The 143,298-nt window shown below is 52.5% G+C and overlaps 2 protein-coding genes across 4 annotated transcripts; one reads left to right on the top strand and one right to left on the bottom strand.

Moving 5' to 3' along the window:
- Positions 1–2,363: 2,363 nt before the first annotated feature.
- SUSD4 (sushi domain containing 4) lies at positions 2,364–86,131 on the bottom strand. Of its 3 annotated transcripts, XM_032838788.1 has the most exons (9): positions 86,002–86,131; positions 85,402–85,578; positions 39,204–39,416; positions 33,725–33,898; positions 30,217–30,405; positions 6,901–7,092; positions 5,734–5,878; positions 3,235–3,611; positions 2,364–2,536 (listed from the first exon to the last, which is right to left on the bottom strand). In XM_032838788.1, exons 2-9 carry the CDS (start codon positions 85,541–85,543, stop codon positions 2,508–2,510), a joined length of 1,461 nt encoding a protein of 486 aa, XP_032694679.1. In that variant the 5' UTR covers positions 85,544–85,578; positions 86,002–86,131; the 3' UTR covers positions 2,364–2,507. The 3 variants fall into 3 exon arrangements, with proteins under 3 accessions (XP_032694679.1, XP_032694680.1, XP_032694681.1); XM_032838789.1 differs by lacking the exon at positions 39,204–39,416; XM_032838790.1 differs by lacking the exons at positions 85,402–85,578; positions 86,002–86,131 and adding an exon at positions 49,168–49,171.
- Positions 86,132–106,817: 20,686 nt separating this feature from the next.
- On the top strand, positions 106,818–108,744 carry CCDC185 (coiled-coil domain containing 185). The gene has a single exon (XM_032838781.1). The coding sequence runs from the start codon at positions 106,819–106,821 to the stop codon at positions 108,625–108,627; it is 1,809 nt and encodes a 602-aa protein (XP_032694672.1). The 5' UTR covers position 106,818; the 3' UTR covers positions 108,628–108,744.
- Positions 108,745–143,298: the final 34,554 nt, after the last annotated feature.

Genomic DNA, 143,298 nt, shown 5'->3' on the forward strand with positions numbered 1-143,298 from the left:
ACGTTAGTGGCAGAGGCAGGACTGGAAGCGGGGAGGTGGCCGCGACCAAGCCATGCTGTCCCATGATGTTGTGTTGTCCCCACGGGGACACCGGGCCCTGCGGTGTGGAGGGCGGCAGCGCAGGGGCACAAGGGGCACCTGGACCCAGCAGGTGGGACCGCAAGCCTCGGACTCCCCACTGGCTGGGGCCTGCTGCGTGGCCAGGGAGTGGGAGGCAGTCTCGTGCGGCTGCCAGGACAGGCGCAAGCTGGTGGGGAAGGCTCTGAAGGGCACACACCAGCAAGTCAAACTTCGCAATTAAAACAAGCCTCATGGCAGTGAAGTGTGAGGATGTCCTGGGACGTCTGCTGGACTTGCAGCAGAGAACTCCCCTCTGGTTCCTGGAAACCGGGGGCACCACGGGCCGACCACGGGCAGTCGGGGCTCTGGGCTGCAGGCTCTGGCCTCAGGAGCCTCCTTCCCCCAGGGCAGAGTGCGGAGCTGGGGAGGGTGCTCTCCCCACCCCGGGACCCCAGCCTGACTGCCGACAGGTCCCCAGGGTGTCAGAGTCAGAGGGCCTTCCAGAACTTTCACACGAAGCCAGGACCAGGACGTGTGGGGGATGTTGTAGGCGTTCTTTCCTGCCACACAACCTCACCGATATGAGAAGTCACAGCAAGCAGCATTTGTGGGCGAGACTACAGCCAGAAGCTAAAGGGACTGAGGGAATCCAGGGGATCCCGTTAGACTGAGACCGAGGAGCAGGAATCTCTTTGCAACCGGCTGCTACACTTCCAGCACAGTTGCCGCTGATGCCTGGACTACCCAACTCCAGGTGCAGGGGATGGGGGGCACCCTGTGCTCAGCTGACAGGGGTCGGAGGAGCTGCTCACTAGTTTGGGAGGAGAACACCTCCCAGAAGGAGGCAAGGCCAGACCTGCCCCCTTCCCACCTGCCCCCTTCCAGAAAGTGAGGGGCCTGCCAACTGGTCTCAGAGACATGCCCTCCACTCGGGGGTGGGGAGGAGGCGGGAAGGGAAGACAGATGCAGGCATGGGGAAGGCCTGGCCCCTGGGGCCGCTGCCTGGAGGAGGCAGCCCACAGTGGACCCTGGCGCCCCCAGCCACCCACGCCCTCTGCCTCCTGGCGGGCAGGGTGACATTTAAGCACAAACACTCATGAAAACCAGCTCATTCTGTGCACCTTGTGGTGCAAAGTTGTGCAAAAGTTCTCATAATTAAACACTGTTCCTCGTGCATGCAATGCTCCCCCTGCCCAGGCCAGCTCAGGAGCCCCTCGCAGCCGCTGCCTCCAGCCCCAGTTTTCAGGGTCACCGCCCCTCCTGGGCCTGCCCTGCTCCACTATGAAAGCCATGCTTCAAAAAAAACCGTCATGTTGTTAACTTTCAATCAGTCTGTGTCACGATAAAACAGGATTAGACCAAGCTTCCAGCTCGGTGCGCTGACGATGGATAATTTTATGGATCAGAGTTTTATCTCTATTTACCCACAGCCCAGAGGAGGACAGACATCAAATCCACAGATCAGCATGTTTGAGGAGACATTTCTGTATCATTTTCTCAGAAACAGCACCAGTGGGCCTGGGGGTCCTCCCAGCAGAGGCCCATGGCCCTGGAATGGGAGGGGAGTGGGGGAGTGGCCTGGGCCGGGAGGCCAGCCTGCACACTTTGCAGAGGAAACAGAAAGAAAACAACCCAGCCTCATACTTTATTTGGAGGAGGAGCATGTTTACAGAAACAGGTTCTGTTTTGGAAAATAAACATATGGCTGCATTCTGGGAGTGGGAGCAACATCGGAACAGGCGATGGGAGGGGACTTGCAACTCTCGAGACACACGGTCAAGGGACACCTTGAGATGCCAAGCTGAATGCTGCCTTGCAATCCTGTCCACCAGGAGACACGTCCGAGCACATCTGACCGTCCACAAAGTCCCGAACACGAGACACCCAGAGCATGGTGGTGCACCAGCTCGTGACACAGAAAATGACCGTGTTTCACCAAAGGACGGCTCAGGGCTGCTCAACTGCACTTGTGGACGAGGTTCCAGGAAGTAGAGTCTGCCTGTGTCCTTCCTTTCCTCTCTCACTCATCCAGTACTGTGTCAGATCAAGGAAAAGCCCCCACGTGCCCCAGAGCCTGCCACACGGCAGCCGTGTTGCGCGTAGCAGACCGCAGGGCGAATCGGCGGGGGACATGCTTGCAAAGGCGGCAGGCAGTGGCTGCAGCACAAGTTACGGGATGCGGGGTCCAGGGGACATGTGTGGAGCCGCCCCACTCTGCAGCAGGGACAGCCAGACCCCTTCACCAGGACTGCCCAGACCCCCTGGTCGCTGCTCCCCAAGTGCGCCCACCGCAGCTCTGAGCCCAAAATGGATTATGCGAGTCACGGTCTCCATGTAGGTGAGCTGGAAACCCCCCCACGGCCCCACAGTCCGTCCCCTGGGGCCTCACTCCAAGGGGCACGGCTCCCATCCCCGCAGGGGCAGGAGAATCTTTGCGGTGTTGCTGGTCACGGGTCATCTTCCATTAGCGGGATCTCTGTGAGAGGACAGACAGTTACTAACTCAGCCGCAAGCATCAGGGATTAAAAGCTTGACTACAATATCAATGATTCCTAGTGTCAGTGAAAAGAAAATGTTAAGTTCTACACTTATCTGTTAATAATCACAGAAACCACTCCTCTGGTGGAAAATCTTACACCTAGCTCATGAAAAATGAAACGTTTAAAGACTTGAACATGTGCCCTTAGGAGTCAAGTCAGATGAAAGGCAGGATGTGGGGACACAGGGACAGCAGGCATGCAGGAGAGAAGCCATCTCCGGGCAGCTATGGCCACCGGTGGGACAGATGCTCCTGCGTGCACTGTGTGCTGTATGCCTCCTCAGGGACACAGCTGGGTCTCTCTCTTCCCCATGAGCTGTGAGTGGCCAAGCACACGTGCCTGTTAGCTCCCGCCTGTTGAGAGCGCCCCGCGTGTACAAGGCTTCTCCAGCGCTGCCCTACCATACACACCCATCCCTGCTCATGTGCGTGGTGACCATCTCTGAGCGCCCCGAGAGCCTTGTCCAAAGCAGGAACAGGGAAGGATGCATCCTGGTTCTCGTGGAGACTATGAAACCAAGAACTGGCCCCCGCATCCCTCCCACTCTGGATGGCAGGGACACACGCAGGGAGAGCGACAAGCAGTGGCTCAGGCTGCAGAGAGGCCTGGCGCCAGGTCTGGGGCCAACACTCACCATCTGCAATGTCGATGCCTGGACTGCTAGACGCTGTCTCTCCTGTCGTCCCAGCCCCCGTGTCCACGCTGTCGGGGTGCGTGCCCCCCAAGCACACAGAAGGTGAATACAGACTCTGGAGCAGCTCAGAGGAGGCTGAGCCACTGTCACAGGCTTCTGACCCCCCCGTGCCCATGTCCATGTCCCCTGAGCCGGGGTATGCTGGGGGGCTCTGGTCGTCCACTGGCAAGGGGCAGCCCTGGCCCACGGAGGCCAGGTACCCTGGGCCTGACGCCCTCACACCTCCATTCACAGCCTCGTCATAGGATGGAAGCATGACAGGCACGCCGTCCACTACCACAAAGTCCGGGTCACTGCTGGAGCTCCGCGGGGGCCCCCTGGGTGAAGGAAAGCAGTGTCCACAGATCAGACAGCACATCCCCTGGATGGAGGCCACCAGTGCCCCCTGTGCCCCTGACGGCCACAGAGCCCACATGGAGGTCCTGCGGAAGGACCAGCCTCCTTCCTGGGCCCCCTCTGGCCCACGGCAGCGCTCTGCCCCACGGCCACACTCCGCCTGCAGCGTCCTCCTCGGTCTTGGGCCCCCGTGCCCCCTTGGGGTTCCTCCTTCCCATCTCTGGCCTCCGTCTACTGGGCCCCCACAGGTCCCCTTGTGGAGCTTGCTGGGCATAGAAGACACCACAGACTGACAGGAAACCAGGACCCCGTGCCCCACCAGGAAAGGGGCCCTCTGTGCTGCTGAGGCCATTTTGCTCACAATTTTAGTCAAAGGGATAAGAGGAAAGCTCTAAGCCTTCCCTCACTGCCTGACTGGTTATGTGGGCCCAGCTCCAACCCCTGACCCAGCAACCTCCTGATATGAAGCCACACGGGGCCACCGGCAGGGGCCGTGTTCTCTGTGGGAGCCGGGAGGGTCCCCCATGTGGCTCCAGCTGCTGGCCTCGCCTCTGCACGTTCTGTCACCCCACAGGCCCTGTCTGACCACCTCTCTACACCTCTCTGGTCCCCATGGGGCCCCCGTGGCTGCAGGCGGCCAGTGGACTGGCTCCTCTGTGGGGCCCCCACGAGAGCGCTGCCGCCAGGACTACACCAACCAGGAAAGAAGATGGGCAGCCGGCGGGCAGCCCCTCACCGCAGAGTGCTGGCGGCAGGGGCTCTGAAGCCCAAGGAAATGCCGTGTCTGGACGCAGCACTGGGGGAGGGCAGCGCCAGGCCCAAGTCTGCAGAAACGTGGGGTGCACTTCCAGAGAGTGAGAAGCAAGGGGGGGATGAAAGACGAGCTCGCCGCCAGCCCTCGAGAGCCGCTGGCTCTTGTCTTCGTGCCCAGGACAAGCCAGTCCCCTTCCTCTGGGGCGCGCCCTGTCCACGGCCCCCACAGCGCACAGCCCGTCCATGCACTGGTCAAGCAGCTCTCCAGGGTCCACACCCGTGCGCCCGAGGAGGAGTCTGTCCTGGGCTTGCTCCGAGGAACGTGGTCTTCTACCCGGACAGCTGAGTACGGCTTTTCCCAAACCAGGGAGTTCTCTAAGACAGAGATGCTCACATGGAAGAGTCTGGGGTCACTTTACAGACCCCTTGTGGAGCGGGTGCCCTGAAGCCCCTCTCAGGGACGAGGAGCAGGAATGACTGTCCCGGACTCCCCTGGAGGCAAGGGAGGGAGGTGATTCGTCAGAGACGCCTTCTCCACCACCAGTGCCCCCTTTGATGGGTGGCACGCACAGCTCTGGGGGTGACAGTGTCCCGTGTACGAAGACAGATGTTTTCTGGAAGTGCGAGTTCCCCGCGGGGAGGCCAGCAAGGGCACAGGAGCCCCAAGACGCTCAGGACTCCGTGGAGGGAGGTGGCTGGAGGCAGCTCCTATTGGGGAGGGTGGCCAGGGCACTGCCGTCCGCCTCCGGATGGCTACACACTCATTGCTGGCTCTCCTGGCAACGTTTCCTCCCAGGAACGAGGCCGGCAAGCAGCTGTGGTGATGGCCCTGTTGTCGCGGAGGAGCTGGTGTACTTGCTTCCCGGTGAGCTGCTCTTCTGTGATGGCCATGGGGACAACAGAGGCATGAGCCCCAAGCATCTCGGTGCATGGGTGGGGCAAGGACTAGCAGGACCTCGCCCATGCCTCACCCAGAACCACGTCGCCCTCCGGAGACTTCCAGACAGGCTGTTCTTGAATCTCTGCTGCGTCACACATCTTCACTGCATCTCCTAATTAGGTCTGTGACTTTATCCTTCCTGTGGGCCCCGTGCACATTGGGGGAATGGGAATGGGGTCGCGGGGGCCCCTGCATGATGGCAGCCCCGACTCTGTGCACCCCTTCACCATACCCCACAGCTCCTGGGGTTCACAGGGAGGTGGGAGAGAGGGAGGCGAGTCCCGTGCAGCCATGTGGCCCCAGACACCTGCTCCCAGCTCTCCCCCATCTGCCTGGCCTGACCCCGGACCCTCTGCTCTCACCACCACCCCTGGCCCCCCCGCCCCGAGGAACCAGAGCCCAGCACTCACCTGGTGGGGAAGTGGGCCTTGAACTTGGTCTGGAACATCCTGGCCAGGATGACGAGCAGCAGCACCAGCAGCACGCTGGTCGCCGTGAATGCCACAATCTTCCACGTGGTCAGGAGGGTCTCATGGGCACTGGGCCATGTTTGCTCTGCCAGGGAGAGAACAGAGTGGTGTGTGAGCCCTCGGGACTGGGGTGGCCATGTGTCCCCGTGCTCGATGATCTGGGAAACAACATGCTTATCACATGCGTCTGGGGGCTCCCCACATCCAGAATCCATGGCCCACGCTCCTTCGGCACTGTGGCCTCCGCTGGTGCCCACGGACCCTCAGGGCTGTGCTCCCCATGGGGCTGAGAGCTGGCGCCCAGCCAGAAACACTCCTGCCTCTCTGGCGGGGGAGGAGGAGTCCGTCTCCCCAGGGAAGTGAGCTTGCAATGCACCCCAGAAAGGTTGAGGAAAGGGACAGAGGGATACAGGGTGAGCGCGCCATGGCCCTCGCCCCCCACCACCTCTGGCCATCAGCACACCTGCAAAAGGGGCAGCTGACTACCTTCCAAGGCAGGTCCCACCCCCGCGGCCCAGGCCGCCCTATCTGCCCCCTACCATCCTCCCTTGCTGCCGCCACCTCCGAACACATCATGCTCAGACTCCCATTGCCATCCAAGGGCCTCCAAGGGCCCTGTGTCATGAGGCGCTGCCCCCACAGACAATGGCCATCACTAATGCTGTGGCAGGAAACGCTGGGGCAAGTGGGCAGGGGTGGGCGTGCGGGACACGGTGGGAGGCTGGGTGCCCGGTCTCTGTCTCCCACTCACTACCCTGGACTCCTGAGGCCAGTGATTCATTATGCGCCAAGGAGCACCAATGTTTACAAGGGTCCTGGGCGTTCATTTGCGAGACCAGGTGTTCCCTGAGATGCCATCCTCTGGGTTGTGACACATGTCCTCACACAGGAGAGGACGGCTGGGTTTGGGTTACACAGGAGAGAACGGCTGAGGTTCCTGCCCCTGGGAGGGACAGGCTGGGGGCAGACAGAGGCTGCTGTCCCTCCTCCCCGCGGACGGGCACACACGGAGAGGGGTCTCTGCGCCGTGTCCCTGACCCTGGCACTGGAGGGGGCACATGGCTGGTGGCCACCAAGCGCGGCATGGGCCAGGTAGTCCATGCTCACCTGACTGGATGCAGTAGACCTGGTAGGAGGGGAACCACTGCCCATACTGGCAGGTGATGTACTTGTAGTCACTGGTGAGGCTGTAGCCAGCGTCGCAAGAAAACTCCACCACAGTCCCATGGCTATAGCGCTCACAGGGCCGCGGGTGGCAGACGAAATCACCATGACTCACTGTTGGAGGCAGCGGGCACACTGGGATGACAGGGAGAAGAGCAGCGTCAGCACCATGGCCCACCCACTGGCCGGTCAGGACGCACATCCAGCAGGAAGGGGCGTCTGGACGTGCACCACCAGACCTGCGACCTCTCTCCCATGGGGTCACTGGGAACCTGCTAAACATGCTGAACACAGGCAGCCGGCGCTGGCAGCCCCTGGTAAAGCAGAGAGTCATCTCCCACAGCACAGAGCATGCATGTCTCGGGGACGGCATCGAGAGACTGTGTTAATGACACGTGTCACCGGTCCAAAAGCCAAGTTGGTGAGATTAGCGTATTTACAGATGAAGCCCCTACTGACAGGAGCAGTGAGCCCCAGCCTACTCCTCTGCTGTGGCCACCATGGGGGCTGTCCACCTCCCTGGGTGTCCCCATCCCGATCCCCACAGGCCCTGCAGGGGTGCGGCTCAACCCTGGTGGCTGCATGCAGACCCCGGGCTGGCCCCTGCGGGACAGCAGGTGGTGTGGGAGGAGCCTGGGTCCTGGGCTTGGCTCCACCAACGCACACTGTGTGACCTCACGCAGGTCACACAGCCTCTCCCGGCCTTGACGCTCTTCCCTGTACAGTGAAAGCTTATCCCTACCCTCCACGATTTACGGTTTCTCTGACTCTTCTATTTTCCATTTTAGGGGAAAGCAATCGTCATTTTCAGTTTCTTCTCAGGACTCAGAGCTGCCAATCTGCTTAAACATCCCCAGGAGACACAGCACAGACTCTATGGCGGCCTGCTTCACATCTACATCCGTGGAAGCCCACCACCCAGCCCATGGGAGCCCCTACATGCAGGCCATGTGTGCAGGGAGCCCCAGGGCCCACCAGAAAGACGGGTCCTCGGGCACAGAGCCGCTCGCAGGCATAGGGGTGAGAGGCCCCTTCACACCCTCCTCCAGGCCTGCAAACAACGGGCAGTGAGATCTGCCAGGCTCTTGGCGGAGATGGGGAAGCAGAAGCTCACGGGACCCTGCCTGGCTGCTGAGTGGCCTCTCACTGCTGAGCCTTTGTGTCCTCACCTATAGGACAGGAGAGTCTGGGGGCTGTTCTGACATCATGTGAGTGGGCAGCCAGGGCCAGCCAGGACCCGAGAAGCTAGAGAGAGGCACGCCCGCGGGGACTGCTTACATGCTGACAGAGAGCGGCAGGCCCCCCCGCAGTGCAGACACATGTGATGGTCCTGCTGTTGGGTCCCCAGCAGAGGCTAGAACTGGCCTGCAAAGGCCGGAGCCCAGGGAGACTCAGACACCACCTGGAATGTCCCAGGGCACGGGGGTTGGGACCCCAGGGCCAACCTCCCCACTGGCCCAGCCTGCAGTCTCTGAGCGGGGGCCTGGGAGAGGCAGCCTGCAGGGCAGTGCAGGAATACCGTCCCAACTTGGAGGCGGAGAGTGAAGGCCGCCTTCCCAGAGCTGCCCAGGGGAAATCCACATCTGCGGTGAGACCAGCCTAACTGGGACCTCCACCTGCGTCCACCCTCCACAGCCCAGAACCCCTACAGCATTGTGCCCAGGGGAGGCCCTTTCCATGGTCAGGGACACACGCGCCCATGGGATTCTTTCCCAGCAGGCACTCCAAGCAAGTTCCAGAGCCACTAGGATCAGAAACTACCAGAATGTTCCCTAGGCCCAGGGAGCCAGGGTCACGGCAGGACTTCCTGGCCTTGGCCTCAAGGACAAAGGACTATCCCTATCACTGCATCAACCCTGATGCATAGGGTCCCACAATGTGTTACAGAATGACGAAGCTGAACAGATGAGCCATCTAGCAGGGAAACCGAGGCAGCGTGGCACAAAAAAGCATGGGCTGTGGACATTCCCAGAGTTGCATGCAAATCACAGCTCTGAACTGACAAGCTCTGGCATGCTGGGAAGCTCGTCTGAGTTTTTGGGGTTTTAGCTTCATCACCCATGTAATGAGGGGAAAAACTGATTGCTCACCCCTCAGTGCCCATGAGGACTGGCAGGAGCACGGAAGCAGCAAGACACAAATGCCCGGAGTGGCCCAGCTGGGCACCACAGGTCCTGATGTAGCTGGAATACCCTCCCCCCGCCCCACCAGCATGCACGTACTCTGACGTGTCATAGCCGCATCTGCTCTGAGGCCACATGTGAGCCACCCCCTGGCAGAAGCCTCAGTCCCGACACCAGCGGCAGGTGCAGAAGCACGCGCCCTGAAAAGGAAGTGTTTCCCTTCACAGCTTGCACCATCTGACAATCGCGCCTGAGTAACCATGAGCTTTGGGGCAAGGAAGTCCCCCCGCCTGTGCACGGTCAGGAGCCAAGATGGACAACGGAAGCATTAATTATAATCCAGCCAGCTGCGGGCCCTTCCTCTCCGTCCCCCCGAGAGGCAGATGCGTCCACATGGACAGGCAGCACCCACCACAGGGGCCTCATGTACATGGCAAGCTTTACAAACCACCCACAGGTTCCTGGAAACCCCGCTGGTCAAAGAGCAACCACAGTCCAGAGCTGGTCCACCCGCCGGGACTCAGAACCCACGGTGGTGGGAACAGAGACTCTTCTGGAAGGCAGCTTCCCTCCATGTCTCGTACAGCTCCAGAAATCATGAGCTACAGGCAAGGACTTTGTGAGCCTTGGGGTCGGGACATCAGGTGGTTACAGGCTCTGCTGAGACAGCTGACACAGCATCCCTGTGTCATGCGTGAGGGGTTGAATGGGGCCAGGCACGAGGAGGAGGAGCAGGAGAGACAGGCTGTGGGTGGACTGAGCCCGCCGGGAGGTCCACGTGTCCCAGTCCCTTGCATGGATGACGTGGGGACCCTGGGCCGAGGGTGCCCCGACAGCAGGTAAAGCATCACTTCTGGGTCTGTTAGGGGGCTCGGTGGGGGAGACTCGTGTCTGAGTCACAGATTGAGGTGGCCCTCCCGGTGTGGGGGCATCATCATCGTGCAGAAGGCCCAAACAGAATGGAGCAGAACAGCAAAGGGGGAGGAACTTGCTTTTTCTGCACAGCCTCTCCTGCATCCTTGGACACTGGGGCCGCTGGTGTTCCACCTCCAGACTTGGACTGAATCACAGCAGGGGCACACCAGGACCCCGGGCTCACAGATGGTACATTGGTGCCTCCTGGGATGTCCTGGCTGCCGTGATCTCTCGCACATGCGTGCACACACGTGCACACACACACACACACACACACACACATGGTAGATTATACGCACTGTGATCACAGATGTGTACACGGTACATGCAAATGCACATTTGTTCCAGGGTCACAGGCACAGTACGAACATATACACAGAGGTTACGTATATACCATATAAAGCGCACACGCGCGCGCACACACGCGCGCTAGGATTCAACATGTGTACACAAAGCACATATGCACGGACGGTATCCACATACCGTGTGTGTATGTGTAGTGATTACGTGTATGTACACAGTAGGCACACACACTAAGATTCCACGCATCACATACACGAACACAATCATGGATACACACAGTAGTGCACATAGGCACGCACCCTGCTGGGCCTGCTTCTCTCCAGAGCCCTGACGCCACGGTACGGCCACATGAATCTCCAGCCACACCCCAACTCCACAGGTCAGATTCCCCCAGCAAATGGAGATAGGAAACCGCCAGGGCCCCCCTGAAGACTCAGCTGTTGTCTCCCCATTGTGCCCCAGAATTGCAGGCAGGCCTGGAGCTCCTTCCCCTGGGGCGGACGGGCAGCCAGGAGAAGCTGCCGTCAGCGAAGCCTGACCACCACCTTGGCTGCGACGTAGCCCAGGCGAGAGGTGCTCCTGGTGCGGGATGCCTGCGAGAGAGCAGGCTACAGGGAGCAGCTAGTCTCCACCATGGCTCATGGGCCCGCAGCCCAATGCAGGCACCCTGACCATGTGCTTCTAGTCCACAACACGAGGAACCAATGAGAAATGGCTGTCGCAATCTGACCCTCAAGTTGACCTTGTTGTAACATCCAAGAGTGTTTTCCATTTCTATTAAAATACAATTTTAATACCGTCATATCTAATCATCTAAAGGAGAACATCTAATAGGTCTTTGTTTTTCTGTTTTCTCTATAACCCATGTTTATCAAGTATTGTACAGCGATCGGTCTAAACTGTGTTAGAAAACAGAAACCAAGCTGCTGGTTCCCTCAGTGCGGGCAAATGAGCAGCTCGGGCACCTTCATCACCGCACAACGAACACACAATGCCCACAGAGCAGGGAGGAGCTGGTTACAGGTACTGCTGGGAGGAACATCCTGGCAGAGGGCCAGGCACACAGGGCCAGCAGGGGCAGGAGAAGTGGCAGGAATGGTGGCCCCAGGTCCAGAGAGGGGATAGAGGGGTGGCCGGGCAGGAAGCCCAGGGTCTGGCCTGTGTGTGCTGTGCACTTGGGGAACAGGGACAGGCACCACCACGTGAGATGGCTCACCGGGAGCAGGGACAGCAGCATTGAGGCTGTCGTGTGGCTCAGGCCACACCCAGGTGATGAAGGAGGGGGCCTGGCCCAGGACTGGGGCTGTGACCGTGAGGAATGCAGGATGGGACAGACATCAGTCCATTCCCACAATAGGACTGTTGTTAGTTGGAGTCTGGTACCGAGGGTATCTCCCAGATTTCTGACATTCCGTGCCTGATTAGTGGAGCTACTTGCCAGGAAGCCTGCCCTGGTGGGTTTGCTCATTGCTGGAAAGTGGGCACCAAGGTCCGGACGGTACTCAGAGATCCCAGATGCCAGTGCTCCTGGCACGGGAATGAGGGGAAGTGGGTAGAAGGAAGCTCCCGAGGGAACAGACTGGACCTCATAGGTTTCCAGGGGGGAACACGGCAGAGCTATGGGTGGGCTGGTGGTGGCGGGCGAGTCCCTACAGAGGACTGAGAGGGAGGCCTGGCCTGACCCTCTGGTCGCCCACCTCAGTCCTCAGCCACAGACCTGTCTCTCTCTGGGTGACAGAAGAGGACAAGCCCGAGGAGTCTGCGCCTCAGGAACACAGAGCGTGCCGTGGGGATGGAAGCATGTGGGGTCCTATAGCCCATGGCCACTAACTATTCTGGGAGTCACCCTGGAACCGGGACAGGTACATTGCCCCGTGCATTAGTGCTCGTCCTGCGGGAGCCAAGAGCTGCGCACCAGGACCGTCCGCCTGCAGTGTGGGTGCCGGTGGGCTGCTTGCCCCAAACTGCCAGCTTGTCGCCAGGGTCAAAGCCACCTGGTGGCTGGGTCCCTGTCAGTGGAACATGAGCTGACGTGACAAATGCTACATCCAGGCTGAGCCACGAAATGGGCCGAGCCTCGGGCTGACCACAGCAGAGATGACCCCTAGGGGTCCCAAGAGCTGGGCCCCTGCAGCCCGAGTGACCAGCCCATGTGCACAAACGCCTCCACATGAAAATCCACTTCCACTCTGCTGGGGCCACGGAACATCTCTGGGGACACACTCCCATCAAGGGCCCACCAGCACTCGCCCGCCTGCCATCTGCACTGCATGTGGTCCTTGTCTCCATGTCTCTGAGCTGCACGTCAGTGGTTCCTCCATCCTACTGGCACGTGGCGTCACCAGGGAGCATGGCTTGGTGAGTCCCAACTAGGTCCTGGGCTTGGCAAGGTCTTCGGGGCTCCAGGCAAGTCTGAGGGGGGATCCAATGTGAGGGTGCGGCCTCAGATGCTGGAAGAAGGCCCCATGCCCCGTGGCTGGCTGGCGGCAGCCAGAAGAGCTGGTGTGAGAATGAGGCGGCTGTGGTGGCTGTGGTGGGTCTTCACCTTCCCCCAGACCCATGCTTCCAGCTACAGTACCCGGACCACCAGCTTGGGGTTCAGCAGGGAGCCCTTGGGAACACACAGCTCAGCGCCATCTGGTGGGGGTCCCAGGCAAGTCAGACCATCCTGACACCCGGGCAGTGCTGCCCCAGACCTGGAGAAAACTGTGGCAAGCTCGCTCTGCACAGGGCTGGGGAGCATGGGGACGCGGTGGGAAAGCCAGCAGCTCCGAGGGGCCAGCGCCAATCATCTCGAGGCACCAAGCATGCTGTCTGAGCGGCAGACTCAGGAGAAGGAGGCGCAGGCCGTGCTCAGACACACACAGCATCACTACCTTGGCCATCAGTGGCCGGCACCCTTCCAATAAAGAAAACTCCCTGTCTGCTCTGCGTTTGGGTCATGATTCCAGGAAGCTGGACAGAAGACCTCCAGGCCTAAGTCCCGGCTGTTTCCAAGGGGACGCCTGAAACTTTGCCTTTAGCTCAGGGAAAGTCAGTGAACGTCCTGGAGCATGGCGTATTTTCCACTTCTGTTTTGCTGTAACAACAAGGAAGGCCAAAACATGTGTCCACCGAGGAAGCAAATAGCGGTGACGAGGCTGGGGCTCTGCTTTTCCACAGGCTGCAGGGAGCCTGGCGTCTGCTTGCTCCGGCCCGAGCTGACAGATGGGTGAGGATCAGTACTGCGCAGCTGCCCTGGGCTGGGAGGGGCATCAGCTCCGTGTCATCGTGGGGCCGCCACACTGGGGGAGGGGGACAAAGAAACACAGCACCCAGGCAGAGCGAGGATGGGTGTGCGGCTTTGTGGTGGCTGGAGTGTGAGGTGGGCAGGGGCTGAGACACAGGGCCACCGCGGTAAGCACGGGGAGGGCGCGGGGTGCACACGGCTTCTCTGCCTTCCTCAGCTGCAGGGATGGCTGATGGCGACTTTGGGGCTCTGACGAGGCTGCTCTTCCATCTCTACAGCCACTGAGCTCCGAGGGCCTTCACCGCCGCAGGGGAGACACAAAGCACAAGAGATCCATGTGTCAGGCTCCTCGCGTCTACAAATCTTTTCTGAAAGAGGGTTCCCCTAGGGCCGGAGACCCCGCTGGAACTGGGGCATCTTCTCTGAAAGGGGAAGCCGGCAGAAGTACAGGATGAAGAGGAGCGAGTCCCGCAGGCGTGAGTCTGCTCTGCCCCTGCGGGCAGTCAGCCAACCCTCCCACCATCAGACCCTGCCCCAGGTCAATGCAGCCAGGGTGTCGGGCTGGGCCGTGTTCAGATTCTCCTTCCACGACAAAACTAGCCTACTGAGTATTCTGACCCTCAAACTTTCATCCTATCGGTGCCTTCTCATTCTTGCTACTCAGAAATCCTCATGGATGAGAAGTAAGTGCTTGCATGGTGCGCTTGCGAGCGTGGGCACGGCTCTACGTTAGATGCGGAAAATAAACCGCCACGTCTTCCACTGACAAAGATGCTTCAAAGGTTTCCACGGTGTGTCCCAGCCACTGGGCCATTCTGCAAGAAATGCCCTGTGCTCCTAGCACCAGAACCAATCTGGGAAGTGCTGGCCGCGACGCTCTGGGCAGGAGAGGACACAAAGGAGCAGCCGGCCAGCAGCCTGTCGGCAGAGCAGGGGTTAGGGTGGAGAGGACGGGACTGCCGGGGATCCAGGACCGTCCACAGCCGCTCCATGCCCAGGTTCAAATCCTGACCAGACACGAGCCACCACACGGCGTCCGCCTCCCCTTGTCCTGAGCCGGCGTGCCCACCACCCATTACACAGAAACGGTACCATCTGTGCAGTAGGATCTGTACAAATGAGAAAGGACACCTGGGCTTTGGATGGCTACTATGACCATTCATCACGTGATGGGCAGTGAGGTCAAACGTAAGCAGAAAGCACAACCACAACTCCACAGGTACCCACCCTGAGGGACGCTGACCTCACAGACCCTGAGGGCTGCATGCACACAGCCCCACCTAATCCCAATGACCCCCATGCATGGTGGGTTCCTCGTGGCCTCACTTGCACAGATAAGGGAAGCAGGGCTCAGCAGGATGAGGTCATTTGCCCAAGGTCACTCAACAAATAAACCGCCAAGCTAGGATCTGACCTTAAATGAGGTTACTCTGGAACCTCACTCCCTCCTGGGTCCTGCATGGGGTCTCACATGTGCCCCAGAGAAGGGTGTGTAGGCCACCCAAGGGCAGATGTCTGAGCAGCAATTTCTTTATCTGCTGGGCTGTGGCGGGGGGCAGATTCAGAGGTTGAAAGAGACAGAGGAAGAGGAAGAGGAGGTGGGGGAGCCTCCTTGCCTCCAGGGGCACAGAGGGTGCTGGGCGCTGGGCCCAAGGGGACACAAATCTGGGGCAGTGTTGAGGACAGGGTTTCAGGGAGGCTGGTCAATGGGCTGGGGACACCTTGAAGAAAACATTTCCAAACTGGAAGCAGGTGGAGGGGAGACAGAGGGTGTCTGTTTCCTCCTAAGCCAAGGGAGAACATGAGCTGCAGGTTAAACTGTGTCCCTAAGAAAAACATGCTGAAGTCCTAAGTCCAGGCACCTGTGAGCATGACCTCCTTTGGAAACTCATCTTGGGTGCTGCGGATGAAATCAGATTACGGGGAGGTCCTCCTGCAGGAGAGGCAGCCCTCATTCCAGCGTGACCGGTGTCCCTGCGGGAAGGGCAGACTGCAGCTCTGGGAAGATGAGCGAGGGACACCGAGGCCATGCTGGGAGCCGGATGAGGCAGGGAGGGGTCCTACCCTGGGTCTCAGAGGGAACATGGCACTGTGAACTCTTCCCAGATTTCCAGTTTCCAGAAGGGAGAGGACATCTGACCCTGCTGTGTAAGTCACCCATACACGGTGCTTTGTGAACCTCAGGCGAGGAACACAAGCCATGCTGGGCCTGCAACCGAGGTTCAGTCCCCAGGTGTCCTCCAGACCAGGAGGGTTTCCCGGCTCACATCAGCGTCCTTGGAAAACAACAAGACACTGAGATTTCCTCAAAGGGCACTAAACCAGCTGCATGCCCCACAGTGGCCAGGCACAGGGGACAGGAGCAGGGCAACTGGGGAGTGGATTCCCAGGCCTCCAGCCCTCCCTAGGCTGTGTCAGCAGAAACCAGGCTGGGAAGCTCTGCCTCTGGGGACAAGACAGAGTCACCCAGAGTCAACACAAAGGGCCCGTGTCCTGATAATGTCAGGCACAGCGTAGCCAGGTCCCCTGACACTCCTCAGCTTGGGGGGGCTACAGAATTCTGGGCTGCCATGCTTCCTAGAAAATCACTTTTCTTCCTGAGCCAAAACAATATCCCCCGGGATAAGGTGTCTGTGGTAGGAAAACATGGATGGAGGTTCACTTGTGATTGCCTTTGTTCAAACTCCAGTGACTGCCCCCTTCTTGACGCCTCTCCCGGCGCGAGGAAGACAAGTGCTGGGAACCGCATTAGAATCTCATCCATCAGGACACACTGGCCAGAACGTAAGCCAGGCCCCCGGGAGAAGAATGAGCTGTCACTGCCACAGAAAGCTGGGTGCAATTTAGACTCAGGCACCATCTTTTTGCAAGAACAAAACCAAGAACAATGAGAATTGCTCTTCCTGCACAAAAAGAGGAAGTGACTATGAACGCAGGCAAGACAGTGACATGTTCTACAGAAACAATGAATGATTTGAAACCCTGAGATACACGCAGAAAGGTAGGATGGGTTGACCAGCCTGTCCTCCAAATGTCTAATTACTGGGGGAAAAGCAAGACCCTCGGGCAACCATCTGTGAAGAAAAGCGGGGAGGAAGTGGCTCCCAAACCACCCCCCAGGATACCCGGATGTTCCCAATGCTGCCACTGCCACCTGGGGGCGGTTTACAGCCTTCTGTGCTGCACCTGACCGCCAGAGGTTTTCCTACTCTGCAAGTAGGTTTTCCTACTTGTGTGAAATAACAAGTCACGGAACTTCGCAGACAGCAGAGAAAGAAAGAAACTCTGCCTGGAGCAGCAGCGAATGGGGAGATATTCTGGAGTTTGGGGACAAACAGCAAGATTTTCCCATTTGTCCCAGGATGAAATTTCTGAGCACAACATGGTCACTCCCTCAGTGCGACCGGTGGCTCAGACCTGGGGTGCAGCTTTGTGGCTGTGAGTCCCACACTCCTTTCAGTGACTGGACATATGAACAGCACAATGGAAAGACCTCAGCTCCCACGTCTGTAAGCTTCTCCAAATTCAGAGGCGGTTATAAGGCAGAGCAAGAATCATCTTGGTGACAGCCACAAGCCTGCCCTGGCCTGAGTTCCCTGGAAGGTGTGGGAATCAGACCCGTTGAGAAGCATGAGCCCCGGGAGACACTGGCATGCCAGGCTCCCGCCATGGATGCATGGCCTTGCAGCAGAATGCTGGCCACTGGTCCCTCCTGGCACCCCACACTCGGGGCCTCATCAGACCCACAGCGCCAGCAAGGAGGGTGTCCAGTGTCTGATTTGCTCACTGGCCAGGGATGCACCCTCAGCCCCGAGCCCTGCATCCAAGGCTTTCCCCACGAAGACGTGAACGAGGGGCCTGGCTTCAGAACCCACCCCCATGGGCCGGGCTACCTGTGGGTGGGAGCCAAGGGAGGGAGGGGTGCAGCTGGATGGGACCCCATCCCTGGGGTGGTTTGAGTCCTCCTTTGTGTCCTTTGGTTCCTATTGGGCGGAGAAGCCACTCCAGGGTTCAGCTGGCTTTGCTGGCCTTTCCTGGTGCCTCTGTCTTCCACGTAAATCTCTTTACTCAAATGAGGTGAGAAACCAGCTCTCAGAGTCCAGGAACACTGTGGCGCCCACGGCCACCTGTTCCTACCGAGGCTGGAAGGCAGGCAAGGTGCTGCAAGGGGCCTCCAGCGGCTTAGGCTGCAGGGTGGGCAGAAGTGCAGGGCTGCCAGGCCAGGGGCCATGCAGCTCCAGGGAAAGGAGCCCAAGAAGGAGACAAGGGAGCCCAGGGACTAGTCCTCCTGGAGGAACCAGGACCAGGCCTTCTGGCTCTGAGTACAGAAAGACCAGTGTTTCTGGATTCAATGTAGAAGGGGAAACAGCTAATGAGGGTTCTCGATGCCACAGCATGGTCGGCTCCTGAGCGGGGAAGAGCATGACCGGGAAGGAAAGGGGCTGCAGCAGCCGAAGTACTTGCTGCAAGGGAGAGGAAAACATGAGCACAGTGACCCCGGGAAACGCTGGAGCACCCCTGCGATCGCCCGGCGGGGACGCGAGAGCCGAGCGTGGACACGTACCACGATGACCGACAGCTGCTTGCGAACAGTGAGCGAGACTGCTTGTGTTCTGCATTTCCTTCTGAGAGGAAGGCCGTGCTGGGATCACGCCACACCTGGTACAGGCACTTCCCATACCAGCAAACGGGATGGCACAAGGGGCTAAGGTAAGCGCCACGGAGCCTCACACATTCTCAGTCCCCACGCCACTCCCACAGGCTCTGAGAGCTGAGATCATCTGCTCACGGGCGGCGAGAGGCCCAGCCAGCCTCTTTTCCAGGCCAGGATGCACGTTTGTCTTCACAGAACACAGATGAGTCTCGTGTTTGAGAGTAAGACTTAAAAATGTTGTCAGACTTTGATCTAGGCCGGGTTCCTAACGAGGACTCTAAGTTAACCTGCTCACACTCTGGCAGGCTGGCAGCCGAGGACATGGGCTGAGACAGCCGGTGACTTCGCTCTCTGGCCTCAAGGTCCTCGGGACGCGGAACCAGAGGAGCGACGCACGCTTTACAGCAGCAAAAGCTCTTCCTGCGAGCAAACCCAAAGTGGAAGTGCGGCGTGTGGACGAGAAGCACAGAGCTTTGGCATGTGGGTGCAGGGACACAGCCCAGTCCGGCCACTGCTTCCTGGGGACCCCCCAGACCTCGGGGTGTCCAGGTGGGAGGCCGGAGCCTGAGCCCGTGTTACCTGGCCCTGTGGAAACCTTTTACATGCAGGGGAGAACACGAGAGAAGGGTGCAGGCAGGCGAGCAGAGAAATACTCTGTCTTCCCTTGAGCCAAAGCCCCATTGCTGCACTGGGGAGAAAAGAGAGGAAAAAAGCACTCACTGCTCTTCTTCCTCTTCTGATTCCATTTCACACCGAATGCAGGGGTGGCTGGGTCAGGGGTGAGTCTAGAGGGAGCTGGAGAGCCCAGGGGAGGCTCACGGGGACCAGAGGACCACGTGGTTGGCCAACGCGTGTGTTCTGAGCGGTGGGAGGTCTTTGCAGGTCCCTGCTGGTGTCACACCAGCTGAGGGGAGTGCAGGTGCCGCGGGCTCCAGAGCACCCCAGCCGCTGCGCCACAGCCCTCCCAGGAAGGAGGGAGGGAAGGCGGAAGAACACTCCAGCACCATCACCTCCCCTGCGGCTTGGGCCAAATCACAGCGTGTACCTCCCTCCTCTGAAACCTCCTCCAGGATGGAGATCCAGGGTGCCGGGAACAGTAGTGGAGCAGAGAAGCCAGCACAGAGCCGTGGAGGGAGTACCCCTGGGGAGTGAGTCCTGGCTGTTCCCATGGGCTCCCAGACTTGTTTCTCTGGGCAGAGAGCGAGCAAGATTGCCTGGAGTGGTTCCGAGGCTGAATAAAGATGTGGAATGACATGGCTGGTACCAAGATGACCCTCAGCAGACACGGCTCCCTTCCCAGTGATGCAGGCCCAGGGCTGATGGTATGGGCGCAGGAATTCTGGGGCACTCACTGGGGGAGACCCTCCTCGCACCCTGTCCCTTTGCAGCCTCCCTGGAGCAGTGCACTCTGGGTAGGAGCAGAGTCGCACAGTGTGGAGCCGGGAAGGAGCCTGGGGACCACCTCCCCCCACAAGTCAGGTCCCTTTGCATGGGAGGAAGGGACTCAGGGAGTGAGGCTTAGAACCCAGAGCCTGGCCTCTAGCAGACACACTGGGTCCTAGAAGTACCTGAGGGGCTGTGGTCTCAGAGCGCACGTGGGCAGGACCCCCTGTGAGTCAGTAACCTTGGGCAAGCTTGGAGGCCGCTGGAGCCTGTTTCCATTCTGCCGGGCGGCTCCACGCCTCTCACTGTGCTTGTCAGGATGAGTGACCACGTATTAACAGCACCTCCACAGCTCCGGGCATAGCACAGGCATCCGAGGCCGGCGGAGGGAACCAAGGACATTCGGTTGCCTGAGCTCCCCCTGGTGCCAGGGAGGAATGCAGGTGCCCCCGGAGCCATGCTGCCCAAAGGAAAGGGAGTTCTGGAGGTTGCCCCTCCTGGTGCAAAGTGCAAGGGAGGAAGGACGGGACAGAGAGCCATGAGGGCCCCACGTGAGGGACTTGCACACCCGGCCAGGCCTGGGACACGGCCACTCAGTTCTGTCCATGCTGCTTCATTCCTGCAAAGGAGGCACTGGGACATGTGGGGTTGGGGAGAACGTCTCTCCGGAGACATCTGAGGCATCCCCAACTCCAAATTCCATGACTGATGGTCCAGACTCAGCACCAGTCAATCCCACGGTGACTCGGTCCCACCAGTCCTGTTGAGCTACTTAAAACCCAGGGCAGGAGAGTGTCCAGGTAATGAAGGGACACAGTTCTGCACTTTCTAGGGATCATGTGCAGGAGAGCAGAGAAAGCCTATGCTCCCCAGCTTGCTGGTCTGGTGGGGGTGGCAGGAGGGGCACCAGCCCCACGCGGAGACAGTCCCACTGGTTGGCAGGTAACACAATGACACATGACCGCATCCCAGATGAACCCTTCATGTGCTCTGATTTTTCCTCGTGTAAGATGGGAAGGACACAGGCCCAGGGGGGCTGGAATGGCCTGAGTGTATCCCGGACCTCAAGGAGCCCTCAGGCTGCCCTGAGCAGGGCAGGTCCCATGTGACAAGGCCCCGACTTCCTGCTGCATGTCTCCTGCTCCCTTCATGGGTTCGCTTCACGGCTGCGAGGTGCTTCCTGCCAGGGAAAGTGCACGTGGTCCTCTGGGACCTGAGGGGGTTGGACAATACCTCTATGTCCACACTAGCTTTCAGTGTTGATCCTAAATCGGAACATTTCCAGGGATTTCACATTCGGCTAAACAGGGTTTTTCAGATTCTTGTTTTTGTTCTTTCTCTGGAGAAGGCTGTGGACCCACACAGACCCCTAGGCGCTGGCGGGTTCTCAGGAAATTGAAATGCACATTCCCTGTAATCAGGTCTGAAACCGGCTGGCGAAGTGCGGAAACCAGCGCCGGCATCCTTAGCTGTGGGACTGGTCGGATGTAAAAACTCCGATGTCCAGCTTCTAACGAGGTCCAGCTTGCCTGCTCCTGGGAAAATGCCTGTGGAGGAGGTCTGCATGGGGAGCCCCTGCCCCAGTCATGGCAAGTGGAGTGACTGCGTCCCTATTTGGGAAAAGCAAGCGCAAAATCCCCAGACCGCCACCTTCCTGGACGGATGCCTGTGTTCCCACCTCCTCCTTCCTTCTGTGGAGTCTATGACACAACATTACACCAGTTGTGCAACATTGGGACTAGATGTCTACACACACCGCACAATGGCCACCACAGTGAGCTTGGCAACCAGAGTTTCTTAGAGTCCACATTTAAGTGAAATCATGTGGTATTTGTCTTTGCCTGACACTTAGTGTACCCTCTGGTCCATCCAAGCCGTTCCAAGTGCCAAGATATCATTCCTAATTTGACAGTTCACCAATGTTCCACTGTATACACACATACCACGACTTCTTCATCCACTCATCACTTGATGGACACTCGGGCTCATCCGTATCTTGGCTGTTCTGGATAACGCTGCTACAAACATGGGGTGCATGTTTCCCTTCGCATAGATTTTCATTTGCTTTGGGTAAATACCAGCAGTGTGATTCCTGGATCATAGGATAGTTCTATTTCCAATTTTTTTGAGGACCCTCCATCCTGTTTTCCAGAGTGGCTGCCCACCAACTGTGCACAAGGGCTCCCCTTTCTCTGCAAGCTTGCCGACACCTATTCTCTCTGTGTTGTTCATTTTAGCCACTTAGGCAGGTGTGAGGTGGGATCTCACTGTCATTTTGGTTTTATTTCCCTGATGGTGAGTGATGCTGAGCGTCTTCTCGTGTGTCTGTTGGCCCTTTGCCTCTGTTTACTAATATTCTGTTGAGTGTTTACGTCTATGTTCCTCAGGGATACTGGCCTGTAACTTTTTCTGCTTGTGGTGTCCTTGTCTGGTTGGGGATTGCAGTAATGCTAGCCTAACAAAATGAGTTTGGAAGCATTTCCTCCTCTTCAACTTTTGGGAAGACTTTGAGAGGAATAGGTATTAAATCTTCTCTGAATGTTTGGTAGAATTCCCTGGGGAAGCTGTCTTGTCCCGGACTTTGGTTTGCTGGGAGGTTTTGGATTTCTGACTCTATCTCCTTCCTAGATATCAGCCTATTTAGACTTTCTATTTCTTCATGATTCGGTCTGGGAAGATTTTAAGTTTCCATGGATTTACTCCTTTCTCCCAGGTTGTCTAACTGGCTTACGTATAATTGTTCATAGTGTCTCTTACAAGCCTTTGTATTTCTTGTAGTATCAGTTATAACTTTTCTTTCATATATGAGTTTATTTAATTGAGCTCTTTCTCTTTTTCCTCTTGGGGAGTCGACCTAAGGGTCTGTCAGTTTTGTTTATCACAGAACCTACTCTTGGTTTCATTGATCTTTCTGTTGTCCTTTCAGCCATTTATTTCCTGCCATTTTTTCCTCTCTGATCTTTTAAGATTTATTTGAGAGAGAGAGAGAGAGCACACACACATGTGCGCACAAGCGGGGGGGCAGCAGGCAGGAGGAAAAGCAGGTTCCTTGCTGAGCAGGGAGCCCGATGCAGGGACTCGATCTAAGACAGACACTTAACCGACTGAGCCACCCAGGCATCCACTCCTCTCTGATCTTTATTATTTCCTTCCTTCTATTAACACTGGATATTTGTTTCTTTTCTAGTTCTTTGTGCTGTGATGCTAAACTGTTGAGATGCTCCTTGAGGTAGGCCTGTATTGTCTTGAAATTCCCGCTTAGAACCCCTTTTTGCCATGTCCTGTGGATTTCACCATGGCACATCTCCATTTTCTTTGGCCATATGTTTATTTCTCCTATGACCCAGCACTTGTTCAGTCATATATTGTTAACTCCACATATCTGTACTTTTTCCAGATTTCTTCTTGTCCTTGATTTCTAGTTTCCTACCTTTCTGTTCAGAAAAGATGCTTGATAGGGTTTCGGTCTTCCTGTGTTCACTAAAGTTGTTCTGTGGCCCAACACGTGACCTGCCCTGGGCAGCATGCCACGTGTCCTTGAGAAGAATGAGTATCCTGCTATGTTTGGATGGAATAGTCTGCACATACCTGTTAAATCCATCTGGCTTAATGGGTCAGTTGAGACTGATGTTTCCTGATTGACTTTTTGTCCTTTCCTTACAACCACCCATTGACGTAAATGGGATGTTAAAGCCCCTTGCTATTATTGTATCAGCTGGATCAACTTCTCCCCTTGGATCTTTTAATGTTTCTTTACATATTTAGGTGCTCCTGTGTTGGGTACAAACACATTTATAAATGCTCCCTCTTCTTGCTGAATTGGCACCTTTATCATTCTGTAGTATGGTAGTCAAGTATATTTCACTGTCCTTTGTTACAGTCTTTGTCTCCAAGTCTCTGATAGAAATGTTGCTACCCCAGTTTTCTCACTCACTTCCACGTGCATGGGATGACTTCTTCCGCCCTTCCCTTTCAGTTCCAGTCCTGACTTCTGAAGGGAGTCCTCTGTAGGCAGCAGAGACGTGAGTTTCCTCCTTTAATCTATTAACCCACTCCCTGGCTTTTGTTTGGAGAATTTAGTCCATTTACATTTAAGGTACTTACTGATAGGTGTGTACTTACTGCTATTTTGTGGTTTTTTGGCTGTTGTTTCTCTCTGTTCCTTTCTTCTCTTTCTCTCTTCTCTTATGGTTTGAGAACTTTCACAAATGTTATGTTCAGATCTCACTCTCTTTTGTCTATTTACTATACATTTTTGCTTTGTGGTCACTGTCAGGTTCACGTACACGTACCTATATTTACCTCAGTGCATTTTAAGTTCATAGCAACATAAATTTGAATGCATTCCAGAACAGGACGTTTTTATGTTGTCACCTTTTGTGTCATTTTATTTTATGTATCTGCTAACTAACTAATATAGTTTCAGTTAATTTTGTTACTTTTGTCTTTTAACTTTCAAAGTAGCTTTATAAGTGATTAAGCCCCTACCTTTACTATATATTTATTCAAGTGAGGTTTTTAGTTTCATATTTTTTTGTTATTAATTAATGCCATTTCTTTTCAGTTTAATCATTTCTTGTAAGGCCAGTTTAGTAGGGATGAATTCCTTTAGCTTTTGTTTGTCTAGAAAACTGTTCATCTCCCCTTTCATTCTGAATGACAACCTTACAGGATACAGTATTCTTGGTTGGACATTTTCTCCCTTCAGCACTTAGAATATGTCCTGCCACTCCCTTCTGCCTTGCAAAGTTTCTGAGAAATCTGCTGATAGTCTATGGGTTTCCCTAGCACGTAATAAGCTGTTTCTCTCTTGCTGCTTTTAAGATTCTCTCTTTACCCTTTGACATTTTAATTATAATGTGTCTTCATGTGGGAGCTCTTTCGATTTATCTAATTTGGCACTCCCTGGGTTTCTTGAATGTGGACGTCTTTTTCCTTCTCAGATGAAGGAAATTTGGGGCTGCAAATTTTTTTTCTGCAAGTAATTTTTCTCCCCCTCCTTCTCCTTCTGGGATGCTTATAATGTAGATGTTATTCCATGTGATGTTCCAGAGATCCCTTATGTTATCTACATTTGTAAAGCCTCTTTTTTCTTTTCGCTGCACTGTCTGGGTGAGTTCCACTGCTTCTATGTCTTCTGTTCTTCTGTTCATCAGCTGTTGAGCCCCTCTAGTATATTTCTCAGTTCAGTTCTTGTATTCTTGAGCTCTGTGACTTCTGTTTGGTACTTTCTTGTTTTCTGTCTCTTTGTTAAAGTTCTCACTGTGTTCATCCATTCTTCTCCTGAGTTTGGTGAGTATCTTTATGACCATTACTTTGAATTCTTTGTCAGAAGGATTACTTAGCCCTATATCACTAAGGTCTTTTTCTTGGGTCTTATCTTGATTTTTCATCTGAAACACATTTCTCTGTGTCCTAGTTTGCTTGACTCTCTGTGTTTGTTTTTATGGGTAGGTGAAACAGCTACCTCTCTCCATCTTGGAGTGACATTTGGAGGTGATGAAACTTCTTTGTCACCCTGCCCTAGCTCTTGGCTGTCTCTCAAACCTCTGTGATTTTTTAAACTGCCTGATCTATTCTTGATAAGTCTCCCCATCGAAGGTATGCCAAGACCTGTCAATAGGAATCTCACTTAGCACATTGCTTTTGGCTGACTGGTAGCCAGACCCTCAGGCAGCAGCTTTTAAAGTCTGCAAATATATACAGTCCTACGGGCCACAATTGTAACCCTTGCTGGTCTCTAGACCAGGAGATGTGGGGGTCCCCTTGTTGACATGGCAAATCTTGATCCTTTCTAGATTTCATTCCATCTTTTTCCATAGATATCTACCAAAAGAAGGACTTCTAGTTAAAGGATCTAGTTCTCTAACTTAACAGTAGGAAACCCAAGAATCTTTAATTGGGGGGGGGCAGTCACAATCAAGGATTCCAAGTTCCATGTTTGAGCTTCAACCATAGGCCTTCCCAGTGTTTGCCACCCCCCTCAAAGATGTACTCATGGGACCTCTGCTGGCAACCTGAACCAGGAATGCCGGTCAGCAGATCCCCACCACTCTGAGCTACTTCCAGGCCATTCAAAAACCTGAATGTGAGGAGAATGTTCTGGATACTTAAGGCTTTTGGATGATTCTTCCCCACGCAGGGAAGAACTCTGGGCAGTTAGTGCCTCTTCCTTGACAGCCCCAGGGTGCATGCTAGTCCCCGTGTAAGTACTGTTGCACAGGTCTTTCACTGACTTATTTGTATACCCCTCAATATCATCCGTGTTCCTACCCTCAACCACTGGGCTGGCATCCTCACACACACAGAGGCATTCCGCCTAGGCCAACGAGCCCTACCGAGCTTCAAAATGCATAGCCCTCCATAGGAGTGAGATGCTCAGACTCCTCTTCCTCCAAAGCTCAAGCCAAGAGAGAAAACTTACTTCTGTTCTGTCTCCAGGAGAAAGAAACAAAACCCCGGCAAATCCCCAGGTAGAAATTTTCCTTTTACAGTTGTGATACCACCTGCAGGAACTGTCACTCCACCCCTCCCAAATGCACAGACACTCATGTGCCCCTTGGTAAAGGTAGCTGCGTGCCAAACAAGTAATGTTGGGAATGGCGCTGGGCCCTGGATCAGGGGACTTATCACCTGCTTCTTCCCATTAGAGTATAAATTCTTTGGAATAACAAATTACTTCTGGTATTTTCTTTGTCATTCCCCAGTGCCCACTCTGGTGCTGCCCTGTGCCTAGCAGATGTTCAAGACACACCACTGACAACATAAACTGAGTCCTAGCACTTGTAAATATGAAAATGCCCACATTCATTGTTACGGGTCAGGAGTTTCTTTGTTTTTCTAAAGATGTCTTGGATTGTGTGTGTGTGTGTGTGTGAGAGAGAGAGAGAGAGAGAGAGAGACAGAAAGGGATGAAGGCAGAATGGACGATGCACAGGGATGACAACCCCTGAGGCCGCAGTGAGCCAGGCTGGCACATGGGGACGGGTGGAGCTCCGGCCAAGTACATTTATACGCACGCATCTATTTCTGAAGGATGGACCAACAACCTGGTTCAAGACCTCATGATTTCTGTTGCTTTATCCACTGCCCCCAGCTCAACTGCAGGGAACACAGGCTCCAGGGGCATCTACTCTCAGTACAAGCGCACAGACATCAGAAAACACAACCCGTACCTTTGAAGAAGATGCCAGAGCTTTTCCTTCCAAAGCATAAACTCCTTCACAAAGCGAGGCATCCATTCTGGGCTTGCTGACATGTGAGTGGGGCGGCCTGACACCAGTGCCAGAGAGGCCTGATCTCAGAAGATGCCCCATGGCCCACTGAGGACAGGAGGCCCCACGTGGCAGAAAGAGCCACCACAGCTAAAGAGATGGAGGGTCCAGACACGTGATGTCACCCTTGAGGTGTCCATCCGGGCCTGCGAGAGGAGACACAAGCCCGGCCAGTCTCTGCACCATGATGGGGACATGGGGTGCCAGAGGGGCAGTGAGCGGCTCCTGTCCACCACACATCCCCTGCAGTGGAGAGCTTCACAGGGTCAGCAGCCAGTCTAGAAAGACGAACCCCTTCCTATGTGTTAGTGCTTCCAAATTGTTTGACTCTGCAAGAAAAGGTTATAAAAACATCACACTGCTTGCCCACGAGGCTGCAAAGTGATCAGAACAAGCTAGTTAGGTGATGTACCCTGACGATAACACGCGCGAGCTCTGACAGGACAGGGACCCATGTCGGGGTCCCAGTGCACCCGTTTCCCAGCTATGTCATTTGCTGAGTTTCTGGAACTTTACAAGCCCGGGCTGGCCCATCTGTGAAGTGGGTCAAAACCAGCGCCTGCCTCACAAGGCGCTAAGTGGCTTGCCGCATCAAACCTGTGGCCACATGCTAAGCTCTCAGAACCAATGGCATCACTGGTGCTGCTGAGCACTTCCTCCTGACACGTGGGATTCACCTTCCACACGAGCACCAGAACACCCTGGGCAATCCCGAGTGTGCACAAAAGTGTGGGTACTGGGCTCACATGGCCACGCCCAGGTTCTCACTTATTTATTTAATGTGCCTCTGCACAGAATTCCGAGCAGAATGATAACGGTGGCCCTGGAGGGAACACCCAGCATGTGCCACATGCCTCCCTAAATGTGTGATGTTCATGCTGGATTCTCACGGTGTCAGGAGGCATGATGACCATCTGCCCCATGCGACAGGTGAGGGAACAGGGCTGAGAGAGCTAAGTGATGCACCCCACAGCAAAGCCATCATGTGGCAACCCACTATGTGAGCCCGGCCAGTTAGACGTCAGTCCACGCTCTTGCTCAACACTGCACACTGCCTCCCAACCCACTTGGGGACCCCGTCTCCTGGTTGTTGGTGGGTGTGGAGAAGGCTTGGGGTAGGGACCATAGCCGACGCACTGGTGGGTCCCAGGGAGCCCCAAAACGGAAGAGAAACACTTCCCTGGCACAGCCAACCAGACCCAGGCGCTGAGGGGTCAGATCACCCCTACGTTTAAAAGCCCCTGAAGGCTCCATGCTTCCCAGCACCATGCAGTGGATTTCCCTGGGACATCAAGAAAAATCAGACTGTGTGCTAAGAAAGATGGGAAACTGAAGGGGGAACCAGGTGACAGAGGCAAGGGGCAGAGTCCCTGGGGATGGGTCACTGACAACAGATGCCCCGTGACAGCATGACCCCTCCTTTCAAAGACCACGTATGACTCCAGTAAGGCTGAAGAAACAGCAACATCTGATGCATCTGGATAATCTTCCATGAATCCTTGCCTGGTACCCCGACCCATCGTTCAACTCGGCCCCGTTTCTATCAAGTCTCGAAACATGAAAATCCTTCAGTCAGCGCTGTGCCTCTTGGTTCTGAATCCCAGTTTTGGCATATTTGCCCAGTTAGCAGTTCAAGGTCCCACGAGTGCTTCCACCAGATACTTTACAGGGAGAGCAGACATGCGAAGATTATTCAACACATACATATGTACGCGCACGTGTGTACACATGTGTACACATGCGCATGTACATGTGCACGTGTATGCACACACACATGCACGCAGCCATACATGCGCACACGCACACACACCAAAACCTCAGGAGAAAGGCCACTGTGGCCTTTGGGGCAGCGGTCACCCATGGCCATAGCCCTTGCTGGCGGAGGAAGGGGCTGTGCTCCAGCTCTGTGTTCCAACCTTAGCTACCAGCTGCTAACACTAGGGTCTGTTTTATTTGCTCCCTTCAGATCCTCCAGACTCCACAGAAACAGCTCTCAAAGTTTCAAAATGAAGCTTATCGGAAGGTAACCAATTGAAAAACATTTAAACCAAACTTGTCAAGATCTTGAAACAGGCATCTCCAACTGATAGAATCGTAACCATGACACCGTCCACCCAATCTAGTTCTGGCTTTTTAAGCAGCGAGACACACCCCCAGGCCCAAAGGAGCCCCTTTCCTTATGTCCCAGGCTCACCTCTACCTGCCTGCACTTCTGGACATGGGGGACACCCCATCCCTGCAGGTGAGGGTCCCCAGATTTAACAGGTGAAAGTACTGGGTGCTCAGTTATGTTTGAATTGAGAATTTAACAAATGAGTTAAGTCCCATGAAATATTGAGAGCATGCTCAAATTAAGAAATGATTTGTCATTTATCTGAAATTCAGCTTTTACCAGGCATACCGTGTCTTACCTGCCACATGCACTGGAGGCCCAACCCCAGGGACCTGGGATGGGTGGGGGCCGGACTCATGAGGGCATGCCTGCTGCTGTCCCAGGGGCCCCCACCTGCCCTTCTCCCAGCACTGCTTTAGGATGCCCCCCTGGTCTCTTTTGGCGGTCAGCACTCCACATAACCCATGGTCCAGTGGCATCTTCTCTGCTGCATGCACACCCTTGAAAGAATGTTATGTGATCGTGTCTTGTTTCCAGGAAAAGCTCCAGGGGGCTCCTAACTGGAGCCTGCTTTTGTTTTCCTCTTCCCCTTCATAGACCCGTCCTGCACACTGTGCTCAGAGGCCAACACGCAAATCAGTGTGTGTACTTCAGTCATAATTTCAAGACCCACATGAAATTGAGAGCTGAACCAGTATGCCCACCTTTGCTAGCAGGAGACCCCTCAGACCCGGGCCTGCTGCTGTCCCTGGATGCCCTGTCCCCTCACTACTGCGAACCACTGCTCAGGGTAATGACACACATTCGAGGAGAACAGGAAGAAAGGAGCCCTCAGCTCCAGGCTTCCCAGCATGTGCCAGCCACGGCTCGAGCCAAGCCATAAAATGTACAGGAATAGGGAGAAGCATGGACAACACAATAAAGCAAGGGAAAAATGAACGACGCCATAATACAGTCTGTTTTCATTTCGTGCAGAGAAAATTAATTTTTTAGGACATTTCACTTAACTTGGCAATATTTTATGGTTTAACCTCTGATGCCTGAAGCTCCTCTCTTTCATCCCCTTAAGCCTCAAAGCGGGGAAGCCCGTTTTACGACAAGCTGTAGGTCCTGCTTCTTGGGGGATGACCAGCCTCACAGCCCAGCTGAGGGCTGTGTGCACTCAAGGAACGGGAGTTGCGCTGACCAGGGTTCCCAGCTCGTCACCTCCCGCAGGAGCACCCGCTGTAACTGTGAGTTGTCCTCCCGAAGAGTGGACACATTACCTTCCAGAGCAAGGCACCGGGGTGGGCTGGTCGACCAGATGAGGCTGTGTAGGCACTCGAGGTGCTCGGCCCCCTCCAACTTGTACCCAGGGAAGCAGTGGTAGGAGATGACCGTCCCCACGGGGAAGGAGGTCTGCAACTCGGAGATGTTCGCGTAGCCATTGGAAGAGGCAAGAGGTCTCAGGCAGCCTGTGGCGAGGAAAAGAGGAGGGACGGTCGCACTTGGTCCCCTCTGCACCAACGAGACCCGCAAAACCCTGGCCCCCTGCCCGCCTCCAAGGGCTCTTCAGCCAGACGCCCGTACCCACTTTCCTGTTCGATTCATGTTGCAGAATTTGGCGTCACGCTTGCAAACCACACAGAGAGGCCCAGGGGAGGAGGGAGGAAGTGAAGAGGGGTGCAGCTGGGATCAGGGAGCCCCAGACACACCTCAGAATCACCCGGGAACCTTTAAGCAACACCATCCTGGCTGCGAGCCCTAGGTCTATGCACAGCCAGGGCACCCCGACTTTTTAAAATCTCCCCAGGTGATGCTTACATGCTCTTGGGGGTGAGAAGCACTGAGGTGCTGTGCAGCAAACATACACCCCAACTGTTTCAACAATGGGGACACCTGGGGGCTCTGAGGAGTCAAGTCCCCTGCTTGGACTGTGAGGCAGGGGCCTGCAGACCCTGTGTGATGCCACATGAAGATCGATTTGCATTTTAGGTGCACTTGACATGGTTCTCAGCCTTGAGAACTACCCAGAAAAAGGGCGTCTCAAAACACACCCCGCTGGGCCCTCCCGCGGAGCTCCTGGTCTGGGTCTGCGCAGAGCCCGAGGACATGCACGGCAGGCATGGGGCTGGGCGCCGCGAGCCCCCACGGTACACCCAGAATTCTCCATGCTGTCTGTGTCCCCACACTTCTGCTTCTGCCAAATGGAAGCTGCTTTTCCGTGTCGAAACCCGAGCTGCCTGGGGAACATTCCCAGCAGCACAGAATCCCGTTCTGTGTGGCCCCCGCTGCGATCCTGGCATTTCCTGTTGGTGTCAGTGGTCTCACTAGAGGAAATAATGACCCTGCAGAGCTGGGGCTCTTCCCGCGGAGAACTAATTGTGTGTGAAGTAAATAACGTATAATGGAAATCCCGACTCTCCCTTCCAGTCACCGAGCATGGATCACAGCATGGCAGCAGATGTCTGAGCTCTGCTCCCGAGCTGGCTTGCTTTGACATTCTGAGCCTTGAACGGCTTCATGCTCCGCCGACTGCCCTGGTCAGTGAACTGGTACATGGGATCTACGTTTTGGCGTGAGACCAGGGGGAGGCCAGGGCAGCCCTGGCATGCAGAACTTAGGGAAACGCTCCCTTTGGGGCTGACAGTGTCCCGTGCCACAGAGATCCACAGACCTACTACCACCCAGGCCACATCTGAGACATGTGGCCACGTCCTTTCTCCACAGCCTGGAAGGATTTACCAGTTGAGCTGAACATGAACTGTGTTCACAGGAAAAGTGAAATGTCAGGGAGGAGGGGGAGATTGGGACTCAGAAATAAACAGAATCCGTAACTGAGAAAAGTAAGATAAGCATGTCAACATGAACAATTGACAGTATCAGAGTCCCTAAGTGCCGTTCAAATGAGCTGGCACAAGGGACAGTGCCCATGGCTCCTCCCAAGAAGGAGTGTCATTCCTGGCCACTCCCACGGAGAAGCCGGAGTCCCCTGAATATAAAACGGGCAGACCCACAGTGAACAGCAGGCACGTCTGGACACTGCTCTCCAAAATACAAAGTCCCCAAGGAAAACATGGCCTTGGAACATGCCCACCTGCTTCCCTGCCCGAAAAGAAGCCAGAAGGGGTTGTAACTCCAGTAGTAAACCAGGGAAAGAGAGACATGCTCCTTGGCTGGGGACAGCCCATCCCAAGCATGGCAGCAGACACCAGGCTTTGACACAATAGCTTGGTGCAATCTCTATTTCACTTCCAGACCATGGCGAGCCGGCATGTCAGGCTCTCTCCCCTGGATCTGGAGGTGCAAAGAAAAGCCACAGGACGAGACGTCATGTTAAGGGCCAGTCATGCTTCCCCTGGCGCTCTGAGGTGTCAAGCCATCTAAGGCCGCCAAACCCCTCACGCCCATGCCGTGCTGGGCAGTCACTGCTCGGGTGGCCAGGCCCACACCTGCCTCTGCATGGAGATGAGGTCAGGGCGCAGACCAGGGGACATGCCCTGATGGAGGGTGGTGTGGGTGACGGTGCTATCCGAGGAAGGGCACCTTCCAAGAGTAGCCAGCCGGCTCTGGGCGACGCTCTGAGATGCGAGCGCAGGGTGGTGGATGGAGGGGCCTGGTGAGTGAGCCGGAGGCCACCCCTGAGCCTGTGATGAGGACGCCACCCTCGGGCATTTCTTAAATAATAGGGACCAAAAGAACTCATAAATAGGTGCACAGTATTTGCAAGACCTAAGAGGAAGAAGCCTCTAGAAAGGGCAGGAGAACAGGGGGCAGGGGGGGATGCGGGATTCATGAAGGCAGAGGGGACTGGCATCCAAGGGAGTGCTCTTGGCCCCGGGAAGGAAAGGGACCAGTGGTTGGTAACGTTCACGTGAACATTCAGCCCAACCTCAGATCACACGACAACTCTCCACAGCCTCTCCAGAAGTGCCCCCAGAGCACATATATCCCTGGAAATGTCATCTGTGCAGGTCACGTGGCACAGGGAGTTTCAGCAGAGAAGCGCACAAGGGGGTGGCCTGGCTGCCCTTGGTCCTCCCGATCCATAGCCTTTGTTTCTGCAAAGGGCCATGACTCTTAAGCCCTCACAGAAGGAAATAATTCATTTCCGACCCCAGGGCACGCAGAGTAATAGCAGAGCCTGCCAGTCATGACCTCAAGCCCAGCGCTAGCATTCGTCTCGACCAGAACACACCAAGGCTCCGGCGCAAACAAGCCTGCTCCCCGAAGAATGAATTATGCACTGGCTTTCAAGTCACACGTCAGAAAAATAAAATCAGAATTAATGTGCACGCGAGGACTTATTTTCACAAACAGGGTCCTCCATGTTGGCCCGGGCAAATGTTAAAAAGGCAAGAGGATTCTTATTTACTGTGTAGTTCGGATAAAATCTGAATTTGATTATTTTTCTGCTCCTCATGCATTGTAAAAATGGATAACGTTAAGAAAAAATAGCCTCTGTAAAGATTCGCCTTTAATCTACCCTCACCACCTCTGAAATAAGTATAAACGTTCTGCTGTTTTCATTAAAAATGCCATAGTTCATCATCGTGTTCACAGCCCCGTTACAAAATGCCTATTTCTTAAAAGACTTTTGGTTCTCGGTGTGAAGGAGAAGTCAACATTCTCAAGAACAAGGGCTCTGCTGGTCTGGGCTCTCACGGTGGGCATGTGGGGCTGGTGGGGACCGCAGGGAGGGTGTGGGGACGCCAAGGCCAGAGCCGGTGGGCTCTGCTTCCCTCCACGTCCCAGTGGAGAGACAACGCACGTGCTCCCAGCCTGCGCCCCTACCTTGACAGAGCGGCAGGTTGTCCCACGTCCCGTCATCACGGCACAGAGAAACCATGTTGTACAGATCAGGGTAGCGAATCTTGAATCCCTCGTGACAGGTGACGATCAGCTTGTCTCCGTGTCTGTATGTCCTGTTATGAATCTCAGCATCGTCGATTTGAGGGATACGGCAATCTGCAAAGGTGTAAAAAGGACACGTTATTTTTTTAAATTTCAGCCTGTTGTGCTTCCCAGCTTGGCACAAAGCTCTTATTTTCAGACCCGGCCTCAGGCTTCCCTGTGATAAGAGGCCCTGGCACACTGACAGCTAGCCCCCGGTCTGGAGGGGCCTGAGGACAAGATGTCCCAATCCGGCCATGAAAGGAGCTTCACTTCCAGCCTGGAACCCTTCACACCACGCAGGGGAGCCTCAGGCGATTTTGGAAATAAGAGAGGAAGGACGGAGCTGGGGGCTTACAATGACCCACTACGTGGTCCCACCCAGCCCACCGCCTCTGCCTCGGGGCAGAAGAAGAGCCTTGCAGAAAAAAGAAGAAAAAAAAGGCCTTGCAGAACAGTGGGGGACAAGCTGGGGCCGCACCTGCTGGCACCTCCCTTCAACCCGATCCGCTCCACGAGGGTAATAACATGGCAGAACATGCAACGGCCAGCACCATGCAGGCCCCCACAGGTAGGTGACCTGCCTCCTGGAAGCAGGTTGGAGCAGAATACAGACTCGGAAGGGGAGGCAGCCAGCCCAGCATCAGGGGCGCAGGAATAGGGAGTCCACACAGAAGATGATTAAGAGATAAAATACAGTGGATAAATTATAACCCTCCACTTCGAACACGGTCTCCTCTCAATTCAGCGTGTGTCGCCGCATAACCTTGTGCAGCCAGCCCGGAGGCGTACAGAGGGGTTGTGCTCCAAGCTTCGCAAGTTTTAAAAATGAAGCAAAATCCAAGAACAGCGTTTTGACAATCACAGAAACTTTCTCCAGGAGTTTCTCAATGCTCTAAGACTGGGTTTCTCAGCCACTCCCGAAAGCCTTCTGGATCAGCCATATGGTTGGAATGGTCTCAGTGGGAGACTTGACCATGAACTGTTGGCTCTGAGGCCTGAGCCCGGGAGTCCTGAAGCTGTGGAGGGAAGGGACACCAGCAGCCCACGGCTGGGAACACAGGTGGCTTTAAAAAGCACATCCCGGGAGTTTTGATGTCGGGTTGGGGCTGGGTTTACAGGGACCAATGAAGAATCTGACAACAGACTCTAGAAAACAGAATGTCAGCAATGGGCCAGGCTGGGGCTGAAGGGAGAGCCCAGGGATGCAGCCATCTGCTGCCTTCCCGGGGTCATTCAAAGTCAAGGCTTGGGTGAGGCATCTGCCTTCATCTCCAGATTAGCTGGAGAACAGGGACTGCGCCCTTGCATTCTCCCACATGCCCTCGGCACTCCGGGACTCCGCACGTGGCTGGCAAAGAAGAAATGTTGAGGAAGTGTGGCTGTGGAGCCCCGGGACAACCCCCGTCATCCCTCTGTCTGCAAATTTCAACAGGATGCGTCCTTGATGGAAAACTGTTGTGGTTCTAGTTCGTCCTCTCATTTTTGAGCTTCAAACTGTAGAAAGGGGTTTCCAAGCTCTCACGTTTAACCAATAATTTTTCTACCAGAATAGACAAATTCCCCCAAAGTCAATGCCAGAATGACCCCGACTGGAGTCACAAGGCAAGTGACATCTTGGCACCACTGCTGCCTTCTTAATGGAAACGGGGAATCATGTTTCTCAGTAGTGCGAACGCAGGCATTACTCACAGCAAATAAAAACACCTTTATCCAGGCGCCCCTCTGTAAAACCCCAGCTGCTAACTGACCCCTTGGTGCTGATTTACGCAACAAAGCCACCGTTCCCCAGACTGGCTTCCGACTTCTCTTGGAGCTGACCCAGGTCCTTAGCAGACAGCCAGCATCAGGGAGTAAAGCCAGTGGACAGAAGGGACCCTGGGGCCCGTGGGTGCGTGGCCGCTGGCTGAGCAGAGGCAGCAGTCACTCACATGGAGTGCCCTGAACTCCTGACCAAACGCCTGTGTCCACAGCCAGGAGCTGGGGGCTGCCACGGGGCACATGGCTCAAGGATCCCAGGGCACTACGGCCTCCCAAGTTCTGCTCATGATGGAGTCACCATGGGGACTGGCTGCTACGGAACAGAGACACACACTGACCAGGGAGCTGGGAGCAGGCACCGGAGCTACGGCCAGGAGGCCAGGAGGGCTATGGCCCAGATAAAGGACAGAACCAAACAGACCAGCTATAGCTTCACAGAAGTCGGCCCCCCGGAGCTGGGCTAAGATCCTACCCTTGGCGTCTGGCGCCTGACCCCCCACCAGAGGAGGGGAGATTGGAAGACGAGCCTGGCCCAGCCCGCCATCCTTAGCCGGACGTGACTATGTACTTCATGCCTATGGAAACAGATAAGCCAGGATCTTTAGTGCCCCAAAACGAATACATATAATCTTCATCAGTTCTGAAGTTTCAAACAGAAATAAGAGAAATTTTCTACAGTATGAGTGCATCCCGTCAGCTGAAAGAATGTTTAAAAGCTGCTCCAAAAATGCCGTTACCAAGGATGACAGATACGGCTCCATCAGTATCTGACTCTGGCAGGAGTGGGGATGTGATCAAACCCTACATAGACAGACACAAGCGGGCACTTTGGGGATACAACAGAGAGGTTGCAAAGCTTCCACTTTGAGACATCCTTTCTCCCCAGACCACTGCATCGCTGCATCTGAGTCCTGCTCGTGTAATAGGAGATTTAATAGAAACAAGTCAAAGAGGGGATATTAAGGCAATATTACACAAATTATTCGATGACATTAGTTAGCACAGAGCAGGGTCCTAAGGAGCAGAAAAGGCAAAGTTCTAAGAATACATATCACAACCAATATTTACTGGCCTTTTTAAATGCCAGTTATATGTGAACATGAATCTGATTCCTTCAAGTGCCAACTTCTGACACCCATTCTCCCTAAAAAGTGCTTCCAGACACATGACTACGTAATCCACCCTGGAGACACAGCATTCATATCCACACAGGAAAGGTGCTGGAAGTCTCGCTGTAAAGGATGGTGTTGGATTTTGTTTACACCTGCATTTATAACGCCCGGTATTCATCCATCCAACCATCCGTCCGTCCATTGGTGACTCGCTGAGCACCCAGCCGCAGGTGCTGGGCACGGAGAGTTAGGAATCGTACCCTCTCTGCATGGAGAAGGCCACTAACAGGTTAGCAAATCCGCAAGCTAGAGACTAACATGCAGTGATTGCCGCTCGCATGAGGAGAAACAGGTGCTGAGGTCACAGGGACCTACCAGGGGCCCCTGGAATCCAGGTGCATGGGACAGGCACCCTGAGGAGATAATGTTTATGATGCAGGGCCACATGGCAAGGTGGCCTCATCGAGCAGGTCTGGGAGAAGGCAGCTTCAGGCAGAGGGAGGGCAGGCACAAAAGCCAGGAGAACACGAGTGTCCTTAAAAACACACAGGAGGGGGACACCTGGCTGGTTCAGTTGGTGAAACCTGCCTCCAGCCCAAGTCATGATCTCAGGGTCCTGGGATCAAGTCCCGCATCGGGCTCCCGGCTCAGCACGGTGTCATTCTCCCTCTGCTCCCCTCCCTCTGCTCCTGCGTGCGTTCTCTCTGACCTATAAATAATAAATAAAATCTTTAAAACACACACACACACAGGAGGGTCCATGTGTCTGAGATACAGTGAGCAAGGGGAGATGAAGGCCTTATAAGTTGGGGCACACTTCATTAGGTAGTTAGGACAGGGCTGTAAAGAGGTTGTCTTTTAGATAAGCTCTCTGTTTCCCAGGATGATAAAACAATAGAAGGCCTTTGTCTCTGGGCAATATTCTCGGAGCCTGCGTGTTCTGCTTATCCTGATATGTTCCTGAGCCTGTCTGGGTTTTAAATGCTGAGTATCTTGGGACAAAGGATTTTTCAGGGAAGTCGATCTACAAAACCAAATAAACTTTTCATTACTGAAACCTTATGGAAACCACAGCCTGCATGGGCTATGCATAGCAGAAAATATTCATTTATTTCTAAAATCCTTTACAAAATTTGTTTTGATTTTCAAGAGAAAGCTTGTGTAACCTGCAAGACTGCAAAGTTAAAGAGGAAAAACCACACACCTGTCTCAATAAATATAGAGAAGCATTCTGGATCACATGACACAGACTCCTAACTGCAACACAGGGAGCCGCCTTCCCTACACAGCATCTACCCGAGTCCCACAGCACCCATTCTGAATGGTGACACTGACCATTGTTAACTGAAGTATAGTTGATCAACCACATCCTCTTGCTTTTAGGCGTAACCACGGTGATTCCATATTTCAGAACTTCCGACAGTGCCACCAGGGGTGTCCCCATCTGTCCCCACACACTGTGGTCACAGTACCGCAGACAGTACTCCCGGGCACATGTTCCTTCCTGCAACCCACCTCACAGCTGGAGCTCTCTCAGCCCTGCTCACCCGCCCCTCCCATGCTCATTCCAATGCTTCTCTTACTTGTTCATTTGTTTTGTTGTTGTTTTGTCACACACACCTGTCCTTCTCTGTGTGATTTAGTTCACCTTAGTTCTTTGTTTTCATTTTGACTCTTTTAGAAAAAGACCTCGAAAATGAAAGCAGAGACCACGCATGCTCTCAGCCTGGGGAAGCCTTCGCCTGTGCTCAGTGACAGTTGAGTTCAGTGCTTTGAAGACTTCCATAAACACGGTCTATGCTAAGTCCGAGAAACAGTGAGCTGTCAGGGTCAGGAAAGCTCCGTCCACACCCACGGTCAGCGGTGGCGGGCAGAGAGATGGAGCCCTTGCCTGCACCGGCACTGCCTCCCCTGCGTCAGCCCAACCTGCCGCAGAGACAGTCAGCCTCCTGCCCGCCGCCAGGTAACCTCTGAGTAGTGTTTTAAACTCACACACACCCACGCAGCATGAACCGCACAGAGCAGACACCGCCACGCTTGCCAGAGGTAGGCAGATACCTCACCGTGACGAGAGACCATAGGGTAACTGCTGGAAACAAATGTCCACTGTGCCGCCCTGTCTCCCTATCGAACCCCGCATGGAACAGATGCAACAGTGACTGAGCGGATCTCCCGAGTACCACATGTCCCTGCCTCCACAGGCAAGTCTGAGCAGCACGTACTCTGCTTTCTCAGGCGCCGGGGCTGGGAGTGCGTGGCTGGCTAGGGACGCAGCAGTGAGCACCCCTCGTGTGACCTGAGCTGCTCTCCTGCCTCGACAGAAAAAACCAGGACCTGGGTTGTCACTGCGGTAGAGGAGGGACACGGTGACTTGTGACACCAAGCCTCCTTTGCCCCCGGCCTGGCCACAATGCTCTCCCGCCAGCACGTGGGGTGGGCCCCTGGGCTGGCGTGGCTGGTCCCCACAGCCCCACGAGCAGCCTCCACGGATGAGGCGGGCACTTTACCTTCTTGTGCACAGAAGGGCTTATCACTGGGGATCCAGCCGAGGGTTCCATTGAGATGTCTCACACACAGCCTCTTTGTAGGGCCCTTGAGCGTGAACCCGTCTTGGCAGTAAAACTGGGTGACAGACCTTTCAAGGAAAAGCCCTCCACCGGGTGTCCTGAAGCCATTCTCAGGGACGCCTGGGTCAGCGCACACCGGAAGGTCATCGAACCCTACATTGACAGAGAGAAGAAAAGGAGCCTCTAAATATGCACTTCGGAGGCTGGGAGCCTTCCTGCATCCGTGACGGACACTGTCACACACCGTGAACACCTAGCCACTCCAGTCAGCCCAGAACGTCCGCATTCTGCTGTGTGCCACACTGGCTTCTTGCTTAGAACAGTGCCCATTAGTGTCCTCTGGCCCACGGCCAACCACAGCCCTTCACGGATACTTGGGGAGGAGCAGGGGAGAAGGAAGCCACACAGGGAACCACACTGCAAGGCGCTGCAGGGGGGTGAGGTGGGAGGGTCAGGGAGGAGGCATGGACTCTGAGCCACCCAGCAGGACAGACGACATTTCAGGGACAGAACCAAGGATGTAGGACTGGCAGGGCTGGCATTCTCACAGGACAGGCCTGAGCCACCAACACTTATCTCCTCCCCGCCCCTCACCCTGGCCCCACCCGCCAGGCCTCATCCAGACTTCCCGAGGATCTGGGTACCTTCCTAACCTCCCAGCCACCCTTTCTGTGCTCCAACAAGAGCTCAACCACCACCAGTGCTGAGCCGGGAGCCCTCCAAGGATGAGTCACCTGTTCATCTTTGTGACCCTCAGAATCCGCCATTGCCCCACGTCACCCCCATGCACATCCCAGGGAGGACCGAAGGCCCACAGACTCCCATAGACTCCACCGTCACCCCATATAGGGGAAGGGGTGACCCTCGAAAGCCGGGCTATGTGGAAGCAGCGTGGATCCACGGAGCAGGATGGGCGTCCTGAAGGTCCACAGATGACCCCAGGAGGGGCCAGGATCAACACTGCTGGGGGTGGAGAGCAGGAACATGCTGGCTTTGTGTCTTCAGTTTGCAGCAGAGTGTAGGGTGCCCCCTCCGTGGGGGCTGGTCAACGTCAGCCCTCAGAGACAGCCTCAGGTAGCCCCAGGGGGCTGGGGTACATGCAGAGAGCAGGGGAGGGCTGAGGCCCCCAGGGAGCCAGCCAGAGGGAGGACGGGCCTTCGGAGACCAGTGGAGTGCAGACGGTGGAGCTCAATCTAGGAAAAGGGACGGCTCTGCCAGGCCAGGCACAGCCCTTCTAGCAGGAGCCTCAGGGGACAACGCAGGGGGAGCTGGAGACGGACCCTGACCGCCACATGTGGGCCCAGGGCTGGGACTTGATGCAGGCTGCAGAGATGTGAAGGAGTGGAGACTATTGTGCTGTTTTGGTTGTTTTAGGTGCAGCGGACACAAGCTGTGACGTTAGTGTCAGGCACACAACACAGTGATGCAACAAGTGTGCGCGTTACGCTGTGGTCACATGAGCATGGCTGCCATCTATCACCACACTTCAATGTGACAACAGCACTGACTGTGTTCCTGTGCTGTGCCATTCCCTCTGGGACTTATTCATCCCATTCCTGGAAACCGGACTTCCCTCTCCCCCCTCTCCCTCTTCCCTCTCTTCCCTCCCCTCTGCAACCACCAGTCTGTTCTCTGTACTCTCTGTACTCAGGGCTCTGCTTCTCCTCTTGTTTTGCGTTTGAGATACCACAAAATCATAAAGTATTTCTTCTCTGATTGACTATGTCACTTAACATAATACCCCCTTAGCTCCATCCATGTCCTTGCAAATGACAAGATTTCATTCCAGAATTGATGGCTGAGTAATATTCTGCTCTGTATATACCCCACCTTCATTATCCATTCATCCATCAATGGACACTTGCCTTGCTTCCACACCCTGGCCACTGTAGATAATGTTGCCATGAACATCGGGGTGCATGTCATCTTTTTGAATTAGTGTTGTCATTTGCTTTAAGTAAATACCTAGTAGCACAATTGCTGGACCATCAGATAGTTCTCTTTTTAACATCTTGAGGAACCTCCATACTGTTTTCCAGAATGCCTACACCAGCTTGCATTCCCACCAACAATGCAGGAGGGCTCCCCTCTCTCTGAATCCTTGCCAACATCTGTCGTTTCCTGACTTGTTAATTTTAGCCATTCTGTCTGGTGTGAGGTACTATCTCACTGTGGTTTTGATTTGTATTTCCCTGATGCTGAGCGATGTTGAAAATTTTTTCATGTGTGTGTTGACCATTTGGATGTCTTCTTTGGAGAAATGTCTGTTCATGTTTTCTGCCCATTTCTTGACTGTATTATTTATTCTTTGGGTGTTGTGTGAGTTCTTCATATACTTTGGATATTAACCCCAGAGACTGAGACTTGAACAAAGGCACGACTGAGACCAGACCGGTATCTCAGCCCCTTCACACTCAGGCAGAGGACGGACTTGTACAGAGCCCTCAGGAGGCAGAAAGACCATCAGAAATGCCTCCCAGACCCCAGCTGCACCAGGATCTGCAAGATGGTTTGTGAAAGGCAGACCCACAGACCAGGCACTCTCTGGGTGGGTGGGGGAAGGGCTGTCCTCCTGGAAAGCTCTCCAAACAGCTCTGAGCAGCCAGTCTGGCTCCTGAGAGGGCCAGCAGTTGAGGTATGTGGAGTCTCAAGGCTGCAGGAGATACTAAGGACCCAGATGCATGAATTCAGGGACCAAAGGGACAGTGGCTGAGGGGAGGGGAATGGGTTAAGAGAGGCGTCAAGGACAGCTGCCAGGTTTGGGTGCTGAGCCTTCACACAGAGAGAGGGGACGTGGTGAAGACCAGCCTGGGGACCAGTCCCAGTGCAGCAGGTAGATACGATGAGTCTGAGTCCTCAGGACACGGAGGCCAGGTGGGGGAGACCAGCTGGAGAGCCAAGTTGAAGCCATGATGTCCTGAGCTGCACGTATACAAAAAGGTGGCAGCTGAAGGCACAGCTGGATGGCCTCCTGGGCACAAACACAGGGAGAGGATGACACATGCATCAGACAGAGGCAGGCACCAAGGGCATGAGAACACAAGATGACCTGAGCAAGGCTGCAGAGGCAAGGGAAGGCGTCTCAGCCCCAGGGCAGGCAGCTGGACAAAGGTGCAATATGCAGCCGCTGGCTGCAGAGGGAGGAGCCGGGACAGCTACAGGGCTGGATGGGCCTGGGGAAGCCTGCCTCCCCATGTGTCAGGGGGAGGCTGCAGCAAATGTGCACTGCCTGTTCATAGTGCTGCGTGGGTACAGAAGATCACAGGGCACAAGCCATCCCTGCATTAGGGTCAAAGGAGGAACTTTCCTGTTACCATATTAAAAATTGAGAGTGAAAGAGATCTGAACCCATGTCCACACAGCAGGGAGAAAGAAAGACTGCAAATGAGTAGCAGATGGGTAAGCAGGTGTGTGGGTGGAGAGGGGACCCAGCCCTATAGGAGGGCCTTGACTTCCACTAAGGTGCAAAAAGGGTTTTTCAGAACCCCCACTGAGGAAAGGATGGTCCCCATGGTGTATTCACCCTCTGGGACTAGCTCACGGGTACCTCCCAGGAGCCATCCCTCCCTCTGCAAAGTATGACCAGGAGCCTCTCTTCCCATCAAGGCACCTGTGCCCAGCTCTCCTAGAGCACCCTTCACACTGGCAGTGTTGTGCTCTGCCTCACAGTCTCTGCCACTGGGCTGTGAACTCCTGGGGTTGGAGAACCATGTTTTATCCTTCACTTCCAGCATGCCACAGGTGCTGCTAATGAAGGACAGAGAGAGGGAGGGTGAGATGGAAGGAGGGAAGGACAGAGGGAGGGAGGGAGGATGAATGGGTGGATGGATGGTTGGAGGATGATGGAGGATGGATGGGTGGGTGGGTGGGTGGATGGAAGGATGGTGGATGGATAGATAGATGGATGGGTGGATGAATGGATGGAGGATGTTGGATGAGGGGACGATGGAGGATGGATGGACGGATGGATGGAAGGGTAGATGGGGGGATAGATGGATGGAGGATGGTGGACAAGGTGAAAATGGAGAATGGATGGACAGGTAGGTGGATGGATGGGTGGGGAGGGATGAGGGGATGGATGGATGGAGGATGGTAGATGGATGAGCAGGGTGGGTGAGTAGACAAATAGATGGTGGATGGGGAGATGACAGAGGATGGATGGACGGGTGGGTAGGTGGGTGGGTGAATGGATGGATGGATGGACAGATCAATGATGGATGGGTGGATGGTGGATGAGGGATGATGGAGGGTTGAATGGATGGGTAGGTGGGTAGATGGATGGATAGGGGATAGATGGATGGTGGATGGGTGGATGGTGGATGGATGGTGGGTGGGTGGATGGATGGATGGATGGATGGATTTCACAGATGAGGGGGGCACTAAGTGCTCTCCCCCAGCACAGACAGGCTTTCTCCTATACCTTCTTACCCCCTCCCTTCTTCCACCCTGAGTGGACTGAATTCCTTAATTTTTTTACAACCTTCTTCCCATCCATACCTGCACACAACGCCCCCTCCTCCGCCCTCTGCAACATAGGGCCAGAGGTGGGTCTGGGTTGGGACTGGACTGAGCCATGTGTTTCTCTCACAAACACACACTCCTTGGGCAGTCACACCCACTAACAAATGAGCCACAGTGATCACCAATCACAGACACAAACCCTCAGCTTGTCACACCCCCTGCCCCAGGCAGAGAGCCATTCTCCGTGAGAGGAGAGATAACCCAGGTGAGTGCTGAGCCTCTGTGAGTGCCAGCCCTGGATCCATCAGAATGACTCCTTTTCTCACAATAAATGGGAAAAATATGCTGTGAGGATAGAGGAATTTCCTCAGGGACCCAGCTCTGTGCTCTCCTTACTTATTCCTTCCCTGCCCCCATCCCCTGCCTACGAGGGACCACAGTTAGCTTCTGCATCTCTGCATCCAGACAGTCCGAGACTCAAGATGCCACTGGCCAGGCCCAGCCACAGACAGGAGTGAAGAGACAGCCATCAGAAAGTGGGATGGTGGGGCACCTAGATGGCTCAGTGGGTTAAAACCTCTGCCTTCAGCTTGGATCATGATCCCAGAGTCCTGGGATTGAGCCCCGCATTGGGCTCTCTGCTCAGCAGGGAGCTTGCTTCCCCCTCTCTCTCTGCCTGCCTCTCTGCCTACTTGTGATCTCTGCCTGTCAAATAAATTAAAAAAAAAGAAAGAAAGAAAGTGGGATGGTGTAAGAAGAGCACACGGTTCACTCTGGACACCTCATCCCATCAAGCAAGACCACCATCTTCCATGTCTTGCCAGAGCTCCATATGGCACTCTTCAAAGTACCCTGGAGGGTCAGTCCCCAGCCTCAGCCATGTCTCCACAGGCTGTTTTGGCATTTCCTGTAACATGGGGATCCATCCACCAGACGCACACCCACACGGGGGTAGTTGGCCTGCTCGGAGGGTCTGGCTCTGGGAACCTGCCCTCCTGGGCTCCAAATTCTGCTTTACAATCCAGCAGCCACAGCTTAGGAAGGAGAACAGAGTTCACAGGATGATTTCTAATGTTTCTTTTGGGGGACATGGAAGGAAAAGGGAAGATCCCATTTTAGTAAGTCCTGGAGAGAGTATCCCCTAACAGTTCCTCCTAAATTCAATCCAGAACACAACATGTATGTACAAGAGACATTTCACATGTCAACTTGACTGTGCCCTGGGGCACCCAGACATTTGGTCCCACAGTATTCTCGGTGTGTCTGTAGGGTGCTTCCGGATGAGATCACCACTGCAGTCAGTAGACTGAGTAAAGTAGACTGCCCTCCCTGACGCGGGTGGGCCTCATCTAATCTTGTGACCTGAATAGAACTAAAGATTGAGTAAGAAAGACTTCTTTCTCTCTGTCTGCATACTCGGGTTGGCACATCAGTGTCCCCCTGCCTTCAGACTCAGACACAGGCTGGAGCGCACATCAGCAGCCCTCCTGGGCCTCTGGCTCACCAAGCGGAACTTGGACTTCCCATCCTGCATCCCTATGTCAGCTGGTTCCTGGGTGTGTGCGTGTGCGTGTGTGCATGTGTGCGAGAGAAGGAGATAGTGCTCCTCCTTGGCCCTGTGTTCTCTGGAGAACCCAGACACATGCAGTCTTCCTAAAGATACACAGGCACTTTAAAGAGGCAAAGACATGAATGCCAGCCGTCCCCACACCCCAGGAGACACTCTTTCTCTCTGGACCCAAGTCCCGGGAAGCAGCCTGCAGGGTGGGGCAGTGCCTAGTGCCTGGGTCTGCAAGCCCATCCCAGAATCCCAGCCTGTGACACCCTCCTAGACCCTGGCATCTGTGACCGCCCGGGAGATCAGAGCTAGGACTATAACTTGGGTTTGGCTTCTGGGCAGAAGGTGAGATCTCCTCTTTCCCTTTCCTTCTGACTAAAAGCAGGGGCAGTGACAGGAATGTGGGTTCTTCACCCCAGAGAATGGCATCCCAACCTGAGGCTCGTTATGAGGGTTTGAGCCCTCAGGTCTGGGGACTTCGGAGTCTGTTGAAACCCACCAGACCATTTTACTGTGAGCAACATAAGAGTCTCTGGAAAGAATCATAAAAATAAAAGCAGTGTGAAAAGCAATCTTTGGGCTTATTATAACTGAAAAGTCATCTTCGAGGAAGGAAGACTGTATCAAATGTAGCCAAATCAATTTAGAATTCGGGGTGGCTTCCATTTCTCTGTAAACTGCTTGGGTGAGTCTCTGGAGGAAGGAACAGAATAGAGACAGAGAAATTGATTTTGTATGCACTGACTTGGGGAGAGGGTCCTGGGGCAGGTAAGAAAAGGGCATTCCTGCCAAGGTGAAGCTCACATGTCTGCACATCTGAGCCAGATTCCAGAGCCCCCCACACTCATGGTCTGCCCCACTGGTGGGCATGGGACCACCGACAGGCCGGGGTCTGAGCCCTGCCGCACCCTGGAGAGGACGCTGGGGGTGGGGGGGCCGGTCCGGCCACTGGGGCGATCTGGCCTGGGGCTCACAGCCACCCCCACTGCTGCCCCAGCAGGCCTTTCGTGCAGCGGGGGCTCACATCGTCACAACTTTGCAAGCACTTCAAGGGAAAGGACAATTTGTCAACGCTTTGGTGTCTCCATACCTATTCAGAAAGGACTGAACAAACAGCTGTGGGGAAGGGTTCATCACCACACAGAAAAGAATCCTCGTGGTTCCCCCACCCTGACACCTTCTGGTGCACCGTCTCAGGGAGATGGGGCTGGGGTACCTTTTGCGTGACCTGACACATGCCAACTTGGGGCAGCTGGCCACAGAGCCCCCACTGACAACAGTACAGCATGGATGACCTGGGCGGTGAGAGCCTCAGGAGAGGCCGTAGCTTGGGGCCCAGGGAGAGCTCCTGACCCAGAAGCAGCCAGGCAAGGCGCCGGACTCCCGCCCTTGGTGGCCCGGAGTAAAGGCATGGCAGCCCAGTGACCACGCATGAACCAAAGAGTCCCTCCTAGCAACACAACGGCTTCCGTCCCACCGATCCGAACACACCCGACTCCCCCTGCACGGATTCTGCTTCTTCTCCTCACCAGTGAGGGGGACAAAGTCTCTGAGACACTGACGAGTGCGACATGGCTGTATCTCAGCCAGGGAGGAGCCTTTCCTCACGTCATGTCAGGGGAAGACCCGGAATGCTTTTCCTAAGTTTAAAGACCCTGGAAACTTGGGCACCTGGCTTGTGGAGCTATAAGCACCAACATGAAGCCACTGGGCAGGTCCTCAGGGCCTGCGGGCAAGGGGTGCCTCCGACCACCTTCGCACTACCACAGACACCCCCTTGGGCTTCCCTCTGCCGCAGAAATCCCATCTCCACGTGGCCTTTACTGATTATTCCAACGAAGGCGGGTATGGAGAGCCTGCCTTATTCCAGAAGCCACTAGAGCTGGAGGTGTGTCTAAAACAAGGCATTACCAATGACAAGAGCCACAGAGACAACGCTGAGGAAATGACGTCAGGCAAAACCTAACCAGCAAATAAATCAACCCTCAACACCAATATTCCCAAATGCAATGCCCTACACAGATGGTGGTTGGGGAACCCAGAACCATGCGCTTGCCAGAAGTTTCCAGCCACCTCAGAGCCAACCAAACACCATCTACACATTTGGGAGGCCCATCCTAGGCAGGGTCAGCCTCGGACACTTGGAGGACCCCCCCCCCTTCCCCGATGACAGACATCTTCCACGGAGTGTTGGAAGAACCGAGCAAGGTGGCCCCGGGCTACTGTGGACTGGGGAGCTGAGCCCACCCTGGGCCTACCACCTTGCCAGGAGAAGCCAGGTGGGCTGCAGAAGACCCTCACAGGAGTTGGAATGCAGGAAAAACAGCAAATTAATAATTTAGCACTGTTAAAATTATAATTAAAATCAATGTGAAAATGGAATTTGCTTTATAAAAATTCACTTATAACCCATATTTCCGCAACAAAATCATTATTAAGTGGTTCTTGACCTTCTCTATCGTTTGGCCGAAATTTCAGCTCTTTGTTTTTAAAAGGAAAAGGGAAGGAGGAGAGGAGGGGTTATTATAACCTATTTACACACTCATTGGGTCAACATCCAGTGCCAGGCACTGGGGGAAAGCTGCCGACAGGCATTCACTCAACAAACCATATGAGCCCGCCCACCCCCACCCACAACCCTGGAAAATGAGCTTACATCGAGGACTGACCAGAGTTTCTGATCTGCAGGTCATAGACTCACAGCAAGTCACGAAATAGATTTTAAGGGCCACAACAGGCACTTTTTGGAAACAAAGTAAAAAGAAAAAATCAGAGTGCATTCCACACAGTAATGGGGAGAACTCTTTCGTATGGTTTTATTAGTTGTTAATCTGCAGTGGAAACTAGATTTGCTTCCACAGGCAAAAAAGGTTTGAAAGACCCTGCTTTAAACATACCCTACTCTGTCATTCTATTTGCACACATAAATTTCCTTAAATAACATGGACACTCCAGGTTGTGGAGGGAGGCTGTGCGCTCTGTATCCTGACCCAGTCATTCTTCTAGCTGTGTGCTCTCGGGTAAGTTACTTCACCTCTCTGCGTCGCAGCTCTGCTTCTAGAGCTACTGACAAATATGAGTAACATGATAAGCAGCACATGGTAAGTTCACAACAAGCATAGATAACGTCACTAATATGTTAACGTCGTTAATATTCAACCAGTTCCCTCAAGAACAAAAACATCTGACTTCACAAAGGGCAATCGCCAGATTTCCTAGAACCACCTTCATTTCCAAAAATATTCGGGCTCTTTTCTGAACTTGTCCTAGAGATGTCTGCAAATTTTGGCTGCTGAACGTCAGAAGGACAACAAATACTTCCAGAATGCCGTCCTCGGCAAACAGTCAAGAGAGTCACACAGAGCCCTGGAGTTGGCCTTTTGTATATCCTGAACCAGACTTGGAGAGGAGGGCGGTGGGCAGCACGAGATGGCAGTCAGGCTCCCGGGCCTGGGCACAAGGATGGGCATGCTCCTGGGGACCAACGAGTCAGATGGAAACCAAACAGAAAACATGCAGAAAGCACTTGAGTCCAAGAACGGGTTTGGGACAGATTTTCTGATACAAGATCAAAAATGCAACAAAGGCAATCAAAGCCTTCTAAGTTAATTTTGTCTGTGAATATGGCATATCATCATACCACAGTTCAACACGGCATCCCTTTACGTATTTAACAAGCCTCTGGAATAAAGGACACTGATCACTGTTACAATTTACTAAACTGAAAAGACTTCATTGAACAGGCAGGATCCACTGGGAAACACAGCCACAAGGCCAGAAAGCAAGACCAGGCGCGTGACCACGGAGCTGCTTCTGTGTCCCACCCAGCATGGTGCGCTGCTGATCACAGAAGAGTCACACCCACCACATGGTGTGCACACCCACCGCCCTAAGCCCCTGTGGCCTGGGGACATGGCGCCTGCCAGGCCCCAGCCCACACCCGGCACTCAGCAGGGAAGCAACTCTTCCCCTGGAAACCATGAGAATGCTTCCCCGTTTCGAGAAGTATCCAGAGATGAATATAAAGTCAGCTGCGTCACTGCATCTAAGTAAATGCAGCAAAAGTAAATCTTAATAGCATAATTCAGACTTGATTAAAATGCATAAAGACCACAGATGTGGAAGTCGTCGCTCTCCCCATCTGATGCCAAAACTGATATTTTCCCCCTCTTGATTTAATTCGCTTTGATTACCCAATTATTCCAAAACCCTCTCACTCGGTTTCAGCTCCTATAAAACTGATAACAGTGCTAACACCTAACATGCTTTCCACTCCAGTTTCAATACTGCTCCATAAATGTGCAACCAACACAACAGAATCACTCCAGACTGCATCCCAACATGGAGAAACAGAACAAGCCTTCCTACAGAAAACCACCCATCAGAATAACCCGAGGGCCTTGTCTATCAGCTGGAGATGGGGCACTCACACCTCATCACTGACATAAACCTCGGGGTTATTAGCTGACAGCATCCCACAAACACGTGGATAAATTACAAAGCTGATTAGTAAGTTGAAAATGGCAGGGGGCGGCGGGTGCCTGGGTGGCTCAGTCGGTTAAATGTCTGCCTTGGGTTCAGGTCATGATCCCGGGGTCCTGGGACTGAGTCCTATGTCAGGCTCCCTGCTCCCCGGGGAGCCTGGTTCTCCCTCTGCCTGCCCCTCCCTGTGCGCGTGCGTGCTCTCTCTCTCTCTGATAAATAAAATCTTTAAAAAAATATTTTGAAAACTACAAAATAATATGTATGTATGTATCAGCTGAAGCTTTTTAACCACACACAAGTTACAGAATGTTCTTGCTGGAAGGAATCTTAAAATTCACCCAAAATAATTTCCCTCATTTTATAGCTGAGAAATCTGAGACCAAAAAGTTTAACGGAGTGTGCAGACTCACGCAGCTCTGAATGAGGGGGCCCCGAGGCCCCAGCCCAGGTCTGCATCTGATCAGGGAGGCCACGATGCGGCACCCCCAACAATGGGCACCCTGACCAATGAACCTGTACCTCCGGCCACTGCCAAAACTGACCTCCAATAACACACACAGGGGGCAGGGCGTTAAATAGAAGGCTCTCCTCTGGGTTAGGATGACAACATGAATTCGTTCCAACAAACCCACATAGTCTGCCACTCTGTCGTTCTTTTCTGACTGTAAGATGCAGACACATGATCCTTCTGATGCTCTGTCCCTCCACCAGCCACCTCCAAGCATGGAGGGCAAGGCCTTAAACAGCTTCCTGCCACGGGTCAACAGGGCTGCAGGGTAAAACGAAAACAAGGAGGTGGCAGGGAACACACGCCCTCACCGTCCCACAGGTCCCCACACCCTCATGTGGACCACCTCCTTCCTTTTGCACCTTGCCCTATGCTGTCTACCCTTCACCAGCTGCCTCTGTCCCAGGGACAGCCGTGGGAACAGGGGCATGTAGGGGCCAGGGAAGCAGGCCTGGCATCATGATCAGCTTTGGGGGATGCAGCCTGAGCCCTCCAGGAGGAGCCAGGCCTACGACATGGGCCTGTGCAACCCCAGAAAGTAACATGGCAGCCACCAAGGATGGACAACCCAGGGTTCTCCCTGTCGGCACTACAGGAACCCCAGGTGGCTGCCTGACCCAAGGACCATGGAAGGACTGTGGAAGGAGCATCCCAGCCAGGCAGTGAGTGGCTCTGAGGACGTCACATTTAATCTAGAAAAATGCAGGAATCTGCCACATCTTGGCCCTCCGTCTCCTTGCAGAGCCTCATCCCCAGTACAGACGTCTGGCGCAAGTGAGAAGGAGTCGACCCCCATGGCAGCTACTCCAGGATACACCAGACTCAGGTGAAAGGCATCCCTGAGCACAAGAGGTACCCAACCAATAACTGGTGTTTTCGTCTGAGCCCAACAGATCTTTGACAGGCAGGCTTTTCTGACCTTATTTGTCCTTCATGAAACACAGGGAATCGGGGTTCCCCATGTGATCTTTCTCATCAACACCCCCGGCGTCTGACCATCAAGTTCTAACCCCATCCACACAAGAGCTCCAGCACCAGGAGTGCCTGACAGGGAGTGGAGGGCCTCCCTCAGGGCCCAGTGGTGGAGAGATGGAGGAGAACGTTCTCGGGTGCAGGCAGGAAAAGGCTATGTTCTACTTCAGGGAGTCTTGGGGTCCTGCAAGTCTCCCCCATCTCCAGGGGTGGGCAGGCCCCGTGTTGGTGACGTTCTGCAAATGGGGAGGGCAGCAACTCAGAGCCGACCTCTGCGGCACCCCGCAACTGCTCCTTCAGCACAGCTGGCCGGCTGTGATGCTCCGGCCTCGCTGCAGCAAGCCAGTGTGCTCCCTATCACCCTCCTCCCAGGAACCCTCACATGCCTGTCGGCCCCACAGCACTTCCCCAGGAGCCCCCACACAGCAGGCCCCCAAACCTCCACTGTCACTAGTGATCCGTTCACACCACACACTTGAGAGCAAGGCTCTCAAGATCTTCTGATCATTAAATGTGGGTGATTATGGGACAATTCCCCGCATAGTTAATTTAAAAAACAAACCACAAAATAGCATACACATCACGATCCTTGTTTTTAACTTACAAAAAGGACACGCGTGCATAGAAGAGAAAGACAGATGCCCCGATAGGACCTGTGTTATTTGGGATTCAGGACTGATGAGCAACTTTTATAGCCTTCTTTACGCATTTCTGTGTTTTCCAAATTCTCTATGATGAACGCTTATAATCAAGAAGCCCACGTTACTGTTTTAACGAACCCTGGTGGCAAGGGAGTATCAGACTGGGGAGGGTAAGAGCCGGCCCAAGGGGATCTTGACAGACTCACGGTCTCAGAGATGGACAGAGTGACATGGGCTCTCCGGAGGCAGCACATACGAGGACAGGCGCTGTGTTGGCGGGTAGTAAGTCTACCGAGGTGCCTGCAGACCACATGACCTCCCTCTAGTGGTATCCCTAAATCATCTCCCCACTGGGGGAGCAGCACTGACTCTGAGCTCCCCGGGCCCCGCAGGTTTATAGGGAGCGTCCCCTGGCCATGGGCACTGAGATGCCATGAGCGTGGTTGACAGGTCTCATTCCAGGACAGGGTCCTGCACGCTGAAAACTGATGGCCGCAGGCGGGGCAGGCACTGGGAGACCAGGAGAGCAAAACAGATGGACGCCGGGGATAAAAGTGCTGCCTGGCTGACATCGAGAATGAACCGTTACATCCTATCCGAATTACTAAATTTCTGAAACTGTGTTATAAATATGCTGTCAGTGGAGTTCGCTGGGGAAGAAAGGAGATGGAGCAGAAACCGGGCTAATGGAACACCACCCCTTCCCAAAACAAACATCAATCTCTCTGATCTCAGCAAAACACTACCTTGGAGGATGAAGGGAAATGCTACACATGATGCAGGCTGTTCTGCTCAGCCTGGGGTTGCTAATGAGCAGCTTTGCCTTCAAAAAATTCACACTCACTAAAGGGCATCAAAAGACACCCCATTCATCACAGATTTCCACCCTCACCCACGGCGTGAAATGCTGCCTTACTGTATTACCGCAGGGATGGTGGGGGTTTGTGAACAGTCCGGGTGGGAACACAGTAATTTCAGATGAACGCAAAGGGGAAAATAATGCAAGCAGGTGTTTGTTGACTCAGAAAGAGCTCAGGGTTTGTTATTATGTTTCTTGCAAAAGTTTATAAGCTCCCCAAACCTCTAGAACACAGAAGCGAACTAGGCTTTCCTTCCTAGTGCCAAGACGCAGCCCATACTGTCGTTATAGGCCAGACAAAGTGGGAGGAACTGCACCGAGGACGGGGGTGAACCTAAGGCTTGCACTGTTCCTCTGAGACCGTTGCTAAAACAGCAGCATCTGGGGTCTGGGATTCCACATCTGGCTAATCTTCCCCCGGCTCACATCACCTGCTCCTTCCACCTCCTTGCTAGTATTCCAAAGAAAAGCTGCAGGTGCTGCCCCTACCTGAACGGCATTATTAATTAGAGCCACCAGGCTGAGCAGACATCCCGTGCTTCATGAACATGGTGACTGGTTCGGGCTGGGAATGCCGGTGCTCAGAATATTTCACTCTGGCCAACCCGAAAACACAGCAGGACTATGCTTACATTTCAGGGTTCCTGGGTGCTATAGGCCCCAACAGCCCTAGCTGGAGCTGCCTGCAAACGAGGTCATCATGATTTCAAAGTTGGAGAGGAAGAAAATGAAGCAGCTGCTGTTTAATTTTTTTTATGGAGCCTACAATTGGTCTCATTAGCTGGCAAATAGGACAGGCTGGGAATGAAAGCAGCTCTGGCCTCAAGTCTGCATGAGGAAAACCAATCCACATGGAATCACTCATGGGGCTTAGGGGCTGGTGTACCCAGTGGCAGCTACCTGTTCTAGCACCTCAGGGACGCGTGACCTTCAGCAAATTGCATCAGCTTCCAGAGCCTTGTTACCATATGTAAAAAAGAGAGATCTGGAATTACCTTGTCTGTCTTGAACCTCTGGGGGTGCCCAGGGAAGCAAAGACCCCTAACTTCTCCGAAAACTCTGAAAGGCTATCCAAATGTAATTTGAGAAGGACCTGGACTGGTAAACTGAGGCCCCAGAGCAGTGGATTTGCCTGGAAGCACAGAGGTGCGGCTAGGAGCCTGGGCCCCTCCATCTTCCCGGGTCTGCTCCCCATGTCCCCAGTCCCCGTGTCCCCAGGCCGCTGGAGAGAGGGGGGATGACAGTGTTTCCACGATCGCTGCAACTCAGAAGCACGGTATGTTACCCAGAGGCAGGCGGTGGTAGCCTGCTGACGAGGTCGAGGACCGCGGGGCCGGCTGGCGGGGGACTGGAGGATCTAGCTGAGATGGGGGCAAGCAGAGGTCGGGAAGGAGGAAAGCCCAGGCTACAGAGGCAATGGGTGGGGGCAAGTAAGAATCTGCCTGCCCCGCCCACCCCTCCCCCCGCCACTGTTCCTCGGGATCCCCTGAGTAGCACGTCTCTTTCTTATCCATGGTGGCCCTCAAACAGCGCCCACGAGCCGGATGACCCCGGTTGGAGATGGGCCACGTCAGAAACACCAGTCACGTGACCAGGGGGCGGGGCGTCAGTGAACCAAGCCGGCCGTCGGTGGAGGAGCGGGTGTTACAGCTGCAGCTCACCCATGTGGCCCGTGACGCAATCAGCCGGGCGCAGGAGGAGAAGCCCAGCCGACCTCGGAAGCACATGCGCACACTCGAGGGTGATTCCCCGCCGGGATGCAAGCGCACACCCGGGAGGCTGAGGCTCCCGAAGACATGCGCTCAGCATTTGGGACTCTCCCCGCCATCACCCTGCCTGTGTGGTTTCTGACTGGCCTGTACTTATCATCAGCTGTAATCCCAGTACCTCACTGCCCTGGGCCCCGGGAGCCGCGGTCGTTACTGAACCTGAGGAGCGGGGGGACTCCCAAACCCACAGCCAGCCCGTCAGGGCACGGACCGGCGGCCCCCCATCGCGGGTGGCCCATGTGGGAAGTGGGTCCCTGCTCCCTCCGGAGGTTTGGGGTAGGAGGACGGATAGGCGAACTGGACCTAGTTTTCGATGGCAAACCCTGGGGCCGAGCTGTGGCTCTCCCATCGCTCCACCCTGTGACAATGCGGTCACTAACCATCGTCTGCCCAAAGCTCAGTCTCCACACGGAGGACCACACGGAACCACAAGGGAGGAGCGGAGTGTCTCCCCGGAACCTGGGTGGGTATTCAGCAGACAGCCGCTCCACGTTGGGTAGAAATGGGCCGGCAGACATCTACACGTGGGGAGGTGCTACAGAACCTTACAGCAAGTCTTCCCCCAAGGGGGCATCAGGGTCCCCCTCAGACGGACAGCAAGGCCCAGGCAGGGGTCTATGGGACCACCACTCATCTCCTGTCTTCTCTGTTGGGGGTGACAGGTAAGACTCATTTGGAAAAAGTTTCTGATGCTGTATGTAGGTGTGTCTTAGAAAACAGATCTGTGTGTGGCAGCTCCCCAGCTCCTATGGACCCAAGAGGTCGGGTGGGAGGTCCAAGCCTGGGGAGGGATAGGCTGCTCACCAGAAGTCAGTTCTGGGTCTGAATGCAGGGCTGTGCAGCCTGGGGCCCACACAACCCCACAACCACACAACCCCACCCAGGCCTTGAACCCTGGCATAGGGCTGGGCTCAGAGGGCAGTTCAGCCACTTTGTCAGGACAGGTGGTTCCCTCTTTACCCTGAAGCTGTTCATCTTTCTGGAGGAGGAGGAGGGCCTCCACTGTCTCCCCGGGGGGAGGGATGAAGACAGTGGCCTGGAGGCGGCTGTTTTTGCAGAGGTGGGAAAGCTGTGGGAGGGGTGTTGGTCTGGATTTATGTTTTCCCCAAAGCCCCTACTTTGGGCCTGCTGTCTCTTTCCTGTTCTCTGCAGCACCTGGTACCCTCGAATTTTGGTTGGGCTGAAGAGTGAAGGTGAGAGCGAAGCACATGCCACGGGGGATGGCTCACCCCAAGGCCCAGGCCCGTACCTTGGTCTGACTGCTCTTGGCAGGTGTTCCCGCCCCTCGCCTGCCGCAGCTTCTGCAAGCCCTCAGCTGCTCTTCGTGGCTCTGCCAGCTCCTCAGTCCACCCTCTGCTTTTAAAAAAATTAGAGACTGTTTCTGCATCGTCACTTCTCTTGTTTTCAAGTGTTCTTGGGGGTTTGTGTGTTTTCTTATTCCTCAATTCTCATTTTAGTGGAGTTTTGGGAAAGGAAAAAAAAAACTCTCGACATGTTAAATCTGTCGGGTTTAGCAGAAAGCCCTAATTTCATTTTAACTTCTTGCAGAGTCATTTTTTTCTTGCATGGTGATAGTACAAGACACGTTCTGAGTGGTTTATGTGTGCAGAACTGCTGAATCCTCACACTCACCCTGGCAGGAGGTGCTGGTACTGTGGCCAACGGTTCTGCAGACACAAGCTGCCACAGCGGTGACGAGCGGCAGGTCTAGGTCCTCCCACAGCAACTTCCCATCATGGAGGATTGCAGAATAACTCACACCAGTGCCCAGGAATCGAATGTTGAGGTCTCAGATCCAAACTACAGGCTTAAAAACAACTACGGACCTCTGGTTGAAATGGACAGATGCTAAGAAACCATGTGGGTTCAAGGGGCCGGGAAGGCTGGTGCTCAAGAATGCAGACACCTGTAAGTTGTTACAGGGGCCAGCAGCAGGAGACACGTGATTTTAGCAAGACCTTGCTGAGGTCATTTCATCCCGGTGGCGCTTACTGGAATCCAGGTAGTGTGTGTGAATGTAGATGTGTCATTTACATACATACTGTACCATTTTCTGCAGGAACGTGTGTCTGTCATTGGGAATACAACAGGCTGTGCTGAGGGAGCCCAGGGTTTCACGAGCCACATCTGATGTATTTTATGGCTGCTTGTAGCATCCCCGACAAGCCCCTGCCCCCCACAGCTGCCTCCCGTCGTAACCGGCACCTGACCGGTTACGCCATGCTCAGAGACAGGGGAACCTGTGCCTGCATTCCCAAGACTCATCTCTCTGAAGCGACCGGGCTGGGATTTCGTGAAGCAAGATGCAAGCAGGTGACAGTCGGTAGGGTACAGGAGGCGGACAGCCCCTTGGGGTCTCATGAAGCATGCTCTCTGGCTGCCTCATCTGTGACTTTACCACTGTCTTCAATACACCCTGGACGCGTGTCCTTCAGTGTGTGTGGGCGGTAATCTCTCTGGGAAGATGAGGAGGGCACACGCACTCCCAGCTGGGACAGGGCATCTCAGGATCCTTGCCAGAGCCTGTTGCGGGAGCAGATGGCATCTTCCCAGCGCTGCTGGGGGAGGCGCACACAGTCCTGTGAGTGGTGGCCCCGTGCAGCTTGAGCTAGCCAGGCAAGCTGTGTTAGCTCAGCCCTGAGAACCTCATCTCTGCCTCGCGCCGACCAACAGGGCCTCGGAAGTCAGCAAGGGCTTTGGGGCAGCCAGTGTGGACGACTGCGATCCCCAGGCCATGTTTGCTCTTGCTCGGCCCCAGCCACGGAGTACGCAGGTTCACCTGAGGTTTTGCAGCAAATGACAGAGCGTGGCTGGTACACAGGTTGCCTTGGAATGCAAAGAAGAAAGAAAAAACAAAACTTGTGTTTGGGGCCCAGGTGATGGTTACACAGGCAGGATCAGGTCTCCTCGTGGCACTGGGAAGCCCCCTGTAGGGTCCAGAGCTGGATCTGAGTGCTTGCTACTGTTTCCCGTCAGGGGTGGGCAGTACAGGCCCCTCTGAGTGGCTGGGATTACCACCGCCATCCAAGAAAAGCACGACCACGGTGCTGGTGTTGGAACAGGTGGCCTGAGGGAGGGGCTGTCACAGGGCACCTGCTGCATGGGATGCATGCACCTTTGTTTCTCATGGTGCCTAGTCTGGGAGGGAGTGAAAGGCAGAAACTGCAACACATGACATCATCAGTGATGCTCCCTTTGCTGTCAGTGAACCTACCGTATTTTCTCCCTGGTTGCTTTTTGAATGTCTTTGTTTAAACTTAAAATTTGATGAGAACTGGCCCCACCTACGGAAAGAATGAAGACACTTGGGAGCACTTGGAAGGCACGTTAAGCAGGTGTGAGAGGGCAGGCCTGCAGAGTTTCCAGTCAGAAAACTTTCAGCTCCTAAACATGAAGGGAGAGCAGTGATCTGTGGCTTGTGCTTCAGGCAGAGATCTAGCCCATCAAGTTTTGGAACACCCGTGGCTTTCCCACTGCGGGTACACTTTTAATCTGGTGGTCATAGAGAAACCACACAACCTCCTGGCTGGGAGTGTGTGCTTGAGTCGAGCAGGCATGATAACGAGGCAGGTGTGGGTTGCTTTTCCAAAGAAAGACGGAAAGAGAGTTGTAGTGGCTGCAGAGAGGAGGAGTCCCTCTTCTCTGCCTTTTGTCCATCTGTCTATCCATCTATGCCCATCTTTCCATTTTTCCATCGACAACCCATCCATAATCCACCCCCGACCATCCATCCGTCTGTCCATTTGTCTATGCCCATCTATCCATCTATGCCTTCTATCCATCTTTCCATCAACCATCCATCTATCCATCTGTCCATCATCTCTTCACTGACCATCCATCCATCTGTGCCCATCTGTCTTTCCGCTTGTCCATCAATCATCTGTCCACTGACCATCCATGCATCTGTCCATCTACCATCTGTCCATAATCCATCCACTGACCATCCATCTGTCCCATCAGCTGTGCATCCATCCATCCATACCAGTCTGTCCATCCATCTGTCCATCCATGACATCCATCCATCCATCACTAAGTCTGCTTCTGCTGGGCCCACCTTTCTGGCATAAAAGGCCTGAGGAGAGAACCCAGGGGAGCCTGAGAGGTATGGGGCAGGGGCATACATGGTACATAAGGCTGCAGGGCACAGAAAGCAAAAAGGGGAGAGATGCTGCCCCAGGAAAAGGTGATTTCTCACAAAGGTGTTTCTGGTTTCTTGGAATGAGACTATAAACCACCAAGTCAGAACAGATAACCCATGGTTTTTCCTATTCATTTCCTGAGACTAGGAGAGCTGGGGGTGGAGTTTGCTGATAACCCCAAATTCTGTTTCCATGTGTTCCAGCCTGCCCCCCGATCAAAATAGAAAGCTGGGCCTAACCCCCTTCTGCCCCCATACCCATGGATAAGGCTCCAAATGGAAGTGAAACTCGCCCCAGACATGATGGTGGGCTGAATGTACATAGCAGGCATCCACAGAGGGAGACCCGAGAGCCAGGGCAGGAGCCGGAGGTCACAGCTGAACTCAGCACCCAGCTCCTGCTTTCTTGGCACAACCCAGGTACACAGGGATTTGGAGACCCCAAGCTTGGAGCATGTACTCATGCTCATGAGACCAAAGCCAAAATCCATGGAGGACTGGGAGCAGCAGACCCCTCTATGGTCAGGACATGCCGCGTTCTGACCGAATGGCAGAATGGTGGTGCAGTCGCAGGAGCCAGCGGGTCGACCAGCCAGGGCAGCGGGGCGAGCACCAGAGGGTTAGCTGCTGGCGCAAGCTCAGTGGCACAGGCTAAGTCGGGCTCGCACCAGGAGCCAGGGCTCGAGGAAAGGGTGGGGACTTGGCCCACGGGTGCTGAGTGGTGGGCAGCAGCAGCATCAAGCCCCTTCTCTGACTCACGCCCTGCCTCTGACGGCAGTGGGTAGCCACAGCGAAAACACACAGGTCCACGCCAGGCAGAGGAGTCCCTGGCATGTTCCCCCCAGGCTCACGGACTATTTAGGAACAGAATGGGTGGATTCTCTCAGAAGGACTCCCAGCTGCGCCCTGAGCACTGAGAGGCTAGCTCAGGAGGGCTGGTGGTGGTTGTGGTCCTGGCTCTGCCACGTCCCTGTGACCACACACAAGTCATGGTACATCAAGAGCCCCGTGCCTCATCCCTACAGCACAGGACACGTGGGCACGAAGGAAGGACCAAGTGCAATGCTGGGCCCAAGAGCCCTGGTAAATCCGGAGTCCAACAACCGGGGCGCAGGGTGGGGGGGAGGTCTTGTAAGAGTCATTGGGCTGCCATTGTCACATCCAGGAGCAGAAGAAAATGGCAGAGCTCCTTAAAATTTTTAGAAGAACTCTCATTACTGATGACAGATGACACTACACCTGCTGTGTCCTGACCCCATCCTGACCCATTTTTGACCCTATCCCGACCCTTCCCAACCCTGTCCCCATCCCAATCCCATCCCGACTCCAATCCATCTTGGGGGGAAAGGTTGCCTCTGTGGCCAAAGAGAAGGGTGGCAGCGGCTGGGAACCGGCCTCTGTCTGGTGCTTCCCCAGAGCCAGACCACAGCTCACCCCTCAAGAAGACACAGTTCTGGCAAACAGGAGCTTCCAAATGATTAGCAGGCGTGTTAACATAGGATCTCACGGAGTCTTTATGTCTACTGCCAGCTCCCTGGGACAGTCACACAGGGGTCCCAGCCTGGGTGCCAGGCCAGGAGAAGGCACACCCCTCGTGTCCTGATGCTGGCCTGGAACCCCCATCTGCCTCTTCCTGCATGTGCGGGGGCTGCCCCCTGCCATCAAGGATCCTGTGCCCCCCACAGAGTGGCCGGAGTGCGCCCAGGTCACACAGTCAGGAAGGACACTTGCTCTTCTTTCCTTGGTGAAACTGGGACAAGCTCAACCTGTAGTTCACAGGAAAATGCACACGTTGACAAAGCTTCGTGTACATTTTGAGTTGTTTTCTGTAGAATTCTGTAGAACCTTTGTAACCTGCAAAATTCATCTTGTCGTCACTGTGAACATGTTTCCATTAGAGTCATGTCTTCTCTGAATTTTCTTTCATGGCTCCGTTTAATCCAATGATAGTATTATTTAGGAATCCTCTTATTTGGGAATTTGCTTATTAATTTTTTTTAAATAAAATCTGGCATGTGGAAGGGTGGGGAAGATAGGAGAGAGGGAACTTATAACAGCAGCTTTCAGCCCTGTCCTGGTTGGGGAAACCAATGGAAGCAGGCTGTCAGGCTCCTTCCCCTGTGATAGAATGAAGGCAGAGGACTCCCAGGCCCATCTAACTGGGTAGAGGGAGGACCGATGCCGGGGACTGTGCTGACCTGGGGGCAGGTGCGCAGTGATGAGAACAGCGTGTGCAGTTCCACTGTGCCATGGGGCTCTGCCGTGGCCCATCGCTGCCTCTTTGCTCCGTCACATGGAGGGGGCGTTCCAACCCTGCACCCCAGTGCTGGTGTGGCGTCTGGGGAGGGAAACCCAGATGTCCTCGGGGTGGCAGGCACAGTAAGGTGGGTTGGAGCTCCTTTTCCCAGAGGCTCTGCCCCGTGGCCACCAGGCGTCCTGCTGGCACCCAGGGCGCAAGTCTGCCTCTGGTGAACGCTTGGGCGTGTGAGGTCCCCCATCAAAGCTGCCTGCTGCTGCCCTACCAGGAGTCTCAGCCTTGTGCTCCTGCCCATCCCCAGCCTGTCTCCTCTCCACAGCCACCCCCTGCGCACCCTGGCCCTCCGCCCTCAGCCGCCTTACGTGGCCGCGTTGGCTCCCTTCACGCCGCATGGCAGCCGAGAGCCCCACCATCACTGCAGCATTTCCCTTCCATGGCAGACGTGAGCTGGTAATGCCAAGGGACCAGGGTCTCCGAGAGATGCAGGATGGTAGTGCCCTCAGCCGTGTCTCCTCAGGGCCCTTCCCCAGCAGGGAGACCTGTCCACTTCCCTGGCTGTCGTGGCAGGTGGCGCCTTCATCTCGAGGCCTCCTTCCCTCTCTTGGCCTTCCTGGGGCTGCGTTCCTTGGCCCTGGGGACAGGCCAAGCTGCAGGAAGCATGATTATTAGGGAATGAAAATACATCCTCTTAATATTTTCAAAATATCATTCCCATTGCACAAACATAAATAAAACATGGTCTGTGTCCATGGAAATCCTGCTCCAGTCAAGGAGACAGATTCATAGCCAGAGAGTCACATCATGTGAGAGACACACAGCTCCATCATGGCCCTGCATTCCTCCCACACGTGTGCACATACACACGCACACGTACATCCAGGCCTCACACTCCTGACCACACACATGCACACACAAACCAGGCCCCACACTCCTGACTGCACACGTGCACAGACACACCCAAGCCCCACACTCCTGACCATGTGCGCACACATGCACATACACACCCAGGGCCTGCGCTCTTGACTGCACATACACACACACACACACAGGCCCTGGACTCATGACCACACACGTGCACACACACACACCCAGGCCCCATGCTCCTGACCATGCACACACACAACATGCATCCACGCACACCTAAGCCCCACACTCCTGACCATGCATGCATGCAACATGCACACACACACACCCAGGCCCCGTACTCCTGACTGCACACACACATGCACACACACCGAGGCCCCACACCCGTAACCGCACACACGCATGCGCACACACACACACACACAGACCCCGCACTCCTGACCATGCACACACACACACCCAGGCCCTGCACTCTTGACCACACACACACACACACACACACATGCACACACACACAACAGGCCCCGCACTCCTGACCACAAACACATGCACGCACAGGCCCCACACTCCAGACAGCACACGGACACACACACACACACCTAGACCCTGCACTCCAGAACACACACACACACACACACACACGTCCAGGCCCCATGTTCCTGACCGCGCGCACACACACACACACACACACCCAGGCCCCGTACTCCTGACCTCACGCGCACACATGCACACACACCCAGGTCCCGCACTCCTGGCCGCACATGCACACACAACCAGACCTGGCACTCCTGACCACATGCACCCACACATACACGCATGTATCCCTGGCCATCTACCTTCCTAACTGCCTGCCGTACAGCATCTCCCAGCTTCTATCTTGCATCAGTTAATTGCCTACAGATTTTAGCTTCTACAAGGAAGGAGCCTCACCTGTTTTATGGCATGTCCTAAGTTTATTAATTTAAAAGAAACATGCTAAGTCCTTCCTGTGTCCCAAGCTCTGTACCTGAGACTGAAGTTATAAAGATAAATGGAACAGTGAATTCTTAGAAGCTCCCAGTCCAGATAATGTTCTCTGCAGAATCCAAGAGGTCTTAGATTAGAAAGAAGTATCTTTTATTTCCACTCATCTCCTGGTGAACAGCAGCGATCCCTCTCCTCGGGAAGGCAGGGGGTGCTGTGAGTGATGCTAGAAGTCCCTGCGACTTTGTCAGCAGCAGAAGTCATGGGTGTTTTCATACCATTTGTTGTATCTCAAAATATCATCTATGCGCATCTTTCCTTGGAAATTAGGGCACTCATTAGACCCAGTGGTAAATCTCATTTCTTGATGTGTTAATAAAGACGTACACACGCCACGTCACAGATCTATTCTTAAAAATATTTTAATAACCCTATGTCAGTATGATCACTCTCCTTGATGATCCTCTGTGTTTTATGTTATACGTAAGAATGTTCTGGGGGCACCTGGCTAGCTCAAACTGGGTGACTGCCTTCAGCTCAGGTCATGATCCTGCAGTCCCAGAATTGAGTCCTGCATCAGGCTCCCTGTTCAGCAAGGAGTCTGCTTCTCCCTCTGACCCTCCCCCTTCTCATGCTCTCTCTCTCTCTCAAATAAATAAATGAAATCTTAAAAAAAAAAAAGTTCTATCAATGGGTCCACCACCTTCAGCAGAACGCCACAGGGAAGGACCCACAGCACAGAAGGATTTAGAATGCCTGGTCTGGTTGGATCGACAGACACACGCTAAATAATTACAGCAGCACAGCAGGCGAGGCAGGGGACATGAGCGTGGCGTTCGGAGGCACTGAGTGTGAGTCTCAGCCCTGCACAGGGAAGTCGGAGGTCTTCCCAGAAGAGACAAGGGAGCTCGGTGACAGGACGAAGTCAGTGCATATAGCCATATACCCAGGCAGGGTTCTGAGTACCTCATGTATCATATCTCTGAACCCTCCTATCAGCCCTGGAAGGCAAGCACCTTATCATTCCTCTGACAGAGTAGGAGACTGCAGCTCCGAGGGGCTCACTGACTGGCCCCAACTCGCACAGCCAAAATGGGCTGATCTCAGGGTTGAAGGCAGGTTGTACACTCTGGTGTTTGGCTTCTCTCAGCTGTGCGTGCTCTGCCCCCCAAGATGCAGGGGGCAGTCTCAGGCTGGGGCCTGAGTGGGTGCCCATGGCCGGTATGCAGCTGGAGGGTCCCTGCTCTTTGGTGGGGAGGGCAGCTGCTGACTTGAGTCTGGATAGGTGAGGTGGAGTGAGGGTGCTCATTGGTCTGGAGGTCACACTCTGTCCCACCTCCCCCCTCTAAGAAAGGGACCGGGGGCTCCACTCTCCTCTGTGCCATGGGACCCCACAAGGTGGGGGCAGAGAAAGGAGCTGGACTTGACTCCTATGGAATTCCACATACAGGTTTTAAGGACAAAATCAAGCTCCTAGAGAAAGTGTTATAGAGAAAACACTCTTGTCCACACGAAGAGCAGAAGGAAGCGTGTCAGGGGCTGGTGGTGCCTGGGTGCCGTGCTCGCGCCTGCACGATGGTCCCCGAGTCCTGCCGTGGCCCAGACCGCTGCACCTGTGTACACACAGCCCTTGTGGGTCTCAGCGGTAATCACAGATGGTCAGGCAGTCTCCAAGCCGAGAAGCAGCATGTGAAGAAATAGGACACACCATAGGAAGAGAAATATGGCCAGTCATAGCCCCAGAGAGAGGAGGAGATAACATATCCACACAACAAGAGAACATATCCATGCTACAAGAGCAGAACACTATTCTGGAAAAAAAAAATGATTAGATAAAAAAGAAGTGCTCCTAGTAATTAAATTATGGCAGCTAGAAAAAAACTCGACAAAAAAAAATATGGAAAAAAGTTATTGCAATCTCTCAGAAAAGGGAACAAAAAGTCCAAGAGTTGGAAAGTTGGGGAGAAAAGATAAGAACATTACAGGGTCAGTCTGGGAGTTTCAGTGCCCTGCTGACATGAAATTCAGAAGAAGAAGGGAATGAAGAGGGGAGTTGTCACAGCTGCAACGCAGAAAGGGAGGGGCAGAAGTGAGGGGCACAGCCCCCCACCCCTGCTGAACAAGAGACATGTAACCAAACAGACCACCAGACCACGCACAGTACTGGGAAATCTCAGGAAACCAGACATAAAGGGAAGACCTGAGGCTTCTGGTGGCAGGACGGCAGGTCACACAGGAAGACTGAGAACCAGAATGACCCCAGATTTCTCAGCAACAGTTCCAGAAGGCAGAACCTCCAGGGTGATTCCTCTGAAACTCTTTGAGGTGAGGAGGGAAGACATTCAACAGTCAAATCCCAAAATAGTTAACCCTCAAACTCCCTGATTCAGGGAGCTCCTAAAACATCTGCCCCCACCAAATTCGGGGTTCATCTGAAAAATGGGAAGACAGACTCAGAAAATGGGGAGCCCAACACAGCGGGGCAGAGAGATCGCAGCAAACCTGGAGAACAGCCCTTCCAGGCCTGAGCAATGGTTGGTGGGCTCCAGGGGTAACATCCCCAGGGAAAATGGGAGGGATCGCTCACCCAACTGACTATATTCAACCACAGAGAGTGGGGCATCAAGACAGACTGAGGGCTCTTCTAGAGACTCAGGGAAGAATTATTATAGAAACACAGAAAATATTGCCCAAGAGAAAATAAAAAAAATCAACAAGGTGATGGTTAACTCCTGGAAAAAACACAAATTGTTGGAAAGGAAAGGTCACCCACATACATGGGCTCAGTAGTGAACCACACTTACAAAGTCTGTGAAGTGACTACGGTTTGAACGAAACACAGGAGGCAGCTGCCCGAGAGAAGGAAGAACAAGAACTAGGGAAGGAAACCATCGTGCCATCCGTGTTAAGAAAAGGAACACCAAAAACCCCATAGGTAAGGTTTATGCATCAGGAAATGTGGGAGCCAGCAGACAACTCAGAAACACTGAACGTTTGGAATGAGCAGTCCATTGACGGTGGTGAGGGTGGGTGGGAAGGGCATGCTGGATGCAGGAGCCCAGGCCCCAGACCTGGAGAGCTGGGCAGACGACGATGCCACCGACGGACATGGGGAGCTTGGGGACAGAAGCACTTTGAGAGAAGAATATACTTCAGTTCAGACAGGTTGGGGAGGTGGCGGCACAGGCCATGAGCAGGGCAAGGAGAACTCCATGTGAAAGGAGGACCCCCCAGGTCTGGGTGGAAGCTGACACCGGGCTGCATTGGCTGGTGTGGGCAGACAGACGGACACCCAGAAGGAGGAGCAACTGGTGAGTGATGCCTGGTGGTCACAGGTGTGTAGTCTCTAGAAAGAGTCATCAAGGGCCACAAAGAGCTCAAGGGCACTGAGAACAGATGACTCCACAGTGTCCGTGGGTTGGCACTCCCACATCCTCCCGCGGCAACACCTCCCAGGAGAATTTCGGAGCCGTGGGGGCTGGAACCACACTGCGGCGGGTCAAAGAGGGAGCTGGAAGTGAGGAAAGAGACTTGGTTCTGTCCCGGGCTGGCTGTGGAGGACCGCTGTGGAGGAACCTGTCCTCACACCCCGTGACTCTTGCCATTCTGGGACGCCAGGAGCTTCATAAGCCTGTGAGTGGTACATCCATGGGCCAAGAAACGTGTGGGCCAAACCTCACAGCCCCTAAGGCCCGCCGCCATGACCCTCACCTGGGGCACACCTGCCCCTGGCGACAGCCCACAAGCCTCCTGCATGAATCATGCTCCCGAAGGAGGACTCCATGGTCCCACCCAGGGCTGTGACGTGCGCGTCTGTGCCGCAATATCATGCATCCCACAAGGAAGAAGGTACAAGAAGCCAATACCCGCTGAGACCTGGCAGCCTGTGCTGTCCATCGCTCCCCTTCCCATGACATCCCAGCTCTAGGAACTCCATCCTGCCTCTGCAATGGACAGCTCAGGCTCTAGAAACTTCTGGGACCCTCCAAGGGGCCACCTCAGCCGACGGGGGAAAGCCACCCCCTCATGGTGTGGAGCCAGCCAGGGTGCTGGCTGGCTCCGTGATCTGCATCACCCTTGCATTAGGGAAGAGGCAGGAAGGCACGCGGGTGCAGAGAAGGCCTTCTGGAGGTGAGCAAGGGGCTGGGAAACTTACTCCTTCAAACCCTCACTCACCCGCAGGCCTAACGATGGCCCGGCTCTCCCAGGAGGTGAGCCCTCCAGGGGCTCCAGCAAGAAGACCTCCCCATAGGAGGTATACAAGGCCGGCTGTGACCTGCAGGTGCTCGGGGAGGGAGAGCACAAGTGAGGCAGGCCTGCATTGGGAGAGACTCCCCTGCAGGAGACTTGCTTAAATTTCCTGTCTCAGAAATGCGGAAGGACCCCAGACAAGGACGCACAACCTCCTCCATCTGACTCCCGTGCGCAAGGCAGCCTTCTGATGGCTGTGCATCGGTGCCTTCTGCTCTAAGGGAAGGAACGAAAGCAGCTCTGATGGCAAAGATACCCGGGTTCGATGCGCACAGTCCTCATCTCACAGCCAGCCACAATCCGGTAGCTCGCAGAGATGCTGCTGTCAGTCTATACACCCAGGGATACCTACAAGAGCCACAGCCGCACTGGGCCTACCTGGCCCCCGTCACAGGGTCGTGTCACCCTCCCCATCCCCGGCTACCTCCGGAACCCGCCGCGCAGAGCCAGATGCCTGTCGTGTACTTGGCAGGCCATGGGCTCTGCCGCAATTAGCAAGCTGGATCGTGATTCAGCATCAGGCGCCGGCAGCCTCCACCGGAGCGGAGCGCACACTTAAAAATAGCAGAGCTGCGTCTGCATCCGCCAGCGGGGGGCTGCCACCCCCAGCAGAGCCCACCCGCCCCAGGACCCCAGAGCAGTGAGCGGGGCTCCCGTCAAGCCCCCCAAAATGCCAGGGAACCCTGGGCAGTGAACGGGGCTCCCGTCAAGCACCCCCAGAACACCAGGCCCCCCTGGGCAGTGAGCGGGGCTCCCATCAAGCCCCCCCAGAGTGCCAGGGTCCCCTGAGCAATGAGCTCACAGGTCATGGGCTGTGCAGCTGGGATTCAGAGATGGGCTCCAGGCTCTCCCTGAGTCCCAGCCTCGGCCCAGGGAGCCACTGGTGAATTCCCGGCCTTCATTCTTCTCTCTGGGCCACAAACACTGATCACAATTACTGTTTCCCACAAGAGGACTAGAAATCTGCCTTCACAGCCCCAACGTGTCCCCTGACCTGTCCCTCCGTCCTCATTCTCATATACCTGCTGGGCAATTCCACCTGTCAGAACCCAGATGTCTTGGGACCAAATTCACCATCTTCCTAAAATGAACTCTTCTCCCTGACATTCCATTCCACATACGGACGCCACACTTCTCCCCACGGTCCTCACAAGAACTCCGACTGCCGCTCCTCCCTTGCCGTCCCTTCATGGCATCTTCCTGGCTTCCCGTCCCCTCCGCCCCTGCCTGGACACCTGCCCAGCCACCGGCGTCCGACACAGCCAGACTGGTGCCCAGAGCAGCACTTCTCAGCCTCGGGCCCAGGGCTGAGCTGGGCTGCGCACCTCAGTGTTGGTCCGCCCGGTGCATGGACCGGGGTCAGAGGCACCCCTAGCGTCTGCCCTCTGGACGCCAATCCCAATCACGACAACCACTGTGTCTCAGACAGCGTCCAACACCTGAGGGCAGACATGCTGTAAAGCGTGGCTCAAACATGCTGCTCCTTTCAGGGCTCCGCAGGGGCTCGCCGAGGGCTTCCCGAGGAGTTCTTGGGAAGGAAACGGTGTTCAGGGTATTATGCTTCCTGTTCGTCATTTCCTTCCTCCGGGGTTTTGGGCTTAACCACCCTCAGGGTGGGGTTCGGGGTGCAATGTGGCTGGCAAGTCCCTCAAAGGCTCTGGGGCTGAGTGCCCCAGCAGGGAAGCTGTGGGGCCATGGGCCAGGATGGGACCCCAGCCCCACCACCCTAGCCCACCGGTCTCCCAGTACTGAGGTTTGAGGGTCTGAAAGTGGAGATGAACACAGTACCTGAGTCACAGGGTTAGACGAATTAATATGTGGAAAGCATGTGAACCATGCATAAAGCAGCCAACCACTAAACACTGGCCTATGGCCACCATGTTACCATCGTCATGCTCACCATCCTGGCAATGCTTCCGGTCTCTTGCCTGCATGTCTCCAAAACACACTCGCAGTTCAGGCCAGAGTAAGGCCCCCCCAAGCAGCACCAAGCCTCACACTTGCCCAGGGACAGCACTGCCTCTGTCCCCTGCTCTCCACCTGTGTTTCTACTCCTGGACCCCACGGTGCTGCCTGCACTCAACACAGACCTTCCCCATCACTGCAGCAGGAGACAGAATTACCTCCCGTCAAACTGCGTCCCAACCCCCGGGGGATGCAATCCCAGCTCAAGGTCCCAGGTAGAGCCGGTGACGGTGCCTGGTGCACAGTGAGTCCTTGGTGATTTTGATGGGAATGCTCTTCCCAATACTGTGATATCTCTTCATAGACGGGTGTCCCAAGGCAGAGCTGGACACTTGTGCTAATGTATTCTCCTAAAAGTACAGGGTGAGGACAGGTTTCCAACTCCCGGTTCTTACGTGCAAGGTTAGAAGCGTGGCGAGACCACGGCTCTGCTGGTGTAGTGTGTGGAGAGTTCATTCATTTTCTCCCAGAAATCAGGAATCACTTCATCACAGTTCAGCCTCGGCATTGGCTTTGATGACTTATCCATGGTCAGGAGAGTGAAATCCCACGGATTGTGCTCATGAGCGTGATGTTCCCAACATGATGGGTTCCCCACGACACCTGCTCCCCGGTCTCAGCGTGAACAGGTCTGGTTCGGGAACCGTGTTCACTGGGAGCTGTTGTTTCTTCACTCAGGCCTCGGGACCCATCACCCCGAGTGTTGGGAAACCCTGGTAGTGTCACCAACCACATTCCCCACACCCTCAGAAAGGGACCCACCATGCCAGCTGTGGGCAGCTGACTGCCAGTGCCCCACAACCCAGCCTCCGGGGGCTGGACCCACAGGCCCCAGGAGACAGACCTGGCACAGGGACAGATGAGGACACATGGGGCAGATGGATCCTCCACAGGGTGAAGAACAGCTGCATAGTAAAGTCTGCAAGAAAGTACCAGCTTATCCGAGCACCCCCCAGCCATGAATGTGTCCAAGGGAAATTTAAGGGAGGACATAGTTGCTCGTGAATGCACAAAGTCTATTACCCAAGATGTGAGGGGAAGCGCCTGCCCGAGGCGGGCTGAAGAGGATTTGTGGAGAACGAGATGCACAGGAGGTACAGATGACTCACAACCATGGAGCTCGCATTCTGGCCCAGACACCGCTGTAAGTGCTTTTCCACATGTGACCTCGTCTAAGCCAGAGAACCCCTGGGAGGTGGCCACTGTTACAGCCCCCAGCTGTCTGCAGGAAGGCGAGTGACATCACAGGGGAGCCCTCAGGGAGAGGAAATCAGGGTCCCGATCCTGGCTCCATTGCCAGCCTGTGGGAGACCCCCAATCTGCCTGCTCAGCGGTAATTAATACCCCCTCCAAGGTCCCTGCAGCACGGGTGTGTGTCCAAGGCCCACACTGGGCAGGCCACAGGTCTGAGCGACCGGGACATTTACCATGTTTCTAATATCCATCATGGAAAACAAAAACAAAAACACGGTTTCTCCTATGCCATGAAGCTATCCATTTATAACAAGAGCAGATAATCACACTTAGAAAGCCCATAATACTTCAATGTGTCATAATGACGTGCTGAATTACAGAGATAACTAAGACAGAAGCATCATTTCTGCCATTTATTGGAATATTTCTCACTCTACCCCCATTTTCACGGGGGGAGAAATAAAGATGACTATTTCCCACATGTGATTTTCCAGAGCAGCGCAGGCCTGGGGTCCTGCCTGTTGTTCATCTCTGACTCCCACCCTGCCTGGCCCGGCACCTCGCACATCAGAACAACTCAGAAAATTCTTGCTCAGTAAATGATCGCTGTCTCTTCGAGGCTTACTTATTGTTTTACTATTTAGAGCGAAACGGCTGGACAGTAGTCTTTCTAAATTGCGGCGTGTGCCACAACCAGGGGGGCGAGGGGTTCAACCGCGGGGCGACTCCAAAGGCACCTGCCCATCCCGGTGAGCCCGGCCTCTCCACCCAAAGGTCCCCAGCACATTCTGGTCCCCAGCCCAGGCGTTTAACTCCAAAACTTCAAAAACGAGGAAACCGTAAGAATGAGAAACAATTTCCCAAGCCACTGGACACCATGTCCTCCCTTGCTTAGCCTGAGCAGTTGGCCCTGAGCCTCGGATTTTCTGGACTCTTTTCGGGTAACGAATGCATGCGAGGCTCCTCACGCCAGTCTGCACGCACCCATGCGCAGGAGTGGGGTCACTGGAAGCTGGAATGCGGGTGGAGACAGAGTGCTCCCAGGAGGCAGTGAGTAGACGGGGTGAATGCGGGGAGCCCGACCTCAACTGGCCTGGCCACGGGCCGCCCCGTCAGCCTGGAGGAGGCCCCTGAAGAGCTCAGGCACCGCCACCACACCTGGACCCACAGGTCAGTCAGAAGCCCTGCGTGTTTCAACTCAGAACGTTGGAAGGAGGAGGGGGAGGAACAAAGGAAACGTTTGACTGGGAGAGGAGAAACTGCCCTGTGAAAGATAAATTCAAAGCGACTTAAAATGCAATCAGAGCTAACCTCCTATTACTGTAGGTATTAACCCATCACTTCTCCGCAGGCCCACTCCAGCAGTAATTCAATGTTTACCTGACCTAAGCCAGACGTGGCCCACTCGGTGGCCTGGGGACCCACTTGCAATTGATTTTTTAGGGGCCAGCAGCTGTAATCAAATACTGGGAGTGTCTAGCAGTTGGCTGATTAGGTTAGAGCAAACATTACGGCCTGTAATTTGGGAAACTGCACACGTGAGCTTCCAGATCATCCCCGGGCCCCACATCAATGTCTGCAAGGTCTGTGTAGAGCAAACCTTGGGGAACGTTCAGGGAATGACTTAAGAAAACACAGGAATTGGAAAACAGCAGATTGTTAACAGCCCCCTCCTCTCTCCCTCTCTCTCTTACACACACACACACGTGCGCGCGCACGTGCGTGCACATGTGCACACATGCCACTCTTCCTTCAGAGCTCAGCTCTGGGATCACCTCCTCCTGGAAGCCTTCTCTGCTCTCCCCTGAGCTCTGAGACCTCACAGTACCTCTTCATCAGAATTCACACTGGTCTGCCTCAGGCTGACTTCTGTCCTCCTTTACCCCCAGACTCATATGTTGAAGCCTGAACCCCCCTGAGCGACTGGAGGAGGTGACTGAGCTTAACAGAGGTCATGAGGGTGGAGCCCTGAGCCACTACGGCTGGTGCCCTCCTGAGAAGAGACTCGGGGGAGCTCCCTCTCCCCACTCCCTCCACCCACCGCACACGGCAGGAATGGCCACTTGGGGCCCCAGCAAGAAGGCGGCCATCCGCATGGACCTTGCTGGCCCTTGACCTCTGATGTCCAGCCTCCAGAACTCAAGAACATGAAGTGCTGTCATTTAAGCCACGGGTCTGTGGACTGCCCACACCTGACGCCAGGTCCTCACCCCCATGTCTCATCTGAGCTCCTAAAGCAGGACTTACACACAGTAAGCACTTACTAAGTTCCTTTGGTTAGGAGTAACCATGCAAGGGGAGGCGGGCAGAGGCTGGCAAGACCACCTCAGTTCCTCACCCACAGCAGCTCAAAGCCCTGCTTGAATCCGGCGGGCTACAGTGAGGAAAAACTCGGGCCCTTCAGGGCTGCACTCGCCGAGGGCAGGACAGGGTTCAAGACCAAGCCAGTGTCCTTCTTGCCAGTGACCTAGGCATCCAAAGCCAAAGGGACAGAAGAGTCAGAAGTAAAAAATTCTCGATTTGACAGTATTTCTTAATCCCATGGTCACAGATCTTGGCTGCCAAACCACTAAGGAGCCTACTGACCCGCCGACCAGCCACGAGGCCAGGACAGACTCCGTCCCTCTGTGCTTCCAGAGCTCAGGAGAGCCAGCCTGGAGCCCCCCCGGAAAAGGAACCTACCATCCCCTGCAGAGGCCCGATGCCAGGGCTGCCCTTGGTCCCAGTGCACACACTGCTCAGGAGAAACTGTTACAGAGCTTCTAGATCACACAGAGTGCAGTCGGGTAGAGAGTCAGTGGGACACTGGCGTTGTAAGTGAAGACGCGACGCGCAGCAACCACAAAGATGATAGTGCTGGAAGCTGTCCTCTGTGCCCTCCACATGCACACCGATTCCATCCTCCCAGTGCCCCATGACGTGGGCATCACCATCCCAATCATACTGACGAGGAAACTGAGGCACAGATGGATCAAGGGGAGCAGCAGGCCTGGAACTCGGTCCCAGGGATCTGCCTCCAGACCCCATGTTCTCAGCAACCATGGTACAGGGCCACATGGGACCCCAGAGCTCCACTGTCCTCCTCTGCAGGGTCAGGGGGCCACCGGCTGCCAGAGGGAGGTAGGCAAGCACACCTGTGAAGCAGGTGCATGCTCGAGCTGAGCAGGTGGGAGCCCAGGCAACTTGCTCAGCCCCTAGATCAGACTGCCTCCGTGGCTCCCAGCTCAGTCCAGCAGTCCAGTGCTTCCAGAGTGCTGAAGACAGAGAGGAAGCCAGGGGCCACCCGAGAGGTCGTGGAAGGAGTGGGACAGGGAGACTGGGCAGCTGGACGAGGGACAGAGGGCAGTCCAGGCCAGTCCAGCCCAAGGAAGGATCCTGCAGCTTAGGGTGGTGAGAGCGATGGATTCAGACCTAATTTGGATTTTGCTCTACCCTTGTTTTTCCTGGGTAATGGGCTGTGCCTAGTGCATCATCCCTCTCCGGGAAAGATGAGTCTGAATGAATGTGTGGCCACCTTGTCCTTTGATGTGTTGATCTCAACCTAGGAACAGTACTGACAACACAGATCATCCCACAGAAACAGGTCCGGCACAGTCTTGCGTTTCTGCACAACTTAGCACAAGCAATGTCCCTGAGAACATGACCCAGTTCAATAACAACATGGATGCGGCAGGTCCGAGAGAAGGCTGAGGCACGTGGGAGGTGAGACACATGTGGAGCATGCAGCCAAGTGGAGGGGAGGCCAGGCGTGGCTGCATGGCTGATGAGAGCCCCCCGTGACCACGCCGCTCTGGGAAGGAAAGCAGGGAAGGCAGGAGGAGGGATTCTTACCACCACTGCAGACAAATGGACGAACAGGGATCTGCCTAGAGTGCGGCTGCTCTTCTCCACCCGGGGCCACAGAGGTAGGGCAGGGTGGGCCCCACTTTCAGACACACTCTGTGTGTTGGGGAGACCCCAAAGGGTGAGATCTTCCTGCATCTGCAGATGATGAAGGGTGGTCCGGAGGGTCTGGGTGCCTGTTACCCGTAAATGAGAGCCTCTCTCCAAAGCATAAATGTCCCGCTACCCCAGAGCCTCACAGGACACTCTCCACCCACCAAGGCAAAGTACGCTATTCACGCTGCACCAAAGGACCCCTTCCCCAGACCAGACCCTAGCCTTGCACATCCCTGAGGACAGGCGGGCCCACAGGGGGCTTCTGTCCCAAGGGGCCGCGAGGCTGGAAGGCAGAGGATCTCTGCGCCTTCCTGTTGAGGGCTGGGAACCCTAAGTCTCCAGCTCACAGATGCCCAAAAGCAGCAGCCTGTATGCAAAGGTACAAAGGGGTTCTCAGGAACAAGACCACGTGCAGCTGGCACTGGATATGGACAAAGCCCTTGGTGACTCCTGGATCCAAACACAACCTCCTGCCCCCTGTGTCCCACTGGCCCAGTGCCTCCAGCAGCTGAGGTGGTACCTGGGATGAAGGGAGACAGAGGGGGCATGTGGAGGAGCCCCTCCCCTGCTGCAGACCCTGAGCACCATGGTGAGTCACTGCCCCCACATGTGTGCAAATTCCCCTCCCCAAGGCTTGTGCGAGCACGGAAATGGCCCCGAGCCTAGGGACAACTGCAGGTGCGTCCCTCCTGCAGACTGGAGGACCTTCTCCATCTGGAGACAGGACTTCTCCCCCGGTCCACCCAAGGCAGGGCCCAACAGGAGCACCCCCCACCCCGCCTGAGCTCTCCTAGGGTCAGGCACACGTGGAGGGCGCTTCCATGCCATGCCCTGACACACCCCAAGCCCCGAGGAGGGAGCTCTCCTTCCAGGCCAACAGTCATCCCGCTGTGTCTTGTGTTTATAAAGCTTCTGTCCCCTAACCTGCCTCCTCCATGTGCACAGCCTGACCCCAAGAAGTGCAGAGGAACAGCCCACCACCCCAATTGGCCGTGAAGAAACCAAAGCCTGGAGAGGTCAAGTGACTTGCTTCAGAGGTGACAGCACTGGTCACGGGGTGTGGGTGACAGAGGGGTCGCTCCTTTGAAGACTTACTGAAAGCCCATGAAGACTGAGTCTTTGAAGGACTGAAAGCCGGGGCTGCCAAAGGGTGGAGCACACAGCACCCAGCACCTGGGAGCTGAGAGGAGGCCTCGCCCCCACCACTACACTCACCCACACGCGCCCCTGCACCCAGCACCCAGCGCCCCCGCCACCACGCTGACGCACACACACACCCCTGCACGGAGCACACAGCGCCCACCCCCGGCCCCACCACCACACTCATGCACATGCCCCCCTTCACTGAGCACATAGTGCCCCCGCCCCAACCACCACGCTCACGCACCCCTACACTGAGCAAACAGCACCACCGCCCCCACCACCACACTCACGTACACACACACCCCTGCACCGAGCACAAAGCGCCCCCGCCCTGACCACCACGCTCATGTGCATCCCTGCACCATGTCCCCAGGAGGGAGGGCCTGCGGACCTCCAGCTCTGCCCTCCCCACCAAGGCTCTGCTGCAGTGGAGACCCCACACCTGTGCACAGGTGGGCTGCCTGCCCTGCGCACCCTGCTCTCCTTTCCAGCCCATTGGCACACATACCCAGAATCCAAGGTGCTCAAACATCACCCAGAAAATGACATAAGAATCAATCTCTGGGCCCCAAGACGGTATTGGCCCCACCAATAGCCGGGATGAGCTCCGCGGTGGTGGTTGTACCATTACTGCCGACACCGGCTATGAGCAAATGCCACCACCTCCTCCTCTTCCTTCCTCCCCCTGTCCTCCTCCTCCCCGGCTCCTTCTCCTCCTCCTCCCTGCTCTTCCCCCTCCTCCCAGCTCCACCTTTTCCCCAATGTCCTCCTCCTCCTCCCTGCTCCTCCCCCATCTCCTCCCACACTCCTCCTCCACCTCTTCCTCTTCCTCCGCAGGAGAGTGTGGGAGCTGCCCAGGCTCCACCCTCCGATCCTCTTCTCCGCTCAGCCAGCTGCCCTGGTAGCCCCTCCACGCAGTTCGGGTCTCTGTCCCCTGCACATGCTGGGCAGATGGCTACTGAAGGGATGTCCTATAGGCAGCGGCAGCCTCCTCCTGATCAACAGGGCCTCATCTGCGTCACTGCACATGATCCGGCCTGACGACCAGCAGCTCATCTCCTTCCATCTCCACTCACGGCCAGCCTTCCTTGATACGAACCTGTTGGCGTGCGTGGGTGGCTCAGTAGGTTAAAACCTCTGCCTTCAGCTCAGGTTGTGATCCCAGGGTCCTGGGATGGAGCCCCGAATCGGGCTCTCTGCTCAGCAGGGAGCCTACTTCCCCCTTTCTCTCCCTGCCTGCCTCTCTGCCTACTTGTGATCTCTGTCTGTCAAATAAATTTTTTTTAAAAAGTCTTGACATGCACCTGTTCCCCTCTGCTCAGAGCCCTCCCAGAATCATTCCTGGGCCCATGGAAAGCTTCCTGACTGGCCCCACTGGAGTACATCCGGAGGGCAGGGCTCTGTCCTTTCCCCACTGTGTCCTCCCCCCGAGTCACCCCTACCCTGGAACACAATAAAGACAATGAGTGGAGATCTCTCCACCTCCCCTCCATCCCTCACCTTGCTAAAAAAATCTCTTCCTAAAGCAAAGATCCAATCACATCCCACCCCAAACACAGGCATTGTGGGCTCAAAGTGCCTCTGCAGGAACCCTACCTGTCTGTCCCGCTTCCTTCCCGTGTCTCTTCCCCATCGACCTGCCCTGGGCAGGTTTCATTTCAGTACATTTTCAGTACAGACGACTCCTCTTTCAGGGCTCAGGGCTCAACACCTTCGCTCCCTGGAAAACATCCTTACTGCTTGACACTCAGCTGGACGGTTGTCTGCGGGAGCCTTCTCTGCTCCTCCCCCCCCCCCCGCCCCCAGGGTCTCTGCCAAAAAGCTTTACCACGGACCCACCCTACGGTGTCTGTGTCCCTGAACAGGCCACCTGGGGCCTCAGGCCAGCGCCACTGAGTGTTTTCTGTATCTGTTGGGACGCAGGAGGCTCTGTAAGCCGGCACAGCCAGCAGAGCAAGCTTCTGTGACCGGTCTGTGGGCCATGGCTTGGATCCCGCCAACAATGACACTTCTGTGAACACCGTGGATCCCCACAGCATCCCTGGGAGGCAGAAGCACCACTGTTCCTGTTTCACAGGTCGTAATAGGGGGCCCTCCCCTAGCCAGCTGGTAGCCGTGGCAGGAACACCAGCTTCCTGCGCTTTCTCCAGCTCTCAGCCTCAAGACATTAACACATACCCTCGCGACAAGCAAACGAGCCCCTCTCCTCCACAGAGCAGTGGTGTCAATGCAAGGGCGACAGGAACAATCCAAGTCCCCCATCACCATCCAAAGGGGAAAGCCTGGGCAAGGCTTTGATGTACACACAGCAATTCAGAAGCTCCACAGCAAACCTCGAGCGTGACCTAAACACAGAGGTGGCCCCAGGCAGCCATTGCACACGTGCTGTCATAGCAGCACTGAACGTACACATGCGTCTCCTGAATAAAAATGCTAAAATGCATCGTGACCTCAGGTCTGAAACTGGGATTCTGCATCAGGTGACAGCTGGGGTCTCATCGAAGGACTGAGAGCCCCTCTCAGGATTAACCCCCTGTCGATAACATTCCTGCAAGACAAGGTTGTTCTCACCAGGACAGAATCAGCGTCTTCTAATTTGGAGGGATCAGGGAAGTCCGCAGGATACTCCACACATGAGGCTCTAAATTGGGAAACCAGCCAGATCTGTCCCAATGTCGGACATGCACAGATGTGAAAGGACCCACCGCGAGAATGGATTTTCTTTCTTTCTGAAGAGAACTTCCCCATTCCTGGCTCACCAGTGTCATCACACACATCTTTCAGAAATGCAGGCAGACCAAAGAAAAGAAGATCTGTGTTTTGTTACTCTGAGGAAAAGGAATATGGTACCTGAGTGACCCTCCCCATTCAGCTCTGTTCCCACGCTGGTAATTCCAGGAGATAAAAGTCACCAATTTCAAACAGAAACATCAGACAACCAGGTCAAACCTTCAAACCTTCATTTCCAAAAGATCTTACTCATCCTCCCTCTTGCAAAGCTCAATTTATTGGGATAATGATGAATGACCATTGATCAAGTTTACGGGCTCTGCAGCTTCCCTCCCTTCTGAGAACAAAAATCTGTTCCCAGAGCCCAGGCCTGCGCGTGGCCGGTGGGCACGTGGTCTGCCCGCAGCCTGCCCGCAGCCCCCCTCCCTGGGGCCTGCGGGGCCTTCCCTCCAGAGTGCAGTCACGGAGGCTCCACAGCTCGTGTGCTCCCAAGTGCGCTGTCATTTCCAAATAACATCAGGAATTATTTTGTTTTCTCTCTCTGATGTTCCCAGTTTACCTTGCTGCAGATTAATAAAGCAATTACAATACTCTCAATTAAGAAGCCATTTTAAAACACACTCTTAATTCCACTTTGTGAGCAACTTGATTATTTGTTTGTTTTCCTTCTTAAGTGGCTAATTCCTTCTGTCTTACAGAAGAAAGCAATCTTTTCCTCAAGGCAGAAGAAATGTTGGGACCAAATCCTTCCCTAAAACTGAGTGTCTTGGGCTCGGACCATCAAATGGGTCTTCCTGCACAGCAAACAGCAGTCTCTATTTTCATCAGCTACCAAACCCTATTGTCACCCCAGAGTTAACCTTCCAGTGGGGGCATCTCCTCACCTGTGTGACCCTCGGGCACAGTTACCCTTTTACCCTTTGATTTATACTAACTCCATTATCGTCTGCATCACACAACTGGGTACATAGATGGCCCAGCCGGGCCCACAGGACTCAGAGGAAAGTCTTGACCCACAGGCCTGGCTCCTAACCTGCTTTGTCTATCCTGTACACCTTAGGAGATCCACCTTGCTGAAGAGGTTTCTTCAAATCGAAGGGAAAAAAAAAGGAGGGGAGAAAAAAATCAAAATCTCATTTTAACCCGATTGTCAAGAAAATCAGAGGTGGGGTAAGGTTCGTGTGAAAACATGCGCACACAACACAGTAATCACCCATTAACAGAAGCTTTTATTGGTGCTTGGCCATATCACAGGGAGAAGGGCCTCACAGAGGAGGGCCAGGAGAGACAATAAGCAGAAGGTGGGATGGGGAACAGCCGCCGCCTACAGAGTCCCAGACTCCGTGGGCCCACCCTGTGCCCCTCGGCAAGGCTGATCCAGACCAGTGCTGTGCCCCTTGCCCACCTCCTCGCTCCTTGGCTGCAGAGCTGCCCGGGGGTGGGGGGGTGTTCATGGGCTTCTGGCTGCTTCCCCTCCTCCCTTCAGAGCTCAAGGCTCAGGCACTCCAGCCTTCACTTTGTCTTGATTGTAGGGTCCTGTGTGGTTGATTTGCTTGGATGTTTTGCCCTCTCCAGTTACAAGAATTCCTTTAATATCAGGCGGGAAGGACCAAAGTCCCTAAATGTTCAGTAACTGTGGCTTACAAAGGGATGCTCACCTTGAAATACAATTTTTTTTAAAAAATGCGTCTAGCGATAGGGATTTCCATGCCTATGGGAAAAGCTTGCAGTAAAATCAATAATTTGGGTCGCTGTGCCTCACTCACCAGCTGGGCAACACCAAGTGATTGCTGATCTTCTGTGCCTCAGTTTCCTTGTCTGTAAAGTAAGGGTCAGTGGCTGCCAGCCTCAGTCAGGGGCCATGGGGATCCACTGGGCTACGACACGCCATCACTGAACACAGCCCGTGTTTAGGAGGTCCAAGGAGGAGTCTGAAGACGAAACGACCCTCAGGGTCCCAGCGCGTCGCACACTGACTGATGATTCGCACACCTACCCAACCCTCAGGTAGTGGCCAGCCCCAAACTCTGCCCCGTCTGTTTCCAGTCGTCCCTGCTTGGCAACAGGCAAACAGCTCATACTTGTGAGAATGCAACAGGAAATTGATGAAACGGCATATCTGAGACAGGAGCTTATGTATTTGGTGTATCTGTCCTAAACGCTGTGGTCGGTTTTGGTGAAATGTGAATGGAAACAAATTAGAAAGGCGCTTTTTCTTCCTTTTCTTTCCCTGAAGGCAGAGACGAGGATCCCAATGGTCCATTTAGATGTACCGTTGCTATGTGTAGTTATTCCAATTGTCAAACACCAAATGGACTTGCAAGATAAGACAAGGAGAGAGAAAAGTAGCCTGGGAAAAATCACCTTTCTCATCACTAACAATATAAAACTAACTTTTATAGTGAATTTAAGACATATGTGGGAAAAAAATCATTTGACACAAGCATTTTGCATCTGAGCTTCTGAGAAGAAACCAGCCCTCCCTTGCCGGGTTCCCCGGGGAGCAGGACCTCGGCCTCTCGCTGTGCATCCCTAGGGCATACATGCACTCACTAAAGACCAGGGCATAGAGGCAAGACAGAGAACCAGCTTTACGGCGAGGTCAAAACCCATCACATTCCTGCAATCACAGACTCAAAGAGAGTCAGAGACATGGGAAGGACTGAGCCAAGGAGAAGGTGTGCACCTGCCCAAAGCCACGTGGATATAGCGGCAGAGGCTGAACTTGACGGCGACTCTGTGAAGAACACGGCCCCTCGTGCTGCAGCAGATCTTCCCGGCCAAAGGGCAAGTCTCCTGGCCTTTGGAAGCTTTTGAAATTTGCCTCCAACGCCAGGGGCAGAGACCGTGGGTGCTTTTCTTTGCATATCCAATCAATATTTACAGGAGAGAGATCTTCACCTATGCTCTTCACTACCCCGCAGGAATTAGAGAATCGCGTACTCCCCTCCACCTCACCACTCAGGCCTCTGAGCGGAGGGATTTGCTGCCTACTGCAGGCAATCCTTCTCATGTCTCAAAAAGCTCTCAGATTCCACCTTGTGGATAAATCGAAAGAGTTTCCATGCTGTTCCCATGTATTAAGGTGGCCTTTTGCTGAAGACACATACTTTGTAGCTTGAGAAGTTGGGACTCGGGCTTACAGATCCAGCGCACTTTGAAACCCTGACTTTTAGACACCACGTTGCATGAAAAGCTCCCACCCTGCCAGGTGAGAAAATCTTCACCATGAGACTCCAATGAGAGAGTGGCATCTCGGAATCAGTGAGCCGACAAAGCGTGCGTCACCTATGCAAGCACGCAGCCCAATGCCACAGCCAGAGCAAGAACTCAAGAAGCCCCATTCCCCGCACTGGGGCCGTAACCCTGACACATGGAGAGGGCAGCTGGGGGTGGGGGGAGGGCCCCAGGTCAGGGATTTGCAAGCAGAAACAGGAAACTAAGCACAGCTCAACAGTATCACACACCTGCCCTAAACCCCTCAGCAAGTGCTCACAGCCTACAGCGAGATGTTTAGAATCCTCACCGGTTTCCGAAGATCCTTACAACAGGGTTCCAACCCACTTGCCCTCCTTACCATCCTGGCTTCCCGCAGGTGTGCAATTCTAGATCAGCCCTGCTCTCCTGGCTCCCCACAGATCTGCTGTTCTGGGTCAGCCCAAACTTCCTGGCTCCCCGAAGGTCTGCTGTTCTGGATCAGCCTGACCCTCCTAAATCCCCACGGGTGTGCTGTTCTAGATCAGCCCTGCTATCCTGGCTCCCTGTAGGTCTGCTGTTCTAGATCAGCCCTGCTCTCCTGGCTTCCCGTGGATCTGCTGTTCTAGGTCAACCTTACTCTCCCTGAATAGGCAAGCAAGTGACTGCCCCCACACTTTTGCACAAGGTGTCTCTCCCTTTGCAGCACTCCAACCATCTCTCCCTCAGACCTCAGCCTAAGGCCCACCTCTGCTCTAGAACCTTTCTTGATTTCACCTCCAACCTCCTAGACCACCTCCAAGTGGAAGTGGCCTTGATAGCCATGAATCTGGCGCTTTAGTGATCACCGGGAGTCATTATTTTCTAAACAATGTGGCAATAATGTGGGGCTCCTTTCTGCTGTCAGCCAGCATCAGCTGAGCCTGTCCTGGATGTCACCACGTGCTGTGCTGAGCGCCTGAGACACAGACGTGACTAAAGTCCGGTTCCTGCCTTCAGTGGGCATCCGGTCCAGCGGATGAGACTGCTTGATGAGGGAGGGTTATACTTGGCACAGTGAGAGCCCAGGTGAGGGGCAGCTCAGTGACCACAGAAATATGAACGAGACTATGGCACTTAAAGTTGTTTTAAAGTGAAACTTTTTCATTGGGCAAAAGAATAGAGAGTAGGAGAGGGTTGTTCTAGGTAAAAGAACATTGGACACATCAGTGCTTGGCACAGGGTATGGATAGGAACTTGGGATTTTTTGAATGAATAAAGCAAGGGCCTGGAAGATTCTGGCATATCCACTTTCACTTACTACGTGCCACACGGTTTCCAGCCACACACCAAACCCAGAAGCAAGGCAGCACCATGCCTATTTTACAGATGAGGATGCTAGGCTTCCAAGGTCTAGGCCCCAAAGCTATGGAGTCGCAGGGCTCCGCCCACTTTCCTGACAACACAGGGATGGGCTAATGAATCTGCCTTCAGGAATGGACTTACAGAGCAAACTCTGAGCCCTCTTCCCTGCAGATAAACACCCAGCAGGTCTCTGCAGGGACAGAGCAGCTGAAACCACACTCCGCGCAGACTCCGGGGACAGCAGGTCCTGTGTCTCCCTGCAAACAAGCTGTTAGTCCTCTAAGCGTATTTGGTCTTAGTGGCCCCAACTGCAGGTCCTTTTCCCTAACTTACAAAAGACAACCTGGAAAGAGCCACCCAAAAGTCATCTCTAGCCAACACAGGCTCATGGATTCTCTCCTAGGACTCAAGAGAACTGAAGTGAGTCTCCCTTTCCAGAACAAAGCGGCTTCTTTGTGACGGAGTTCTTTCCCCCCTTCCTCTGATTATCCTCAATTTCTCTCTACCTAGTTTGGGCTTTCTCTGTATTACGTGCATTGGACACATATTTCTTCCTCCCAGCTGAGACTATCATATCTTACTATTGTGCTGTTTTTTTTTTCCAGTGAAAGCCATCAAAAATGAAAGTCCACATTTTAGAACAGTATCTATTAAACATGCAACTTTTTGATTAACAAACAAACAAAGAAAGGAAAGCACTCTGGGAGGGCTGGTTTCCTGCTCTGGGCACCACGGGAAGATTAGGAGTCCTCTGCTCCCCGCTAGGCCCTTGCATTTGGTAACTGGGAGTGATTCCGGGGTCAGAAACAACACGTTTAAGGACGCCTCAGTCTAAAGCACCGCTCCTCAGCGGGATCCTTGAACTATCAGCCACGTATCACCTGAGAGCTTGCCGGAAATGTGGAATCTCCCCCACCCCAGAACAACTGAACGAGAGCCTACCTTTCAGTAGGATTCCAGGTGACGGAACACACATCAAAGCCTGGGAGGCACAGGTCTAGAATTAAGGGATTTGTTTTCATTACCATCCTGGAGCCTCCACCTGAGTTTCTGCCCTGGAAAAGAAGTCTCTGTACTCTGTACTCCACAGAACGCCCCCCACCCTCTCTACCTGAGTTGTTTATCCATAGAGGAATCATGAAAGGATAAATACTCCCCCAGAAATCACTTTCGCAGCCTGAAGGAGTGAAACGTGGAACAGAGGTGGTGGCTATCCTTTCTGCAGCGTGTGAGTGCCTGAGAAGGAACAGCTAACCCCTCCTCCCTGCTTCTCCTTCAAGGCCTGGATGATGGTGCTTGATGTCTTCTCCCTCCCTCCCTCCAAAGAGGGGATAAAGGACTAATGTGAGCCCAGGGGGCTGAGCTGTGCCCTGAGCTCTGAGATCCTTCAGGAGAATCTCTGTGGACATGAACAGCAGAACCAGGAGCACAGCCCAGTCTGAGAAGTTCACACATCCAGTAACAGTGGGCAAGAGAACCCCAATGATCCGTCACCTATGCGGAAGAAATGGATGGAGGAGATGGAAGGATGGCATGGACCTGGTTGGAGGGTCGAAGCTAGAACCAGGGGAAAGCAATGAAAGAAGAGGGAGGCCCAGCCCCATTTGTGCCCTCCTGCCCACCTGCACCCACGCACCCCAGAAGCAGAGCTAACTCTGGAGCAGCACGGAGGGGCCAACCAGAGCCCCTCAGACCTCACAGTGGCTGGCCTGACCTCCCATTTGACCATGTCCTCTGTGAAGAGGACACCTGTCTCAGACATGTTTCTATAGAACTAAGAGCACCCAAAAGTCACCCCCTGTTAGAAAACCAAAGAAAGCCAAAACAGGTCCCTAGGATGAAGCAAGTATCCTCTCACTAAATCCTGAGACATGCACGCCCCAAAAGCTCCCCCATGCTCCAGACGTCCAGATCTTTCCGCACAATGCCTGAGACCTGGATTCCTCTGCTGTCCCTCCCCACCCCCCTTTACTAGTTTCCCACTCATGTCTCTCCTTGTTCACCTTCACTCTCTGAAACAGCAATATTTTAAACGGGAAATGGTTTATTCATAGCAATCGATACCTGCTTTTCCACCAATTATCATTTATTTATATATGAACAGTAGTTCAGCTAGGAAACATATGAGTCTGCCCTTTCACAGGGGCACATGAGCAAGCTCTCTCAGAAATCCGGAAGGGACAGCAATCAGCTCCCAAATGCAGCCAGGACTCCCTCCCTCCTTCTCCTCCACCAAGGCAGACAGAGCGCCCCCTCCCCCAGATCCCAACACACAGAGGGTCAGCCAGGGATGGGGACCAAGGCTCTCCATTTTCTTTCAGCCAGCTCCCACTTCCCACGGATGCACTCGACTGCATTCCCCTGTAAATCAGACATGGAGATGCAAAGCCATCCCCCAGAAGCACCCCTGACGGGATCCTCTGTGCCCCCCCGCCCCCATACACCCACGCAGCCGTGCAGGAACTCAGCCCCTCCAGAGGTAAAAGTTAACTTCCCGACAGACCCGTCCCTCTGCCAGACTAGCCCGTTCCTCAGACCTTTCACACTCACAAGGGGGGTGGGGGAGTTGGCAACTTGCCTTGGCTTCTGACAGCTGACACCTGGTCCCTGTCCGCTGAGGGTTCCGACACCAGGCACAGGCCCACAAACGCGCGCTCAGCACAGAAGTGCCCACTCCCCCTCTCTGGCTCGCCCGCGGCCCAGGTGAGGGTAATGGGCCCGCTCGTTTTGCCCCATTCCGAGGAGCCTGGCTGCGGGCCGCTGGGCAGCTCCAGGCACCATGCGGCTGTGCATGCGCCCTGAGCGCGCCGCGCGCAGGCATCGGAGAAACTCCGGGGGTCCCGGCGGAGGGTGGTCTCCGGCTGGCGCCCACCCCCGCGCCGCGGGCCCTGCGGTCACTCACCTCCCGTGAGCTGAGCGGGGCCGAAGCACAGAGCCAGCTGGATCCACAGGACCGCGGCCAGCAGCCTGCGAGGGGGCGGCGGCGGCTGCTGCTGCTGCTCCAGAAATCCGTCTCCCGGGCTCGGGTTCATTCCATGATGCATCTTTCGTCCACGCACCGCATCCGGCTCGCAGGCGCCTGCAATCAGGAGCGGACGCGGCGGTGCCTGGGCCCCGGGGCCGAGGGGCCGCGGGGCCTCCCCTCCTCCGTCCCCCTCCCTGCGGGAACCCCCCTCCCGGCCCCCACTGGCATCACCTCCCACCTCCCTACCCGGCGCGCGCAACCCGAGGCAGCGCGGCCGGGCGCCGCGCGGGTGGACGGCGGGGGAGGGGCGGCCGGGCCGGGGTTGCGCGGGGACCGCGGCCGCTAAGTCCGCAGCATCCCCGCGTCTCCTGCTGGACCCGCACTTTTCCCCGGGCCTATGCGTTGTCACTCTCGGGCACCTCGCGGCGCGGCAGCGGGTCCCCGCGCGACCTACCCCTCCGCTCCGGGTCCTGCCCCGGGGTCGCGGGGGGTCCCGGCGCGGCGGCCCCTCCCTGGCCCGCGGGCTCCCGCGCTTACCTGCGGGGCTCCTCTGGCAGCTTCCTTCCCGCCTCCGCCGCCTCCCCGCGCCGCTCCGACCCGCATCTGTGCGCGACCTCTGCCGCCGCCGCCGCGAGAGCCAGACGGAAGCCTCGGCGGCGCCCGCGCCCGCCCCCCGCCCGCGCCCCCCCCTCCGGCTCCCGGGGCGCTCGGGCTCGGGGGGTGGGGACGCCGGCCCGGCCGCGCGCCCGCCACCTGAGCTCGAGAATGCGGCGGCGCGGACGGCGGCGGGGGCGCGCGGCAGGCGGGGGCGCGTAAGGGAACGCGGCCTGCCGCGGAAGCCTGCGCGCGAGGGGCGGGGCCGCCGCGGCACCACGACCAATCGGAATCCCGCGCGCCTGCACCTGCCTGCCCCGCGGCGGGGCGGCCTCCCACCCACGCGGGGGGCCAGCTACGTGTCAGTCCTCGGTCCCCGCGAAGGCTCCGCGTGTCCCTTTGGGGCCCGCGTGGCGACCGAAGCGGCTGAGACTCTCTCCCCCTCCCAGGGCACCCCGGCGTTTGCCCTTCAGGATCCGCTGGGGCGCCGATCCGAGGCCCGAGCCTTGGAGCTGCCCTGGCCTCTCCCAGCGTCTGCGCCGCCTGCGCGGGAGCTGCTGTCCCGCGGGGGAACTGAGCGGGGTGGGGGTGCGGTCCTTGCAGCTGGAGAAGACTGGGTACCCGGGGAAGGGAGGCCTCTGGAGGGGTGGGCCTTAACCCGAGGGGGTCGGGTGTTGGCTCCCAGTCCTCAGGGGGTAGCCTGAGCCTCCGCGCGGCTCTTGGAGCACAACCCGGCACCCGCATAGGGGTGGCCCATTCCCCCGACCCCTTTCTCCTCCTCCCACCGCCCCGCCCGAGGCTGGTCTCCCTCTAGTTGAGGGGTGAACTAAGGTGGTGATGCAGGCAGGCGGCAATTCACATCCGGGGCTCCCCATTATCCCGCAGCAGTTTGCGCCCTGAAAACCATGTTCATGATACCACCAGCAAATTCATTCCGATTCTAATCGGGTTTCTATTTATTTATTTGTTTAGGCTTTGTCAAATTGAGATGGCCGCTTTGCACACCGTAGGTTTGAGACTTTGGCACAAGTTAATTCCTGCTAACACGGTCTCACTTTGGGGATTCTGGAATCTGAGTTGGGCACCATTCCACATTTCGGAGGTCCTATAACTGACCTCTGCCGTTTGAATACTTATTCCAATTTTTTTTCCTCAGTAAGCCATCAAATCAACAAAGCTGAGAAATATTTGACCATGCATATGTTTTTACTGTAGTAAGAGGTCTATATGTATGTATATACTACTGAACTCTGTTCTTCAACGAACGCACAACCCATTTGTACAGAGACCATCAGGATTGAAAAGAACACACACGTTTTTCTGGTCCAAACACGGGATCTATGCTGGAGTCCCCTGACATTTCTAATAAGGGTCATTCCGCCTCATGGAATACTTCCTGAGGGAGCCTGGTACATTTGCCAACACCTCTCTTAGAAAAGCCTCCCCAGCAAATATAGTTTCTGACATGCACATGATGCAACTGAGAAGTTATTCTGAATAATTTGCTTCTGTTCATGCAACATAAGAAAAACAAACATTAGGGTGGCCACCACAACACCCCAGCTGGTGAGTTTTCTACAGGACCTTTTGTGTTGGTCTGCTAAAACAGCCCTAACCATGTAGCCGTCGTGGGGTCATGCCCAAGACAGGCCTATCTTCTCAGTTTTGGAGGCCAGCCACTCAAGATCAAGGTGTCAGCACGTTTGGTTTCTCCTGAGGCCTGTCTCCCCAGCATGAGGGGAGTGGCTTTGTGCCCATGTCCCTGACTGACCACAGTGCAGCGGCCCAACTTCAACTCTGTGGTCCCTGTGCTATTTTCCCTCACTTTTCCCTTCCATCCCCCAGCCTCTCCCTGCACACTACGAGATATTTTTCAAAACTTAGTGAATCTCTTTTGGGGGAAAAAAACTATAATTTCACTTTCAGTGGCCAACAGTATTTCATTCAGAATGTGTTACTTGAGCACCAGCTGTGAACAGGATGCTGTGCAAGGCACTGGGGAGGAAAAAGTGATCACAGAACACAAAACATCCATGCCCTTTGAGAACTTACGTTCCGGTGAAGGAAGACACACTAAACCAACAAAGGAAAGCACTGGGTCTGTCAGGAGCTGTTAAGTGCTGGGCAGAATAATAAATATGTAATATGATAGATATATAATAAATATAAATCATAAATTGGGGAATGGGTGGAAGAGGGATGGAGGTGAAGTCCAGGCTAAGGCAGCGTAATGAAGCGATCCAGTACACAGTCACTTGGACTGGTTACTCCTCTCTCGGCGTCTCTGCTCCACAGAGTCACTCAGGGGCCCGGATACCTTCTGCATCGTTGCTCTGCCCTCCCCCTAAGATAATGTCTTCATGCAGATAGCTGTAGCCAGATCCCTGGCATGTCCAGGTTCCAGCCTGAGGAAAGTGGTCAAGAAGGGAAGCCTAAGGCCAACATTTCCTTCCAGGCGAGTGAGTTACACCAGTCACTCACGGGAACCTGCTCACGAGGCTGTACCTGCTTGCAAGGGAAGTTGGGAAGGTCGTCTTCATCAGGCAACCAGGTGACCAGAAAGAAGAGAGGGGCCTGGTGTGGTCAGGGGGATCTTCCAGTCCATCCCATGTTCTGTGTGAGGAAAGAGGTGGGATTTTTTAAAAATAAACAGGGGAGCTGGGGGTACTTTCAAGGGAAGACCTGAAAGAGGTAAAAGAGGGAGCCATACAGTTTTCTGACGGGAAAGCATTTCCAGGCAGAAGAGACACATGCAGGAAACAGAAGGGACATCAGGAGGGCTGGAGTGGGTAGGTGACAGGGAGACCAGGGACGAAGGTCAGAGAAGTCACCTGGCCAAGTAGGCCTCTGAGGCCTTGGCTGTGGTCCAGCTTTCACTCAGAGTGGCAAGAGAAGCCATGGGAGATCTGCGAGCAGAAGTCTTGAACAAGAAGGGGCCATAAGACCTGATGTCCAGCTTCAGGCTGACCAACGCACCCCACCACTCCGCACCCTGTGGTCCCTTCTGCCTCCCTCCTGCATTATCCCTGAGGCTCAACCCTCACCACAAGACATCACCTCCAAGAGATGGACCACCAGTTTTCCAACACCCACCTTCCATCCCTCCACAACTGCACGTGGCACAGACTGTGACGGGGGCTTGCCTGCCCATGCCTCTGACTAGATCATGAGTTCTCAGTGCAAGAACTGTGCTCACCTGTTTGGTCCACCTGTGGCTAAGCACATAGCTGGGACCCCAGTAGAGAAATCAGAACTTGTCTTCCCAGATTATTTAATTACTATTAGAAGGAAAAAGGACTGTGCCTACCAAGCTCTCCCTGACATTGAAAACCAGAGACTGGAGCCCATTGACCTGTCTTCTCTCTGAGTTTCCTGAATCCTGCACCTCCAGGGAAATATACGTCTAACCACAACCCATGAAAAAGCTCAGAACATGCTAGAACATTAACCTAGCTCTGCATGGAAGCCATGCTTGAATGGAGATCTAGAATTTTCAAAGAACCTGATGCGCCCTCTGAGAGGAGAAGAGCTACAGCCTGGGGTGGGGAACAGGAGGAGTACACCTAGTCACCTCCCACTCACTTGGCTGTCATGCCAAGTGTCCTGTTGGGTACGGATGCATTCCACTGGTGCGCTAGGAATGGAGGCTACAGGTGGGGAGAAGATACAGTCTTTGTCTTCAAAAGTCTATAGTCCGTGGAGATTGCTGACAAATAAAAATGCAGTTAGTGTCATGGGACAGATGTAAGACTGGAGGGCACATAGGACCTGTGTGAATAACTTGGAGGGAAGTCAGGAAGGGACTGTTCCCCACTGGCCCGCAGGTACATGGAAAGCACCCAGCATCATGAATCTATCACAGTACGCCAACGATGACAGCAGATATGGCTTCACCCGTGTCACACGGGCTTCAGATATAAGTGTGACAACACTGGGTGTTTGGGGACAACACAGCGGAAAGGGAATCCCCATGTTCCGCTGTAGGAGCGTAAGTTGCTGTCTATTAACCACGTCTTTGTTTTCCGTGTTCCGACATGTTGACACGGGGCCTTGCTGACCATGGAGAGACGGCCCCTCCCCGAGATTAGTAAACCAGAGCCCACACACCCCACCACCACCTCTACAGGCTCTCACACTCTGGCCCACCCCTGGCCTCCCCGCCTCCCGGCCACCTGGGGCTGCCCTGTGTGTCCCTTGAGACTTCCATGACTCCTGTTTCTAGAAAACCATGAGTGGGACAAGCTTCTTCCTGCCTGATGGTCATTTCCTCCATCTGTGCGTCCAACCACAGTGCACAGCCACAAAGCCTGGGCTCCCTTAAAGTGTGCATGCCTCTTGGAGGGCAGCAGGCCAAGCCTCAGCTCCCAGAAGGAGCTCTGGTAGCTAAACGATGAGGCTCACACCTGGGAAGCAGCTGGGGTGGGTCCCATTCTCATTAACTGGTCACATTCATGGCTGGTATTCTATGATGGTGGGAAATTGGGAGCAGCCTGGTGCAGGGGAAGGCACTTGGGGGAGCCCTGCAGCCCCCATCTAAGCGTGTCTCCCTAATGGACAAGCTGAGACACGATGGGGCCAACGCCACAGGAGTGGCTCCCTCTCTCCCCGACAGCCTGGGGTGGTGATGCGCAGCAAGGGGGCCTCGGAGGTAAAGTCTGGCTCCTCCATGGCGGTCACTCAGGGACACAGGCACAAAGCCACTTAGCTGTCTGAAGTTCGTGGCTTTCGGGAGCCTCTGGTAGTGCTTTCAGAAAGACCTTCAGGGGTTAATTACATTAAAAGTGTTATCTTCCTGACTTTTTTTTTTTTCATTTCATCTATCACCTTGCCTTGTCTCCTGTTTTAAGATTCTTCCCTTTAAAGCCACCATCAGCGCAGCACAAACCACTTACTCAACGTTCACCCAGCATTCATTCAGCTCCCTCACAAACCTAACCCTGCAGCTCTTACACATGGCATCTGCTTATTCGTTCGGCAAATACGTCTTCCGTCCAGTGCTGAAGATGCTCTCCGGGCCATGGAGATCCAGGACGGAACAAACCAATGATGCTGGCCCTCCTGGAGCACACATTCCACAGAGGGACACCGGCCGTGACTCATCCCCACTCCCCATGCTTCCACCCCAGAAAGGATGTCCTTTACCTGGGACGTTCCTGATGTTTCAGGACTTTTCTTCTGGAAATGGCTGCCATCTACTAGGTATCTCTAAGTTGACAGAGAGCAGGAACAAGGTCTTAATCTTCACATCCATCATCACGCCAAGGACAACGATTATTGGCTGAATGAAGGAAGGGCGTGTCTTTCCACAGAAACACAACCAGTGTGGCCAAAGCAGGCACTGGACATGCTTCAGTGAGTGATAGGGATGTTTTCTCGGGGGACTTCCTGGCAGAGGACTTTGTAAATATTCACAGAGCCCCCACGTGTAGCCCTGCAGTGGACCTGGTACCACCAAGAACAGGGGTGAGTGCGGTCATGGGGCTGTCCTCAGTGGGGATGAGAGTTCTCAGTGGGGATGTCCATCCGGTCAGGGAGGTCAGAGAAGGCTCCCCTGGGACCAAGACTTCAAGAAGAAGCCCCGTTCCGTGTGGAGGGGGGGACAGTTACTGATGTTGCCCAGAACAGTGGCCATGTAGAGACCCAGATGGGTAGACCAAGGTGCCTCTGGCCATTTCCTGCTGACAGTAGCCTGGCTGAGACCCTGCCCCAGCTCTCCGTGTGGGTGCCCGGGCTGGAACTGGGGGACAGGGGAGGGCCGAGGGTGCCCACCCAGCTGCTAACTCCAGCAAAGGGCTCACGTGCACGGGCATTATGCTACATGCAGACCCAGTGGACCACCTGGGCCAGACCCCATGGCACAGTGGTCCTCCCTTGTTCAGAGTTTCCTGAAAAACACTTTTCTTTTGAAGTTAAAAACCCCAGGCTCAAATGTAACCAACCAGGGGAGGGAAAGACAGACTTTAAAAACTACATGCTTTTTATTAAGTTTTAACAAACTTAAACTTCAGACTTAAACTTCAGAAAAACTTCAACAAAATGCCTGTTCTCTTGAGGATGATAAAGTGACCCCTTATTGGGTACGTGATGATGTGCAACTCTTCCCCCCACGTTTCTACCAGAAAAACCTCTCTGGATGTTTAGCATTACAAACTCTTTCCAATAAGATTCCAAAAGTAATGGGGGGTTAAGGGGGTAGGAGAAGAGTAAATGAAACAAGATGGGATTGGGAGGGAGACAAACCATAAGTGACTCTTAATCTCACAAAACAAACTGAGGGTTGATGGGGGGAGGGGTGTTGGGAGGGGGGGTGGGGTTATGGACATTGGGGAGGGTATGTGCTATGGTGAGTGCTGTGAAGTGTGTAAACCTGGCGATTCACAGACCTGTACCCCTGGGGATAAAAATATATTATATGTTTATAAAAAATAAAATTTAAAATAATAATAATAATAATAGTAATAATAATAAAGATTCCAAAAGTAAGTAACTGTGCCGTTTTGTGTGTCTGGGTCCCCATTAGCTCGGAAAGTGCTATTTTGACTCTTCCTTTTCTTCACAAGAATTGGCTAATTACCATCTGCTTTTAATTGCACAAAGGTGACAAATGGGAAAACCATGAAAATCCTGAGGTGCCGCTCCACCGCCAATGCTTAAAATCCTCTCCTGCTCCCCTTGACCACACTCGATTCCACAGCTCTGGGTTGGGTCCTCACTCCACCACCACGGGGCACCCCATCTGTGCCCCCTGTATATCCCGTGTGTGCCCGCGGGAGGCCAGCCCCACCTGCGCGACAGCCGCACGGGGTTGGCAGGGACCGTGCTCACAGGGATGCTTCCGCATCCACTCCACCTGCTTACGCGCGCGGAAGCTCCCACGTGGAAGGTTCCACTCGGGCGTAAATGCTGGCCTCCATGGAAACCTGACTTTCATGGTGCCAGGCTCGTATCCCACGATTTTCTTTTTTTAAAGAAGTTTACGGACTACAGTTTTCACTCTTTGTAGGGCATGAGCCTGAGGTTTCCGTTGACCGCCCTGGGTGTTCACATAAGATTGTTTTTCCTTCACTGTTTGGTGGCTCTTGGATTGTTAACGCGTCCGTGTCTTGCGTGCGGGCTTGGAGAGTGGCTCTGCGCCGTATTTGTAGATACTGTTACTCTGGGGCATCTGTGTTCTTGGGCGAGGTGAAGAAAACATGGGGCAGGCATGAAATACTGAATTTCTGTGAAACTATTCCAAAGCTGCATTTGGAAAATTCGTAATTTACCCTCATATCCAGCCAGTGAGAAAAACACCTTGGACCCAAAAATCATCTTATTAAAAAAGGTGATCTCAAAGCAATGCAATAGAAATATACCATGATATATATTATATATGGGGCAATTTTAAATTTACTAGTAGCCATATTAAAACAAGCAGTATGTGAAATTAACTTTGACAATGTATTTTCTTTCTTTCTTTTTTTAATTTAAGAGAGAGAGAAAGAGAGAACAGGCAGGGGGAGCAGCAGGCAGGGAAAGAACCAGATTCCCTACTGAGCAGGGACACGGATCTGGGGCTCCATCCCAGGACCCCGGAATCATGACTTGAGCCGAAGGCAGACGCTTAACCATCTGAGCCACCCAGGCACCCCAATAATGTATCTTCTTTAGTTCCTTTTTGTGTTTGAAATAGCATCCTGGGCGCTTAATGGGCTCCATTTGTGAAGCGTCTGCCTTCAGCTCAGGTTGCGATCCCAGGGTCCTGGGTGGGAGCCTGCCATTGGGCTCCCCGCTCAGCGGGGAGTCTGCTTCCCCCTCTCCCTCTGCCTGCTCATGCTCTCTCTCTCTCTTTCTCTCAAATAAATAAATAAAATCTTTAAAAAAAAAATAGCATCTCGGGGCTCCTGGGTGGCTCAGTGGGTTAAAGCCTCTGCCTTCCACTCAGGTCATGATCCCAGGGTCCTGGAATCGAGCCCTGAATCAGGCTCTCTGCTCAGCAGGGAGCCTGCTTCCCCCCATCCCCCGCCGCCTGCCTCTCTGCCTACTCGTGATCTCTGTCAAATAGATAAATAAAATCTTAAAAAAAAAAAAAAAAAGCATCTCAAGTAACCAGTATACAAAAGTGTTGAGATATTTGGTGTACTCTCACAGTCAGTTTTTGAACTCCAGCGTGCGTTCTAGAACACTCAACAGTTGGAACCACCCACAAAGTAGCTCCGAGAGCCAGGAGCGGTGCTGAGAGAGAACTTGAAGTGGCCAGAGCCAGCTTCCCAGGAAGCACATAGAGCATACTCCCATTTCCGAGATTAATCTGAATTGTGCAGTCTGAGCATGTTTGCCATATTTTCCAAAACTCCAACAAATGAAAAACAGGGGTCTCAGATCTTTATTTGGCAGAAGGCCCAAATTCTGGGGCATCCAGGGAAATGCATTGGGGATTTTCCTGCCAAATAAAAAGAAAGTTGATTGTTTGCAGTATGGAGGAATGCCTGGCAGCTTAGCATTAGGAAAACATCTCTTTCATCTGCTCCAGGGGGAGGAGCCCATCATCTCCCCAGGGCTCCATCCAATGCCTGCCCTCCTCTGCTATGCTCCAAGCTCTCTAGCCTCCTTGGCAGCCCTCAGAGGAAATATGTCTCCTCCCCCACCTCAGTCCAGTCCCTTCCAGGCATTTTATCTGTTGTTCCTCATCTCCAAGTACCTCATCTCCAAAACTGCTGCTCCATGGAGCTGGTCACTGCCGCTCACTCCTGCCCAGGCTTCTCCAGGAGAAGACCCTCAGGTCCTGGTCCCTCGACCTCTGACCTGGCCCCTCCTGGCCCCCAGGGCCTGTCCAGGTTCACCTTCCTTTTTGCTCACCTGGATCACTGAACCGATCTCCTTACTGGTCCCTCTCCAATCCTCATTTCTCCCCAGTTTGCCCCTCACACTGCTGCCAGGCTGAGTTGCAAAATATAGACCCACTCAGGTCACTTCTTTCAGTTTCCAGACACTTCTGGACCCCTCCCTGTTGTCTACACAGTAGATTTTCAGCCCTCTCTATAAGTAGAACTTCAGTTCTCTTCAATGAGGTGTTACCAAGAGCCCCAGGCTGTAGAGCAGGTAAAGCGTGAGCTGCTCTGGGGGCAGAGGGGCAGAGGAGGGGCAGGGACAGAGGCCTCTGGGCTGCAAAGCTGCCCACCTGGCCTGGGGCACACAGCAGCTGCCACAATCCTGGAGTGGGAAGCTCTGCTCCCAGCCAGACATGGAGGTCCTCATGGAAGCCAGGCACAGCCACAGTCCTGGTGTCATCACCTGGGATCCCGGCTGCCCCTAACTTTCGTACCAATAGCGCCTTGCGTGGAACCCTCCCGACCGACAACTCAGATGAACTCATCTTCTGAACTGGGCCTCTCTCCTCTAGGGATTCCATTAAAGTCACTAACCACTTGTCACATCTGTGTCCCAGATGTGTTTCTCCTGGCAACGTGGTGGGCAAGGGCTCCAGATGACCTTCTAACCCTGTGCCACGATCAAGTTAACACTGTGCCCTTCATTCAGTCAGCAACAGGGGGGGAGCATCTCCAGCTCCTGAGGAATTCTGAGAACCCCCTGGGGGAAGCAAGAGGCCAAGAGCCCACAAGTGGGAATTTGACTCCTTGGGTTCTTGGCCTGGCTTTGTGCCAAACTTGGGTCTTTCCATTCATCCCTACACTGCTACAGTCTTACTCCTCTTGGAATAATCATAAAGATAATTCTAATATTTATCAGGCAGCAACCACATGCCAGGCACTGCTGTAAGCATTTTTCATGGATTAACTCATTTTTGCTTTACAGAACGAAGCACAGTGTTTACTGGACGGAACTCCCCTTTCCCAGTGATATTTGGAGCTGAAATCCACGGACGATCTCCAGCAGGGATGAAGAAGCCAGAACTTGAGCAGCGAAGTATCCAGTCGAGGGGACTCTGCGGGTTGCTGGCAGGGCTCCTCGCCCTTGGATGCCTGTGCTCCGTCCCCCATAACCCTGTTCTGCAGTGACAGGAAGTGGCTGGTACTGGCTGCAGCCCGATTTCCAGGCAGAAAAGTTTCCTAGGTGTTTTCCAAAGCTTTAACTAGAGCTAGGACACTTGGGTGTCAGCATGACTCAGTTCATACCTAAATAGCTCTTAATTTAAATTATTCCATTTCAGATGGAATTTGATTTTTTTTTTTAAATCACCTCTTAGTAAAAATTCACATCACAAAGGCATTTTTCTGGTGATGATATAAGTAGCACCAACAGAAATCTCAGGCTTCTGTTCCCATCCGAATGTGCTGATGGGTCCCTCTGAGGCTGCACTGTAGGTACATGGCCAGGTCTCAGATTTGTCTTAAGGACATGTTATCAATTCCTACCAGGCCTGCCTGGGAGGATTGGTGCAAAGTTGGAACTCACAGGGTCCTGCTTGGTCCTCTCCTGTCTAAGGAGTGACCATATTTAGAGAATATTGCCCAGAATTTTTCCCCACTGTACCCCAGACAAAGGAGCATAGCCAAGACCCACAGCACAGGATGAATATGGAATTACCCTAATTCCATTCTTTTCTTAAGCTGGGAAATCTGCAGAAACTTCTGTAAGCCCATATATTCATTTAAGTCTCACAATTCTTAACTGAGGCCTCTCAGGACATCAACATAACATTTACTACTGCACTGAAGTGCAAAGCCCTTAGGGATAACTTTATCTCGCCCTCAGGACAGCTCCTCTCCTCCATTCCCCTTTTCCAGAACGTCAGAGACCACACAGATGGAGAGTGGCCAAAGACACTCAGACTCACCTTTCCAGGATCAGATCCAGTGCTTTTCCCTAGACCTTAGGGAACCTCACCAAGGAAAAACAAGCTCTCTCTTCCCAGATGACATGTTACTTTATATGGAAAACCCAAAAGACTCCACCCCCAAAGTACTAGAACTCATACAGCAATTCAGTAATGTGGCAGGATAAAAATCAATGCACAGATATCAGTGGCTTTCTTATACACTAACAATGAAAATACAGAAAGGGAAATTAGAGAATCAATTCCATTTACTTTAGCACCAAGAACCATAAGATACCTGGGAATAAACCTAACCAACGAGGTAAAGGATCTATACATGAGGAACTACAGAACATTCATGAAAGAAACTGAAGAAGACACAAAAAGATGGAAAACCATTCCATGCTCATGGATCAAAGAATGAACCTTGTTAAAATGTCTATACTGCCCAGAGTAATCTAAACTTTCAATGCACCCCGATCAAAATTCCACCGGCATTTTTCGAAGTGCTGGAACAAAAATCCTAAAATTTGTATGGAACCAGAAAAGACCCGAATCACTAAGGAAATGTTGAAAAAGAAAAACAAAAGTGGGGGCATCACGTTGCATGATTTCAAGCTATATTACAAAGCTGTGATCACCAAGACAGTATGGTACTGGCACAAAAACAGACACACAGACCAGTGGAACAGAGTAGAGTCCAGATATAGACCCACAACTTGACAGAGCAGGAAAAAATATACAGTGGGAAAAAGACAGTCTCTTCAATAAATGGTGCTGGAAAAATTGGACAGCTTTGTATGAAACTCAACCATTCTCTTACACCATACACAAAGATAACCTCGAAATGGATAAAAGACCTCAACATGAGGCAGGAATCTATAAAAATCCTAGAGGAGAACATGGGCAGTAACCTCAACATCAGCCACAGCGCCTTCTTTCAAGACACGTCTACAAAGGCAAAGGAAACAAAAGTGAAAATGAGCTTTTGGGACTTCAATCAAGATCAAAACTTCTTCACAGCAAAGGAAGCAGTCAACAAAACAAAGAGGGAACCCATAGAATGGGAGAAGATATCTGCAAATGATACTACAGACAAAGGGTTGATATCCAAGATCTGTAACGAACTCCTCAAACTCAGCACCCAAAAACCAGATAATCACATCAAAAAATGGGCAGAAGACATGAACAGATACTTCTCCAAAGAAGACATACAAATGGCTAACAGACAGAAGAAAAAATGTTCATCATCATTAGCTATCAGGGCGATTCAAATCAAAACCACATTGAGATACCACCTTATACCAGTTAGAATGGCCAAAATTAACAGGACAGGAAACAACAAGTGTTGGAGAGGATGTGTAGAAAAGGGAACTCTCTTACACTGTTGGTGGGAATGCAAGCTGGTACAGCCACTTTGGAAAATAGTGTGAAGATTCTCAAAAAATTAAAAATAGAGCTTCCCTATGACCTGCAATAGCACTGCTGGGTATTTACCCCAAAGATACAGATGCAGTGAAAAGGAGAGCCATCTGTACCCCAATGTTCAAAGTAGCTGTTAGGGTCTGTAATCGAAGGAGCGAGACTGATACAAAGCGAAGGTCAAGCAAAGCTTTATTTCACACCAAGCATTGAGAATCAAACTGACCGGTCAGGGCCGTCTCTTGCAAAGAGGTGACCCCTCCCAGCCTCACAGACTAACTTTTATAGAGGTAGTTTAGCTGGGCTATACACAGGGGGCCAATGAGATTGCAATACACAGAAAAAACTGCACAGTCATGCTAAGTCTGCCACACACAGAAAAAAAAACCAAACTGCTAGGTAACACACAGGTGGCCAATTGAATTTCAATTTACCCTAGTAGATATATGCGCGCCCAACTGATTGGATGTCTTCACCTGGCCTGACCCGCCCTTGTATCTAGGCTTTGCAAGTAAGTTCCTCTGGGAGGGGCAGGGTCAAGCTAAGTTTACTGCATAGGGTCAATCTAAGTTGACTACATAAACACAAAATGACTCCCTCTGGCCAACCAGGCCCTTACATTCCCCCCTTTTCTTTGGAGATTAGTCAAATCCTTGACTTTTCAGCCAGTTCTATGTTCTCTGGTTGTAAGGGGTTATATTGAGCATGTAAGTCTAACATTTTTATTGCTCTAGTTTTCTTTTGTACAAATGACACTAGTGCATAGTCGGCTGATGAGTTAGCCATTTACCGCTTCATAGAACCTTTTCCATTTTTTCCTAATTTCCTTCATCTAATTTCCTACCTATACTTTACATAAACAGGTAACAATAGGAGCAACAATAAACTCATAGTCTTTGAGTCTTAGCTTTAGTCCATGGTCAGTGGGGTCCATTGGCTGTGGCTTCTACCTCTGGGGGGCGTCTTCGTCCTCGGCTCGTTTGATGTGACCTGTGTGAATCCAGGCCCTGATGCCTTCTACTTTTACTGCCATGGGAGTGGTCAGGATAACAGTAAATGGTCCCTTCCAGTGAGGCTCCAAGTTCCCCACTTGATAGCGACGTATCCAAACCAAGTCCCCGGGTTGGTAAGGATGTGGTTCCACCTCCGTCTCCATCCCAGTGTGGGCAGTCTGGATCCCTGCATGGGCTTTTTTTAAGACAGACTGTAATGCCTGCAGTGACTGGAGTACAGACTGATCAGTCATTTCTGCTAGGGCAACCTCTTGTAGCCAAGGACAGAGCTGGGGGGGGGGGTTCTCCCAAACATTATTTCAAATGGGGTCACCCTTGTTTAAATAGGGTGTACATCATGTCCTGAGGAGGGCAAAAGGAAGGAGATCCACCCACCCACCGCTAGTCTCCAGAATTAGCTTTGTCAAGGTCTCTTTAAGAGTCCAGTTCATTTTCTCTACTTGTCCAGAACTCTGGGGCTGATAGGCAAAATATAGTTTCCAGTTAGTACCCACAGCCTTGACCAATGCCTGTGAGGCTGAACTCACAAATGCAGGGCGGTTGTCTGACCTGATTGCAAGAGGCAGCCCAAACCTAGGAATTATTTCTTCTAGTAGCTTTTTGGTTACCACCCCTGCCGTCTCATGTTTGGTGGAAAAAGCCTCTACCCAGCCTGAAAAGGTATCTACAAAAACTAACATATACTTGTGCCCATATTTTCTGGGTTTCATTTCTGTAAAATCTATTTCCCAATAAATTCCTGGTTCCTTACCTCTTTCTCTTTTCCCTCTTCCCATTCTAGTTCCTCCCACATTAACTGCCTGGCATTGAGCACATCTATCAACTATATCCTGAACCATATGCCCTAATTTAGAAACCTGGGACTGCTTGCCTTTAAGTTCCTTGAGTTTGCGTGACCCCAAATGAGTATCTTGATTTATCTGGTCTACTAACTTCTTACCTAGTCTTTGAGGAAGAATTCACTTTCCTCTTTTAGTCTTAGCCCAGTCCCCTTCATAGTCTAATTTAGCCCATTTTTGTAAACACTTTAAATCTTCCTCTGAATAGTCCAGTTTTTCTGGTAGGGCTAGAGCCGGGAGTGTAAACAGCTCTTGCACTGTTTCTCAGGCTGCTTGCTTTGCGGCTTGATCTGCTAATTGGTTTCCTTTTGAAATCAGATCAGTCCCCTTTAGGTGTCCCATGCAATGCATAACAGCCACCTCTTTTGGGTCCCAAATAGCCTGGAGGAGAGCCAATATTTCTCCTCTGTTTTAATTCCTTTTCCTTTTGCTGTTAATAGGCCCCTTTCTTTATAAATAGCCCCATGTATATGTAGAATAGCAAAGGCATACCTGCTGTCTGTATAGATGTTGGCAGTTTTACCTTTGGCCGTCTGCAATGCCTTACTGAGTGCAATCAGTTCCGCTTTTTGTGCCGAAGTTCCATGTGGCAGGGTTGCTGTCCAGAGTTCCTGCTCAGGAGAAACCACCGCAGCCCCCGCATACCTCTTTCCATTGACCACGTAGCTACTCCCATCTGTGAACAGTCATCTCGGCATCCGGGAGGGGAATGTCTCTGAGATCCGGCCTTATTCCTGTGACTTGGGTTAATGGTCAGCTAGCTCCTCTGGCAGCAGTGTGGCTGGATTTAGCACCACTGGGGGCTGGAAGGTCACTCTTGGTTCGTTGAGGAGGAGGGCCTGATATCCTGTCACTTGGGTGTTCATCATCCATCAGTCAGGTGGAGTCTGAAGAAGGCCCTCGATAGCATGGGTGGTGGTCAAGATGAGATTTTTTGACCCAAAGTCAATTTACTTGCATCCTTGACCAGGAGGGCCATTGCAGCAATTATGTGGAGGCAAGGGGGGAACCCAGCCGCTACTGGATCTGGTTTCTTGCTAAGATAGGCTACTGGCCTTTGCCAAGGCCCCAGAGTCTGAGTTAAAACTCCTTTGGCCACCCCTGCTTTTTCATCCACATACAAGTGGAAGGGCTTGGTAACATCTGGGATGGCCAACGCTGGGGCACTCAGTAAGGCTGTTTGTAATTCCCGAAATGCTCCTTCTGCCTCAACTGTCCACTCTATCATAGTGAGCCCCCCTTTTGCCAGTTTGTAGAGAGGTCGGGCAATCTCCGCAAACCGCGGTATCCACAGCCTACAGTAGCCCACCGTCCCAAGAAACTCCCTCACTTGTCGGGACGTGGTGGGGCAGGGGTATCGGGTGATCACCTGTTTCCTGGACTCAGAAATGAACACACTCCCTCGTGGAGATCAAAGCCTAGATAAGTGGCATGGCTCTGACAGAGCTGTGCTTTCTTCGCTGACACCCGATACCCTTTTTCCTGCAGTGTCTGTAAGAGAGCTCTCGTCCCCCGCAAACATGACTTATAGTCCTCAGCGGCTACTAGCAAGTCATCAACATACTGTAACAGAGTGACTCCTGGGTTGGAGGTTCTGTACTCAAGGAAATCCTCATGTAGGGCCTCATCAAAGATAGTGGGCGAATTCTTGAACTCTTGGGGAAGTCTTGTCCAGGTGAGCTGGCCTTGGAATCCTTCCTGTGGGTCGGACCACTCAAAAGCAAAAAAGGTGCTGAGAATTCCTTTGCTAAAGACATGCAGAAAAAAATGCATCCTTGAGATCTAAGACGGTATACACAGTTCTTCTGAGGCCCAGGAGGGAGAGTAGGGTATAGGGGTTAGGCACCATCAGGTGGATATCTTCAACCCATTTATTAACTTCCCGCAAGTCCTGGGTGAGTTGGTACTCCCCAGTCTTGGCCTTTTTGATGGGCAGCAAAGGTGTGTTCCATGGAGATCTGCAAGGAACTAGGATCCTGTCTCCTTGGAGGCGGTTAATATGTTTTCTGATCCCTTCCTTTGCTTCCCGGGGAAGGGGGTACTGCCGAACGCGAACAGCCGTAGCTGTCGCCTTTAATTGTACCACCATTGGAGGTTGTTCTTTGGCCAAGCCAGGGGGCTTCCCTTCTGCCCAGACCTGGGGAAACTCATCCTGTAGGATTTGGAGAAGGCTCCCCCCCCCTTTGTCTCCTCTGGTTTTGAGACTGGCCCGTAAAGGAGGTTTTCATCTACTGCTGCCATAAGCACTTGTACAGTCTCAAGGTTACAGTCATGTCTCCTTCCGAGAACTGAATGCCAGCTCTTAACCTGTGGAGGAGATCTCTTCCCATCAAGTTATATGGGGCATTAGGGAGGACCAAAAATCGATGTTTAACTACTCCCAAGGCCAAATTTAAAGTCCTTTCTGTTGTCCATTTATGTCTCTCTGTGCCATTTGCTCCTTGTACCCAAACTTCCTCTCCAGATAGTTTTCCCATAGGTTTAAGTAATGATGAAAATTGGGCTCCCGTGTCCACCAAAAAATCAACTGATTTCCCCTCCACTTCAATTTTTACCCGAGGTTCGGGGAGGGGCTCCGAACCATGGCCCCTTCAGTGTCTGGTGGCAAGCATTGCTGTCTTCCTTTTGGGGCACTCCCTGGCCCAATGTCCTTTTTCCTTACAGTAAATGCAGTGATCTGAATCTAAGTCTTCCTGCCTGAATTCTCTCTGCTTGGGCTTTTCCTTCCATTTACTATCCCCTACCTGTCTCCTCCCCGCCTCATGTAATGCCAAAACCTTAACCAGTTTTTTTGTCTGTTTTTCATCCTCTTGTGCATCCCTGTTGTTAAACACCTTTTCTGCTATTCCCACTAACTCAGTCAGATTCCTCCCTTCAAATCCTTCGATTTTCTGAAGTTTCCTATATCTGGGGCTGACTGACTGGCAAAGCAAGATCGTCTAAATGAGCTATCGTGCAACTTCCCTGAAGTTTACCTCATTGTCTAGCTTAAGTAAACAAACATTTAAAGACAATCAAATCTAGAATTTAACATGCATAAAGGTGTGTTATTAAAACATAATTTTTCTCTCTAAAATAACCCTCGTTTTCAGAGATAGCCAAATCAGGACTAATTTATTTGAAAAACAAGTCCAGTTTTAACAAGTTTGGCCTAATTATTTACATAAGCTCAGCAAGAACAGTGAGGGATCATATAAATCTTTTAGAATCTGCTTTGCTGGAACTTCTCATAAGGAATCTCTAGGTTGAACTTATAATAGCCTCTCCAGGCCAGAAGCCAAGCTACACACTTGCTATCAGACATGCCTACAATACCTGTCGACTTGGGCGAATTCCTCTTCCTGAGGCCCCAAAGAATCCTGAGGTTCCGGCACCTACCAGGAAGTAACATCCTTTACTCATCTGGTGAGGCTGCTGGGAACTCTGTAAGCAAGGTATCAGGCCAACAGTTCCAAAGGGCTTTTCAGTTCCAGGTTTTATAAAGTCAACCTTAGTTCCTTTAAGCTGTCTAGTCATATCTGAGTCTTTTCAAATATGACATTCCAGTCAAAGCCATGGTAAAATAACCAGTGTTTCCAATGGTGTCCTGTTACAAGGAGAACAGATTCTTATTGAACTTATGCAAATGACTGATTGCCATGGAAGAAAGAATACTTGCTGAGACCTTTTGGTTTCAGAGGGTTCAGATAGAAAGAGATGGAATACCTTGATTTGTCTACAAATGACTACATTTTTTCTCTGTAAGTTACAGATAACTTAAGAAAAAGTTTCCCTAGTCTGGAAGAGCAAACATAAGACAAAACATCAAGAGATACAACATTACAATCTTTCAGTTCACCTAGTCCCATGTTAATAATTCTGGTTTAGTCCAAATGCAGCTTTTACTTCTGTAAATTCTTACCCATTTCAGTTCCAGGATTTCAACATATCAAAGACCTGTATTTGTCCTGAAAGTCTTTCCATATGAATTTCCCTTAAGGCGGAAGTCATTTTACAAGAGAATTCTTAGAAGGCAAATTTATGAATCAGTTAAGCACAGAACGTGTTCACCAGCAGATTTCAAAAGCACAAATCCAGTTCCAGCAGCCAGCGCTCTAGCATTTTATCCCATTTGGCTAAGACCTAGATGTCCAACAAATTTAATTCCATTTGTCATTCAAGCAACCCTTCACAGTTTCAGGCTGCCAAAGACTTTGGAAGCCACTTTAACAATTACCCATTAAAACCTTGAGACAGACAAATAACCATCTCCACTTCAGATGCCATGCTCTCCCGCCAGCAAGGGGGAGGGGCTAGGCAGTCCACGTCGGGCCAGAGAAAGCAAGAAATTCCCTGAAACAAAGGGAGTTTCGGCAGCTGCTTGGGAATATTCCTTAAAGTCTCTGTCTCGAGGTCGGTTCATCCCGCAGTGCCAGTTCTGTTTACCAAAAGTGGCCCACTAGGCACTCCTATTCCACGCCCGGCTCCAATGAGCATCAGCATTGGGCACCTTAACCCGGCATTAGACTAACCCCAGTTGGCTCCATTCATAGTCCTTAACACACGAAATGAGTGAGCAAGAAACCTCACATCTATTATGAAAAACAGAGAGATGAAAGTCAGAGTCCCCTTACTCTCTGCTTTGCCCCATTCCTTCAATCATAACAAACAACACAACAGACAACAAAAGGACCAGGCAAAGACAACCGCAGGCCCAACAATTCTTACCCAGAACCTGCCACTGGTGGGGGCTTTCTTTATCCCCCGACCGCCTGGGGGGACTCGAACCCCCCAACCGCCCAGGGGGACTCGAATCCCCCAACCGTCTAGGGGGACTCGAACCCCCCGACTGCCCAGGGGGACTCGAACCCCCTGGCGACCGCCTAGGGGGACTCAAACCCCCCAACCACCCAGGGGGACTCAAACTCCCCGTCGACCTACCAGCAGAGGGATGGGGCGTCCCTGCATCCACTCCAGCCCTGGGGATCATGGCTGCGTCCAGCTTCTCCCCTGTGGGCCATACCCTGGAGCTCCAACCAGACAAACAGATAGGATCCCGTGATCTTACCTCCGGAGGCTTTTCCCCAAAATTCCAATGCTGGCTCAGTTCTCGTTGTTTGAATCCAGGTGCCCCCTCCAATGTTAGGGTCCGTAATCAAACCGTAATCAAAGGAGCGAGACTGATACAAAGCGAAGGTCAAGCAAAGCTTTATTTCGCACCAAGCATCGAGAATCAAACTGACCGGTCAGGGCCGTCTCTTGCAAAGAGGTGACCCCTCCCAGCCTCACAGACTAACTTTTATAGAGGTAGTTTAGCTGAGCTATACACAGGTGGCCAATGAGATTGCAATACGCAGAGAACACTGCACAGTCATGCTAAGTCTGCCACACACAGAAAAAAAAACAAACTGCTAGGTAACACACGGGTGGCCAATTGAATTTCAATTTACCCTAGTAGATATATGCGCACCCAACTGATTGGATGTCTTCACCTGGCCTGACCCACCCTTGTATCTAGGCTTTGTAAGTAAGTTCCTCTGGGAGGGGCAGGGTCAAGCTAAGTTTACTACATAGGGTCAATCTAAGTTGACTACATAAACACAAAATGACTCCCTCTGGCCAACCAGGCCCTTACAGTAGCAATGGCCACAATCGCCAAACTGTGGAAAGATCCAAGATGCCCTTCAACGGATGAATGGATAAAGAAGATACGGTCCATATATACTATGGAGTATTATGCCTCCATCAGAAAGGATGAATACCTAACTTTTGTATCAACATGGACAGGAATGGAGGAGATTATGATGAGTAAATTAGTCAATTATATGGTTTCACTTACTTGTGGAGCATAAGGAATAACACGGAGGACATGGGGAGATGGAGAGGAGAAAGGAGTTGGGGTAAATCAAAGCAGGAGATGAACCATGAGAGAGACTGTGGACTCTGAAAAACAATCTGAGGGTTTTGGAGGGGTGGGGGGTGGGAGGTTGGGTGAGCCTGGTGGTGGGTGTAATGGAGGGCAGGTATTGCATGGAGCACCGTGTATGGTGCATAAACAATGAATCTTGGAACACTGAAAAAGTAAAATAAAAAATTTTTTAAAACAACAAGGAAAAATAATCTCGCAAAACTGGAGAAAAGGGACTAAAAACAATGGATGTGGGTTCAGCAGTAATTTGCTGATGCTATTTCAGAAGAGTGCACACAACACTCATATTTTGACAAAGGCAGTAATTGCTACACTAGGGGAAAAATAGACTAGTCTTTTTCCTGTTCTACAGTTTAAAAAAAAAAAAAGTAAATAAAACATACTGGGGCTTGCTAACTTAAACCGGCAAAAAGGTGGGGAAGTGTGTGAATGTACTCCAGCCTCCGCTCACTTTGCATACAGGGCACCACGACCATCCCCCGAGTTCCGTTCTGGAATGACCCCTTCACTAGAGTTGCTTTAAAATCCTGCTACTTGAAGGTATACAAATGCGTGGTCAGTTCCTGCCTGAAATACCGGGGGCTCCTAGTGCCCCCTCAGCTTTTGCGCCCCTGATTCCTGCAGTCCCCTCCCCCTGGCCACGCAGGTGCCTGGAAGGCCAGTGGTAGAGCAGCATTGTGAAGTGGGCAGAGCGTCACAGGCGCGGACCCGGGGGTCGGGGGTCGGAGGGCGGGGGGCGGGGGCGGGGGGCGGGGGGCGGGGGTGGGGGGAGGTCCCAGCACCGCAGAGCCCGGGACCCTCGCTCACACGCTGGGCACGAGCATGGAGGGCTTGGGCCGCTTCTCCCCGCGCTGCGTCCTGGCCACCGGCGGGAAGCGCACGTCGGCTGCGCGGCTGCGTGGGCCCGGAGCTGGGACTGAGCCGTGCTTGGGCTCGGGGGCCACGACCCCTGGCGAGGTGAACGAGGTCGCGGCGCCCTGGCCCTACCGGCGCTGCGCGCCCATCGCGGGGCCTCGCCGGCGCAGGTGCTCCCACTCACCAAGGGAAAGCCGCAGCCTGACCGACGTGGCCACGAAGCCCCCAGACCGCGCCAGGAGGCCCAAGCCCCGAGGCCGGCACCTAGAGGACGCCTGGGGCGAGCCAGGGCCCAAGCCTCAGCCCGGAGGCGGCGTGCACAGTCCAGCCTGGCGGCGGCAGCCCCACCAACACAGCCCTCCGGCCCAGGGAGACTCACCCTCGCCTTACCCCGAGAGAGCATACACCCCCATGAGCGGGATCTTCGGGGTGGAGAAGGCACAGAGTGGAGACCAGTGGGCGGTGCCGCTGTGCAGAGGTCCAGGTCACTGGTCCCTGTCCTCGGCTCCCTCAGAGAAGTCTTCCGTGCCATCTCAAGAATTCAGGGCGCAGTCAGCATGCGTGTGCGCCCATAAGAGGGACAGCAGTGATCTGCTGGAGTCGTTAGCCAGCCAACTCTCCCAGCCTTCAGTGTCCAGCAAAGAGATTCAGAGCCCGCACGCCCAGATGCTCAAGAGCAAGCTGGAGGAGGCGGTCATGTCCTCCAGGGACCAGAAGATCGTGGCCCTAGTGCTGACCCGGCTCCAGAAGGCGCAGAGGATGCGGGAGCTGCAGCAGCAGGCGGCGGTGGCCTGGGAGGAGCTGAAGCGCTCAGACCAGAAGGTGCAGATAACCTTGGAGAGGGAGCGCAAGCTGCTTCTGCAGGAGAGCCAGGAGCAGTGGCGGCAAAAGGAGCAGCGTGTCCGACGGCGGGACGGCAAAGCCAGAAGCGCTCCCCGGTCTGCCGAGCATGCGTGCAGGGCGCTGCGGGAGAAACCGGAGCGAGCCCGGGCGGTGGCCGAGCCAGAGCCTGCGCCCCGGAGGAGGACCCGAGAGCTGCTCTTGCAGGAGCCGGAGAGGATGGTGCAGGGCCTGCGAGAGCAGGACTGCCCGCAGCCGCAGGAGAAGCTGGAGCAGGGCTCTCACTGGAAGAGCCTGCCCACCGTGGAGCCCCAGAAAAAGGTCCAGGAGACCAACCTCAGTTCCCTCGTCAACTACCAGGCCCGGAAGGTCCTGCTGGACTGCCAGGCCAAGGCTGAGGAGCTCCTGAAGAAGCTGTCCCTGGAGCAGAGCTCCCAGCGGCCCCACGAGATCCCTCAGGGCCTGCTGCACGAGCGCCCGCGGGAGCTGAGGGACAGGGCGCAGAAGCCGGAGGAGCGGCTGCAGCAGGTGCGGCGGCGCGCACAGGCCGTGGAGGAGCAGACGCGCGCGCACAAGCGGCTGCTGGCTGAGCTGGCCGAGCAGAAGGGGCAGCAGGCCAGGAGCAACGTCCAGAGGGACATCAGGGACAAGGTGCAGCACATCCACGAGCTCAGCGTCCTGCGAGAGAAGAACCATCACATCCAGAAGCTGAAAGCCGAGAAGGAGGAGAAGTGCCACATCGCCGGCATCAAGGAGGCCATCCGGAAAAAGGAGCAGAGGATGGAGCAGATCTCCCGGGAAAAAGACGCCACCTTCGAGGAGTTCCAGAAGATCTCCAGGGCCTCCAGAAGAGACCACGCCCGCGCACTGGCCAGCAGCTTCCTGGACCGGAGGGCGCGAGAGACCCAGCGCGGGGCTGGGACACCGGGCTGCTGAGAGCCTGGCGCCAGGGACCCGCACAGGGGTGAGGGAGACGGGGGCAATGGATGCCCTCTATAATCTGATTATAACTGAACACTGATTTGAAAAAGTATATAAAATAGCTGCACGTTCCTCTCATGAACAAGTTCATTGATTCATGCGGGGAGCTGAGAGGGCTGGGGATAAAAATTTGGGAGTTTTAAGAAAATGACTTGTGATCAAAGTTTCGATTTAAATAGAAAATATTAGCTCTTCAGTAACCTCGGGAGCACACATCAGGCCCATTTTTCTTTTTAAGATTTTATTTATTTGACAAAGAGACCAGGAGAGAAGGAGCACAAGTAGGGGTGTGGGAGAGGGAGAAGCCAGCTCCTGGCTGAGGAAGGAGCACGATATCCGGGCTTGATCTCAGGACCCTGGGATCATGAGCTGAGCCCAAGACAGACACTTAAGGACTGAGCCACCCAGGCACCCCCAGGCCCATTTTTGAGGAACTAAAGTCTGCAGGAGGGGATTCAGTTCTGGGTCATAAGTCTCTTCCTGTCCCAGAACTTACAAATTATAATTGGTATTTCCAAGGGATGCTTTGAGAGATGACAAAATAACCAATGTAAGGTGAGATGTGAGGTACTAGACAGAAGAAATCTCCAAGAAAGAAAATAGATTGTATGAATGGGTGAGTGGGGGTAGATTTCTGTAAACAAGTGCATACTACATCCCCTCAGGTGTTTATAATGCACCTGAAAGTTTTAAAGTCTCTGAGAAGGACTGCAGTAAAGAAATTTAATTGTTGAACCTAGAGTTTTACACAAACCGCGAACCCCTTTTTCCTCGGATCACTCCATGAAACTGGTGTTCTGTGACATGTTTTGGATGATACTGCTGCTTCATCCAAGAGCTCGCTGGAATCTTCTGCTCTGATTCTTTGCACACTGCTCCTCTTTGGTCAGTCCTATCCAGTCTTTTGGAACAAAATTCAGTTGGAATCTATTTCTCCTCTGTCCCTCCTGAAGGAGGTGGATGATGTCATCTGTCTACCCACATGGTGTCTAATTGACCTCACCAGCCCTGAATGAATGACTCAGCATGATTCAGGAGCATGACATTTTCAAATTAAGGAGCCACAAGCTGAGTAGGACTTAACCCATCACGTTGCAAAGCTTCTGTCAAAAAATTAGCCAGGTTTTTCTTCAAAGCACCTAATGTAAATTTGTCTTTTGAAAAGAGAGAACGAATAAGCCTGATTGTCTTACTAGGATTTTTTGAAATGACATGAAAGATAACCTGGCCAGGATTTTGATCAGAGATCATGATGAGAGTCACATTCTCACTTTTTAAAAAATTTATTATTTATTTGAGAGAGCATGGGAGTGGGGGATGGACAAGCAGACCCTCGCTGAGCTTGGTGCAGAAGGCGGGGCTCAATCCCACAACCCCGAGATCATGATGTGAGTCAAAATCAAGAGTTGGTCCCTCCACAGATGGGGTCACCCAGGCACCCATATTCTCACATAGTGGGGATGGGACCTTCTCCCTTTTTCGTGTCCTTTCCCCTGCCCTGGGAGCCCCCAGTGAGGCCTCATCGGGCCCTCCCTCCTTTGCTCAAAAAATGCTCCTATATCTTGCTTCAATTTCCACCTACTCTCTCCTCTTCCCTCGAGTTAATCCACTGTTCCAGCCACATTGTGGGACAGCGCTGGATGCTTCAGACTTCCTGCGATTCTAACTCCTCCACTTGATGCCGTTGATCTGTGGAGGAAGTTACCTTCCTGAGCCTCAGCTTGCTCATCTGTAAAACAAAGTTATAATTTGTACTTGGGAGAGACGAGTAGATAATCAGCATAAGCCGCTCAGCGCAGTGCCCAGAGCCCAATGCAGACAGTGTCGTAGCGCAGTGCCCAGAGCCCAATGCAGACAGTGTCGTCAAATGTTGCGTTTTATTCTTGGTAATATTTGTGAGTTCCTTTTTCCCTGTCTCGACCCCCATTCATCAGACCCTGATTGGTGTCTCTGAGCCTCGTTTCCCTTCTTCCTCCTCTGTGAAATGTGGGGCACCTGGGCTGCTGGCCTTGACGTCACCCTTCCCAGACAGATGGTCTGCATGGAGCACGCAAATATTGGGCTGGGTGGGGCACATCCATTCCGAGATCCGGTTCTTGGCTTCCAAGCTCAACTCTCTGCTACAAGTCCAGGGTCACTGTCCAAGATATCGTACCCATGCTCACCACGGTGGTCAATACACAGGAAAACAGTCAAGCAGGCTGTTTTGTTTTGTTTTGTTTTTAAGATTTTATTTATTTTTTTGACAGAGATCACAAGTAGGCAGAGAGGCAGGCAGAGAGAGGAGGGGAAGCAGGCTCCCCGCTAAGCAGAGTGCCCGATGCGGGCCTCGATCCCAGCCTCAATCCCAGGACCTTGAGATCATGACCTGAGCCGAAGGCAGAGGCTTAACCCACTGAGCCACCCAGGTGCCCCAAGCAGGTTGTTTTAACCCCACATCCCTATCCTATGATTTTATGCCACTAATATTCTTTGCTCTCTCCTCCAAGAAAGAAATGCATACTGTCATTCTTTTAGTCAGTTGTTGGTGAATGTGATTGGAAACAATAATCAGTATAAAATCAGACTGACAGGAGATGGAATATACTTACTTTTACCTATTACAACCTCAGAATAAATAAATGTATTTTCCCAGATACATATATACCCTGAAAATCATCTATGAAACAAACACGGGAAGACTCTGAACGTGGAAAGAAGGCCGACAGGCCATGGACTCAGGACCTGAGGAACCGTATAGAGTGAATGCCCTGGGTTTCCGTTCTACCGCATGTATCCCAGACCTGGAGCGGAAGAAGCAGGCAAACCAGAAGCACCGACAAGTCTCCTGTCTCTAGCCAAACCAGGAAAAGGGCAGCCTAATAAGACAGAAAACTTTCAGACAGTAGCTCTACTCAGCCAAATACCACAGCAAACCCAGTGGCCCCCACCCCTATCCATGCCAAAAAAGACCTCTGCCATCACAGTTCCCCAGTGCCAGTGCAGACCAAACAGGGAGCTGAGGCTTCCAACCCCCACACCCACCCACCCACCCTCACTCACTGCCACCTCCACCACAGTCACCACGACCATCCACTCCCATGCACATGATCACCATGACCATGATCACCATGACCACCCACCACCACAACCATCACCACCCCCATGCAGTAACAGGGTGCCCCTCCCTCTTCCTGCCAGGTGGTGTCAGAAAAGCCTAGTGAACAGTGAGAAGTTTTGTCACCATCCATCCGTCAGGGAGTATCCGTGAGGCCTCAAGGGGAGTGAGCATTCCCACCCTCATCCAGCAGTGATGAGGAACCCCCACACACACCGCAGGTGGCAGTGGAGCCTGGGTGGGAAACTCGACTTCTCCCTCCACCTGGCATTAACGAGGCCTCAACCTCCCTCCTTCTGGAGCAGTGAGAGAGGAAAACAGATAAGACAGAAGGTTTAAATAAGATCTAGTCTTATGAAACTCAGAATGACCAGGTTTCAACTGAAAATCACTTGTCATACCAAGAACCAAGAATATTTCAAATTGAATGAAAAAGACAACATGGGGATGACAAGGAGAAATAGCTAAAGATTCTACAGCAGACACAATAAAAGTTCTGTAAACAATTATGAACACACTTGAAACAACTGGGAAAAAAAACAACTAAGTCTTGGCAAAGAGAGAGTCTCAGTGAAGAAATGAAACGTATAAAGAATCACCAAATGGAAAGTTTACAGCTGGAAAACATAGCAACAAAAATAAAAAGCTAAGTGGATAGGCTCCACAGCAGAAAGGAACAACAAAACCACCCAATATGAGAAGCAGAAAATTTGCCAAGGCAGGGGTGGGGGAGGGGGGAAGGTCTTGTGGACTTGTGGGCCTATAACAAAAGATCTAGTGTCACCAAGGGAAGGGAGGAGAAAGCAGGCAGGGCTCAAGGAAATAATGGCTGAAAAATTTACAAACTTGGTAAACGAACTAACCTTACATATTCCAGATGTTGTGTGAACCCCAAAAAAGGGTAAACCCCCAGAAATGCATAAAGACACATCTTCGTCCTTTGGGTCCATGGTCAAAGGAGCGAGACTGATACAAAGCAAAGGTCAAGCAAAGCTTTATTTCGCGCCAAGCATCGAGAATCAAACTGACCGGCCAGGGCCATCCCTTGCTAAGAGGTGACCTCTCTCTTCTTTACAGACTAGCTTTTAAGGGCAAAGGCCATGTGGTTGGACCTGGCCACACACAGGTGACCAATGAGATTGTAACACAGAGAAAGCCGCACAGTCCTGCTAGGTCACACATAAGTGACCAAATGAATTACAATTTACCCTGTAGTAGATATTTGAACTAGCCTATCACGTTGGTCAGAATTGGTGCCCAAAGGGCGGGGCCCATACTCCTTGGTAGCTGGGGAGACAGACACCACCGATTGGATACCTCCGTCTGGCCTGACCCACCCTTGTATTTGGGCTTTGTTACCTGGGACTGGTTTCCGGGACTTGTTTTTAAGTAAGTTCCCTGAAGGGGGAGGGGCAGGGGCAGGATGGAGCTGCTCTGGCTAAATAGGCCCTTACATAGTCAAATTTCTAAAACTGAAAAAAAGAAGAAATTCTTCTTTTAAAAGATTTTATTTATTGGGGCGCCTGGGTGGCTCAGTGGGTTAAAGCCTCTGCCTTTGGCTCAGGTCATGATCTCAGGGTCCTGGGATCGAGCCCCACATTGGGCTCTCTGCTCACTGGGGAGCCTGCTTCTTCCTCTCTCTCTGCCTGCCTCTCTGCCTGCTTGTGATCTCTGTCTGTCAAATAAATAAATAAAATCTTTTAAAAAAATAAATAATTTAAAAATTTAAAAAAATAAGATTTTATTTATTTGAGAAAGAAAGAGCATAAGAGGAGGAGTAGGGGAAGGGAGAAGCAGGCTCCCTGCTTAGCAGGGAGCCTGCCGCAGGGCTCAATCTCCGGACCCTGGAAATCAGGACTTGAGCCAAAGTCAGATGCTTAATCTACTGAGCCACCCAGGCGCCCTAAAAAGAAAAAAATATTGATCAAAAGAATGAGAAAACAAGCCACAGACTAGAAGAAAATATTTGCAAAATAGTGGCTATGTTTCAATACAAGAGAAACTCTCAAATTAGTTATCTAAGCTCCCACCTCAAGAATCTAGAAAAAAGCAAAGTACATTCAAAGCAAGAATAAAATAACAAAAGAGCAGAAATCAATTAAACTGAAAACAAAAACAAAAACAGATTTTTGGAAAGTTAGATGAAATGGACAAACCTCTACCGAGTGATAAAGAAAAAAGAGAAGAGACAGATTCAACATCATAAATGAAACCGCGATATCACTACAGACCCTAAAGACGTCAGAAGGGTAATAACGGAGGACAACTGTATACATGTAAATTTGAGAACTTAGATAAATGGACCAAGTCCTCCACAGACACAAACTACCACAACTCACCCAAGACAAAATAGATCACTTAAACTGTCCATAACTGCAAATGAAATTAAATTCATAATTTAAAAACCCTCCCCCCAAATTTCCAGGCCCAGATGATTTTACTCAAGGATTTCATCAATACTTAGGGGCTCCCAGATGGCTCAGTGGGCTGAGCATCTGACTTGATTTGGGCTCAGGCCGTGGTCTCCGGGTTGTAGTGTTGAGCCTGGGGCCAGCTCTGTGCTCAGCTCAGAGTCTGCTTGTCCCCTCCCTCTGCCCCTGCCTCCCATGCACTCTCTCTCTCTCTCTCTCTCCCCCTCTCTCTGAAATAAATTAATTAAAATCTTCAAAAAAAAAAAAAGAATTGGGGCGCCTGGGTGGCTCAGTGGGTTAAGCCGCTGCCTTCGGCTCAGGTCATGATCTCGGAGTCCTGGGATCGAGCCCCGAATCGGGCTCTCTGCTCAGCAGGGAGCCTGCTTCCTCCTCTCTCTCTGCCTGCCTCTCTGCCTGCTTGTGATCTATCAAATAAATAAATAAAATCTTTAAAAAAAAAAAAAAGAATTTCACAAACACTTAAGAGAGATGACACCAACTCTGCACAGCCTCTCACAGACAATAAAAGAGGAAGGACCCCTTCCTGGTTTGTATCCGGAAGATAGTGATACCATGATACCCAACCAGACAAGGACAGAACGAAGCAAACCAAAACCGTACAAGGATGTCCCTCATGAATATAGACATAAAAGTCCCTAAGAAAACATCAGCAAATCACACTCAACAATGAATAAAAAGAATCATATGCCACAAGGACGTGGGATTTATTCCAAGAATTCAAGGCTGATCCATTCTTTAAAAACAGTCACCATATCAATAACTCACGTATTTAACAGGCTGAAGAAGGAAAATCACAAGAACATATCAACAGATACAGAAAAAGCACTTAACAAAATTCAACACCCGTTCATGAGTAATCCTTTCAGAAAAATAGAGGGAAACTCCTCCGCTCAGTAAAGAGCATCTCCAAAAATTATTCCGCAAACGTTACAGCCAACACTGAGAGAAGAATGCTCTGTCCCAGATCTGAAGCAAGGAAGGATGCCTGTTCTCCTGGCTCCTGTTCTAGGGCTGGGTGGGGGAAGGAAATCAGAGATAAGATTAGAAGAGAAGAGATAACACCACGCTGCAGATGACAGGGTCATCTGGGTGACAACCCCAAGGAATGCGCACAAATCTTCTGATAAGTGGGTTCAGCAAGGTCACAGAATAGAAGATCAACATACAAAAACCACTGACTTTCTTTTTTTTTTTTTTTTAGATTTTATTTATTTATTTGACAGACAGAGATCACAAGTAGGCAGAGAGGCAGGCAGAGAGAGAGGGGGAAGCAGGCTCCCCCGTGAGCAGAGAGCCTGATGCGGGGCTCGATCCCAGGACCCTGGGATCATGACCCGAGCCGAAGGCAGAGGGTTTAATCCACTGAGCCACGCAGCGCCCCAAACCACTGTCTTTCTATATACTATCAGCGAACACATGGTTGTTGAAATTAAAAAAAAAAAAAATTGGATACCATTCACAGTTGCCTAAAACTACGACATCATTCACATCTCAGTTTACTTTGACATAAATCAAACAAAGACCTGTGTAAGACTTGTCTGCTGAAAACCACAAAATGTGGATGAAAGAAACTAAAGAAGACTGACATAAGCAGGAAGCCATACTGTCCGTCGACCAGAAGCCTCAACAGAATAAAGATGTTAATTCTCCCCAAACTCACAGATTGCTTGCGGTTCCCACCACAATCCCAGGTAGGTTTGTTTGTAGATATGGACAAGGCTAGTCTCAAAAGTGCACATAACAGCTCAAACAATTTCCAAACAGGAAATGCAGTGAGAGGATCAGTCTACCCAACTTTATAGCTTGGGTATAAGCTGACACATAATCAGGACCCTGCGATATTGCTGAGGGGATAGATTTCACTCTTCAGCGGAACAGAGTAGAGACACCAGAAAGAGGCCGGCACAAATACATCTTATGGTAATTTTTTACAGAGATGCAAACATGATTCAGTGAAGGAAGACAGCCAATTCAACATAACATTTCTGGAACAAGTGGATATCCATAGGCAGACAGACAGAGAGGGAGAGACACACAGACAGATACAGAGACAGAGAAGACCTTCAGCCCAAGGGTCACATCTTACACAAAATTACCTCAAAATAAATAATAGACTTAAATGTAAATTGTAATACCGTAAAATGTTTTAGGGAAGAACTTGGAGAAAATCTTCAGACTCGAAGGTTAAGCAGAGTTATTAGCCTTGGCACCAGAAACACCTTCTGTAAAAGAAAAACTAAGTTGGGCCTCATCAAAATTCAAAGCTTGGCCAGAAAGAATCTGTTAAGAATGAAATGACGAGTTATGGAATGAGGAAATGCAAATTGAAACCACAACGGGCTATCACTGTTCAGCTATCAGAAGGGCTGACGTCAGACATAGCGACCCCATGAAAGGTGGAGAAACCAGATCTCTCAGAGGCTGCGTGGGATTGTAAGGGGAACAGCCTCTCTGGAAAGCAGTTTGGCAGTTTCTTCAGATACTAGACATGTCACCACCACGTGGCCCGGTGTTGGCACTCCTGGCATCTCTTCCAGAGAAATGAAGGCTTAGTTCATACGGAAACCTATTCCCAGATGTTTCCAACAGCCATGTTCACACTGGCCCTGAGCTGGGTTAACTCAGATGTCCTTCGATAGCTCAGAGGGTAAACAAACCTCCCCCACCAGTCACCACTCAGAAATGGAAAGGAACCAACTATGGACACACACAACTCGGACAAACATCCAGAGAAGTGCTCTGAGGGATGGTTAAATACATAGTGTGTGATTCCATCTAGAACGTGATGGAAAGGATGGAATTGCAGACAGGGAGGGCAGAGTAGGGTCCAGACGGAGCAGAGTACATGTGTCCATGAAAGGCAGCCCAAAAGGACCTTTTGTGCTGAAAACATACTGTCTTTTGACCAACTCGGTGTAGTGTCCTGGGGCAGAGATGGGGGACACGGGACGATATACCATAGTTTGTGAAATGTCGTCATCAGGAAACCCTGAGCAAAGAGACCCAGGATCTCTCTGCATGCATTCTTAAAACTGAACGTGAATCTACAATGATCTCAAAAGGTTTCTCAAAGCAAAATAAAACTCACATTGTTTATCGCTGGAAAAAATAGCATTTTTGTTAGTGACAATGGAACTTCAAAAATTGACCCCAGGATAACAAGATTTAGTAGAAATTTATTAACACGAAGTGAGCTCAACAGTGCCTCAAACTGCAAATAGAAACAGTTGCTATCGAGACTAAAATTAAATGATAGAACCAGATTTTCTTTACAATGCTTAGATCTGTAGGATTTGGCCTGCAGAAATCAAACCTGGCAGAAATAATGCCCACAAAGGGAAGCCCACAGTAGCAGAGAGGCTGTCATTGGTCACATTTGACACTGTCAAAAACATACCAAAAAATAAATGCAAATAATCTCAATGCAAAGAATGTCTTAAAATTGAAAAAAATCCAAAAATGTGGAAACAAGGATGGTACAATTTAGAAAACTGACCACAGAATTGAATTGGCTTAAAGGAGTTTGGGTTGGAAATTTCTCTCAGTGAAAACATACTAGCCTTGGTATTCTGACTTCCACAGTGTTTGCGAACAGGTGGCTCTTGACTTATGGCAGTTCAACAGGAGCTGTCCGTTCTACAATAGTGTGAAATGCATTCAGTAGAAACCGGACTTCGAATCTTGAATTTTGATCTTTCCCTGCCTTCGCAGTGGGCACAGCCAACATGAGCCACGTGATCACGAGTCTCAGCGGTCCACTCACTGACAACCATTCTGTCTTCACTCTCAGTACACTATATTCAGTGAATTACATGACACATTTGAACATTAAATTCAACATTTATTATCAAACAGGCTTTCATATTAGATGTTTTTGCCCAACCGTGGGCCAACCTAAGCATTCCGAGCTGTTTAAGGTAGGTGAGGCTAACCAAGGACCTATGGTAGGTTAGCTGTGTTACACGCATTTTTGACTTATGATATACTCAACCAGTGATGGGTTTGTCGGGACATAACCCCACTGTAACTCAAAGAAGATCTGTAGCTATCAGATCAAAACTGGGGTCAAGACATCCTATCTTCTAGCAACCAAACCTTGATCCAATGCCTACTTCAAGCCAGGCACCTGATGTACACTCAACTTTAAAATTTGATTACGTTCTTAAATCGTATAACCTCCGTGACGTAAGTATTATGGTATCTCACAGATGAGAACCCGAGGTGTAGTGAGGCTGAGCACAATCTCTGAGTGCTGGTTCTGGATTTGAACCCAGTTCTCAGTTGGCCCCCTTGCCATGAATGCACCACATGGCCTCTCAGTGGTAGTGGGGAGGACACAGACTCTGAAACCAGACTGCCATGTGCAAACCCATGCCGTGTCACATATCTGATGTGTGATCTTGGACAAGGTCATCACCCATCCATGCGTCAGTGTCTTGATCCCTATAAAGGAAGTAGAGTGTATAATCCACAGGGTTGTGAAAATTAAATGGTTTAACACGTATAAGGAGTCGAGAACAGTGGCTAACATACAATACGAATGCCATGTTCCCTTTTATTATATAATATTTTCTTAAGTCTCATGCCAGATAGATTTTCATTAAAAGGAAAATCTGATTTATAAGTATGCTCAGAATTTTGGAGGAATGAATGCCAATGTAACCTAACTCCTGTCAATCTTAGCACACCTGTTGTCTTTTATCGCAGAACTTAAAGACTGACAATGATATTAGTTGCATTTGAACTGAAAGACATCAGGAATTTTGAAGAAATTGCCTTTGGCTCTAGGGAACATAAGTGTTCCTCCACTGACTGTGTAATTGAATTAACTCCACATCGGACCAGCTTTCATTAATGCTCTCCCTCCATCCTGATTCTGTAGCGAATCTGTGTGTGGGGGAGCGGCAGAAAATGCTGACTCAGGTGAGTGTTCTCCTCATTAACCCCTCCTGTGCTTGGACAGTCACTGAGATGATCTGCAACAGTATTCTCCTTTCTATATGTCCTGGATACTCAAGAGTCAATGATGGGCTTTTTAAAGATTATTTTTTGAGACACCAAACATTTGTCATTGATTTGCCTTCTTCAAAACCCAGAAAGCTCTGAGTATTTTCCAGTTCCACATCTAGTTACAGTGAGACCCAGTTCCCTTTCTCATAGCACTTGAAACCAGAATAGTTCTATTTCCAATTGAGTTATCTGTGCTTCAAAAGGGGCCATTGTTTCTCTTTGATGTTGCAGATGTTTTAACTCAAAGGAACTAGGTGGTCAGATTTACTAGCAAGTTTACATTTTTGAGGTTAAGCAGAGGTGAGCTAATCCTTGAAAGAGGAGGAAGGACCCCTTCAGAAGTTTCTGAATCTTACTTTCTCCATTAACCTAGTTATCTGTTGTGCTGGGTGGACAAGGATGATGGCTCAAAGCCATGACCCTTGCATGGCCTTCAAGATGGCAAGGGGCAGAACGCCAATGTTGCAGTCATGCCACAGCTGGGGTGTCCTCCCACAACAGGCTGAATCTATACACTGGCAGAAACTACCCATTGCTTTAGGATCATTTTGTAAATATCTTCCTTAGGCTCAGCTAAGAACCATGTGTTGACCAAGGCTATAGATTGACTCTCTGTCCACATGTCATGGGCGATGGCCATCAGAAGCCTCAGGCTTATGTGTTTCCTATCTGTAATCTGAGAGGAGAGACGTCTCTGCCTCCAACATGGGAAGCACCACGTTCAAACATAAGGACTTATTTCTGTGTCCACGACAGCATTATAGCATAAAGCATTACACTTTGTCCAGCTGTACATTGGGCCTCTCTGGGCAATTATGGGATAGGGGTTACTGGAGAGGGCAAACGTGTTCTTGAGCTGCTCAGTAAAAGAAAGGACACTGAGCTCTTGGTGCTCAGAAAACAAACTTCAACACATGAGGTAGCCAGAGACCAACGACAAGATGAGATGTGGGCAAGTACATGCTGTGAGCAATAATAACCAGCAATTAGTTAGGCTCACTTTAATGACGATGAAATATTCCCACCTTTCCCTGAATTCCCACACCCCCTCTCCCTTCTATTAAAAAAAAAAAAAAAAAAAAACGGGCTCCAACTTCTACTTCCCACAGCTTCAGGACAGCTATATCCTTCATAAAATATAATGTCTTTGCATTGCTGGGGTTACAGAAATAGGGAAAACCCTTATGGAGACTCAGACACATTCACAAGCACATACATAGTCAGAGACCTGAGCAGAGTTACTCTAAAAACATTCTAAAGCATGTCAGAAAGAGAAGCATGACAAAAAGAGAAGCTGACTCTGAGATTCCCAGTTTAGACCAGGAACTGGAAAGCAATGACCTTGGTCCAGCTCAGCAGTATCCTTAGCTCCTGGCAGAAGTAAACACAACTCATGCCGGAGTGCTCGCACTTCAAACTCCCGAGGTTTCCGCAGATCAAGGCCAGCACAGCACGAGTTCACAGAGACCATCACACATGGATACAAATCCTCATGAGTGATAATTAGCAGGAATAAGACAGATTAGGACCCATACATATGTGAAATACTGGAATTCTCAGGGCCAAAATAGAGAATAACCACATATGAAATGTTTAAAAGGAAACACTGGAAACCTGAAATGAATAAGCAGGGAGCACTAGCAAATGTGACTAGGAAGATTTGAAAAAGACATAGAAGTTTTAGAAATGAAAAATATAGTTTTTGTTATTAAAAACATAACTCAGAGGGTGAGATAAGTAGCATATTAGACACAAATGAAAAGAGGATCAGTGAAATGGAAGATAGATCTGCAGAAATTTCCCAGAAAGCAACACCCAGAAAAAGATGTAAAGGACAAAAGGGATGTTAAAAGACAAGGAAGAAAGAGTAAAAAGTTGCAATATCAAATCACAGTCCAGGGAGGAGAGAGACAATGGGGGAATGGCCAGATTTAAAGGTATTTTTTCTAGAATTCATGAAGGACATGAATGTAAAAACAACAGTTACCAAACAAGATGAAGAAAAATTAAATCCAAACCTCCGCACATTGAAAGTCACGTGCCAAAGACAAGTCATAGATTTTAAAAGCATTAAAAAATAACTCATCAGGGGCGCCTGGGTGGCTCAGTGGGTTAAGACTCTGCCTTCGGCTCAGGCCATGATCCCAGGGTCCTGGGATCAGGCCCCACATCGGGCTCTCTGCTCAGTGGGGAGCCTGCTTCCTCCTCTCTCTGCCTGCCTCTCTGCCTACTTGTGATCTCTGTCTGTCAAATAAATAAAATAAATAAAATCTTTAAAAAAAAAAAAAATAACGCATCAGGGGCACCTGGGTGGCTCAGTGGGTTAAGCCGCTGCCTTCCGCTCAGGTCATGATCTCAGGGTCCTGGGATCAAGTCCTGCATCAGGCTCTCTGCTCAGCAGGGAGCCTGGTTCCCTCTCTCTCTCTGCCTGCCTCTCTGCCTACTTGTGATCTCTCTCTGTCAAATAAATAAATAAAATCTTGAAAAAAAAAAAAACCAAACATCACCTTCAAAAGAGTAACAGACTTATGGCAATTTTCTCAACAGCCAAAACCAAAGCCACGAGACAGCATAATTAATATCTCCTGAATGCCAAGAGAAAAATCACACTTGCCCTATAATTGTCTACCCAGCAAAAATATCTTTGCTCATGAGAGTGAGATAAAACATTTTCAGAGAAAACGAAACAGAGTTTACTACCTAAGCCAATGGAACTTTTAAAAGATGCACTCCAGGAAGAAAATCATCCTGGAAGAAAGGTCTAAGATGCAAAAAAAGTAAATAAGTGGGCAAACATTAACATTGTCTGTGACAGATAATATTAACATCTAAATCCCATGACTAACTTATGGAAATAAAAATGCTTAAAAGGAGAAAATTAAAATCCTGCTGGCCAATTATGCGAAGGCTGAGAAAGGAAGTAGTTGTATGGTTTATGGGAGGGTTGAGGCACTAACGGTAGAGTTCAGCAGTTTTGCATGGCAAAATTTCAAATGTCACCAAAGAAGAATAGAAATGGAATAGGGCGCCTGGGTGGCTCAGTGGGTTAAGCCTCTGCCTTCAGCTCAGGTCATGGTCTCAGGGTCCTGGGATGGAGTCCCACATCGGGCTCTCTGCTCAGGGGGGAGCCTGCTTCCCCCTCTCTCTGCCTGCCTCTATGCCTACTTGTGATCTTTCTCTCTCTGTCAAATAAATAAATAAATCTTATTTAAAAAATGGGGAATACAAAAAAAAATAAAGAAATTGAATATAGTATAACTTTCTTAACAAGTAGGAGGGAAACAATGGATTAAGTTTTAATAGTCCGAAAGCAAAGGAACAGATGGTATAAATAGGAAGCAAAAAGCTACAACATAGTAGGAAGACAGTAGGATGACACATCAGTCATCACGATGAGTGAAAAAGGACTAATCTCACCCCATACTGAACCAACATTGTCACAGTAGATGTTCTAGAATTTCAGCTATGCACTATTCACAAGGGACACGTTCAAACTTAAGGACAGGGAAATGTTGGAAGCAAAAGATATGTGAAGCGAACATTGACCAGAAGAAGCTTTCTGCTGTTGGAAAAGGAGACCTCAGCAGATAAAAGCATCATAGAGACAGAGAGAGTCTCTATATAACCAAGTGTTCGGCTCATCTGAAAGATAGAACAAATCTAAAATCTTACATATGTGTGTAAAGCAAAATTGATAGAACACATAGGGAAATTAAACTCATCATCAGAGTGGGAAATGTTCAAGGTACCTCTTTTATTTGACAGGACAAAAAACTAGTAAAATTTTTAAAATGGGATCAGCAATTCAGTTTATCGGAAATATGCAGACTCAATATAACAAAAAGATATTTATAGAAGTTGACCAAAGAATACCAAATAAAGGGTCCATCATCATACAAAGTTCTCAAACCACAGGACAATTAAATTAGAACTCAAAACTGTATGCTTAGAATTTTTAAATCACACTTTTATAAACTTTGTAGATTAAAAAAAAAGAGAAAAACATTTTAAGATTTCTTTACTTGAGAGAGAGAGAGTGCTCATGTGGGGGGAGGGGCAGAGGGAGAAGGGAAGTAGACTCCCTGCTGAGCACCAAGCCAAACAAGGGGGGCACAGGTGACAACAGAACTCCCATCTCACAACCAGGAGATCATGACCTGAGCTGAAACCAAAAGTCAGACCCTTAAGGGACTAAGCCACCCAGCAGCCCACACTCCCAGAAATTTTTAAATATTGGAACTAGACAATCATGAAAATACCATACTCCAAGGCTTATGGCTTATGACATCATTAACTTTAAAAATAAAAACCCCAGTTATGTTACCAGCAAAAAATGCATTTTTTGGGGAATAGCCAAAAATTGCAAACTCCACTAAGTAAGCTATACAGAACCACAGGCAAGAGAGCAGAACGAGTTAAGAAGAGACTCTCTTGCATTGAGGAAAGAAGGGGCTGTTGTAAACTAAAAGTCCAGTGGAGGAAACTGGGAGCTGGAAGTGTAATAGCTTCTCATTGGCTGAGCAGTCACTGTCTCTCATTGGTGGGTTGTTGCTGATGCAGGAGGAAACCTTACTTCCTGGGTTCCAGGTAGTAAAGCGAGATCAGGGGCAAGGTGGGTCTCCCAGGATTGGGTCTATAATTCACAAGGAGGGTCCTGCTGCCTCCCAAATCAGTTCTGAGGACTTGGAAAATGTGAAGTTATAAAAGCTTCTAGCAGAATTGTTCAAGAAAGAAAGAGAAGCACAAATAATCTGAAAAATAAAAAGGGTATAATGAGGCTCTAGCAGGGATGAAAAGGAAAAAAGTGTACTGTAGAGAAACTATACTCAAAGAATGCATTAAAAGGCGCGAACTTATAAGAAATGAACACATTCCTTTAAAATCACCAACTCAAGGTTCGCCTGGGTGGCTCAGTTGGTTAAGCGTCTGCCTTCAGCTTAGGTCATGATCCCGGAGTCCTGGGATCCACCCCCGCATCGGGCTCACTGCGCTTTGGGAATCCTGCTTCTCCCTCTGCCTGCTGCTTGCCCTGCTTGTGCTCTCTCTGTTGCTCTCTCTGACAAATACTTAAATAAAATCTCAAAAAAAAAAAAAAGTAAAAAATAAAATAACAAACTCAAGAAGAAATAGAAAGTCCAAATAGCTCAAAACCCTTAAAATGTGTGAATCAATTGTTTGATTTTCCTACAAAGAATCACCAGGCATAGATGATTTTAGGTTAAGTTTTACCAAACATTCATGGAACATGTCAGTCTAATCTTATGCAAATCATTTGGGTAAAAAAGAAAAATAAGACTCACCAATTCATTCCGAGTCCACTATGCCTTTAATACTAAAATTCAAAAAATGTAGTGAAGAAAAATCATAGTCTCATTTATGAACATAAAGGCAATAATCCTTCATAAATGGCAAAATGAATTCTGTGCCTCGTGAAAAAAGATAGCGCATCATGACCCGTCTGGGTTTATTCCAGGAATAGAAGGCTTAACTTCAGAAAATCTGTAATTATCATTCACTACATTAGCATATTAGAGAACAGAACAATATGGTTATTTCAATAGACAGAGAAAACACATTTGATGAAATTCAAAATACCTATTTATGATTTTGTAAAAAATTTACAAATAATGGAATAGAAAGGGATTTCCTTAATCTGATAAGGGAAGTTTACCAAAACCTACAGCAAAAATGATTTTTAATGCTGAAGGCTTTTTAAATTGGGAGGGGGTTGGGGAGGGAAGAAAAGAAATAAAACGTAGAAGGTTTGGAAAGGGGGGGAATTCTCAGCTCTCATCATTCACAGAGGATGTGATTGTGCACGTAGACCATTGTATCTCCAACTATAAAGTTTAAGTATTCTGAGTAACGCTATCTGTAATAGGCAAGAACTGGAAACAGCTGAGTGCAGAGTCAGCCACGCTGGGTGTAAACTCGGGCTTCGCCCCCCACAGGCTCATGGACAGTCCTGGGTCCCGGTGACCATGAGCTCAGTTTCCTCCACTGGAAAATGGGCATGACAGTGCTCATCTTGCTGGGTGCCTTGAGGCCAGAGGGACAAGGGGTGCCAAGCCTGTGGCTCAGGAGGTCCTGCAAGAGGTGGATTGCTTGTCATAGGGCTTCGAAGCCTGCGTCATCAGAAGCCTTGCAGGCCTTGGGGCAAAAGTCCAGAAACAGAGCTTTCCCTCAGCAGAGGGTGCAGGTGTCAAGACATTGGACCCTCACCCCCTGGATATGGCCTGTGGGGCCCAGACCGGGGTTGTCTTCTCGTGGAGGCCCCTGCCAAGGTCACAGGCACCGTTGTTGGATGCTAGGTTCCCTGAGGGGAGGCACGACTCACTGACTTAACCCCTGACTCCCAATGTGTCTGCCAGGTCTCAGAACCAGGGAAGCAGTCCTCCTTCCTACCTCTGTAGTTAGAGCTGCTCTAGTCCAAGGGCGTGGTGGTTTGGAGGCCCAGGGCTGGAAAGCCTGTCCCTGCATTCTCCCAGGGTGGGCCCAGCAGCAGCCACCTGCGCTCATCCCACAGCACACAGCACCGATGAAGGCGAGAACACAGCCCCTACTTCCTCCACCCTCACAGCAACTGCTCTTTGTACAACCTTCTGGAATGGCTTTGAATCGTACGGTCTTCATACACGTTTGAATAATTACTATTTAGTGTTTAGTGTTTAGTGTTTGAAAAATAACCTTGGTCAAAGAGAAGGGATATAGTGTGACTGTTTAATAGAAGCTCTGTCAATGGGACCTCCACCCGCCCTGAGCCATGCCAAAGGAGGTGGACAGGGCTACCAGGGAGTGTGGTGCTCCAGGAGGGAGCTGGGGGCAGAACTGTCAGACCACCGCAGGATTTCCCCATGAGTGTCCCCGAGCCTCCTGCGCTAGACAGGGCACCTGGGGACACAGCAGGAGGACAGGAGGACAGGAGAACCAGCGGTCAGCCCAAGCATCATTACCCATGGGCCTTCTGCTGAACCCCAAGATGGGTCTGGGGCTTTTAAAGGAGTGATGAAAGCAGGAACCACTTGCCCAGTCCATGGTTTGCAGCATGAGGGGACTGGGCGAGTGAGAGTGCCCAGTGTGCCTGTAGCCCCAGACACAGCCGCTGTCCTCAGGGTGCTGATTAGACGCAGAGGCATGCTGGGTGCTCTGTGTCCAGTCCCCCACTCATCTTCACGGGGACCATGGGGGGCGCTGCTACTCTCCATTTGCGATGAAGACACGGAAGTTGCTGGAAGGCTCTGAGAGGTCAAGCAGTACCCCCAGACCCCCGAACCCACAAGCGACAGGATTGGGGGCCAAACGCAATTTCGGTGAGTCCAGCCCCAGGCTCTGTTCACGCGCTCCTTTCTCCTCAGTCGACACTGGTTGGATTCCAATTAAGCTGTCCGTGTTTCGAAGGCAGGACTGCCTGCCTTTCCTGAGCTCTTCTCCCCAAGCATCTGTTCTAGTATTGACTGCCAAGAAATATTTACTGAAATTGAATTGTAACAGCTCTGCGGGAAGGTCCCTGTTGGCCAGGTCAAGATCCCAACAGCTGTTCAGTGAGCGGCCCTCGAAGCCCTGACCCAGGCGGGTGACCTCTGTACCGTTGGGGGCCAGGATGTGGGGGTGGGGGGCCATTGTGCACACAGCCTCCCAGGGCAGCACACCAGCCCACGGCGTCTGTGCGACTGTGGAGAGGGGCTCAGGTCAGACTCCCTCCAGGTGTCCCGGCAGGTGTCTGAGCCCCGGGGGCATAGTCCAGCCCCACTGCAGGAGTGTGGTTTGGTTTGTCTCAAAGCTTCCAGAAAATCACTTGAAAAGTAACATTGGAGAGAGCGTGGCCGCCCTGCTTGTGAGTCTCGGCATGTTTTCAGAAGCCTGACATGCACCGTCTTGTACAAAACACTGTACCCATGAAAACTGAAGCACACATGGTGGGAATGCCCCCAGCATTTCAGAGCAAGGCTTCCTGACAGCTGCTTCCTTCCACGGACAACCCTGCAGGCTTCGATGTGACGGGGCGGCCCAGACACACTCAAGCGGCGTTTCGGGAGCTCACATTATCCTTGACTCACCAATAAATTAATACCACCCTCAGTTTTCCTGAGAATGCCGTCCTCACATGCCAGAGACAACGGCATCCTGGTCTTACTTCCTGGGTCACTCTGCCGATCTGAAGGAGGACCCCCCCAGCCGGGCTGACAGCATGGGGGCGTGCAGAAGGACCAGCTCCCCGCGGGGCACCTGTCCCAGCCCAAGAAGGCCCCGGCTAGCAGGATTTTCCGGGCTGCCGTGTGGACAGGACTGTGTGTCCTGTGGGGCTCCCAGGTCCAGCACGAGGTACCCTCCACTTCAATGGCTTTTGTCTAGACCTCCTCATGTAAGATCTTAGACACCTGCACGGTGGCTCCCAGATGCACCAGGGAACCCCCCATGGCACCTGTGGCTGCACTCTGCCTCCGTCCTGCTCCTGTACCCCTGAAGGCACTGCCCAAAGGAGGGGGAACCTGGCATCCCGGCCCCCCTGGACCACCAGGGGCTCTGAGACGCCACGGCTCGGGGTGTATGTGGAGGGTGCATCCTGCCTCATCACAGGGACACACCCTGGCTGCTGGTCATCTCAGACCCGTAGCCTTTCATAGGAGACAGTTCCTTCAGCCTTGTCTGCTGCCCTGTCCTTCTCAGAAGCCCCGCAAACCCCAGCCCTCACCGTCCTCGTGCAGTTCAGCTCCTACAGATGGACGGGCTCACTGTCGGCGGGGCTCAAGGACGGACACCCATGGGAATCCCTTGGCACCTCAGTCAGCGGGACTTACGCGATGCTGACAGTTTGTTTGTAAAAACAGAATCGACACCCACAGAGACAGGCTAGAAAGTTCCTCCTCTCGGAAGAAAGCCAACACATAAATGTAAAGGGAACGTGAAGTTTGCGATTTATTTACAATCTCACAGCATCTCTGCAGAAGACACTTGCTAATTACGAAGTAACTTTACAGAAGGGGAGAAATCCTGGCCGCACCCTCTAGCCCGAAGGTGGAGCGCCTCCCAAAAGGTGCGCAGACAGACAGCCCGGCCCGCAGCACACGGGGAAGCAAGGGGAGTGCAGGACACGGGTCAGGGGTTGCTCCACGGAATCAGACACATCTTACTGGGAACACAGAGAGATGCTCGGTACCTGACATTACAGGAGGGGAATGAGACCATGGGACCCAGAGTTGGGTTTCCTCTGCTGCAGAGGACATTCTCGGGAGAAGGTGTGTGGATGAGCGGCTGCGTCCATCTTACCGTTCTGGGCGCCTGAGAAGACAGAGGAGGCCAAACACAATAAAAGACCATTTGTTTGAAAAATTTTAAATATCTATTTTTTTATTTTAGGGGGATTCAGGCAGAGGGAGAGGGAGAGAGAGAATCTCCAGCAGATTCCCCGTTGAGCATGAAGCCCAACACGGGGCTCGATCTCATGACCCTGAGATCAAGTCCTCAGCTGAGATCAGGAGTCGGACGCTCCACTGACTGAGCCACCCAGGCGCCCTCGTTACTTGAATTTGAGTGAAATTCTTGGTCTTGTAACTTCCCTGTGGGAATGGGAAACGACATCAAAATTAAACAAAGAAACAAACAAACCCAAGCCATCCTTCGAGGCGGGTGCAGATGTTTCTAGGGTGCCAAGCCAGGGTGGTGGGGACAGTGGTGGACTGGGGAGGTGACACCTCTGTGAGCAGAGACTCTTCCCTGGAACAAGTTCCAAACTGTTCCACGGCTGTGGAAATAGCTTAGGAAACACGGTGCACACGGAGGACAGGGTGGGAGCGGGACGGGAGGGGCGAGGGTCCTGTGTGCCCCATGGGATCTTGCTCAGTGACTCTGGCTCAGGAGCTGGTGTCTCATGGCCCTAAAAATACTCCCAGCCATGCAGACACTCACACACAGACAGCCTGAGGACACCTTTGCAGGCCTCTGGAGCCTCAGACCTACCTAATTCAAGTCTTCTTCACCTTCCCCGCGTGGGAGCACATGAGCAGCCGCGGTGGGGTCAGTTTGGGCCCCTCCCAAGGGGTGGGATGGCCTTGGATCCCAGCCGAGGAACGAGGAAGGTGGAGAGACCACGGGATGCTGGGCTGCCCGAGGCTGGTTTCCAGTAAAGACGAGTGCCTGCCTCTCCCCTTGTGCTCCAGGCCCACTGGTGGGGCAGCCCCGCTGGAGACAGGGAGAGCTGACTGACTGCACTGGGGGGCTTCGAGCAGTATGTGGGCTGCAGCAACCAGGAAACCCTATATTCAGTTGAGTCTGTGACAATCCACCATCCCCTCCGATGTCAGAGTGACAGATAAACTCCAAGGAAGGGGCTCTTCTCCCAAGGCTAGTCAGGACGGGGCCTCAGGGTTAAATGCGTGGGTGGGATAAGAAGACTCACACTCACACGTGCATACCCCCATCACACACACACCCACACACACATTGCACACACATGCACACGCATACCCCATCATGTCCACACATATGCACATGAACACCCCCGTCGCACACACATCCCTGTTGCATGTACACACACCCTGTCACATGCACACACATGCACACACATACACACACACCCATCGCTCACATATACACACTCCCATTGCACGCACACCCCCATTGCACACACCCACACACACCTGTCACGTGCGCACACACCCATTGTGTACACACACCGTACACACACACACACCTGGTGCGTGCTTACACATCTGGCAGGTAGGAGACATCACTTCTTGGTTTAGGATGCAGACCATACTGGACAATTAGTGACACCTGCTGGGGGGTCAGCACTGTGCTGGGCACTCAGCAGCCTGAGAGGTACATATCCTTATGGAGGAAGGGGACAAGCAGTGACATCTGGAATCAAACAGGGAAGCCAGATAGCCACATGGAAGAGGAAGCAGCTGTGAGGAGAGGGCTCCAGCGAACATTGTCACCGGACTCTGTGCCTGACCTCGACGTCCTCCAGGCCTCGGTGCCTCCACGCAGGCCCCCTGAACCTCTGCTTTAGGCCCAGCCTCTCTCCTGAGCTGCACAAACTTTCGAGCTCTGGCTTCTGCCTGATGTTGCCGCCCCCACCCCCCACCAGAGCTCACACTCAGCCCAGCCAAAACCAGGCTCACCACCATCATCATCAAAATCTCTCCTGACCTCATCCCAAGTCAGCTGTACCTCAGATGGCTCTATTCCTGCCTGGAGCCAACACTCTCCCGTGGATGGAGGTTTGAATCCTGGGCGTTCCCACCTCTGCTCTCACAAGCTGCCCGAAGTACCCTTCTCCTCATTTTCTGTCCTCCCCATGCCCTCCTCTACATCCCTCCCCAGGCCCTCTCCCCCACACCCTCTCCCCCACACCACCTCCCCCACACCTCTCCAAGGAAATCTGAGCCCTCTTAGCAGAAAAACTCATATAGTGCCTCCCTTATCCATCTTCCAGCACCCAAGAATAACTTCTTGGAGGTTTATCAATCAGCGTCAGTTTGCCTAGATTTGGTTTTAATGGTTTACATAAATACCTTTATTTCCTAATAAAATGGGACAAGGACACTCCGAGGAAAGAAAATAACACTTTCTGAGAATCTACCAAGCCTCATGCCAGCTGCTTTCACATATGTTATCGAACTTAATTCCTGGAACGGCTCTGCCTGATAGATATTACAAACCACACTTCACAGACAAGTGTGCATCAAGCTCGGGAAAGCGAATGGCACCCCCAAAACGCACACCCAGCCTCATCTGCCTTCTAAAACCTCTCCAAGGTGATCTCACCCAGACTCACAACTTTGCCCCAAAGCTGATGATGCCTGGATGTAGAGCGACACCTTGGTGCTCTGGGTCCCATGGAAGAGCCTGGGGACAGAGCCGGGGACAAACAGAACAGAATGAGGCTCACACACAGGTGGACAGAAGCACCCTACCAGGAAGTGCACTGAAAGCATCCAGAAGCTCCAGGATCCCCAATGTGGAGGGCATGGCAGCAATGAAGCCAGAGCTGATCAGAACAAAAGCACAGAAGGCAAACATGGTGCAGAGGGCAGGCACCCTGGGCAACACCCTGGCTGGTGGGCTGAGCCACCCGAGGCCCTGACAGCAGGGCGCTCCAGGCAGACAGGCTCTCCGGTGCAAAGGCCCAGGGGTGGGAGCTAAGCCCACACACGTGCAGAGCAGCAGAGGAACCAAGATGGTGGAGCGGAGCCAGCAAGGGGCATGTGCAGGGGGTCAACCGCGTGATGGCTTCCTGTGGCTGTCATGCTGCATGCCACAGGTGGGAGGGATGCCACCCAACTGTGGGGTCACACCTGGGACTCAGTTTCACTGAGTAACTGAGTGTGTGTCCCATGCCGTCCTGCATGTGTCTATGCCCCACAGGCTCAGGGGAACGCGACCACATCTCAATCTACTCTCTGAACACTGTGTCACTGGCACTGCCAGAGCTGGCCCCCTCCCACCTCCCACTGACCTAGGAGGGGACACGTGCTGTCCTGGACTTTCCTCCCAGACCACACACAAGGATGCACTGTGAGGGGAGCCCTTGCTGAAATCCTGCCAGGTCAGGATGGTGATGCTAGGCTCTGGCTGGCCAGAGCGTGAGGACATGCTGTTCTTAGGTAGCTGCTCCCCCACACCTGTCTTGACACCTGTCATGACACCTGTCATGACCTGTCCCAATGTACACTCTCACTGGTGGGAGTGAGACATCCCCAAAGTTACGGCAGGCACCATGCAGTCAAGACAGAAGTTTATTTTTGTCTCACAGAACAAAGCGGAGGTTGTGAGTCTCCTGTGACCCCAGGGCTCTGCCCGTGTGGCCTCCATTCCGACAGTCTCCAAAGCATACAGCTGGAAAGATGGGCTAAGAGCCCATTCCTCCCTGGGGAGGAATTTCCCACTGGTGGTCAGATGTGGGGGACGCTCATAGCCAGGCACAAAAGGGCTGTGATTTGCAGACTGTCGTCTGGAATGTCATGTGCCCAGTGAACACTGAAGATTTCTTCAAACTAGAAGAACAGGGGAACTGGGCCCTGGCTAACCTCGCCTCCCAGGGTACCCCCCTCCAGGCTTCGCATCCTTACCCAGAGGCTGGCTTCCCAGCCAGAGGTGCCCTCTGCATTGAACTCCTAAGACTGTTTTCTCCCTGAGAAGGTGTCTGTCTACCTCAAAGTTAGGCTTTTCTTCCCAGCCGACAGAAGAACAGACATTGGATGGAAAACATGCCAGACCTGGTGACAAGGAAGGGAGGAAACTTAGCTCCCGTCTTTAAGGACCTCTTGGAAACAAGGTCCTAGGGAAGGGAGAAGGGGGTAAGTAAGTATAGGGGTGAGGAGGAGGGACGGGGTGAGAAGAACATCCTGTAGGAGGAATTGGGTGCTCACGGTTTGGAGGAAAAAGCGGAGGCAGGATGGGCACAAGGTAAAATGTGTTCCAGGCTCCTGACTGTGTTGGCTGAGGTCAGATATAATCTCTGTGTCCTCGGTTGTCTCATCTGTAATCTGGGGGCAATGACAAGACCATGAAGTGCTGCAGAGCAGGTGGGAGGGCGTGGGGAGCAGCGCCCCTGGATCTAGCAGGCAGGTGGCCAGCTCACTCTGAGAAGGAGCCTTGCTGAAATGCAGCGCCCGTGGCCAAGATCTCAGGGGACGAGGAGGCCATACCGGGGACAGTGAGGGCAAGAGCTGTGCCAAGCCCATGTGGCCCCTGGGACACAGGGGCACAGTTGGCGGGAGCCGCGGGGAAGGGGGCTTTCCGCCCCCGTGGTGCCCCTGACCCGGAGCCTTCATCAGAACTGCGGCAGCGTGGCCTGGCCAGGGACCCCCATCATTTCCCTCCCTCTCTGGCAATCTGTGTGGGATGAAAAAAATCTGCTGCATTATTTACGACCAAGTGCCACACATGCTCTCCCGCTGACATTCAAGTCTCAACTTAAACACCACGGAGTGTGCATGCCCTCTTTAAAGGGTCGCTCCCTGCAAGCCTGTAACTCACTCTTATCTCTATGTGACCAGGTGTAATTTGCAGGACCAGGAGACACATCTGCCCATTTGACGTGGTGGCTGGGGTGCAGTGGCTGCGTTCAGCCTGCTGGGTCTAGATGTTCCTCGGGAAAGCATGGCCTGGCGACACTGGACCCGTCTAGCACAAGGTCTGCAGCACATCTCATGGCTGCCAGGCAGAGGGAACTCTCCCGTGGACGCTGCCGGCTTGGCGTGCTCCAGACATCTGGTCTACCTACAAACGCTGAGCCAGTCTGGTTCTGGCTAGAGCTCTGTCCCGCATACTGTTGGGGCTCCACAGGGCTTCCTACAGTGATACGAGGAATACTAGGAATACTAGCAATGCTGGGAACAACCTGCTGCCTCCATGGAGAACACACGGGGCTCCCGTGCGGGCCTGTGGGACGTCTTCCCCAGGCAGCAGCCGAGCTGGCGGCAGGTGTGCTCCCCTTCCTCTCCACGTGGTTTCCCAGACATGGTGACCGCTGGTCAAGAAGCCTCCCCATGAGAGGAGCGGACAGCTCAGCACAAGTAAAGGGGCTGGCGGGCCGGGGGGCAACAGGAGACCACGGGCTGGAGGCGCCCACGGCACAGTGGCCTCGGACCCGGGAACTTTATGTGTGTTCACTATCTGCATTCCTCACCACAGTCTGCGAGATGCACAATTTTTATTTGGGAAACCTGGCTCAGCTAAGGCTCACTGCAAGAGGCAGAGCCGAGATCGGGCCCAGGTCTGCCTCTCTCCAACCCCCGTTCCGTGTTCTGTGTCCTCTGGAAAGATTGGAAGCAGCTTCTGAGTAACCCACACTGCCATCTCTGGACATGAGGACCAAACTCTGTAACCTGCAGTCCTCCATGACCCGGCTGACCTCTGTCCCCTATACCTTTCAAAGAAGATAAAGCTGGAGGCATCATGTTTCTTGATCTCAAAGTATATTACCAGCCATAGTCATGAAAACAGTGTGGTGCTGGCCTCAAAACACATAGACCAATGGAACAGAATGGAGAGCCCAGAATAAAGCCATGCATCCTTGGCAGGGGCTCCAAGAACACACACCAGGGAAAGGACCATCCCTTCAATAAAGGGTGTTGCAAAAACTGGGTATCTACATGTAAAAGAATGAAATTGGACCTCTGTCTTAAGCCACTTCCAAAAATTAACTTAAGATGGACTAATTACTTAAATGTAAAACCTTAGGAGTGCCTGGGGGGCTTGGCCAGCTAAGCCTCCGACTGTTGACTTTGGCTCAGGTCAAGATCTCAGAATCATGAGATAGAGCCCAGCGTTGGGGCCCATGCTCAGTGGGCGTCTGCTTCTTCCATGTTCCCTTCACCTCCCCTGCCTCCCTTAACATAAATAAATAAATCTTTAAAAAATAAAATAAAACCAGAAGCCATAAATCCTAGAAGAAAACAAAGGGGAAGAGCTCTCTGACATTGGCTTTGATAATGATTTTTTGGGATATGATACCAAAACACAAACTAAAAACCTCGTGCCCAGCCTAGAAAACAATCAGAAAAAGGAAAGACATCTTGCAGAATGGGGTGTCCTTGCAAACCACATGTGTGATACGGGGCTAGCATCTAAAGCATGTAAGGAACTCATGCAACACCATAGCCAAGCAAAACAAAACCCGAGCAATCCAATTTAAAAATGGGCGGAGAACCAAACAGATGTTTTTCCAAAGAAGACACACAAATGGCCAACAGACATATGAGAAGATGCTCAACATCACTGATTATCAGGGAAAACAAATCAAAACTACAAGGAGATCTCACCTCCCACCCGTCAGAATGGCTGAAATCAGTAGCACAAGGAACAATGGGTGTTGGCGAGGACGCGGAGAAAGGGGAGTCCTCATGCACTGTTGGTGGGAATGCAAACTGGGAGGAGCCGCTATGGGAGACAGGATGGAGGGCCCCAGAAAAACTAAAAATAGAGTTCCCCTATGATCCTGCAATCCTACTTCTGGGAAAATATCTAAAGGAAGTGAAATCAGTATCTTAAAGAAATATCTGCACTCCCATGTTCACTGCAGCATTATCTCTAATGGCCGAGATATGGAAACAACCTCTGGGTCCACAGGTGAATGGATAGAGAGAATGGAGCATACATAATGGAATATTAGTCAGCCATTAAAAAAGAAAGAAATCCTGTCATTTTTGACAACATAGATGGAACGGAGGGCATTGTATTATGTGAAATAAATCAGCCAGAGAACATCAAATACTGTTCGGTATCACTTAAACGTGGAACCCTAAAAAAAAAAGTCAAAGTCCTAGAAAGAGTAGAATGGAGGTTGCCAGGAGCAGGGGCACTCAGAGATACGGGGAGATGTCATTTAAAGGGTATAAACTTGAGCCACCTGGGTGGCCCAGCCATTAAGCATCTGCTTAATAATAATCCCGGGGTCCTGGGATCGAGCCCCAAATCAGGCTCCCGGATCAGCAGGGAATCTGCTTCTCCTTCTCCCTCTCCTACTTCCCCTCCTTATGTTCTCTCTCTCTCGCTGTGTCTCTCTCTGTCAAATAAATAAGTAAAAATGTAAAACATAATTGTATAAGGTAACGGTTGAAAATTATCATACTTGTGTCCTCATTTCACAGTGGATGTATATATGTTAACACATTGTTACTACAAGTTTATATGATTGTTTTTGTCCATTGTACAGCAATAGTAAATAATAAACAGGTAAAAAGAAAGCGGGTGATCAGTTATTGTTAAAGATACAAACCTGAAGACCCTCATTCAGGAATTTGGAAAATTTGTGCTTTTAGTTGAAGGAATTACAGAGATAGGAGCTTCACTGATGCTATTTAGTAAAACTTGGCTTGCTATCATTACTTGTGTTTTTTCCAGAACTTGAACTGTGACTTCCATATACTAAATAATATGAAATGCACCTGTATTTCATTGTGTCCTTAATCTTGTCAGTAAATAGCTCTTGATGGAAGGAAGGAAGGAAGGAAGGTAGGAAATGGTTAAGATGGTGAGATTTATGTTATGTGTGTTTTGTCACAGTTAAACATGAGAAAGGAAGAAAGGAAGGGAGGGAACGAGGGAGAGAGGAAGAGAGAGAAGGAAGAAAGAGAGGGAGGGGAGGGGGAAGGGGGAAGAAAGGAAAAAAAGGAAGGAAGGAAATGAAGGAATAAACCCCAGCAAACTATGGAAGCATGTTATAGCAAAACATCCACCTGAACCAGAGAAAAACAAACTAATGTTCTCCGTATCTCCAAGAACCAAATCAAAGATCAGCTATATCGTTATCAGATCAAACCAGAGGAGCAAGCGTGAAGTCAGGCCATTAGTACCTAAAAGCCCAGACGCTTCTCATGTTTGCAGAACGGCTCATTTGACCCGGCGGCTGGGACGCTGGCGCCCCATGTTTGGAACAGGGAACATTTTTTAATAACACGGTCAAGTTCAGTCACCAATCCCGTTAGAATCCCCAAAGATGGGGCTCGGAAGAACGTTCTCTGCTGTGCAAACAGGGACTGGAACAACCCCAGGCGAGGAAAGACTCCAAGAGTCAGTGTGTGCACTGCTGAGACAGGAAGGGGGAGATTGTGACTCACGCGCTTACCCTGAAAAGCAGGAGGCGCAAGGAACACCTGTTTCCTTCCCAGGGAAGCCCTCGTTTGGGCAAGTTTACCTATAGATCGGAATTATTTGTGGAGTGAGACCATAAAAATAAAAAACAAAATCTAAGCTGCCTGGTCCCATCTGTTTATCGAAACAAATGGTATCATGATACTCATCTCTGGGGCTCACAGTAAAGTCCATCAGATTGTGTAGGAATTTATGAAAAAGGGAAGAACTAAAAATTAATTTATGAGGAGTGCCCAAATGGCTCAGTTGGTTAAGCGTCCAACTCTTGATTCCGCCTCAGGTCATGATCTTGGGGTCCTGGGATCGAGCCCTGCAGAGCCTGCTTCTCCCTCTGCCCCTCCCTGCCAGCTCATTCTCTCTCTGTCAAATAAATAAATAAAATCTTTTTAAAAACTAATTTATGAATCATTTACACGATGCAGTATATAGCAAAAAATAGTTAATGGCTTTTTAAATCGTTTCACAATTTTTGAGACTCCAGTAGAAATTAGTTAAAAAGTACAAGAAGTGCGTGAAGACATACAAATGTGTATGGCCCAAGTTTATGAACTCAGAGCAACAATTTAACTTTGGATAATTGGGTTTTGTGTGATGTATCAGTGATATTAATCAGGACCTACAGTCGAATCCTAAAAACGATTGAAGACCAGTAGAGAAATACCTGCGCAGGCTCACGGAGAATCTTCGCTTTTGTTTAGACCCAATGTGATCAAGTTGGACGGCATTCCAAATCCAGTCATATTATCATGATACCCTATCTGTTGACGGAGAAAAGGAAAAACTGCTGGATTTGAATCCTTTTACCATGAAAGCACGATTTAAAGAGATCAAATTCTGTGAATCCTGGCTGGTATCGAGGGCGTTTCAGCCAGTCGAGGAGTAAGAGACACGGTGATACCGTTCACAGCCACGCAAGTGATCCCAGGCTAACCATGAAAATCCTGGATAAGATTTCTGCCCAGCCATTGTAATTAGAAAGCTGATGTTGGGAAGTAAGCCCGCAAACATAGGCTCACGTTTCTCCTTAGAGATTGCTTTTGAAAAGGAAGAACTTGTGTTTCATCTTCCCACCGTGAGAATACAACCTATCAAACGTCACCCCCCTGCTGCTGTCCCAGTGAGCCGTGGAAATACTGTCATCTTCCCCATGTGTGCAGCGAGGTCAAACGTGGGAGGAGGCGGGGCAGTGCGTCACGTGCACAGCATGTGGACCCACGAGGGGACCGCAGCACGCTGTGGTTCCAAAACCTCCACCCCAGAATGGCATGGGGTGACCAGAGTCCTGGGGGCACTGGTGTCTCAGGGACCCACCCAAACCTCTTGCTACTGCGCCAGGGGAGGGAATGGCCCCAGGTCAGGAGCAAGCAGGTCTCCATTTCCCAAACTCCTGCCCTTTTGAATGGAAGCCGAGCAGGACTTGATGAACCGGTTGCCCACTCCCACACCCCCAGCTCCATGCTGTTGTGTCTTGCTGTTGGTCTCCTGTCCATCCATGTCAGCTCCATGGGACCTGGGGCTGCATTTAGTCTGCGGTTTCTTGCCGCACGTTCAGAATGCCGAGCCTCATTTTCTGTTATTAATTCCTAGAACTGCATATTGTAAGGGCCTATTCAGCCAGAGCGGCCCCACCCCGGTGGAACGGCCATTTTGTTGTTCATGCAGTAAAACTTAAACTGACCCCGCCCCCCCAGGGGAACTTAATTAAAAGCAAGTCTGGGAAACCAGTCCCAGGTAACAAAGCCCAAATAAAAGGGTGGGTCAGGCCAGGTGGAGACATTCAATCAGTGGGGGTGCATACGGTCTCCTAGCTACCAAGGAGTATGGGCCCCGCCCGGGGGGTGACTTTTGGGCACCCATTCTAACTAAGGTGATAGGCTAGTGCAAATGTCCACTATGGGGTGAATTGTAGTTCAATTGGCCACCCGTGTGTGACCTAGCATGACTGTGCAGCTTTCTCTGTGTGTTGCAATCTCATTGGCCACCTGTGTGTGGCCGGGCCCAACCACATGGCCTTTGCTCCATAAAAGTTAGTCTGTGAGGCAGGAAGGGGTCGCGCTCTCTGTAAGAGGCGTGGCCCCGGCCGGTCGGTCGGTTTGATTCTCGATGCTTGGCGCAAAATAAAGCTTTGCTTGACCTTCGCTTTGTATCAGTCTCGCTCCTTTAATCACGGACCCATTATTGGGGGACCCAACATTGGGGACCCAACAATATTTCCTCATTTTTTCAAGCAATTGGCGAATTTGACTCATCAGAGAGGGTGTTTTTCAAAGCTCATAATCCCCTAGTCATTGAGAAACTGGAAATGCAGATGGTCATCCCAGAGCTCCTGAGCCAGGAGCCCCACGACCTGACATATGCGGGAGTGAGGGCAGAACCAGAACCTTCTAGACTCAAGCCTCCCACCCTCATCCTTAACTCTCTTCTTGGACTCCCCATAAGTTTGAAAGAGAGCCCAATATTCCAGTCTCGGCCCCTGTCACATGCTGGGTGTTAAGAGTGGCCTTGGGGACAGAGAGGCTCTCTGAAGGGCTCAGTTGTGCTCATGGAGGGGGGACGGAAGCTACAGCAAAGGCCCACCGGGAGTCTGGAGGCAAGAGACCCCCCAGAGTCATCCCCAGTGGGGCCAGAGTCCCAGGCCCTGTCCCCCTCCGAGGACCCCCAGGTATCTCCAGGAGCCCTATGCTGTCTCACCTGTGTTTGGAAGATGGTCCCAGCCCTTTCCTGGAAGGACGCTGTATTCACCAGTCACCACGGCAGCCCTTGCTGTATCCCAGAGCCCAATGCAGTGGGCCAATGCAGCTGTGGTGCGCTGCCCCCGCTGCATGAACCCGGGGCGTCCTCCCTCCCTCCTCGGTGTCTCACAGATACTAGAGCAGCGTCCCCCCTCCCCAGAGTCCACAAAACGCTCAATGAAACAAGCTTCAGTGCATACCTGCAGCTCTCCTGGCCCCGTCTTTGCACCCGGGATTGTGTGTTCGGAGAGCTGATGCCACATGGTGCTGCCTGCTCATTAGCAGCACGTGGCCCGGGGCTGACGCCTCCCTCTGCCACTCACCATGGTTCCTGCTCCAATTCCTGGAGCTCTCAGGGTCTCGGTTTTCTGGTCTGATCCATGGAGATTTGAAACTTTGTCCCTCGGAGGGTTGGTGGGAAAGTTTGTAACATTTATACAGGTAACCTGCTTCCAACAGGATGGGGCACTCCAAGCCAGGCTCACAGACTCTCTTTCCGAGGGATTTCCCTCCACAAAGTCCTCACTCAGTTGAGCGGGTTTCTGATTGCCCTGCGTCTCTGCCCACCCTAGGAGCCGCACCTCAGGGATCCGACCCATGGACTTCAAAAACTTGTCCACAGTGTGTTCCCCTGGGAGGAAAGCCAGGCGCCTCCTCCCTGCGGAGCCCGAGGTCCAGACCATCAGGGACCTGCCAGGACTCCCAGTCTGCAGTCTAGTCCCACTTGCCCCAACAGGTGCAAGCCCTTCCCTGGGCCCCGAGGTATGTGTGCCCAGCCGCCATCCTGTGCCACGTGGGGAAGAGGGAAATAAAAGAATTCATCTCCCGTGATGCAGATGCATCCCCGGCGAAGCGGTAATCACTCCAGCTGCCACAAAACCACTTCAACAAAAGAGCGTGCCAATTAATTTTCCCTTATCTGAGGCCAGAATGGATTCCTCTGGGAAACACAAGCCCCGGGTTTGGGGGGGGCGGATTTCAGGACTCCATTGTTGTCCCTAATCCGCCTCCTCCAATGAGCCTGGCTTTCTCGTCCCTCCAACAGCATTTCCTGGGAGGCAGTCAGCCCAGGCCTCGGGCAGAATCACGGTGGTGTAATTACTCTGCTGCAACACCCCACCCCCACTCCCGCCCCGCCTTACGATCATGGCTCCTGGCCACCACTGCGGGCAGACAGGCCCAGAATGCAAATGATATGATTGCTTTCACTAAATCATCTTTTTATGACTGTATAATTTCAGCAGTTAAAACCTGTACTAATATATGCTGTGAAGCAGGCAGAATGTTACACTAATGTATGGCTCTTATTAATTTTTGAAAAACAGGGGTGAAATTTGGATAACCTGCTCTGGCACAGTTAAAAGCTCTGGGAAGAAGAAGAAATAAAAAAAGAAGCCTGGTAACAATTTTGATGAATGTAAACTAATTAGCATTCATTGTTTCCTACTGCCTCTTCCCCGCCTGAAAAGTCACCGTGGAGGATGCTAGCCAAGCCTTGAGCCTGTCGAAAACCCTCTCTTACTTCCGGCTTCTTGGGCTCGTGACCAAGAGAGAAAGAGGGAGTCATCACAATTACAGTGAGAAATGTACCTGTCCATTACACCCTCCAAAAAGGTCACGGTGTTTCAGCTGCCCCGATGGCCTCAGGGCCCTGGGGGGCAGGGAAGCCTCCGCTCTGCTCCCCGCTCCCAGGACCTCCCCATCCCCCCTGGAGCGCTGCTGTGCACAATCCTTTCTTGTGCCACAGGGCAAGGCTCTAAACCGGTAGCTCCTACTTGGTGCTGATACTGAAGGTTGGGTGGGAACTAAAATCTGGATAACAGGTGGTTTCAGTTAGATCCCGAAGCGAGTCTCACGCCTGTGCTCATCGCCAGAGAGGTCAGACATCCGTGCCTTAGAGAGGGACAGCTTCCCGATGCACACTGGGATGGCCATGGCTGAATCCAGGTTTTAGTTTGAAAAACAGCTCCTCTGTGTGCGGTACACGAACCCTGTCCCTCTGAACGGAACCACCTCCAACACGGAGTGCAGACCCTGTGACGGGGAACCCCGGAGGGACTGTCCCTTGTTTCTGTGAAAGAGTGAAGGAAGCAAGTCGTGAGCTGGGGTTTTTTGTACTCGTGTGTGCCATCATGGATGGCCACCCCCCTCGTCTCAGCCTTTCTCGACCCCGTTTTTGAACTTCTAATAGGTGCCGCTCTCCATTCTGAGCTCAGGATACAAAGCCATCAGTGGCTCCCCGTCTGCTAAAAATAAAAGGGTCTATTGTTCTAGGTCTTCCCTGATATGGCTCCAGACCCAGCTATCCTGACACCGTCTCTGCCGTCCGCCGGCATTCACCTTTGGGTCTGCACGACACTTTCGACCCACCCGATTCTGCTGTGCACAGCCCCGCCACCCCGCCCAAAGGCACAACACGCCTGCCATCTCCTCTTGAAGGCCTCCCCACAGGCAGGGGAACCGTGTTGTCCATGGGTCCATATCCGTGTCTCACCTGTTGCAGGGGGCAGTACATGCTGTCTCCTCTCAGGGAAGGTGACCAAGGACCTGAGGTTTGCTGTTACCTGCCTCCGCCTGCCCTCTGTCTCTCATGGACGGGAGCTGCTGTGGACATCCTCCCCCTCACACACCCTGTAAGGGCCTATTCAGCCAGAGCTGCCCCACCACAGTTGAACGGCCATTTTGTTGTTTATGCAGTAAAACTTAAATTGACCCTGCCCCCCCCCCCAGGGGAACTTACTTAAAAACAAGTCCCAGAAACCAGTCCCAGGTAACAAAGCCCAAATACAAGGGTGGGTCAGGCCAGGTGGAGACATCCGATCAGTGGCGGGGGGCGGGGGGGCACATACTCTCTCCCTAGTTACCAAGGAGTATGGGCCCCACCCTTTGGGCACCTTTTGGGCGCCAATTCTGACCAAGATGATAGGCTGGTTCAAATGTCTACTAGGGTAAATTGTAATTCAATTGGTCACTTATGTGTGACCCAACATGACTGTGCAGCTTTCTCTGTGTGTTACAATCTCATTGGCCACCTGTGCGTGGCCAGGCCCAACCACATGGCCTTTGCCCTTAAAAGCCAGTCTGTGAAACAGAGAGGGGCCGCCATTTCTGTAAGAGGCGCGGCCCTGAACGTTCGGTTTGATTCTTGATGCTTGGCGCGAAATAAAGCTTTGCTTGACCTTCGCTTTGTATCAGTCTCGCTCCTTTAATCACGGACCCATTATTGGGGGACCCAACAACACATGTCCAGTGGGTCCCAGATTTAACATGAGGACCCTGGGGGCAGGTGTGCCTCTCAAGGTCAACAAAGGTGACCGTCAGAATGTCTGGTCTCCTGGTGTCACTGACACAGAGCGTCAAGGAGGATGACCAGGCCCAAGGGGGTTAGAACCCAGGACTGGACTCCTAACAATTAGGAGAGGGCTTCAGAAGAGTGATAATGCCCACAAGCATTTGGGGGTAAAGACTCCCTTGTTAATTAGTCCCTGAAAGTTCCAAGTGGAGAGAGGAAGGCTGCCTTATGGCATCGCACAGTTTTGTCAGTTTTGTCTAACTATTATGCCCAAAACTCACTCTCCCCAGAGCTGTGTAGGAGGCAGAAACCCAGGTGCTCGAGGCTAAGAGCAACCTAGAGTGAGATGGCTCTTTCCCCTACAGGCCACGTGACCTTTCTGCACCTCCATTCCTCATCAGGAAAATGGGGACCACAAGAGCATCCACCCCATGAGACTAGATCACATTACAGGCACAGAGG

This window comes from Lontra canadensis, unplaced genomic scaffold, assembly GCF_010015895.1.
Source record: "Lontra canadensis isolate GAN:19392208 unplaced genomic scaffold, GSC_riverotter_1.0 scaffold106, whole genome shotgun sequence".
Lineage (NCBI taxonomy): Eukaryota > Metazoa > Chordata > Mammalia > Carnivora > Mustelidae > Lontra > Lontra canadensis.

What these genes read in the sequence shown, in the direction of transcription:
- SUSD4 (XM_032838788.1), bottom strand. Translation starts at nt 85,543, where the DNA reads ATGCATCATGGAATGAACCCGAGCCCGGGAGACGGATTTCTGGAGCAG. An exon ending in CCCCGCTCAGCTCACGGGAG is followed by an intron (nt 39,417 to 85,401) that starts GTGAGTGACCGC and finishes CTGTCAATGTAG; the next exon opens with GGTTCGATGACCTTCCGGTG. An exon ending in CAACCTGCCGCTCTGTCAAG is followed by an intron (nt 30,406 to 33,724) that starts GTAGGGGCGCAG and finishes TCCTCGCCACAG; the next exon opens with GCTGCCTGAGACCTCTTGCC.
- CCDC185 (XM_032838781.1), top strand. Translation starts at nt 106,819, where the DNA reads ATGGAGGGCTTGGGCCGCTTCTCCCCGCGCTGCGTCCTGGCCACCGGC.